The sequence below is a fragment of the Cornus florida genome, unplaced genomic scaffold (assembly GCF_030987335.1).
Source record: "Cornus florida cultivar Cherokee Brave unplaced genomic scaffold, ASM3098733v1 CherokeeBrave_3.0.0_Hap2_Chr02, whole genome shotgun sequence".
Classification (NCBI taxonomy): domain Eukaryota; kingdom Viridiplantae; phylum Streptophyta; class Magnoliopsida; order Cornales; family Cornaceae; genus Cornus; species Cornus florida.
Window position 1 is genome coordinate 16,976,128 of NW_026775572.1, and position 101,814 is coordinate 17,077,941.

Here is a 101,814-nt window from a genome sequence, read left to right on the forward strand (position 1 = left end):
GTTTGAAATGGAGTAGCCTCCATAGCTGTAAGGGGTGGTAGAGAGAGCAACAATTGGGGGGTTTTTGAGGTGGCGGGCTCTGCTTAAGGAAGTGGAGGCTAGATGGGTGAGGGTTTGGTATGGATCTAGACATGGAGATGGGTTTGTGTGGAAATGCGAGAGAGAGATGGTAATGTTGGTTTTCTTATTTAAGATTGTATGTATACAGATAAATACTTTATCCACATACCTGCCATGTCACCCATGCCACATCAGCAATGGACATCCTCCAGTGAGAGGGTGTCTGGAGACGATTTTTCCCCGCACCTGATAGGTCAGGATTCTCATTGTTTCGAAGTATTTAACTTTTGGGATATATGAAATCCTGTATATTTATTTTGAAAGAAGTATTGATCGCATTGATCACGAGGGCACCTCAAATTTGTCAAACAGGCCAATCTTGCATGTAAAATCCTCGCTTTAACTCTGGTGCATCACCTTCCATTGTTAAGTGAGGTTTAAGGGTGAACTGCCAAAAAAAACCCCTTTTACCATTGATACAGTGCAAAAAGATAGATTCCTTGTGGTATAAATCTCATTTATCCTATTAATTTGGTACAAATATTCCATGTTCGCATAAAAAGATTATCATACCCTCCCGTCAATAAAATGAAATAATATTAAAAAAAAAACAGGTAATGTAAAATTGTAATTTTAGACAATTTTCAAACTCACCCACAAAGCTAACATTTTTTTGACAAATACTAAAAAATACACTTTTAATTTAAGGGCCAATTGAGTCATTTTACTATAATCAATATCCACCTCTTTTCGTGGCAATAATCCATGCTTGCACAGACCCACCGGTGAAGCTTACACAGTTCTGCGAGCCCCCAAGCAACAGCGAAATCCTTTCTAGTTCGGCGCGCCCATGATTGTTGCTGCCACATATCACCAAGATCGTCGTCATTGCAAATCGCCAATCCGTCGTTTCATTGTTTCCGGCCAAGTGTTTTTTGCTGGTTAGTTCATTTTTTCCAGCCAAAATATTCTGAAAACTTCTTGAATTTTCTATTCAATTAATGTATTTCACACCTTAAATCCCTCTTCTTTCTTTCTCTTTTTTTCTTCTTCTTCATTGCTTCCCCTTTCTAACGTGGACAGAATTGTAATTGCATCTCTCTTACATAGCCTACGCATTCTCGGCTTCCACCGCCTGCGTGGAAGAGTCGAAGATCCAACTTTTCGCATATTTCCCCCCCCCCCCTGTTTCAATTTCTCTCTCTACAACACAACACAACACAACACAACACACACTTCCTTAACACATATCAAGAAAGTCCATAAGGAAGTTTTTTAGTAGAGGCTCTGGTGATTCTCCCCAACCTGCACCGAAGCCGGTGCCTTCTTCACTGGCTTTCGGCGTAGCCCTTGGACCGGCGAGGCTGATTCGCCTGGTGTACTGTGACGAGAAGGGCAAGTTCTGGATGGATCCTGAAGCCGTCGCGACGCTTCAACTCGTTAAACAACCTGATCAAGAAAGTCCATGAGGAAGTTTTTTAGTAGAGGCTCTGGTGATTCTCCCCAACCTGCACCGAAGCCGGCACCTTCTTCGCTGGCTTTCGGCGCAGCCCTTGGACCGGCGAGGCCGATTCGCCTGGTGTACTGTGGCGAAAAGGGCAAGTTCTGGATGGATCCTGAAGCCGTCGCGACGCTTCAACTTGTTAAACAACCTGATCAAGAAAGTCCATGAGGAAGTTTTTTAGTAGAGGCTCTGGTGATTCTCCCCAACCTGCACCGAAGTCGGCGCCTTCTTCGCTGGCTTTCGGCGCAGCCCTTGGACCGGCGGGGCCGATTCACCAGGTGTACTGTGACGAGAAGGGCAAGTTCTGGATGGATCCTGAAGCCGTCGCGACGCTTCAACTCGTTAAACAACCTGTGGGCGTCGTTTTTGTCTGCGGACGCGCTCGCCAAGGCAAGAGCTTTATACTAAATCAGGTACCCTAACTATATATATTATACTCACAATTGATTTAAAACCCAATTTTTAATGGTTACATATGTACTCTAGGGTTCGTAATTTTATTGCTTATACCCATCTTTTTGGAGTCCATTATTGCTTCTGTTATTGATTGTGACTGGTTTGGTTTTAGAGAGATAATTGGTGATGAGTTTGGGTGGTTTTGGTGGTGGAGTCCATTGCAGCTCTGCTGGGTTTGGTTTTAGAGAGAGAAAGGTGAGAATTTGAGAGAGAGATAGGGGGAGGGTGAAGAGGAAGAAGACAAACTTAAGAGGGTTATTTTTGGCGTCTTCGGTGGCTGTGGTGATTTTGGTTATACATTTGTTAGGGTTTTATGTAAAGGGGAGAGAGGGAGGGGGAATAGAAAATGGGATAGGGGGCTTTTATGCACATTTCGTTAGGGGTAAAATAGGAATAAAAAGTTCAAAATGGAGTTTTTATATTTACTTCTTGTCAAAAAGTGGTCAAATGGCGTATTTGCACTTTTTTTGAATTTTAGGGATTGAAATGCACATTTAAAAAAATGAAGGACTATTTGTGCACAAAACCTATATTACAAGGGGTTTTTTGCACTTAGATTTTTAATGTGAAAGCCTCCAAGTAGAAATTGAGATTCAACAATGGAGTCAAGTGGATCTAAGGTGCACCAGTTATTGGTATGTCCAATTAATCAAAATGTAAAATTTGTGTAAGCTTTTGTAATTTTTTTTTTTTTTTTTTTTTTTCTCTTAGATCATATCTATTGGCCCTATAACACACGCACCATTCAAGTTATGAGTGCGGTTTGAAAGCGATATTTCAATGACTTACCTCTAGGATCCCTGCCAGCACCGTTATGTCCATAGGGTGTAATACCCCTAATTTTAAAAGGATAGTCTCGGTATTTATTATTTATTTTAATTGTATTTTTAATTATTTAATTGATTATTTGACTAATTGTTTATGGGTTTAATTGAATTAAGTGTTACTTGAGTATTTGATTATGTGTCTATGTGTTAATTGTTTAATTAGATTATGTGCTTAAATGGTGTTTTGATTAATTTATTTGTATTTGTCTATGTGTTAATTATTTAATTAGATTATGTGCTTAAATGGTATTTTGATTAATTGTAAATTGAATGTTTTCTTTTATTTTATTATTTTCTTTTATTTTTATTTTATGGTTATAGTTAGTAGCAATGGGCCAACCAATTAGGTCCCATGGACTACTTGGATAGGTATTTATTATTACCCATGGATAGTTGTGTATGTATATATATAGATATATATTATATATACATATATAAAAGGGAAAATAATTTATTAATTACTTTTATGGTAACTTGGGTAGTAATATTTAATCTGATGTATATATTTTATATTTAAATAATAAAAATGTACATAGATTTGATACGTGTTATGTTTTAAGTTACTTTATAATATTATGGTAACTTAAGTATTATTGGATGATCCATTAATAAATAATGGAATGTGTATAATTTATTTATTTAATAAAGATATATATAAATTATATACGCAACATATTTTACTTACCTTTTTAATATTTTAATATATATTTTTTTAAAGTTGACTTGGATTGGGAAAAGGGTTAGGGTTATTTTATTTAGCCTATAAATATATAGCTATGGGTTGTAAAAGGGGGTTAGAAATATTCACGTGATATATTCTAGTGAGAGAGAGTTAGAGAGGAAAGGAGGAAAATTAAGGAACGAAGGAGGAGAAAAACCATATAGATAGAAAATCAAGGAAGAAGAAGTGTAACTTTCGATTCGAAAGTTTAAGGCAAGTTCTTCTTCTATCTCTTTCCCTTTGATTCGTGTTTCTATACATGCCTAAGAAATTTCAGGATTTATTAAACATATAAAATTAAATAATTATGCATGTTTAATTGGATTAGAACATAGGTTTTATGAATTTGGTTCATATCTGTTCTTGTGTTATGAATTGATAAATGCGTGATTTTGATTTGATTTTCGGTGTGAATTTTTACATGTTTAAATTATGTATTTTTCATATCTGTGGAATGATGGAACATAGAAACATGCCTAGGATTCCTGAACATTAAATAAGAACTAGGTTTGGGTTTAAATAAATTTAAATAGACTTAATCATAATGATGCTTGCTATTTGAATGTTTTAAACAAACGAATGAATTTAATCTTTTAATATGTTTTAACAATTGAGATTAAATGTGTAGGATGAATTGGATATGGAGAATGCTTATTTGACGGTATAATAAAATATCATCATATGTATAAGATTCAGTTTATGTAAGACATATGATTTAAGAAGCTTAAATAAATAATAAGTCATTCCTATTTTGTGATAACTTGATATCATATTATCATAGTTATTTCTGGATTGTAGATGTATTTCCTTAATCGTTACATCAATTGTTGGATTGTGTGATTTAATGCACCGGTATGGAACGGTGGCATTCTAGGGATTGATTAACTTATCAGTTAAGTCCTACCTATTTTATATAAAGGAATGGATTAACTAAAATGTTAAGTCCTACTTATATTCAAGTCAGGTCAGCTGAACAAGTTTAATGACTTATGGAGGATTAATTTATTATATAAGGGAATGAATTAACTAAAATGTTAAGTCCTACTTATATTCAAGTTAGGTCAACTGAACAAGTTGAATGACTCATGGAGGATTAATTTATACTGAATATGATGGTTATTAGATTATATATATATATATAAGTATGGTGCCATGATATGAGCTTGAGTCTCAGGATCAGTGGTTAGGGTGCGTAAATCGCCAGGGATGTGTAGCTAGATATAGTGTAGTTGTATACCCTGGTAGGTCTAGGTACTCATGCCCACTATATGTGCGTTTTGCATGTTGCCTACTATTCAGGTTGAGACAACCCTATAGTCTAATGAGGTTCTTTTAGTGTGTGTGTGTATATATATATATATATAGACTACTAGTTACTGTTGGATTGACTAGGATGTATACGTGTATCAGATCTCTGCTTGGACTGTAGTAGAGTAGAACTTGTTTGTGGGGTCAGGCCTGACCCGCCATTATTTTTCAGGTGTTCGTCAGGAGTAGAGGTTGTTCATGCTGAGCGGGGATCAGTCTACTTCATTCTTCCGATGCTGCATAGGAGTTCCTTTATGATTCAGTTTCCTAATTTAAACAATTATTACTGTTATTTGTTTAGTTTGGATTTTCTAGGGGTCCACACAGTATGGATTCCCGAGTTGTATTTTGGAGAATCAGTTGTATCAGAAGAATTTATTAATTAATGAAAATATATTATGAGGTTTATTATTAGATTATCATTTTAGTTTCTTGTCAGCATTTTATTTATTCTTCTTTATTCTTTTGTACTCTGTGTTCGTTTATTGCCGATTTGTTTTTGATATCCCCAGGTATTCGGGCATGGGCCTGGCCAACCCGCATTCGTAAATCTGGGGGTATCACATAGGGCGTCAGTTTTTATAAATTGGTAGGAACAATTACCGGCACGGACCCAACGTGGGACCAATGGGGCCCCCACTGAATTTTTTTATATTTTCACTTTATACCTTAGGCCCCGTTTGGTATGCGTTTTGTTTTTGTTGTTTTTGTTTTTGAGTTGCTATAGTGTCGATTTTGGCAACAAAAATATGTTTGGTGCGGCCTTGTTTTATTTTACAAAGTGCTAAAACATTTTGTAAACAGTGGCCCAAAACTAAAACACCAAAAAGACGTTATTATTATTATTATTTATATATTTTGATAACTGTTCATAACCCAAAACCATAACTGTGCATGTTTCTGTTTTTGACATTTCCACAGCAAAATATAGTTCCCAAACATGTTTCTGATTTTTTTTCCAAAAACGCAAAAGTTTCTGTTTTAGCCAAAAACAAAACACCTAAAACAAAGCGCATGCCAAACGGACTCTTAATTTTTTTAGAATTTATGAAGATTTCCCCACTAAATTTACAATTTGCCCCCACTATAGTTTTTTTTTAAAAAGAATTTATGAAAATTCCCCCACTAAAATTACAATTCGGCCTCACTGATTTTTTTTTTTTTTTTTTTTTTTTTTTTTTTTTTTTTTGCATTTTTTAAAATTTATGAAAAAACTCAATTGAAATTATAAAAGTCGACCCATTATATAAGTTTATCCTCACAAATTAAAAGTCTGTCCCTCACAAAATTTTCTTATTGCCCTCTTGTGTCCTAACTAAATACATGAGAAGGGTATGAAATTATTTTTAAGTCATCTCTAAAATGCTTAATTAAATACCTGAAAGGGGTGTCGACAACATCTTGTCACTGTAACTAAAATGATGGTCTGCTCTTTCAGTTAAATATCATATTATTTTCACCAGTCAGTTGCATTATGGTTATTTGAAAAGGTGAAATACACCGATCCTCTGCATATTTGGTCTTGATCGTACCTTTTCATAATATGGTCAAGGCTAGGCAGTATTAGCAATCAAACCAACAATATTTCTTGTAAAATTAGGAGGAGAAAAAAACAGAAGATAAAAGATTATATTCCTTGACAGTCCACCACTCCACCCACTAAGCCCACTAAGTCGGCTGGCCCAGGGGCATATTCGATATTGCAGCTAAAGACTTGGACAGTTTCGTACCCCAAACTAAATAGGGCCTTGATTCAAGAAACCATACACCGAGAAACGACTCTCTTAATTTATTTATATATTTCTCTCTCTTGCTCGTCTCTGCAACCAGCATAGTCCGTACACACAACAAACACACTCGTATCATTCAACGATTACGAGTCACTTGCAGCAATCGTTAATCTCATAAAAATCACACCCCCACAATTTACATGTATGCACACGAAACCTAGGGTTAGGGTTTGAATATTTTTCATGGAAAACGACGAAGAGACTTCAAACTTGTATAAATCTTCACTTCCAGAAGAATCGTTAGTCTCATAAAAATTACAGACACCCCTATAAATTTCGTGTATAGGCACAAAACCTAGGGTTAGGGCTTGAATCATTTTCATGGAAAACGACGAAGAGACTTCAAAGTTATATCAATCTTCACTTCAGGAAGTCGAAGATTCAAGAATTGATGATAAGCCACTAGAAACTGAAGAGTTGACGAACACCAAAGAATGCGAGTTTACTCCCCAGTCTCTTCCCAAGTTGAGCGACTCCCAGTTCGTTGCTGCAGAGTCAGTGATTCTTGGAACAGCCAACGAGAACGAGGAGCCGATGGCGGAGAAGGGGATTCCGGAGGTGGCGGACAATGAATTGGAGACGGAGGAGGTAAAATACGACGGAGACAAGGCTGTTTCTGCGTCACCGGTCGTCAAAAATGGTGAAGCGGTGGCGGAGGAAGAAAATTCGATGGCAGAGACTGAAATGGAGACTGAGGCAGAGAAAACGGCTGCAAAAGATGCACAACTTGTTGTTGCAGAGTCACCGGTTACCTCCAAGGACGACGAGGATGATGAAGCAGCGGCGGCGGCGGAGGAGGATTCTGGAACCAAAATTGAGACGGAGTTGGAGGTGGAAGAAGGCAGTGAAGGGAAGTTTGTTTCGCAGTTGGATGATGCAGAGCTTGTAGGTGCTGAGTCATTGACTATAATCAAAGGCGAGGACGAGATGGTGGAGGAGGATGAGACTCCAATGGTGGAAACTGAAATGGAGACAGAAATGGACGTGACAGAGATGCCGGAGGAGGATAAAGGAAGCGGTGGAGGTGGAGGTGGAGGGAAACGGAAGAGAGGGAGGAATTCTGGGGTTCCGGTTAAAGCTCCAGTGCGGAGGACCAGTGAGGAGGACGTTTGCTTTATTTGCTTCGATGGTGGAGAGCTCGTTCTATGTGATCGCCGGTGAGTTAGAAAATCCTGGAACTTAGTTTTCTAGGGTTTGTAAATTGTTTTATGTTTCATTTATGTATTGGGTTTGTTTCTAATTGAGTTTGTTATTGGGGGTTTTAGGGGATGTAATAAGGCGTATCATCCTTCATGTGTTAATCGGGATGAAGCATTCTTTCGAACCAAGGGACATTGGAATTGTGGTAAAATTTTCTCTCCCATATCACATTGTGCTTTATACAAAATATACATACAGATATAAGTTATTTTATCGTTATTTTTTTCATTAATCTCTTCCATTCTTCAACACACATGAACATGCCGTTTTGCTATCTCTATGTTTGGTTTTTTGCCAACCAATGTGTATATGCTGATCGTGTTTCTGTATTTGCTGCTCTTTCTTTTAAATAGTTGTTGATGGATTTAAATAATTAAGTTACACTCACTCTATCAGCTTAAGCTTTTGGAGTAGTTGGTTGTTAACAATTGAAACACGTGTTAGACCAAAAGATGGCCACACGTGAGGGGCGTGTTGAAGGATTTAAATATTTAAGTTACACCTTCTCTAACTACTTAAGCTTTTGGAGTATATGGTTGTTAACAATAATAATTGGGTTGGTTGTTTTGCATTCTCAAAGATTGATGCACTGGGTATCTTTTTTCACAAATGGATTGGAAGTGAGTAGTTCTTGGCAACTAACAAGTATTCAAGGCTTCACAAGCACTAAAATCCTTGTGGTTTTAATTATGCATTCTTGATATGTATTGAAATTGCTACATTTCTCTATTTTTTTATTTATTTCCGTAAAAGGTTTGAAGTACATGAGAACAAAACCTGTAGGAGTGAAGTGGTTTTGAGGAATAGGGACTTTATTTGGAGAACCTGCCCAGTGCACAAATTTAAGATTGGGAAGCAGTTTAAAATAGTTGCTTGTGCTTCATTAGGAGTATTGTCATCCTTGAAATGCTTGATTATTGACCTTTAAGTGACTTCCAAATTTCCAAGAGACGTGCCTGTCAAATGAGGAAGACTAGTTTTAATAGAAGGCAAGCGACGGAGAGGGCGACCAAAAATAACATGGAATGTGGTTATTAAAAATGATTAAAAAAGTTAAAGATAGTAGGTGAAATGACATGTAATTGAAAAGATTGGAGGGGGAAAATTCATGTGGCCGACCCCATTCATATGGGATTAAGGCAAGAATGATGATGATGATGATGATGGTGACGACCCATAAATACTCCATTTGTAGATGAGACTTTGAAATTTTTTACCTTGTTTGGCCCTTTATTTGATCAATGTTGTAAAAGGAGTAGCTGTACACTTGTACCCCTAGAATGATATGCAATGCATTCATAAATACTCTATTTCTAGACAAGTCCTGGCGGTGCTCTAACTATGTCCAATCAGGAAAATAAATATTCAAATTCATGACACTTCTAGTCATGTCAAATTCATGTCTCACGCGTGTCCTTGCCTGACACGACCACAACACCCCCAGAGGAGTGATTGTGCTTCCTAGACACATGAATAATATGGATGCCAATAAAATATCAGGATACAAAATATGGTAGCATTTATGTATTATTTGTTGTGTATAATATATTTTCTATCATATCTCAATATTCAACAAATTATAAGACTAATGAAATTCATGCTTATAATAAGTATATTAAAAGATATAAGAGTTGGATATTTTTTGTTCAGATATCCTATTTTGGACTAACCAAAAGTATAAATGTCGTATTCTATATCTCTAAGTATTGCTATAAAGCTTTAGCTAAGTTGGTATAATTATATAGTCGAATTAATTCGTTTCAAAGTTTAATAAAAAAAATCCTAGATATGTAATATTAGACTATACTAGTTTTGGCTTACAAGATATAAAATATTAAATTTGTACTATCAAAAAAAAAAAAAAAAAAAAAAAAAATTAAATTTCTTGTTGACTGGAGTCTTGAATAATGAAATAATTAGGAAAGATATGTTATTGTGGCACACTATTTTTAAAATTCACTATTTGTTATAATAAAATGATTAAAGATGGTCAAAATCTTTTTACAATATTTATGTAGTGAAGTTTTCTCACACTGTATGATACGTAAAACATTTAATATGCATATAATATGATTCAACTCAAAAGTACGCGTAGTATTTGTTACATTTAAATTCTGCAGGGCAAATGGAAGTATTTAGTTATATGCACGTATGGGTATTATATGTGTATAATTCATGTTTTTACTAGTTATTGTTTTACTAGCTTTAATTTTATGAAATTTCTAAAGGATGAGCTGAGATATAGTTATAAATGGCCCAATGCGAACTAAGGTGCCGAGGTCTCTAGAAATGAATATTAAACATAAGTGGTCACATAAACTTATGATATGCATATGCATTAACTAAATCAAATACCATTATAATTGTGCAACAATAAAGAACAAATTTCATGTAATTATATAATTTTGAACATGTATTATATTATAGTCAAAATAAAAAATAAAGCACGGGATGCATTTAATGAAGTAGTCACATAAGTGCATGAATTCCGTCAAGCACACATTACGTTTAAACAACGATTTTGATGTAGATTAGTAAATTCATGTTCATTTAAAAATACAATGAGAACGATGTGAATGAATGATTAAAAAAACAAGAGGCACCCTTCTTTTTTTTTTTTTGAGCCTGGAACCTTGCTGAAAGGATGAGCATGATTGAAGGTGCCTAACTTGTAGTAGGATGAGGTTTTCTTGCTGAGCCTTGATGAGCCCAGGGCTTTTTTGGAGCCTAGGTTTGCTTTTAACTTGTGCTGAGCTGAACCGAAAATAAAAATGAAAGTGGAAATTTTGTATGATGTGAAATGAAGTTCTTATAATTCTAGGTGAGTTATTGATTTTATTGGGACCATCGAACCTACCAAATAACTCTTTCCTTGTTACTACTTTTCTACTTTCCTTGTTACTACTTAAGTTGTGACGCTATCTATAATTGTTGTTATTTTCTGTAGTGGTTGCTCTGGCCACTTCTTGTGGAGATTATTTTCTAAGTGGTGCAGGCTTTTCATAATGTTTGCCTAAAAATGGACTAAACAATCTAGCACCAACATCTCTATATCATCAATTTCTAGATATGTCTGATGACATAGTTATAATATTTTAGAAATAATATTCCAGGTTTCTAATATCTGAAAAAACTTTTCTAAATCCCCCCCCCCCCCCCCCAAAAAAAAAAAGCAACAAACTTATCGATAAAAAAGGGAAAAAAGGAAGGATTGAAGAATTTGATTTTATATGGGTAGTTATATGGACCGAAATACCCCAAATAGTTGGGAAAAACACTTTATTGGGTTGATTTTAGTATATGGATTGAGATAGTGAGGAAGAATATAATAGCATGTGCTGCAAAACTGGATTCACACCCAGTACTTATAATAGTGAATGGGGACAATTAGAGTCTGTTGTTTAATACTGTTTCTACTGAGTTCAATTCGATCCGTTTGCAACATCTCTTTGCTTTACAACTTCCCTCTTCTTGGCTAATTGGAGGCATTAGATGGGTTACTTCCTTAGCATCTAACATTCAGTATCCAAATTTAACTGTTGGTAGAGTTCTAGATCTTCAAGCCTAACCAGAAACTTCTGAGTTAGAGAAATTTTTATGAATTTATTTCTCATTGTAAGCCCCTTATTGTTGTGAAACTTGTGTGTTGTGGTGACCTCATATGGGACAATATTGTAAACATATCTTTTTGTTACTTCATTTGTGCAGTATATCTGTTCTATTTTGCAAGAGTTATTCCTAATTTTAAAGGAATTTTGTCTTGGATTGTTCGTTTTAAGTGTTACTATTTTCCTGCATTTCAGGTTGGCATCTTTGTAGCAACTGTGAGAAGAATGCCTACTATATGTGTTATACTTGTACATTTTCCTTGTGCAAAGGGTGCATCAAAGATGCTGTTATCTATTGCGTTAGAGGAAAGAAAGGCTTTTGTGAGAGTTGCTTGAAAACCGTGATGTTAATCGAAAATAATGAGCCGGGAAACAAGGAGGTATGTGCATTGCTCTTACCTAACCAAAGGGACAAAAAAGAAAAAAGAGAAAGAAAAAAAGATGAACATGTTTCGATCTCATTTTCTTCTTTTCTCTGCTTTTATTTTATTTTATTTTTGGGTGGCGTGATCATTCTTGTTGGCAAGGATGGGAGGGAAGGATTCAGTTTCCATAGTCAAATGTATGACATTATTCGCTATTATATTTTGCAAGCTAAGTTGTTGATACATTAACACTTATAATTCTTTTCTCAAACCCTATAATAGTTGAATTGAAACATAGCTAGAAGGCTTTAACTGGGTCACTTTTATTTTAATGTTGTTGTATGATGATGCAACCATGAGCTTGGATAAGGTGGTGTTCTTGGGTACTTCAATTCATTTATTGTTGAATTTTCTTGGACTATCAAATTGCAGTCATGACATTGTTGTTACGGTGGGGTGGTTGTTGCTTTATTTTTTTTTTACTATTCAAAAGTTCAAGCAAACAAGTACACACACACTATATTGCCCCTAACAGGGCTTGAACTCTCAACCTCCCCCTTTGGGAAGGAGAGATCATACCATCTCGGCTAATTTCCATTGGTTTAAAATTAAAACTAATATGTTTTCTGTTGGCTTTTGGGTTCTATATTTCGTTCTCCTTGTGTACTTCTATTTCAGATGCTCTATAGGAACTCTAAAGCATATATAGGAATCTTTATTTATTTATTTTTTTTTGTGGTTTTTGGGTATGGCTACTCTGACGTGTTTGTTTGGTATGGGTGGTGAACTAAGAACCGAACCTCATCTCCTTTGGTTGGTTTTTGTTTTTGTTTTTTGTGCTTAACCTAATCAATCTTTGTGCTTAAATGACCAATATGACCTTAAGATCTTCTCTTTATCTCCATGTGATGTGACCGTCCCTCCAATCTCCTCCACAACAACCACTCTCTCTCGCAATCACCCTTCGGCTAGTGAACTTATTGTTGTATACAAAGATATACTATATATGTATGTGTGTGTGTATATATATATATATAATCAAGCATATAAGACCATTCATTAGATCATTCTAAATTTATATAGCCAAAGTATACATACATACATATATATATACATGTGTGTGTACGTGTTCACCAGATCATTCTTTGGTTATATATATATACCATAGTTCTCGGTCTCAGCCGAGTCTTAGCGGACGCGTCCGAGTCTGAGTATCACCAATATATCGGTGGGAATCAAAACCACATGAGCCGATTCCCCAAGGAATCGGATAAATCTCGCTGGAGTCCCTGGAGAATCAGCCGAGTCCCTGGGGATTTAGCTGAGTCAACACATCTTATGGTGTGCAGGATTGATAAAATTTCACTAACTGCAATAACCAAATTCTGTTAGGTTACACCAGGTACGACCCCCTTGTTAGCGTCTGAATGTTCAGGCCATGATATATACATGTAACCAAACATATGATGTCCACAACATTGATGGGGCCGCTGGAACAAGATCCACATAACTCACATATATAAAACTCAATTAGTTACTCATATAAATATATATATATATAAGGTTAACATAGATATATGGAGTTATGGACTGCACGGTTTTAATTTGTATGTCACACCACAACTTCTGGGATTCTCAATCAATTGACTTTCTTCTCTTCCATTCAATTATAGTTGCAGTCACCCAAAATTTCATTGGAGATATTGCTGTAAAGCTTCATACCTAAATAAGGCAACTATTAATTTTAGATAGTGGACCCGCGGGAGAGGGGGGGGGGGGGGGGTAGGATTGTGTGTGAAGAGGAGAGTGTAGGGATATTTGATGTCAGCTAATTTTTAAAAATATAAAAATGCAGTTTAAAAAGTTTTATTTATTTATATAATTTACTAATTTTAATGCTTGGGTAAATTTAGTAATTATATATTATATATATAAAATATCAAATTATATTTAAAGGTGTAGTTAATATATAGTAAAATATGTGGCAAATCTATAATTAAAAGGGATTAGAGGAGCAGTTGTGCAATTTCATTCCAATTATAATTTTGGCATTTAACATAAAAATTTGTGACAGCACTAATGGGCATTTAACAACAAGGGGACTAACTGTATTTTTGCCAAACCTCAAGGGAGGTTTATTACAATTTTGGCCAAAGTTTAATACTTTAATGTGTGAGTACAAAAGCCAAACCTCAGGGAGGTCAAGGTAATGTACCCTTTAAATTTCGTTTTGCTTATATTAGCATCTTATTCTTATATAATTCTACTTTCGTCCTTTTTAAATTTAACTACCTGGTTTTTGGGTTTTTAATCTCTTATTTTTCTTGAATTTCTTCAAAATATATGATTAAACCGTATACTATTTTGCGATGTTAAATTGTCTTTGAGATAACCTTACGGTCTTTGCATGCTAGTCAATCTAATTTTATTTAATTTATTTTTAAAGGTTTTTAAATACTCATCTTCATTTAGAATTGATATTTGCTATGGTAAGATTTTATCCCAATGTAAAATCTAGGATGGCCTTCTAGAGATTATTATTATTTTTTAATTTTAATTATATATATATATATATATATATATATATATATATATGTATGTATGTATTTTATTTTTTACATCCAAATCTTTGTCCATGATGCACGTTTCATAGTCTTACAGTATTTTCTTACATGACTAGACTTTCTTCTATTTAATTCTCTCCCTTCTATGGATATATTTTGAATAAATCAATTATCATGTAACCAAAATTGTGCTTTAATGTGTTCATTTTGTCCAGCTTATGGTATATAAGAGCTAGTTATATTTTATTGATATAAGTTCTACCAATATTATCCTATCTTCTTTCCTAGTGCAGTTGGAACTTGTTATATTTGTCTTCCTGTTAGCTATTATTTTTACTTCATTTGTATGTATATCTTTTGTGTTGTAATAAAGTTTATGTCCCGCATTTTCAATTTCCTTAACTTTCTTATTCTTGCTTAATTTCATGTATGTTGTATTAAGCCTTACTCTAATTATAGTGTTTATTGTTTCCACCCTCTACTTGTCAACCTTCTTATATTCAAGTCGCGTCGCGTACGTAAGTTCATTTTCTTGAACTAGCTTCTTTACATGTGTTTGGTCAGAATAACGTGGTAACTTTTGTCTACTTTTCTGTGCTACCCTTTGTCTCTGTTTAGGAAGTATCTAAAAGAGTTGATGTAACGCATCATTTAAGGAGAACACGTTAGTAATCATTTTCATATACTTAACAAAAGTTTTAAGCTGGCAATTAGCAACCTAATGCACCATTCCCATTTTTGGCCATCTGTGTAAGGGTAACACATGTTTTTCGTTTGGTTTACTAATATCAATGTTCTCTCTCTCTCTCTCTCTCTCTCTCTCTATCTATGTCTCTCTAAGGTGATGAAGATTTTTAAATTTAGGGTTTTAAGGGTCATTATCTGACGTTATCCCATTAATTGAAGGTGCTAGGAGGTGTGGAATGGATACAAATCTAACCTTTGGCATTATATAAACAAAGTGATTGCTCTCATGAACAGCTTGCCATTCTAAATGGAACTAGTAATGGAGGTTTGTGCCTCAGCAAATCCTTGAAAATTTAGTAGTACAAAGTATTTGTATAAAAATGCTGGGCTTTAAAGCTATAGACTCAATAAGATTTCATACTGATTTTAAGAAACTTTTGTGAAAAAAATTGGGGTTAACTGTACCATTTTGTTATCTAAACAGATTTCAGTCAGCAATGCATATGTGTCTTATGATCAAACGATAAACAACTTAATTATTTATTTTTGGTCAATAAAAATTGTAAAATTTGTCCCATCCAACTGCAGCCACACTGACTAATCAAATAAGTTGTAATTCAAACAAGAAGTATTTTTAATTAATTTTTGTATTCAGACAAATCCATTATTTTTGCTGTATTCTTTTAAAACAAAATTTATTAATACCAAATTCCGTGGTAAGTAAAATTCTTTATGGGGAGAATATAAGATTTCCAAGAATCTTCATGATAAAAACCAGTTTTTTACAATTTTAAATTTTGTAATTGCAAACTTATAAATAAGATTATTTAGGAACTCCAAAGGATTTGCTACCTTTTTTGTGTGTGTAATGTAAAAAGGAATTTGGAGTTTCATGCACTTAATAATCTAGAAGTAGCATGGTTTTTACTTTTTTCAATAATTGACGGGGATTATTGGGGGTTTTAGATGAAAAAAGTAGGAAAGAATTTGACCTTGGCTATAATTGCCATTCTTCTCTCTATCATCCTGCATTTGACCTTGGCTGACTCATAATTTAAATGTTTCCCTTATCAGTTCTTGAACAGGTTGGTCCCATGTACCTGATATTGATTGTAGGGTAAATTTACACTGACCTCCCTTGAGGTTTTGTCAAATTACACACGGATGGAGCGTTTGGCACTTATTACTCGTATTCCCCTGAGGTCTTGAACTTTGACCAAAACTGACAAAAGCGACATTGATACATTGACCGAGATGCTCTTATTTGTGAAGGACATTGACCAATACCAAAATGCCCTAAAGTTTAGTACTTCTCTGTATCTATGTCTCTCTCTCTTAAACTCACTGTACGACCAAATTTGGAGTCCAAATCAGTCCATTTCTGTTTGTCTATCAATTAACACACACACACACACACACACACACACACACACACATGTATATTGCCAATAACAAATTGGTGTGGACAATCTTAGAAATTACAGAACTTTTGTTTTGTTGATTGTGTATGGGTATGGAAAGAATTTATAGAGCAACCTTCAATTATATATGTATAGAACTATATATCACTCTCTATATAACATTTACAGTGATGAGAGATCTTGTAGATCTCTACTAAGGTAAAAGGTAGATACCTAGAAGATTTAGATCCATACATATACATCTAATTTTTATATATATATATATATGTACTATTTGAAGACACTGAAATTGAATGGACCCAGATTAGTGCATTGTTGGAAAAAAAGAGACACAGATTCAAACCCATGGCCGACCATCATGTTTGAAGGATTTCTAGATTAGTGGATATGTAGCATCCGAAGGGAACCACCACCCTCCGTCTGTCATCTGACATAATGCTCTATGGTGCGTGAGGGACCACCACCATGACTGAACCTTCATATTGCAACGAACAAAAGTACAGCCAACACATCCCCACCAGCAAGCAGAGCCACATGACTGAAATACAGAAACCGAAAGAATAAGTTGAACCACATATACAATTATACATAGATATACATACGTTTGTAGAAATAGAGATGCATTAGAGAGTTGACTGGAATGAATAAGAGTACCCCACAAATCGTGTTGACAGTGTTATAAGGAAGAGATGGGTGGAGGTGGTATTGTGGTGGTGGTGATTGGTGGAGATGGCAACGGTTGGAGAAGAAGACGGTGGTGGGAGGAGTTGCAGAGGAGAGAGAAACATATTGAGAGAGAGGACGAAGAGAGAGGAGGGAGAATAAATAGTTAATATAGTATTTAAAAAGTGGGTAGTATAGTCTTTTGCTTGACATGATTTTTTTTATTATTAAAGTATTATTAAATCATATAAGGGTATAAAAGACAATCTGTTGTATTACTTAATGTGTGTCCCATTGTTAATGGTCACAAGGGAGGTCTGTGTAATAATGGCCAAATGCTCCACCCATGTGTAATTTGACAAAACCTCAGGGGAGGTGAGTGTGTACCCTTGATTTTATGTCTACAATTGCTGATTGACTGTTTTTTATTTTTTATTTTATTTTTAACATGAAAACCAAGCTGTTTCCAGTTTGTGTTTGTTAAAAAAGGTCCTTAATCTTTGGTTGTCTATTTCCGGAGTTCCCGTGGCATCATTCTAGTTTGCTTCTTTTATGATCCTTTTGTACTTGTACAGGTACAAGTATATTTTGATGACAAGAGTAGCTGGGAATATCTCTTCAAGGATTACTGGGTAGAGTTAAAAGCAAAACTATCTCTTTCCTCAAATGAACTTGCCCAGGCTAAAAATCCATGGAAAGGCTCTGATGTTTTGTTAAGTAAACAAGAATCACCTGAGGAACTGTATGATGCTAACAATGATAGAAATTCTGGTTCAGACAGTTCTGAGGACGTAGAAGCAACTAAATCTAAAAGAAGACAGGCCAAGAAACGGTCAAAGTCCCTTGCCAAAGAAGCTGATGTGCCAAGTGCTGCAATAGCTTTTCCTGCTGAAGGGGCTTCTACCTCTGGCAACATTGAGTGGGCAACAAAAGAGCTTCTGGAGTTTGTAATGCACATGAAAAATGGTGACAAATCTATATTATCGCAGTTTGATGTACAGGCTCTTCTGCTTGATTATATAAAAAGAAACGAACTTCGTGATCCTCGTAGGAAAAGTCAAATTATTTGCGACTCCAGGCTTGAAAATCTGTTCCGAAAAGCTCGTGTGGGGCATTTTGAAATGTTAAAACTTCTTGAATCTCACTTTCTTATAAAAGAGCATTCTCAGAGAGAGGATATCCAAGGGACTGTTGTCAATACTGAAGTGAACCAATTGGAGGCTGATGGAAACACTGACATCCCAATAAAGGGAGGTAAGGATAGGAGACGTAAAACCCGTAAGAAGGATAGAGGACCTCAGTCCAATGTTGATGATTATGCTGCAATTGATACCCACAATATTAACTTAATTTACTTACGACGGAAGTTGATGGAGGATCTACTTGAAGATATTGAGAATTTCCATGACAAGGTTGCTGGTACTTTTGTAAGAATCAGGATTTCTGGCAGTAATCAACAGCATGACATATATAGGCTAGTCCAAGTTGTAGGTATATAACTCTCTCTTTTAGACATCTTTGATAGTTAACTTTACCTCTTCCATACTTTCTTTTTTTCATTCAAGATTTATATCTAATATTTTTTTCACTTTTTTTTCTCTCTTTTTTATTTTTTTAAAATAATTTTGTATACAGGTACAAGCAAAGCAACCGAGCCATATAAACTTGGCAAAAGGACAACTGATACTGCGCTAGAAATATTGAATCTAAACAAAACGGAGGTCATATCAATTGATACAATTTCGAATCAGGAGTTCACTGAGGTGAATGAATGTAACTTATTGTATAGAAAATAATTTTTTATATTTCAAAATTTCATATTGCTATCTGAAAAAGGAAAAAAAAACAAATCTTATCTTTTTGTCTATTTTTTGGTGCAAGTAAAATTAATTACTCTGTTTGGCTCATAAACAAAACTACAAAAGTTTGAAGATTTCTGAGCATGTAACAACCTCTTAAAATAAGGCATTGAAAAGTTCATTTCTTTTGTTATAAGGCATGCATCAAACAGGGTGAAAAGGGTATGTCTTATGATGTGCATTGGCTTATTTTTGGAGTCATCCTCTTTATGAGGAGTGCTCAGATAGTAACCTGTATGATTTATTTTGACATGGAAGATAATTGCGGTGTACACTTTGCTCCTTTATATGTTTTATTTTCATCTAAAATGTCTGACATATATTTCATTGTGATGTGTTAGGATGAATGCAAGCGTTTACGCCAGAGTATAAAATGTGGACTTATCAATAGGCTGACTGTGGTAACTGACATTTTAATACCTCACTTGTTTTTTTGGATCAAGTAAATGACACACTCATAATTTTAAGAAGACATGTGGTTACTTGTAGGGTGACATTCTGGAAAAGGCTATGGAAGTCCAAGCAGCGAGAGTCAATGACGTAAGTTTTGTGTGCGCAATCTTTCAATCATTGTTCGTGTATTATCATATAAATATGTTTTTTTCCCTGGTTGGCAAGAATGGAATGGGAATCTAATTCCCATTATGTCTGATTCCTATTTTGGGATGCTAATGGTTATCCAAAAGGGGTAATTGCATTCCCACTTTCTGGGTATTAAAATATAAGACGAGCAGATTCAATAATTAACTAATGAAATGAAATTATATAAATTGAATGTTATAAAAATTAGTAATTGGCAAAATTGAAGATATAATATATTTTTTTTTGATAAGTCAAAATTGAAGACATAATATCAATAATTAAATTGGTTATTGGTATAAGAATTACTACATCTCTTCATTAGAAGTCATAGAAGATAATTTCGAATCATTATGCGATGAATTTATTAGAATTTTAAAATTCAAATATACTAGTTCTTTAGTGTAATATAAAGATATCTCCTCATTGCAAAAACTGTAATTGTCACATCCATGTGTCTGGGATTTTTGTCAAATTAGGCGCCTTCACGGTTTTCATGGTTGGTTAGGGTGTTTTGTAATTTTTTCAAATTAGCCTTCATGCATAATGTTTTTTGTTATATTGCAGTGGATGGAAACAGAAATAGTCCGGATTAGTCATCTTCGTGATCGAGCAAGTGAGAAAGGGCGTAGGAAGGAATATCCTTTGTTGTTCAAGTTCATGAAGTCCTCTTAACATTTTATGTGCAATTTGCCTATTTTTCAGCACATGTTCTGGATTATTTATACACTGTTCATCTGTGCCTTCATGAGATTCAATTAGTTTCTTGCTTTTGAATGAATAATCGAACAACAATAATTACGTGCGTAATTGGTTGGTTATGGGTGTTGTGATAACCTGATGAATAAGTTGCACCGGTGAATTGCATGTGTAAATGGTTGGTTAGGGGTGTGCATTTGTGTCTTATTATGCCCATTTTCTTGCTGCAACAATATTATATGCAAAAACTCTCATTTTATCCTCTCTCACTTTTTTTTATCCTTTTCATTTTTTTTGTAAGGTTTTCCTTCTCTTGGTTTAATGAATTTAAATTCAATGGCTATCCTTGAAAATCTTGGTTTAAAGTTAAGTATGTGTAGGCTATGGCTTTGAAATGGGCAAGGACTTTGTGTATCTGGTCAATTTTGATGATGTTCTATCAAATGAGTTCTAACATGTATTTCAAAAGAAGGCTGTAATGTAAGTTCCTCCATAAAATTTTCTGAGACCAATTGACGGAGAGGGTAAAGGAATTGATATCAATATGTATCTGACCCCAAATACTTGTGTTTAGGCTTTGTTGGGTTGGAGTTTAGTGGTTATAGTACTTTTTAAAATAATATTCTTAGTTATCGTTGTTTATTTCTTATAAAAAATGTATTTATATGTATAGACATTGTAATGTCATGCTTAGCAAAAAACATATATGTATGCACATCACTGCGTAAAATGGAAATGGCAGTGTTTCCAGAAATTGTTGCAAGGTTATCCTTGACCTACTTTCACGCTTAGAGAATGTGTGGAGAAACTGCAGCTTCTGAAGACACCTAAAGAGCGTCGACGTAGACTAGAGGAAATTCCAGAGATACATGCAGATCCAAATATGGATCCAAGTCATGAGTCTGAAGAAGAAAAAGAAGTGTCGGAGGATAACAGACAAGGTTCAATTCTTGCTCTAGTTATTTTCAACATAATCTTCATTAAGTTTAAATTTGTTTACTAAGATTTAGCATTGCTCCTTACTCATGCAGGAGTTTTTGCAAGACCAAGAGGTTCTAGCTTTAACAGTAAACGAAGGGAGCCAATTTCTCCACGAAGTGGAAGTTTTTCTTCGCAGGATTCCTGGAGTGGTACAAGGAAAAATTCTAACCAGAATTGGGAATTAAACAGAACCATATCTAATAAAAATTACTTGGACAGAGGTGAAGGGACCACTCTTGTTGGCAATATAATTGATGAAAATTCATGGAAGCAAGTTAGAGACAGAGACACACAGCAATCAAACAATTTGGAGAAGTTGAATTCAGCTAATAATTCTGAAACTGTTGGATGGAATAGCCATTCAGTAGTAAGATATGATGCCATGTCAGATACTTCACCGGGATCTCTTTCTGCTAGTTTGGCAGAAACTGTTCCAAAAATCAGTGAAGCAGATAAATTGTGGTGCTACCAGGATCCATCCGGAAGAGTTCAGGGACCATTTTCTGTGGTGCAGCTACGTAAATGGAGTAACACTGGATACTTCCCTGCCGATCTTAGAATTTGGAGAGCTACTGAAAATCCAGATAATTCTATCCTTTTGACTGATACGTTGGCTGGAAGGTTTCAGAAAGAGTTGCTTCCAGTAGACAATGGTTTTATGAAGGCTCAAACAGTGCTTAGTCCAAACCTCTCATCAACATATGCTGGGAAGTCTTCTGGAACATCCTTACAGAAAATGGAGCCTAGTTCTTCTAGTGGCTGGACCATTCCTTCGGTTGAGGTCTCTAAATTTTCTACAGACCAGTGGAGTCCTCGTAGCAGAAATGATTCCTTAAACCTTCCATCACCAACTCCAAAAGAAAGCAATCCTGATAATGGTCTATTGACACATTCTTCTACAATAAACACAAATGGAAGCAAAGAACATCCAGCGGTGGAACCCATTGGTGTTTTGGCTCCTACTTCAGTTTTGGATTCTGGCGGGCTGTGGGGAAGGGGTTCTGAAAACGAGTACTTGAGATCTCATACTGGTTTTAGTCCAGCAACGAATGCCAATCAGGGTATCCTTGTAAGCTCTAAAAATGCTCAACTAACTTTTCAATCCACTGGAACAGATGGATCACATGCTCATGGATGGGGATCGGGTTCAGGGAGTGAATCTCAAGCCTGGGGTAGTACTCCAGCTCAGATGTTAGAACAAAATTCCTCAATTCCTGCACCCGGGCAGCCAGTAGGTTATAGTCAATGGGGTGGTGTTCCATCTATTGTTCAGAATCCTGGTGGAAACTTTCAGACTACAGGCTTATCAGCTTTACCTCCAACTGATCCTTGGAGACCTCCAATTCTGGGCAGTCAAACTAGCATCCAGCCTCCTGCTCCACCCAGTGTATCGTGGGGCACTGGCTTTACCGAAAGTAACACTTTTGCCCCAGGTCCTAGGCCTGATAATCCAAGTACTGGTTGGGGGCCAGTGCCCGGAAATGCAAACATGGGCTGGGGAGAACCAGCACCAGGAAACATTAACATGAAGAATGGAGCTATTGCTCAAGGGACAGCACCTGGAAATGCAAATCTAAATTGGGTCACATCAACTGGGAATCCAGGAGCTATTGTTCAAGGGCTACTGCCTGGGAACGGAAATCCTGGTTGGGTTGCGTCAACTGGGAATTCAGGAGTTAATGTGCAGGAGCAATCTGGAAATGCAAATCCAAGTTGGGGTGCAGCAGCTGGGAATCAGGGTACGTGGGAACGCAATGGAGATAGATACTCAGGTCAAAGGGATAGGGGCTCTCAGGGTGGTGGAGTTCCTGGTTTTGGCGGTGGCAGGACTTGGAACAGGCAGTCTTCATTTGGCAGAGGGGGTCCAGGAGTTTCTCCCAGGCCTCTCCCCAAAGGTCAAAGAAAGTGCATATTCTACGACAATGGGCATTGTAAGAAGGGTGCTTCTTGCGATTATCTGCACACTTAAACCCGTCAAATGTAGCAGTTAACATAAAATGGTTTTGTACAGTAATTGTCCTATTAGGCAGTTCTGTTAGTATTATTATAGTTATTATTATTATTATTATTATTATTTTTCTTTTTCTCAAGAGGCTATGTTGGTTTATAGTTGTAAAGTTTGTGCAGTTTGAAGGCAGCACACCTTTATTTTTGTATGTGGGCAATGTTGCTACTATAGTTGAATGCCGTCTCCTTGCACTCCTCCGACGTGTTTTGGATGGGCTGGGCTAAAACCCAAGCAGCAGTCGATATATAAAATTATGAATGGAAGTGGTTCCTGATGGAGGAGATTGGATCATTCTTGAATTACAAATTTTAGTTTCATCTTGTGGACCCATTTGGGTTTATTGTAGTAGTATCTGTCTTCAAGTCCAACTCAACTAAAAATTGTAGCACGTGATCTTCATGGAAGACCGAAAGTATGAGAGCATTTCTTGTGATAACATTTTTGTTGAATTCTGGAATGCTTTGATTAGATATATTTTTACATTGTCACTGTATGTTTTCTTTTTAAAAATTACCGTCAAACACTAAAATTTGAAAAAGAATTAACACGGGACTGGTCCATTGGTTAAGAAATTTCCTGCAACAAATTGTAATGTCAGAGGTCGGGTTTCGTGATTTAATTTGTAATTTTGATAACATATATTTTTTAATCATATAATTTTTCTAAACGAGTGAATTTATTGCTAATAAAAAAAAAAAAATGTGTAAAATAAATAAATATATAACCTTTATGAAAAGGATTGAAAAATGGGTCCCCAGATTCTATCGTGTCTCCCCTTCAATATACTACATATATATGAACCGCCAATTAAATAACACATGCATATTATATTTTTAGAGAGAGAGAGACGAAGAGAGAGGGTGAGAGAGAGAGAGAGAGAGAGAGAGAGAGAGAGATGAAGGTGAATAAAGAAGAAGATGGAATCCCAAATCAAAATCAAAATCAAAATAGAAATCGAAACTTGAATCAGACCAGCACCGGAACACGGTCGAAGGGCAAGTCATGCAAAGGATGTCTATACTACTCATCTATCCGCCAATCCAAATCTCAAAATCCCACATGCGTTGGCCTCACTCGAACCCTTCGACAAGGTTTCCTCTCTCTCTCTCTCTCTATATATATATATATATATATATATATATATAGACACACACACGGACACATATGTTTCAAAATTTTTTTTATGTTCTAATGCCTGTCTTTATGTCATCTTTCAAAGCAGTAACTCTATATATGCACACGCATATATATATTTGTAACCTTTTTTTTATTTTTATTTTTAATGCTTGTCTTTGTGCCATCTTTCAATCTAGAGTTGAGATCTCAGTATCAAAGAATCGTGGACCTAAGCCTGATTGATACACAGACATAATTTAAAGCATGCGACGTGATTTATTTGATATAAGAATTTTCTATTATGGACTAGTGTTTTAGCCATTTATTGTGGTGCTGGTTTCATTGATTATTCTTAGGTTGTACCTATAAATGTATTTTTTAATACCTTCTGATTTTTTTTTTTAAAAAAAAAAAACTATGATAAGAAAAGAAATGAAACACCCAGATGATTATATCTTAAATTCTTATAATAAGCATTGAAGAAATGTTCTTATCTAAGTTGGAACCTTTACTTGCTATTTAAAAAAGGGAGGTCAGGGTTTGAATCTCAGTGGAGGCTGTGTGTGTGAGTTCCACCTAGGAAAAAAAAAAAAGAGTTAAGTGTAGTAACCCCTGAAAAAAAAAAAAGAGAAAAAAACAAGGATAGCCCAACGCACGAAGCTCTTGGCATTACCGAGTCTGGGGAGGGTCAGATGTATGCAGATAACCCCATATAGTATCACGATTTTTTTAAATAACACCCTTACATAAAAAGATGCACTATCTTTAAAGATGGTATTGCACAATCTATAAAGATTTATAAGACCAAAAAGTTTTAAGAAGTAACAAAAAAATAGAAATAATGAGACTAAAAAAAATGAATGTGTGAAACATTTAAAGTATATAGTGTTGCCTAAATGATCAACACATACTACTGCACTAGCTTGCTATTTACTAAAATATATATAGGTAAGTAAGTCAGTATTATAAACATCCAAGAAGGATTACAAAATCCAAGGGGCATACCCTAGGGCTATACAAAGATCAACATAACCTCAAATCCACCAACTAAGAAGAAAAAAGAGGAGGAAGTGAGGGTTACTATAGGAGTTACAGCGATCTCAGAGTCTAATACCACTGATGACATAACTAAAGGCCATGTAGAACAGAAAATACAATTTGGGAAGGCAGAAGGCTCCATACTCATGTAACTAGCGTAAATGTTGCTCCAAACAATACAGACACCAGAAGAGATGGAACTTAGGAAATCAACATAGAATGTGATAGGCTACTATTCAAGAGCAAGATCACTTGAAGGGGGCAAATCATTTGAGTCGGGATGGAGGAATATGTTGCGGCTTTTGAGAAGCCAGCAACCACTTGCGAGAGTATCGCGTGCCTCCAACAAAAATTCAATCTAGATGTACGAGAGTTCATCTTTGTCTAACTTAGATCTAACATGGTTTCACCTAGATTTAACATGATTCAGCTTCTAACATCATTAAAGCACAATTTTGGAAAGTATTGAAACCGAAACATGCATATAGGCATGATGGAAGAGAATATTAGAAACCCAACCCAAGAAAAGGTTGATCAAGCTCTCAATCAAAATTGTTGATGAGGGAATGACAATGGAACCCTTCGTTTTTTCTTACTTGTGTTGAATAGAGAAGAAAGAAAGAATAGAGGAAGAAAGAAAAAAAGGTGTTTGGGTGTCTAAACAATAAATTTGGTGTATCTCATAAGATCACTTGTGCTACATCTTAGTGGAGTCAACTGATGCAAATGGTACACATGACATGTTACTCTATCTTGGTAAAACATTTACCCTGTTAACTTGGTGTTGGGAGGGGAGAGATTCATAACCTTTATGTGTTCTAGTTTAGTGGCCTACAGTGATTTTAAATTAGTTGATATTGCTACCTACACTAAATTTATTATTGATCTAGATGTTTTATGTTTGTGTTACAGTGTCCTTGTAGTTTTTATTTTTTATAAGTGAACAAAATAGTTAAATTTCATAAATGTCTGTAGATTTCTAATATGCTTTAATTAGGGAAAATTAGCAATCAATTTCTCACATTTATGGGGAGCATGGTGCAATAGTAAAAGTCTGAGTCATTTTTTGCAAATAATGTCTATCTTCAATTTTTTCGTCACAATACTCAGCATAGGCAGGACATACTTTCAGTAATGCCCTTTTACTTCTCTTGATTTTGCTTTTATTTTGGGAAATCAATAAATTATATAAATCGATTATTACATTCATAAATATAATATGTGTTTAACTACTTAATATGTCATGAGCATGAAGAGCATGACAAAGAAAGAAAACAATGATGATACTCAACTGAAAATGATTAGAATTATTACGAGGGAAGTGAAGCTGAGAGTGGGGTTAAGGTTATGGGAATGATGAGGACAGTGTGAGGAAGACAATGTATTTATTCAGGTACAATAGGGATGATAATTGATATTATTTCTTCAGTTTATTCTGCACTGAGAATTGATATGTATTTTGGATTTTATTGGATATTCATTATTCAACTATTATGTATTATGGTAGTAGGATAATTTAGTAATGTTTGTGTTGATCATCTAGATAATATTATGTCATATATATTGCATTTTATTTAATTGATGGGTCTATTTTGTTCTTATGTTTTCTGCGTTTTCATATTTTTTAATATTTGTCAAGTTTTATATGTAGCAAACTACAGCCTGATACTGATCTGTGTCTGTGTTTGAGTCATCCCCGAGGACCTTGAGTTAGTGACTGATAAAACGACTTTGAACGATATACTAGACTGACTTTCATCGGTGTCATTGTATATTTATGGAACAGTTGCGGCTTGCTCTGCATAGCAGACCAGTATTGGTTTAGACTATTCAGTTGTTGATAAAACAGTTATGACATTTCTTGCAACTTGAATTGGCCTAGTTAATGGAAGTTTAATTGCTAGTCTTAAAAACAGTTATGATATCTGCAGTGCTTGGTCCTTCGAATTGTATAATTTGAATTCTTCTGTTAAAAGCTGATTGAAGTTTATTAATTTGTTGGTGGCTCATTTGTAAATGAACCATGTTGCTACTTCCTAGTGTCTTTCTTGTTTCCTTTACCTTTGTGCTAGTTAAATCTATCAGAAGATATGTACTCACTTTTAAGTTATATTTCAGTACCAAGTTATGTAGTGAGAGACTCTGAGTTGAAAGCTTCTAAAGAGAATCGTGGTCTTATGGAGTTCAAGTATTCATGCGTCGGTTACTCAGTGCACCTGGAGAAAAAAGATACTTCAACTGATCCACAAGAGAAACAAGCTGAATTACCATTCTGTGTTGGTATTGAGGTATATCGTTAACTTATTTTTTCCCTTGTTTTCCATTCTTCCCAATATTTAAAACCTAGTTCATAATAACTTTTGCCTATGAAAACTAGTTGAATTTATCTTGTTCAGTTATTTGATTACATCTCTAACAGTGGATCTAGTGCAACTCAACAATTACTGTCCCTTGTTCAATTTCAATATTAAATCTTGGTATTGTAAGAAAGTTTATGGGAGTTCAAAGTACGGTGTTTGACTTGCCAAAGCCGGCGTAGCACAATGGTAAAGTGTTGGCATGGAATCTAAAAGAGGGGCGGAGTTAGGGATCCAATTACTATCCATTGTCAACCACCAAAAAAGGAATCACATATGTGAATTTTTAGAGGTTGTGACTATTAGACATCAATCAAAGAGATAACACACGTTGACCTCACCATAGCCATCGTTCAAGTAGCAGACTCCTAGCTTAGTTTTGATCTGGCTTTCCTTAAAATGTTTTTCTTGCTGTGTGCTTGCTTCACTAGTAATTTACTTTTTGATGAATTGCTTAGTGCTGTATGCCTTATTTGTCAAAATCTGACACGAATAGCTATCTGTTACAGTTTTTGATGGGGACAAGACCCGCAAATGCTGAAGTTCCTTCCCGTGTTCACAAGAGGGAAGGTATTTAATAGTCATTTATTGCGTTTTTAATGTCTCATCCTGCCTATTTCTTTTATCTTTTTCTTTTTTTTTTTTTTTCCCCTTTTCCTTTGTGAAGTTTTTCTAGATGGTTAGATATATATTTTCAGTAGATGAGTTTTGTTATTATAATGAAGCCACATATTGTTGGAAAATGATTTACAGATTTGATTTTTCGACTTGATAATAAAGAAATTGAAACTGCCATTTTTATTATAACGAATGACCTTATGTTACATTACACGAAGATTATTAGATAGGCGCTTTTAAAATGCTTGAAACAATGATAGTGGTGCAGGAGAGTATTGCAAAGTGATTTCTTGAGTCCATATTCATCCAAGGTTTAGTGCATTAGAATGATTATAGCATGCAATCAGGAATTCTTGACATTTGCTCTCTGTATGTGTCATGATACTGACTCATGGTCTCTGTATAAAGATGGTGAGACTGTCCCACAACCTCGAACCTACGCACCGGCACATTCTCCTTGGGATGAGTTTGTGAGCAGGTAAGTCAACAGTTCAATAAAACTTTAAATTACATGCCTTTCTTTCCAAATTAGTTCTAAAATTCTTCTTGGGGATGTCTATCCTTGATGATCCAAAGCCCGAAACTTTAAATTACGCAGGTTTGGAAGGAATGCAGGCGTGGTTGCATTTGGCGTGGCTAAGAATGCGTCTAAAGTGGGCAATCGCATAAAAAACAGCCTGGACAACATTCTGTATCCTTACCGAAGGAGACCCAAGTAGCAGAGCTGTTCCCCATTTACAATTTATATTAAAAAAAGAAAGCTTGGATGGGGGAACTAGCATTGTCCTCTTGTTGAGTCCTAGTTATGCTGTTGTTTTTTATTCTCATCTCCTTGTATATAACTAATTATTGTGTTGTTGCAACTAGAGGAAGGGTTTTCCTTCTCAGGTGATAACATATATATGCATGCCTTTGATGGTTTAATTTATATCACATTTTGTTCATTTCTCCAATATGGTTGATGAATGGATTTGCAATATTGCACATTGTTCTCTCAGTCATTGAGTCAGTTCCTGTATAGAGATTGATGCCTTTTATGTCTGACAAAAATTCTGCAGTTTAAGAACAGTTGGTTATGGTCTTATTGATGTCTTAAGCCTTTGGATTAGTTTGTTGATGGAATGAGTTAAAAAAAATTTAAATAATTCAATGTAAGGAAAGATATAAAGAGCATGGAGCAAAGAAAGTGACTGGTCTAGATGGTTCAAAGAAAGGGTTTTCCTTCTTTTTCTGTAAAAAGTTGTCCATTGCAAGAGAAGAGATGGTGCAATTGCAGCAGTGTACCTCCTTGGCCTATACCCCATTTCAACACGAGGGGGTTAACAACAAAGTATCCAATGCATGAAGATTGTTTCATAATCTCTTTGTTGCATTTTCATTGCATCCAACCAGCCTGCTATGATGTCACCTATTGCTATATATTCTTCTTCCTTTATTTTCTTCTCTCGTGTCTTTTTTTTGCTCTTTGGTTTTCTTTATGGAAATTATCCTAATCTTTGTAAATTTACCATTTACTATTCATTATTTGCATGCTTCAAATAATGTGTAATTTCAAAGGGTATGTAGTTCAGTTGTTTAACTTTTCCCATACTTAAAAAGAGGGTTCGAATCCATTAGCCTAGCGGTATTAACCTCTTACTTCTTAAAGGGAGGATAGGGTTTCAAGTTTCAGAGACATATGTGTATGAGTACCAATTATGAACAAAAAAAAAAAAGGAAGGGAGGGGTTCGAATCCGAATGAGCAAAAAATTGCACTAGTGTGCGTAAAAAATTAAAAAATAAAATGCAATTAATCCCAAGAAGAAAGTCAAATGACAAAGACTCTCATCTCTAATCCTTAGGAGATAGTCCAATACAAAGATTCTCCCCTCTTGAAAATCGAGAGTTTGAATATTCTCGGACCACTCTAGAGAAATTTTTTATAATTAACTAATATGTGCAAGATAGAAAATCTACGGGTCTATTGATAAATAATACCTCCAATAAGCTTTATTCGGATAAGTTCAAAGATTGTGAGTATAATGCATTAGGTTGGTTCACAATTCACACATATGATATATAATCATTAAATTTAAAAATTGTGTCACTTTAGAAGAATTTTTTTAGGTATTGTTCCGTGGCAAAGAAAAAAAAATAAATAAATAAATAAAGAAAAAGCAAAAGGAAAAGATGTCGTATAATTTAAGCTTGTAAGAAAGGCGGAACGACAGAGAGGGCGAAAACGGAACAAGCAAAGGGCTCTTTCTCTTTCTATTTCTATTTCTTGCGCCATATTTTTCGTTTGTTTGCAAAATCAACTAACCCTCTCCTCTCTTCTCCTCTCTCTCTCTTTTCTCTTCTCTTCTTAACCATCAAGCAACCGCGTGCTTTTCGCCGCCTCTCTCCTCTCTCTCTCTCTCTCTCTCTATCTATCTCTATGGTTCTAGAGAGAGAAACTCTTATCATCGATAATCTAACACGTTCCATTTATCATCTAACATTCAATAATCAATTAGTAGAATATTATCAAAGACTGACACAATGAACCAACTCTTGTCTCTTCTGTTTTTGTAAATTGTAACATCATCTTGCTTGGGAATATCTGAAGATAGTGTAGAAATTTTGAGATTCGTTACATCGAACAAGTTCATGGCCGTGTATAAGCGTGCGATTCGATTAGGTATTAACAATGGCTTTTGCTTGGCAAAACTGCGAGGGTTTGATGGCTCAAAGGTGTCTGCTGTTGCGGAGAGGCTTCACTTGGATGGCTCTTCAAGGAATCTTGGCGGTTCTTTGTCTTCAAATTCACGCATAAGCAGAATCGATTGTAGGCAGATCTCTCAACTTGTGAATTCTAATGGAAAGCGCGCATTTCTTGTCGATACATTAGCTCTGGTAATTATCTCGATTACATTGGCAAACGTGTAGTTTTGTTCTTATTGTGCATTTTCTGGATAATAATTTTCGAAATCAATAATTTTAAATTGTTGTTTTTGGTACATTTTCTTGACAATTAGGAGTAATAGTTTTAATTTCTTTTTAGGAGTTGTGTGTGTGTGTATTGTTGTTTTTGGTACATTTTCTTGGAAATTGGGGGTAATAGTCTTAATTTCTAATTAGGAGTTGTGTGTGTGTCTATTGTTGTTTTCTAGTACATTTTCTTGACAATTTGGAGGAATAGCCCTAATTTCTTGTAGGAGTTGTGTGTATATTGTTGTTACTGGTACATTTTCTTGACAATTAGGAGGAATAGCCCTAAATTCTTGTAGGAGCTATGTGTGTCTATATATGTGTACACACACACACACATGTTAGTGTGTAAAGTAGTGGTTACAGTATTAAAACAATGTAATGTTGAGGATTCAGTCTTTGTGTTTCCCTTAAAGATATACTTGAGGGTTGTTATTATGACAATTGGGCAGGTGAGAAGTTTAGAGGCAGAAGGTGTGCCTTCGAAACAGGCTGAGGCAATAACAGCTGCTATTACTGAAGTTTTGAATGACAGCTTGGAAAATGTGGCTCACTCGTTTGTTTCAAAAGCAGAAATGCAGAAAGTAAGAGTTCATTCATGGCATGATACTAATAGTTAGAAATGGGTTGCATTACTATGGATATGAGCTATGATAGTGTTTTTATAATTTATTTTTGTATCTTTGTAGACAGAGATGCTTCAAGAATCCAATCTATCAAAGTTTAAGTCTGAAGTACAAAGTTCTCAGGTATGAATCCGTTTATGCATTTTATTTCTTGATTATGCAATCAGTTGCAATGTGATGCAGATACTTTTTTTATTTAATTTTTTGGTCTAACCAATTGAAATTTAAAAGGAAAATTATTTGTCAATGTCTTCTCTTTGCTCTTGTTTTCTCAAGGTCTTTGCAATGTTTTGTCTTGTGCCTTTTGCCTAAACTGACTATTAATACAAATCTCTTTGAGAAAGTTATGACTGCTTTAGAGGCCGTCCGAAATTCCAAATTCAATTTCTGTAGGGGACACACCAAAGGGCCTTTGGCCCAATGGTATAGCCTCGCATCCTCAAAGAGGAGGGGAGGGCTTCGAGCCCCGGCATGGGCAAAGTGTAACTTACCTTATAAAAAAAATAAAAAATTCTATAGGGGACACAAAGATAGCTTGGAGACTGATGCTATACATCACAATGGGCAGTTATCATCTTTTTTCGCACCATCATTACTTTTGCAAATAAGATTTCCATGTTCCTACTTCCACCACATGCTATTTACACACTAGAGTGGCGTAGCGTCCCAACCATAACCTGACAGAACAACAACTTGGACCACCTCCACCTTGATCAGATATGCTTCCCTCATGTTTCTTTATGATAGTGTTGCCATGAGCTGTTGTCCGCGCTGAGCACTGAACCACGGTCCAGTGCATCGCAATATCCCGCAGTACTTGTATCCTTAAAAAATTGATTTAAAAATACATATATATATATATATATATATATATATATAATTTATTATTTTTTTATTGTCATATCCTGCCATACTTGTATCATTTTCTTTTGAGATTTGCCGTATCGCCGTACGCGTATCGTGTCGTATTTGAACTTCCTAGTTGCCAACACTTGCGAGAGGGAGAGAGAGAGAGAGAAGAAGTAGTTGGCAATTGTTAACCTGAGCATTAGTGTATCATTAACCTATCATATGTCCACCATGTGTCACTGATGTCCATTTGGAGCTTATTACAAACCTCCACCACTCTCAAATCAATCCATGACATCACATAATCACCAATTCCTAAACAGCACACCAAGCTATCGTCAATCATTGACTTTTCTGCACACCTTAAGAGCTAGCTGACACTGAACTTGAAGTCTTGAATTCTTCTCGCGGATTATCTTTCCTGGTTTTTCATCTCAAAGTTCGCATCAAGTACAACCTGTGTCTTTTGAGACAGACACAAAGAAATCCATCATCATATGCATCAAATTCCGCATGCGGTGTTCATCATACTCTCCGGAGTCCATTTCGACCATTATGGCATTGTTTCTCAAGTTGATTATGTAGCTTTGTGTTACATTAAGAAAGACTTCAGGTGAGGAATTTTGTTTGTTTTTCTGTTTTTGTTTTGTTTTTTTTTTTTTTTTAAAAAAAATTTGTTTAATTTTTATTCATATATGTTATAAAGGGACATTACCCTGTTTGGAGCAGGATCTTGGGGAGGAAAGACTTGAGACAGATCTAACATTTGATATTTTGTAAAGTGACTGATCTGAGGCTCGAACTTGGGCCAGTGGCACTAATGCTTAGCTGTTTTACCATTGAACCAGTCAACAACTCTCTTTTCATATATGTAATCCTCCCCAGACTCTGCAATGGTGGAAGCCTCATGCACTGGGTTTGCCCTTTTAATGATGTTTTCTAATAATCTTTAAAAGTCGAGAGTGTCTTGTTCCTTTACAATTGTGCCTCTTATGTATTCTGTTTGACTTTGGCACCGTTGCTTTTGTGTGGGGTGAAAACAAGCTGAGACTGTATGATTGTTTGCCAAGCAGTTAAAATGGAGTTCTAGCTTGAGTTTGGCCTGAATTCGTTTTGAACTTGGCATCCTATGTCCAGGCTCAACTCGCAATATAATAAAGTAGCTCATGCGTGATGATAGGATTGGCTCAGCTCAATGTGAAGAGTGAAAATGAGATTTGTTTACTATGAGGTGTCTGGTTGGCAATTGGTGGTCAACTTAAAAAGACTCTAGTTTCTTAACTTTTAGATCTTTCCCTTCAGTCAGAGCATTGAAGGGCAATTGTCCTTTCAAGCAGTGATAGCCTCACCTCCAAGCGCACCATTCATACCTTGAAAGTTATATTGGACCGCACTAGGATCAAACTACAATATAGTTGTGGTATTTTAGCACAAAGTATAACCTGCCAGTGAAGAACTTATACTTTTTACCAATTTGAGGGATTCAGAGAATTAAGAATTTATTGACCCTTGATATTATTGGAAAATTTGCATGATTGTCATTCAAGCTTTCTGAGCTGAACACAACTTTGCTTTAGTTGGCTTTGTCTTTTGGTCAAGCTTATAATAAGGCTCCACTTTGGCTTGCCTATTTCTTCATGAACAAGCTGAGATACACGAGTAGGGGCCGAGTTGCTTGTTTGCTGCTTGGATTTTTTAATGCCCCACTTGTGTGGGCATTCTATCTCATGCAAGGCATACTTTGGCTGATTTTATGTACTGTGGCCTGCATTCTGGTAACTAGCACAGGTTATGTGGAGGAGGATTTCCAGTCGGTTAAAATTTTAAATTACCTCGACTTCAGGTGTAGAACTTCCGTACTTGAAGTATGCTTTTTGCGATATCCTTCCGATATTATTGAAGCCTTGGAGAAATTTTTTCCTCCTGTTCATTTATTTTTTCAATATGTTTACATGATGTGGCAGACCCTTTTCTTATGGATAAAGGCAAGGATGATGATGATGATGAATCCATGTGTGTGATGTCCTTTTGAGTTTTGATGGTTTGTTTGTCCCACGTTTCAGATTCTGTTGTTGACCCACACATCTTGCTTATGATCTGGTAGATGTAGTGTAGAGGTTTGAGCTTGTTTCTTGTACTATCTTCAAAGGAATTTTGTATGGTCCTATTTTTATTATTTTCTTCCTCTTCACAGCTTATTGGTTGTTGTCCTTTTTGTCCCTGAAAATTTATAATCACAATTAGCTTACTGCAAGTGGAAGGTGTGTAAATGAATTATCTGTCTGCTTTGGTTTTATTAGACTAACAGTTCATTTCTAAAAGGTCAGATTCTTTTCTGATATGGTCTAATTTATACACAGATCGTGAATACTGATTCAGTTATAGTAGAACTGGAATGAGGAAAAGGCTTTGTTTGTTTAGATATGCAGGATCTTTTGCTAAAGATTTGAGAAATCTTAAAAATGTAAACCTAGGGGCAAGGATGTCAAATTAACCTGCCCGGGTGGAGACCTGTCCTGGCCATAGTGGAATTGGTTTTTGTGCATCTAATTGGGTTAGGGGCTGTTTGGGGATATAGTCAAAACCTGAACCAGCCCCAATTAATAATAAAAATATATAAATATACATGTTATTATTATACAGCCTTTTTCTTTCCATTTTTTTTTTTTTTTTTGGTGATAATTTAAAATTTTAAGCACAAAATGAAGGAAATTTGTGATTATGCTTGTTAAGTATTTGTAATATGATTAATATTGATTATCACGGGGTATATCATTGATATTCCCATAATCTTGAATCTTTTTATAATTTATCATAAATTTAATCAAGATTGGAGTTTTATTTTATTTTTTTAAATAAAAATGTACACATAGCGGTGCGATCCCATCAACCTCACCCCATCCATCCTGATGCAGGGCGGGGCAAAACGGGTTTCTTAATTGATTTTCCTTTTTGGAGCGGGTTTGGGATAGAGGTGATCCACCCTGATTGTCCCATTGACATCCTTACCTATGGGGTTTTCTCCTGATTCTTTGGGTGTTTGTCCAGAACCTAGAAAATAAATTGTGAAGAGCGTTCTAGCATTTGGCACATAGATGTTCATTCACTTGGTCTCTTTTTTATTACTGGGTTATGAAATGGTCAATCACTGTCATATAATAAAAATTAGAATAAGTTTATAAACAAATAGGCTCTGGTATTAGTGATTACTATGACCGAATTAATCCAGTCAATCACCATTCTATGCGGTTACTATTAATTCTAAAGGTTTTGAAGTGTAAATTTCCTATTTAATGAACAAAAAGTGCCGCTGAGATTAGATTAAACAGGAAAGTCTGATTATTTATAGAAGATTTTTTCTTTTTTTTAGGGGCCATCCTTTGATGCATCGGGAAAGTTCATTTGACTAGTGTGAGAATGCGAATTTGAGCTGAGGCATCTACTTCGTGCAAATAAAAGCCAAAATTTGTCCTTATTTGTGACCAAATTCATGGATGCTAGGACCACCATTATGTAATAGTAGCTTTTTATCATTCCATTAGATATAAAATTATAAGAAATGTCATTGATCGGCTGAAACTGTGGCATAGACATTGAAATGCATAAAGCAGACCAAACTGGAATAAACTATGTATGGATTTTCCATATTTATTATGGGATTATGAAGTTTATTTATCTATTAACATTCATTAACGCTTGGGGGCTTTACTGCAGGGAGGGTCCTTTTAAGTTGATGACTCGTCCTTTTACCTTTATTAGATGGAGGATTACTAAAGTTAACATGTTTCAAGAGTGTGTCTATTAATCTTTAAGCCCTCAATACTTCAAAAAAAATGAGGAAAAGGGAATATTGAATTGGAAATCAGGTAGTACTTTTTATTTGTGTGTTTGAGTGAGTTTACTGATTTTAGAAAATTTTAAAAGAAGCATGAAAACCCCAGACCTTAGTATAAATTGAGAGAGTAATTTCTAATTGATGCCAGATGTGGTAATGGGGGAGGAGAAAAGAAACTAATCTTTGAGTCTTCCAATACTGACAACTAAATGTCAGTGCTGATTGAAATTCTGGAGGAACTTGATGCAAATTGAAACCCAAGGGCATTGTTTAATGGCCCGTGCTTTTGTTATGAAGTACACAGTTCTCCAGAGGCAAAAGCTTAGTCCATCCGTAACTTATATGTATAATCTTTTTTTTTGGTTGAACAAAATGTAGCTATAGCAGAAGCATTCCATAATTTCCATTCACTGTTTACAGTGGAGGGAGGAAGTGTGTGGTAGAGACGAACGATGGAAGATGCAGAGAGATGGAGGATGGATATGTTTGTAGTGTAGCCATTTTTAAAGGACACTATCCAGCATATGTTTATCCTATGCAAGATGTTGGGAGAGAATAGGGAAAGACTGAAAACAGGCCCAAGATTTGCCATTAATTGTACAAAGTGTTTAAAAAGGCAGTGTAGAATTTAGGACATATGCAGCCAAGCCCCCCACCCCCCAACCAAACATCTCCTTTATTATCCGGCTACTGACTAGAATAAATTGCATTGATTTAGTGGCAGATTTTGTTGTAGTGTCAACTGTTGGAATAAACTTTAGAATTCAGTTCTACTGCAGGGCCCCAGTTGTTTACCCACTTTTATGAACCAGTTGGACCCAGAAGTCCTTTATATCATTTGATTTCCGAGTTTTGCGATTTAAATTTGGTTTGAAGGGCATTGTTAAATTGTCCTCTAATATTTTGTAATCCCCGGTGCTCTTTGGTGATAGTTTTGCATTGTTTATTGAAATTTCTGGGTTTATCCCATCACTGGTTGAAATTGATTCTGAAATCAAGCTTTGATGCCATGTTCTGATGTTCCAGTATAGGAACAAGAACATTGTTATCTCTCCAAGTGCTGTCTTGCTGAAGTAGTTTCCATGATGCATGCTTGGCTTTCCATGCATGTACATTATAGTGCTAATGGTTATATATAAAACCATTATTCTGGGTTGCCGGTACGGATATAAGTAATTTATTACTTGCTACTAGAAGTAAATAACAATGCCAAAAATATCTTTAATATTCTTTTGCTGCAGGAGCATCATTTCTCTTTGTTGCAACGTGAGACTGAAAAGCTTCGTAGTGATATAGATAAAATGCGCAGTGAACTTAGGTGTGTCTTTGAATTGTAAAACAGTTGTTTTGGCATTCTACATGAATCTATATCTTTGATGAATAATATTGTCATTGCATTTTCTAAAACAGGTATGAGATTGACAAGGTCACTGCAGGCCAGCGTTTGGATTTAAATCTCGAGAGAGGGTAAGAAAATACAGTTCCAGTTAATTGTACCCCCACCATGGTACTTCCCACAAGTTTCAATTGGTTTTCTTTTATTCCTACCTCCTCTTTATTCATAATTACAACTAAATTACAGGCGCATACGTGATGAGCTTGCCAATCAGAATGCAGAAACCTCAAGCCTTACTAACAAACTTGACCGAGTAAGCTTTTTGATGCATTTGAGAAATAAATTTCCATAGTATTTTGACCTGAGGCAATAGATTTTGATTTATGTAATATTGTCTACAGGAAATTCATGCATTAAGGGCCCATTTGGAAGCGGCAAAGTATGATGTGATCAAATATTGCATAGGTACCCTCGTGTCCATCTCTGCAGTTGGTCTTGCTGTAGTCCGAATCCTATTATAGGGTTACATTAGGTAGGAACACTTGAAAAGGAATATAATTTGACATTCTTTACAAGGGCGTTGTTTGCCCTAAAAAATCACCAATTTTAGTGTGTTTGTTAGATAGTCATTAGACAGAAGTGGCGAATTGCAATTGGTTGAAAAACTGAAAATTTTAATAGGTTGTCAAACAGTTATTGTTCAAAAAGATGCAAATCCCATCTGGCTGGAAACTGTTGTCATTACTCCTTCGCCGGAAGGCACCTTTTTTTAGATTGTGTACTTCCAAAACTACCACTACTTTGAAGATGCTAAAAATATGGATGGTTAGTGGATATGTGCTTTCTTTGGGAATATTGTGCAAGTGCTGTAGCTATATTTCTTGTATGTGTTACCAAACTTTATTTGAAAATATTGTGCAAAGTGCCCTAGCTATTTATCACATGGTGAAGTCCTTCAATCAATGGTGCTGCTAGTATTAATATGTTGCGTAGACTTGAAAGTAGTTGTAGTAGTAGTAGTGGAGGTGTAGTTGTTAATGTGTCATTATAATTGTGGAAGGAATTTCAGGTGCCATTACATCCACTTGTGTGATAAACGTCCTTTTATTTCAACCCTCTTTTCTGTAACTAGTCAAAAAAATATTTCACTCAATCATGAGTTCCATAACCATAATACAGTAATTAATAATAACAAAACCAAAAGTCAATCTGAATTCTCAACCATTATTCACTGCAAACTTTTTTGGGTGGCAAATCCTCGAAAACTGCTTACCCGTCCGCAAGGAAGCCTAGCAGAATGGCTTTCTTACGAGTAGTGCTACTCTGGCCGAGGTTTTCAATATCCTTGCCAGAACACTATTTTATTGGCGGAGATATAAAGTAGTATGGGTCCCACTTCCTTATATTTTGTATATCCAACCAATCAACAATCTTCGGCTAAGCATTTAGGTTAAAGCAGTCAGCCTTAAAAGCATTTTCCTTCTTACACCAAGGTATTCTCAAGCATCTGTTCTGTTGTGCCCTTCTATTGTGTTATTGGCAATATCAGTCAATATCACAGTTTCTCATTTGCAAATACAGTGTCAATTAGTTGGGACTTGACCTGTTTTGTCCAAGCCATCCTCTTTATATCTCCTAGCAGACAAAAGCTAGTGAAGAAAATCTTCCTGTCCAATCTTGTTTATGAAACTTCTGCTTCTTTCATAGATAATATCACGGATTAGATATGTATCCAGTCTTAACTATCCCAACATTCTCAAATACCATGATCATAAATTTGAGAATATCCTGTACGGATGAATACTGAAGCCACTCCTGCAATTTTAAAACATGCACTTGTCGTGGCAAATTATGAGTATATACACAAATATATATAAATATGTGTGCGCGTATATATATATATATATATATATATATATATATGTATGTATGTATGTATGTATGTATGTATTTTCGAACTTGATGCATGTAGATTAATTGAAGATATATAATAATTGAAAGAAGCAAAACTGCTGCATTGGAGAAACTATAGCTTTGGTAGAAAATTAATAATTTATAGAAACAAAAAGAAAAAGTCAGGAAAAACCCTTCCTGATTGATAACATGGCAACGAATCTCAGGCAAGCTTGAAATAGTGTGAAATATTCAATTGGTTTAAAATAAAAAGAATCTGCTCTTTCCTCTACATGTGCGTTAAGCCTACTAAGTTTGTGCTTTGTCTAAACACTCCAAAAGTTTCTTCCTCTCCCCGATTTCATATTCCGTCTTCCAAGCGAGATTGTGATATATAAGGAAAATTATTTGAGAAATATTTTTTAAAAAATTGTAAAAATGACAGCTGCAATCACGTGTCTGCATAAAAATCTTGAATGACAGCTCGAACTATCAATGGCATCCTTACTACGTGAAAACCATCCCCCCAGAACAGATTTCCAAATGCATATCTTCCTTGAACTCTTTGCTGGGTACAAAAGGTTACCTTGAACTTTAGCTTCTTTCTTGTAAAATTGAAAAACAAAATCGACGGCTTCACGACCACATTTATGCCAGGGGGAGCTTCAACTCGAGCATAGTAGACGGTTTCTGTTGGACCAACGTTTGTAACTGTTCTTGACACAGTCATTCTATTCTTCAGCTCGGGAATGGAGATAGAAGGGAGATTGAGGTTTAAAAGGAAGTTTGCTTTTTTTTGGCATGGGCTTTGAACTTGAGTCGTGTTGGTGATGGAAGTGTCATTATAACCCATGGAGCAAAGGAATTGAACATAATCTGCGGGTTTCATGTCAAATATGAGACCAGGATCCATTGCTTTGTTAGGATCAACATGACCGCCTCCATAGTCGAATGGGTCAGCCTGCTTGTGTGGAGCTCCCTCTGCCACAGCATTTTGACCATAATCATCCTTGACAGAGGCTGTTTGCAAGAGAGAGAGAGAGAGAGCGAGTTAGTTGCGTAAACAAGTTTTGCAAATAAGCTAAAACGCCCATCTGAGTTCTTTTTTCTTTACCTGTTGTGATTAAGGCAGACTTAATTGCAGCAGGGCTCCATGCGGGGTGGATAACTTTGAGAAGAGCCACGATACCGGAAATATGAGGGCAGGCCATGGAGGTTCCTGATACAATTTTGAAGTTACGCAGAAGGTGTTGATTTTGAGGGGTATTGGGATCCTGGGAGGAAGATGCAGGGGACCAGGAGGACAAGATGTTAACTCCCGGCGCAGCAACATCTGGCTGCAGAACATATTCAAATTATGTTAAAATGTCGTCATTAAGAACGATGATTAGTTTTCTTAGAAAGATTAGCACCTTCAAGACGGCGGGAGAGAGGGAACTTGGTCCTCGAGAAGAGAATAGTGCTACTTCTGGCGAAGTTTGATGCCCTAGGGTTGTCTTCGTGTAGCTAAACTTCACAACAGGATTGCTGTAGTGTAAAATTTTTATTAAGACACAGGACAATGCATTGAGTTTGGAACTGTTAACAAGCCGATAGACTGTTTAAGTAGCTATAGATGTCCCTTTTCGGGGTCAAGGAATTAGGAGACGCTGTGTATTCGATTATAAACCGATCCTATATAATCCTAACGATTCTCATACATTGGCAGGTAACTATAGATTTAGTTGCAGTAAGTTCATGGAGATACCTGCTTGTTGCCAAGTATGTCAGCAGATAAGTTCCTATTGTAAAGTCCACTTGGACACAAGGGACATCCAAGATTAACTCGACATCCTTAGTTGGAATCTGGGCAAAGATGACTCCTACACCTTGAACGTCTACTACAGTGTCTGCAGCAGTGGCGGCAGACCTTTGTGTCACAGATTGAAAACAAAGAACCACCTTTCCTTGCGCTAAAGTGGCATTGAGAGATCCCGTGTCACAACTGTTAAAAAATCATACCATAGCGAAAAATGCATCAAAAGAGAAGAATCATAGAGCGTCAACAAAAGTCATTGGAAAAGGCATTTTTACCTTGCACTATCTTCCTCTGCACCGCTTAATGCAATGTCTTCTCCATACACAATTGGATAGAACGTGTTAACATTCTTCCCCTTGTAGAAAGCTTGACCCTGTGTAAGAGCAGAAAACATATACACAATGTCATTATTAAACAGATAGTGACTCAAAAACCCTGTTCTCGGATAGATTCATTCCTGTCTCCTCTCCAACACATTGAATTTGAGTTCTTTGCCTAATTCTTAACCACTTATGGAGAGTGTCATAATTGACATGAACTTGTATTCGGCATTCACAGATGAAAGAAAATAAACATACCACAACTGTTTGATTGTTCCCCAAAGTAATCTTAGTAGGGAAAGCTCTGTCGATTGTGCTTGCTGCTACGGTAATCACCCAAGGAGCAGTATTGAACACTGTTGCAGGGTAAGGACCAGAATTCCCAGCAGAGCAGACTACAACAATGCCACTAGCTACAGCATGGAATGAACCAATGGACAAAACATCGTCGACGTAGGTAGAAAGTGGAGGTGTTGAACCTAGAGACAGCGAAAGCACATCCACACGATCTAGAATTGCATGATCAAATGCAGCAAGGAGGTCGGCTGAGCTGCAGCCACCGGTTGCCCAACAGACTTTGTACACAGATAACCAAGCTGACGGAGCACCACCTCTTGCCAATCCTCGAGCTAGTCCCATAAAGTTCGCGTTGTTAATTAAAGCGCCAGCTGCGGTAGATGAGGTGTGGGTACCATGACCCGATGCATCCCGGGGAGACAAGAATTCAAACCCATCACTTGTATCTATCTTCCCAAATTCAGCTTCATATCCTTTGGCGTACCAACGTGCACCAATAATTTTCCTGTCCAATGCATCCTAGCATTTAGTGTTGACTTATCAGATGTTCTCATAAGACATTTTAAACGATTTTAGCTTTCTTGATTCGACGATGAATTTGAGAATATGACATGAAATGACTGCATTATGAAGAACTCTTTTGGTTTGCAGTATGCATATTCAGTTCATTCAAAAGAGATATGGAAGTAATAGGATTATAGTTAGGGTTCTAACTTGTTACAAGAAGAACTGTTGAATTGTTCTCCTTCCTGGCATATCCCTTTCCACCGACGTGGTGGTTTTGGTCGCATATTCACTTCGTTAAAGCTTTCGGATTCAGGCCATATTCCTGCACAACAAAATCAAACACCAACAATTTGAGCCAAACATCCGAAATCAATAAGCGTGCATATGCATATCATTTCGACACCAACCAACCAGTGTCCATGACGCCAATTATACACCCAGCACCGGATTGACCCTTTGAGAGGATTCCATTATCCGCATTAGGATACATTTGAAGAAAGTCCCAACTTCTCGTTGTGTGCAGATTGAGAATCCGGTGAGGAACTACACGAACAACTCCAGGGAAATCTGGGAGTATCAATAGCAATCAATCATTCCCAAGATTAGCAGGACACACTAACTAAACAGAGATTAGAGTTGTTTAACATTATGACACCTGCAATCAGTTTAGCTTGAGAAGGAGTTAGTAATGCAGCAAATCCTGAAAACCCATGCTTGTAGCTGTACAGAATTGATTCCATGGCAGCTTCTTTGCTGCATAAGCAGAAACCAAAAGCTGTTATTTTAATATCTCTCACTATAATCAAGGAGATTAATTGTTTATGTTGGTTGCTGAGAAAGTTTAAAATTCAGGTTTTGGATTGTTTAGTACACCAAAAACTCGAACAAATCAGATACAATTATTTAGCCTAGCCGAGACAAGTTGTCCAATTTCTTTCAAAAGCTAAAAGCATCATAAAATTACTGAACTTCAAACTTTCATCTTTATTCTTTTTTACCCCAAATATGTTCATGCCGTTGTCATCATTCTTGAATTTCTCTCTTATAAGTGGCAAATGAGTCAGTCACCACATGGATTCTCTTTCTTCAATCTTTTCTAATGTGTAAGCCGTATCTCCTACTGTATTCAATTTTTTAAAATTCATTTCTCATCACTTTATTCCATATTAGTTTTGGTCTCCCTCTGTCTCTTGCCTTCTGTATAAGTCAATCTTCATCTCCTTACTTTACGTCGGTGTTGAATATGTCCATACCACCTAAGTCTATTCTCTCTTATTTTCCTCGCTAATAGGCACCACACCTAATTTCTCCATAATGCTATGATTATTGATATTTTTTTTCCTAATTACTCCTAACATCCCACATATATGCCTTGTTCATGTTTCTATCTTATCAAGTCTTATGGCTACCAAATGACCAATTGGCCCAGCGGTATCATCCCTTCTCCTCAAAGGAAAGGTTGGGGGTTCGAAGTGAAGGTAGGGTGTGTGCGCAATTATTTTTAACTTCCCTAAAAAAAAAAAAAAAAAAAAGGTTCTTATGGCTATTCTATATATACTTTCTCCTATTCGTTTATCACATAATATCTCAATCTCACTCGCATAGTCTCCGCTATGTCCAATCTATTTTAATTGTACTAATTACATCTTTTTGTATAATTGATCCTAAGTACTGAAAATAACCAAATATGTACATGTAACATAAATTTATATGTTCATATGTGTGTGTATATATATGTACAGAAAATTAAAAAGAATGAAACCTTCCAAAAATTTCTGAAAGAATCTGATGGTGAGAATCCTCAACAAGCTGGGGCTCACCATGGTGTCTATTTCCCATATACACTATGTGAACCTGTAATTAAGCAAATAATTACACGAGGTGAATATTCATAATTTACTTATAAAACCCTTTTTGGCAAGAGAGATTAGAACTCTATTACCGATACAAATAAAAAATAAAAAAATAAGAAAAAAATAGAACTCACTTTGCTTGAAACAATAGCGAGAACAGAGCAACATTCCTGAAGAAGAAGAAGAAGAAGGACAATGCCATACGCCCATGAAAGATCCATGAGAGAGAGAGAGAGTTGAAAATTAAAGATGAGGGAAAGTGTAAATATAGTGTAGTTGACGATAGCGATGGTGTTTGTGTTGTGATCACAATAAATTGTGTGTGTGTGTGTGAGAGAGAGAGAGCTAGCAGTGCTCTCTACTGTTGGTCAATAGATCCTTTGTCTTTGTACAATGGTGTGGTGTCATGTCAGGTTAGAGAGAGAAATATATATATACATTCACACATTATACATATATCTATGATTTTATATATAAAAGAGAGAGTTAGTCGTTGACCACGGCCGTTGACTTGAATTTTCGAAAATGGGACGGCAATTTTTAGTGAGGGAGGTGATTTCGTTCCGAGGTGTCGGATTGACGTATCAGAACAGTCACGTGCTCAATAGTATGTGTATTTTACTATTCAATCTCCTCACGTGTCTTATGTAACAAAGTATGATGATTTTATTATTAATTTACTACACGTATGTAAATAAAAACAAATTTACATTTCATCAGCGACTCCATCTTGTTTATGTAATAATTAATTATATTATTATTTTATGATATTGCACGGACGAGAGACCGTTGGACTGAGTTGTACTAAAATAAATCCATGTGTGATGAAATTATGGACATGCAACAATTTTTTCATTCATTACATAGGTCATGAAATTTGTGTCCTTGTGGTTGTTTGACTGTCTCTTTGTATGTTATAGCACTGTTTAACATAAAAATAATACATGAGCAAGCCCTTGTTAAGACAAGACGGTGGATCAGACCACATTTTTTTTATCCAAAAATACAAACATCTTGAGTAAACGCTCCACATTACAAAAAATCCTATATTGGTTCAGCCTAAGGATGAAGATTCTAAACGGATTCATATTAAAATGATGCATAAGACTAGCTATTGGGCTGAAGCAAATAGGAGCAACAACAAAGTGGCCAAACATGTAACCCAAGTAAGGAACATAATCATTAACAGGGCTTTGATCTAAGGCCCAGCTAAACAAACCCATGTGAGATGGGCCCTATCACAAGAACCAGAAAGTTCCCCCGGTCCCACCTCTGCACACCCAACTTGCTCTATATGCCCAAGGATCAATGTCATCGTAACGTCATGTGACGCCACCATCACCGGGAATGCCACAACCGAGGGATACTGTGAGGCCGATATTCCATTTTCGACGACCAATACTGTAACAGGTGGTATATGTCCAACAAAGGGACTTAACGAGTAAACTCATGGCCAGAAGAAAGCCATTGTAGATCATGTAATACCATGAAGGAGTGATTCCAATTGCTACCAATAGCAAAAGCACCATGGTTATGAAAAAACATAACAGAGGCCGGTAAACTCCAAATCCGATGAAGCATAAACATCGCTGTCACAAACTTGATGAAATTCGTCGTCCAAATGTGCCCAAAAAGGCTTTGATAATTAGAGGGGAAACGCCGACCAAACCAAGACGGAAAAGGCACTAGTTTGTGATCATTGAAATTTTTAAATTTGATAAACAAATTTCTTGAAATGATTTGAACAAGCGACTTTGGTGAAAAAGATTTTTTCTTCTGAAAATTAGGTGAAAAATAAAAATTATTTGTTATGACAAATACAACGAATTCAAGTTGAATCAAGAACTACAGCAGAAAAGTAAACACGACACACAAAGAACATAAAGATTTATACGTGGTTCGGCAACAACTTACGTTCATAGTTGGGATCCGGCAAAAGTTTTCACTATGTATCAAATCAAAGATTACAAATTTTCAGCCCCTCGCTCTGTTTCAGAGTCTCTATCTTCACTTCCTCCAAACCCTAAGTGCCCTTATATATTGGGTTACAAGAGATTAATTAGGGTCCACGATTCATAAGCAAAAAGTCAGTCAAAAAATTTTCCTCATCCAACGGGTCATCAGGTTATAGTTGCAACCTGACACCAAATTCGAAACACAATATCACATTATTAGATCAAGAAACTATTATAATGATCATATGTTGAATGTCTTTTAGATCAAGTATGTCTTTTTTTAACATGTCAAAGGAAAAGATCAAGTATATCTTACTTGTGAGTAAAACTTAAATAATCAATGGATATACAAGATAGATAAAAATATATACATAGTATAAATGTATAGAGATAAACAAACATAGGTGTTTGTTGTATTTGTAATGTACCACCACCACCTAGAATTCTAGAAAGTAATTGGCCTTTCGGCAAGGCCACTAAGTCCATACTTTACCATCCCTGTGTTTCCACGTCTGTTTTGGTGCACCAATTCATGGTTCCCAAAATTAGTTTACTGTTCAACTTGTCAACTCAAAGGGCTTTGAAAAATTCTATGAATATGTGGGTTTTGATCAATAGTGGAATATATATATATATATCAGTTTCTGTTTTAGTGGCCAAAGCAAAATAACTTTCCCACTTGTCCACTGCAAATATTTCACTAATTTTGATTCTCACAGCTGTGAGATTTTCCATTATTGTTATGCAATTTCATCACAAATTAAAAGTATAATATTTCGTAAGATTTTCCATTACTATGAAAATTAAATACAAATAAAAAGTATAATCTTTTGTGAGATATTCCATTGGTGTTTGTTAGGTGGACAGGGACAAAGTCTGAGCGCATTCGTGGACGGGTGCTCTTTGAATGCAGTATTGATGAGTAGATAGATGAGTTGCAAGTGAGCTTAGAAAAGACATAGTGGTCACCCAAACAATTATATAACCCTAGAAGGCAATCACAAGTGCCCCAAAACCCACCAAATTAATGAACACTATGACCATTATTAATATCTATTAAAAAGTCTCTGAAAAGTACATTATAATATCCAATCCATAGTGCGATTCTGCATGATAGTTACATTCACTAACCAATCCTGAATTATGTAATGATTATCAATTTTAAATCTCGTTAGCACATAAGTTTCAGGATCAATTCGAAATTTTTAAATTTTCTTTTCTTTCGAATTTTCTTATACAAAACTACGTTTTCAGATTTATAAAAATAATGATCGGCAAATACCAATAGACCGCTAGTCTTCCTCCCATAAAGTACAATTTGTGCGTGTGTGTTTGATGGGCAAATTTGATGTACAAAATGTATAAGTTGTTACAGTAAACTTGATAATAAATCCCTGGCATCAACGAGATTGATTAAACTCCTTTAATTACAGAACAAAAATTAAGGAATTATATGGTCTATTAATTACAGAAGCACACTGTTACCAAAAGCTACTCATCCCCATAACTAAATCCATTGGATTGAAAATAATTCAAGAAAACATCACAGAAATCAATGACAAACAAACATCTACGACCTGGAAATCGGTAAAAACCCTGTTACGGAATGACCCTCGGAAGTACATGCAATCTAAATTCAACATAGAGAAACAGAATATCAACAATATATATATATATTGCTTTACCAAAAACCACAAAAATATTCCAGAAAGTCAGAAAAACAATACAATAGCATGCTCAATTTGTTATTGAGTAGTGAACTTTCAATCAGAAGTGGTTTGTACATGGAAGTTACAGAAACTGTATTAGACAACTACGTAGGTGATGCCAAACATCGCCGTTACAGTAGTAGTATTTGTATATAAGCACCACAAATGATCCAGGAAGCTAGGCATGCGCTTGTGCAGCTACCCATGATTTCACCCTCACATAAGCCAATCCTGCAAAAGAGCAAGAAGAAAAATCAGTTCCCAGGAAATCTTCCATTTTATTTTCTTTTTATTTCATTTTTCTCTCTTCCTGTGGCAGCAATTATTTGTCCTGTAAGATAACTTACAAATATTCATTGATCGGTTTGCGGATAGATACGCGAATAGGATACCCAGTATAATGAATAATACAACAACCTGCATTGAGATAAAGAGTATAATCAGTAGACATCCTTTGGTTGAATATCAGGAAGCAAAATCGGCATTAAAGCTCACCATAGCTGAATTGTAGTTTGGCTCACTCTTGACGATGTAAGATTTCCTGGTGGAACACAAAAATTGGTTAGACACTGAGAAAACAAGTTCGTTGAGGTGAGGACAACTAAGAACTTAGCAAACCTTTTGTTTAAGGTTCCAGAGTCCCTGCAAGTCTTTAGAATTGTGTCTAGCCTGCTCAACGTTTTGGTAGCATTAGGATCATTCTTGTCGACCTACAGTAATCAATGTAACGGATTTTCAGTGAGTATAATGTCAGAAATCTCCACAAAACTAAAGGAAATTTAACTACAGAGAAAGGTGAGAAAAGAAAGAAAAAAATGTTCAGAAGTTGCTAACTTGAGAAATCTACATTCTAGAAAAGCAGTAACCAAGTTATGAAATGCGACCAAGCAGAGAAAACAGCAAACTCCATCAGTTGCAAAACTACGTGCACAAGTTCAGATTATCCCTTTTTTCCTTCCTTCAGATGTGATAGTTTTGGACATTGAATCCCAGGGTGTTACAAAAGAAAAGTCTTGCCCAACAAGTTTGATTTGGTAGTTTTCTTAAAAAAGTATGTTTCTACTTTTGAGATGGTTTTGCTTGTCCAATTTGCTGGATGCCTTTGATCAACAGTAGTTCGTGAAAAGACGCTTTAGATCTTAATCTAGCTTAAAAAATATCCTATAAAGGCTTTGTGGTTTGAGATAGGGTTCCTATCTTTCTGCCCCCACTGCACACAAGCACACACAAATTGGCAACCATTAAAAAAGGGCATTTACTAGTGCATTAAAAAAGGGCATTTACTAGTGCAAAATACTTTATAATGGCCTGGAGACAAGTTTGTTAGTCTCCTCCATGATATTAAGTCTTAGGGATCCATTCAGTATCTAATCATGCAGACCTCTTCCATATTAAACCAACAAGGACATCATATATATATATATATATATATGTTATTTTCTCCTTGCCAAAAATTCTTGCCTGTTTTTGGTAAATGGATGGCAATACCTTGGATTTCAGCATACAAGAAAAGTCGAAGAAAGCACCATAGACATCAGACATTGTTTTTGTGCGGTCAATAACTTTAGCAGTAAGACCTGTAAAGGAAGCCATGATATGAATAAAAAGATGGAAAAGATAAATAGAACTTTGTTCAGAAGTAAAAAAGAATAAAACCACAAGCAATCCTCTGTTTCTTAAAAAAACAACCATGATAAAAATTATAAAAAACAGTAGCACCAAATATATCAAAATCTACTTACCGAATATATATATATAAAACAAAATCTTTCATATTATTTGGGTTTTTTTTTTGTGTGTGGCCGCGGCCCGGGGGGGGGGGGGGGGGGGGGGGGGTGGGTGGGTGGGAGAGAAGCAACTATAAATAATTGTTTTTTTTTTTTTTGTGCGTGGCAGAGAAGTTCCTCCCCATCTGAAGTGCCCATTCATGAGACTATGGCAGAGATCATTATCACAACAATCTAGAACCATGTTGCTTGGGCATGATGATTAATAAAGGTTGAATGTTGCTACGTTATAAGGCAAGTTGAAGCAACTATAAATAATTGTTACTGAGGATGCTAATTCTAATATTTGGTCTAGCAGGATACTGGAGGTTGAGTCAGCATTGTCATATTACTCAATTCTTTTTCAGAAATAAATTTTAACCGTATTATCATCCAAAATTCCAATGATCAAATTCAAAATAAAATAAAACAAAAAGGTAAGACAATCATTATAACAAGAAGCTAAAATGTGTTACAATAGAATGATTAAAAAATTTCTGACATGATGTAGCAAAGAATGCAGCGCCCATGGATTGTTATCTTACCACGTCTCATTTTTACTACACCCCTGAAGACTTCAACGTTGTTGTAGCATAGAGCTAAGGTTCCAATTGCCATGATCTAGTAAAAATAGAACATAACAAATCAGTGCATGTTCACACAAAGACATGTCATGTATTTCAAATGCATGATCAGGCAAAAGACTTGGGTTTTATGGACTAAATACTAATCCATTTGCATATTAGAGTTCAGATATGATACAAAATGGTTTTGTCGCAGACTAATGCAAAGAAAATTGGCATGAAAATTCCAATTTATAGCCGCAACTAAATTACACTTGCCAGAATTTACACAGAAAGAAATATGCATTACTGTTTCTTGTGCCACAAAAACCAAAAAAAAAAAAAACAGACGAAACAAAACAAAAAAATGAAAACAGAATACTATTTAACACACTACCAAAATTTGAGAGAGAGACAGAGAGAGACAGCTATCTTAAACTTTAACACCCAAGAAGTTATAGCTAATTCCACAAAATATATACACACACACCAATGGCGTGAAAAACTGCTCTAGGATTTCATTGTTAGATGTCATCTAGTGCAGTCACCCAATAATTGACAAGAGCAAGATCAATTGCATAACAGAATTATATAGATTGCAATAAAATGGCATCACATCTAGTAGATTTTTGTTGTTGCTTGTCATCTTGCACGGTCACCCAATACTCTAAAAGAGTAAGATTAATTGATGCAATGCAATGGCATTAACAATATTATGCATTATGCTATGCAATGACATGACATTATTATGTAAACTGAAGTAGAACTCATTCACTCTCCAAACCTAATTCTTATATACTTGTGTTGCAACCAACATCATCAATATTGCTACAGCTAGATTGGCTGTTAAAATGTATCTCCACGACCAGTACATTTCTTGATTGATGACCATAATTAGAATACTTTCCATGAGCATGTACTGACTCACGTATTGACCCTCTTAATTAATTGATCAATACACACAAAAAATAAAAAATTACCAAACAGGTAGAAAAATGTGGGGCCAATTTGTTGGCAGTGTGCACAATTCATGGAAGGTCGGTCTTATCAAAGGTTGAAAGATAAAAAGTACAGCATGATAGACAGGCTAAAAATCAGTAAAGCCCAAGCCACTTCAAAAGTATATACCTGTGGAATGGCACAAAATTTGAAGATAGCAGGATCTCGCAAAGCAGACATGTACGTTAGGGCATCCTCCGCATGCAACAAAGCATTTGTGACCATGTCATTGAGACATTGCACTGCCTTGATCGAGTTCTCCTCATATTTTAAGTCCTGAAACACACATTACCAAAGGATGTTAATAAAAAAGAATGAGCACAAGTATGAATGTCATAAATGCAACTTTGCTGCGGTTATACCATAACTGGTAGTATATCAGGAAAAGAGCACGATGAATGGGAAAGATGAGTATATAAGATTAAATTTTAAGATTAAGCACATGAAAGAGATGAACCTCGAGTTTGTTAACATATTTACTCCAAATCTGGCGAGGCCAAAACATACGTGACTTCGGTATCTCATTTATATCCTCCAGATAATCTCGAATAATATTTGTTTTCTGTCATTACATAAAAAAGATATGATGAGAAAAACCAGACTCTCAACCATGAAAGAAGACTTAAGATGGACCAAGCCAGTTGCAATTCATGTCAAGAGCACTACCTGAAGAAATAAACCCATTGAATTGGAGAGATAATCTGAAGCCAAATCTTCAGTTCCGGACGCATGAAAAAGCTTCGACAATCCTAACCCAACAAGTCCTGCCACATAGTGACAATATTCATCATAGTCATCAGTTGTCTCTACCTGCAATACAAGGAATGGGCTGTCAGTGGCACAAATTTTTTTAAAGAACCTACAATTTGAATTTAACTCCAGAGGCCCTCCAACTCTCCAAGCTCCTAAATAATTGACAACCAGGGAAAAAAAAAAAATTCACTTTCATAATCATTCCCAATTTACGTCCATTGCTGATGCATATGGAGACAACTGCATGAACAAGGAGTCAAATACCCCAGAGGTCACCCAAGTGCATGATCACAAAATTTACCCCAGAGGTCACCCAAGTGCATGATCACAAAATTCTGTCATTTCCAATATTGTCCATTAAACTGTTGTAGATATTCCTAGATAATATGTTATATCATTTACTTGTGGAATACACATAATGATTGGCTACATAACAAAACACTATTAAAATACACAGTTGCTTTGTCAAATAATAATAACATCAATACCACTAGCAAAATCTAGAAAGAGAAAATTTTAAATGATATACCAAACAAATATAACTATAAAGAATTAATGAAGCAAACTCTACAATATTAACAAATATGGCAAGGTCCTTGGGCGACACGATATTGATAGAAGCCTCTTATTCATTATCGGGCTTCGAAATTGTGAAGATTGCGTTCAATATCGCGTTTCGCCTGAGAACGGGGCTATCCTCTTTCGAAAGCTCGGTGAAAGCCAGGAAAGAGATGAATGCTTTTTCTCCAATTTCTCAGGATCAAAGCGCCAGCTATATTTGCAGATGACCTCTTCCGCAAACGGGCCCAGTTCTCTAAAATCATAATTCTAGCGAAGAGAGCCCCGGCTGTTGATTTCGTGGCCTGGACCAGTCAGGACCCCCTTATGGGGCTCTCTTTTTGAGAGATCCGTTTGAGAAGTTGGGCATGCAAAAGAGCCCTAATTCGGGGTAAAAGAGTCGGAGCCAACGTTACGCCGAGGGAAAGGTTTTGAGCTCGCCAAATGGCCTTTGAAAAATAATAATTTCAAAATTTCTTTATTATGAGCAGTATAATCCCAGTTAAACAATACCCCACAAAAAGGGAATCAGTATGACATCTTTTATGAACCCATTTTCTTATTTTGGGACGTGTACAAAAAAATGAGAAAAGCTCATGACACAATGAGATTTTGAAATTTTCACCATCCAATAAAGCCAACTTAAATGTAAATATCACGCATTTGATGATTATGTATAGAGCATAACAACAACAACAAGAAGAAGAAAAATATCAGATTTGTATCTCTTGCATGAAATTCGTGACAAACCTCCTTGCATATAAATTTAGCCATTCCTGCACCCATTCTCATGGTAATATCCTCAATTGCCTCCTGATAACTGCAAAATATTAAGTTTTGTAAGTTAGTTTGCACAGACACATACCAAAAAACTTATAATTGCAAATATACATGTAATAGTTTGCACAGACACATACCAAAAAACTTATAATTGCAAATATACATGTAATAGTTTGCACAAACACATACCAAAAAACTTATAATTGCAAATATACATGTAACTTGAGCAAATGTATGCAGCAAAGCTTTAATTCATAAAAAAATCCAGTGCATCCTAAATGTTTCATGAGGAACTGAGAAAAGCCAGCAAGCAAATAATTATCAAATTTAGAATTTTAGATAAAAATATAGATCCATAGAAGGGCGTATATCACTAGGGTCAAAAATAAACTCCCATGAGTAGCTTTTCTAAATCCATCAGATCAATTACAGAATCTATAGAGTGCCTCACCCTTTATATTAACTCAACTCCTATCTAAAAATATTCGTTACTTAGAAAGCTTAAACTACTTGGGAGAAAAACCTTAAAAAGCTTAAATTACCACAAAAGCGCAACTGTTTAAGTTATCAGCATGCCTAAGCATTTATGAAAAAAAGAGTATAGAATACCTACTATGGAAAAAGGTGTGAAATACCATGTGAACAATTTAAGGAATGAACTGAGCTGTATTTATGATGAAAGTCAGCAAGGGAGCAGATTACTCTACAATCATGTCGAATTACCAATAATAGATTGACTTGTCCTTGGGCGTGGCAGTATTAGGTTCTACAATCAGTTCAAAGTATGGAAACATCACACAGTGACTCACCAAGAGTTGATGTGCAGCTTCTATTATTGTCAACCTCAAAAAATAACAATACAAGGGCATGGCCATATTAACCTATTAATTTAAACTAAATTCAAACCATATAGAGCTTGAAAATAATAACTAAACCTCGGAAAATAAATTGATGCGTTAACCGATTAAAATGATTCTCTCTCTAACAATTACATGTTCTCTTGACATATGCATGGAATCTGTCATCACTTTACAAGGAACATTCTGCTGGCGTTTAAGTATCAGACAGGACAAGTACTTTATTTGTACTGTACAGTAGACAATAAAAAGATCCATGCATGGCAAAGTAATCATTTCAAACTCTCCTACTGAAAGAGGGAAATTTCTTAAGCTAATAACAAATTTCCACATGTTATCAGAATTGTTGTGTCTTAGAGGTATTTTTATGTGTAATCCCGAAGCCAAATAAGACATTGCCACGTACCATCCAAGTTGAAATGAAAAGAGAAAAATGATGGAATTAAAACCTAAAGCCCCAAAGAACTTTCACTCGGACATTCAATCTCCAGGCAGCAGTACATGATAAAGCTTCATCGGTTTCTTCTACGCTCAAAAGCCTAGACACCTAAGTCAAAGAATTCTTGACAATCTTTCCCTGTCAAGTTGGTGGAGATTTCAAGCCCTTTGGTTAATGTTTCGTCTTTTTTTTTTTCGTGAGTAAATTTCTCTAACCTCCCCTGAGGTTTGAAATAATTACCATTGGATGGAAGTCTTAAAATAATGAAATCAACCTCCCTTGAGGTTTGATGAAATCACAGTCAACCCCACCTCTGTTAGTGCACCATTAATTCCGTTAAACAATTTGTTTAAATACCAAAAATACCCTTCAACGAATTTACCTTATTATCCCTACTTACTGCTTGTGTAGTGATAAATTTGACCCCATAATTTATAACAAATAAATTTAATAATTTGTTTCATTATTTTACTCTATTACATATATACTTGTATCATCAACCACCGCCTCCACCACCATTATCTTACTCAGTTCTCTCTCACTGGTACAACAATTCCTATTATACTTGCTTTGAAGATAAAACCAAATCTATATATTTGTCTATGTGTGTACGTGTGTGTATTAATTTTTATATATAAGATAACTTAGTAATTTGTCTGAAACGCTTGTCTTCTGATTCAAGGAACTGAAATGTATATGAATGAGAAATTTACTACCAACAAGTCAACAACACTGCGAACCCTCTCTGGTGAAAACCCCAGCCCTCTACTTTTGAGTAATAAAACAGAGAACAAAGAGAGAAAGAGAGAGGGAGTTGGACGGGGGAGTTAAAGCGGGAGATGAGAGAGTAGAAAGGCAGTGGTGAACCGGCGATGGACTTGGGAGCAGGTGAGAGAGAGAGGTTGGGCGATGGTGGTGGAGAAGATGCAGTAACCTTGGGGCAGAGGTGGGTTCAATAAATGCTGATGGCCATTTGCAAAGAAGTGGGTCTATTTGGGTGTTAGAGAGAGAAAGAGAAGGGGTAATGGTGGTGGTTGTGACTGTGGCGGCAATGGCAGTGGTTGTGGCTGTTGATGGTGGTGCAGGCAGGATAAGGATGAGTGTTGTGGTTGATATACACACACATATATTTCTATATATAAACCCTATGTATATGAATGCAGTATGTGAAACATAAAATTTATATTTATTTTTCTTCGCTTACATTAGCTGTGAGGTAAGCACTATAATTATTGAAAATGAGGGGTATTTTTGTGCTTTAATAATGAGAGCTAATGGTGTTAACGGTTTTAACTCTGACAGAGGGTGTTAGAGTGATGTTTCAAAAAATTCTATCTGAGAGTAATTTGAATAAGCCTCAGGGCTCTGAGGGTAATTTACCCCATTTTTGTTTTTTATTATGATAATTTTTTTTTGGATAGGTAAATGTACTGACACGCATGCACCCACTGGGGCTTGAACCACCCTCCCAGAGATTGTACTCTAATTTCTTCAAATTGGAAAAGATTATTATTTGTCACTCATTTTGTGTGTTTAATTTCATACAAGAAATCTGTCTGTAAAAAGACAATGAATGACTCTGTTATCTTATCAATAGATCCCTTTAATAAAAATTACTACCTCTATATATGAAAAAATAATAATAATTACTACCTTTGTCCCATGATAAGTGTCATGCTTTCTTTTTTGAGATGTTCTAAAATAAGTTTCCACTTTTCTTTTTATGATGTTCCAAATTTCAACTTCACCAAATTATACTTAGGTTTTGAAAATCTTTTCAATTCAATAAAGTAAATGCTGAAATTTAGTAGGGTTAGTGTTGTAATTTTAAAGGGGGTCAATGCATTAAATGCATGTATCCTTAAAAAGTTAAGAGTCCCAAGGATGACACTTATTATGGGCAGAGGGAGTATGTTCTTTTCATGAATATCCAAGACAATTACTTTTTTCATGACTAACCTCATACTTTTATTTGAAGCCTTTAATTTATAACTGTATAGAAAAGAAAAAAAACATCTATTGTTGAATAAGAAATAACCTTCTTCCGAGCTCCAGAAAAGCAGTAGAAACATGATGGAACTCGTCCATGAGAACTTTGTAGTCCTTCGTACCACCTTAATGCAACATCAATAACTAGATTAGCAACCAGTCCATAATTATTCAGATGGAAGATGTAGAGAAAAAATGGTCTAGACTCTAGAGTATCTATTTACTACTACTAGCTAAGAGAAGATGTACATAATTATTTGAGAAAGAATGGTCTAGACTCTAGAGTATCTATTTACTACTAGCTAAGAGAAGATGTACATAATTATTCAGATGGAAGATGTAGAGAAAAAATGGCCTAGACTCTAGAGTTTCTATTTACTACTAGCTCAGAGAAGAAGTACATAATGAACATTCTGATAATAGAACTAATGAGATAAGGATTTTCAGCAAGGAAACAACAGTTTATATACTTTCATTTCTTTTGTTATTTACTTTTTAAGAAGAAACACTTCCAAGGAGGATCCATGTCCGTGTCCGTGTCATACATGTACCTACTTCTTGGACACTCTGGAACACGGTCCAAATGCATCCACGATGCATTTGTAATTAAAAACAAAATAAAATTATTAATTTCAAAATATATTACTGACACTTCTACGATGCATTTGTAATTAAAAACAAAATAAAATTATTAATTTCAAAATATATTACTGACACTTCTTGGATGCGCATCAACATGTGACTGATGAACCATGGATGTATACTTGTATAGATGTAAGAAAATTTCAAAAAGTCTGACCATACGTTAAAAAACACAAGATATTTACCAAAGAAATGGGCACAGAAATAAGAGAAGAGTATACAAATTTATGTTCACAATTCACACATATGCATATCTAAATATATAAATGCACGTGCATCACACATGTCACTTGTGCCCTTGTCCTACTTTTCCAAAGTTTGACACATCTGTTTATCCATGTCGTGTCGTGTCGTGTCAATACCCCATCTCCAAGTCCATACTTCACTGTTTACAATTTTTGCACAACTGCTGTAAGCCGTGGCACCCGGTTCATTTGAATTTAGACTACCCATCAATATACTTGTTTCAATTTGCATGCTTATTTTTTTTTCTTGGTAATATGTGTATAAAGTGTCGGGATACGATGGTACTATCTTATACAATTCTGTTTCTCTTATATGAAGTGCTGAATCTGGATATAGACACTTGACTTCTACTGGACATATACTGTAACAGGAGAGTTTCAAAGTCAACAGTAGTCTCAAGTGATAAAGACTAGTAACTTTTAGTCGCAATTTTGATACCAATCTACAGCTAAGAAAATACTTTAGCACATTGAAGTTCCTTATAATTTAAATTACCCCATGGTGAATGTAGAAGAAATATCACTGACCATAAATTAAAAAAAAGATGGTAATAGGCCATGTTATATTTACACTCTTCTTCATATGAATTAGGTTATCAGACTAGTAGAAAATGAAGAAAAATTTTGAAGTTATTTTAGATCTATAATTGAAATCAACTTTAAGTGGAAAAAGTCCAACATATGCAATTATGATTTTTTTTTTTTCTTTTGTGACATAGCCTAATTAAGGCGTTAGTTTTGCACTGAATTGCGAACAGGTGCGAGAACTGAAATTAAAACATAAAAGGATTTGAGTAAAGAATGGGAGAAGTGAGCACAATCTGCAGAGTCAAAACAATGAACTGGACTACTGAAGAGTATAATAGCTAACACATCAAACTCCCAGACCTAGTTCTACATTTAAGCACTCTTTCAGACTTAAAAGTTGATTCTACGATTCAAGTGCTTAGCCAATAATACCCCATAATAATCACAATAATAAATAATAATAATAACTGTGGCAGTAATATATTTATATTAGAGAACTGATAGTTTTATAATCAGAAAGAATTCATTGAGGATCAGAAACAAGTTATAAAAGGTGATCTCCAGTGTGAGAGGAAAAAGAAAAAAGAAACATGAAATAAACAGTACAGAACCCTCACATGAAAAATGCCAGTCGGGATCATATATGTGACGATGGAAAGCCATCAGAATAGGGACTTTAACTTCTGTTGGTATGCTCGTATCATCCTCTGTCAAAAAATCAAGAACATGAAGAGACATGCCAATTTACTCAGCTATAAAATAGCAGGAAATGAAATGAAAATAAGGGTTGAAAAGTTGAAATTAAATGGAGTGCAGCAATTAACAATTATAGAAATAAGTGATCAATAGGGACCAGAAAATTATGCATATGATTTATACAGACAAGTCAAAACAAACTGATTCAGTCGGATATTAAACATTGCCAAATAAAAGCCTTTTCGAACTATTTGGAGTCGACTACATGAAGCATGTAATCATTCTGCTCTATCTAAACTATAATCCCAGTTAAACCAAATGCTATCGGAAATAGCTCTATTCTTGAGCAATTTCTAACAATTGAGTATTAGGCTATAACTGTAAGCTAGTGTATGATGAATTTCAAATTCAAATATCCACATGACAGAGAGCAAAGTCTGATGAATTTAAAATTCATAGGTTGATGTTAAGATCACATGATAGAGAACAAACAATACTTGTCAAGAGGGGGGCGGGGACGGGGGGTGTTAATGAAGCAATAGATCACAAATAGGAATATACCAACAGTGTCCAATGCTCGAAGAACCAAGTAAAAAATGCATACCTGCAAAGTAAGAAAACAATAACATGGGAATCAGGAGTCTTTTTTAAAAAGGAACTAGTAAGCAACCAGGAAAGAGCTAATCTAAAAGAATACAAGTCCGAAAAATTGCTAAAACCTTAAATGGTAGGAATAGACAAATATTCCAATTTAGTGACAGCTTGCTTGCTACTAGCTTACTCAAAAAATGTACTCAATGAAAATACGGTAGTTGAAATTTTTTAAGTGAGCCCCCCTCAAATAATTTTCTGGCGTCAATAGGCGAAGAGCAAGCCAAGCGACTCCAGTTGTAAACTCAATAAAATACGGTACTAGGGCAGCTGCTCTACCGGATTCGAAAAGAGGATTTCTCCTCAAAGAGTCTTTTCCTTTCCTAAGCAACAAAGAGGCTGACTCCCTATTCTTATTCTCGCTAGTTAGTTAAGTGAATAACGAGAATCAAAAAATAGATAAAGAGACGCAGGAGTGTCCAGAGCAGCAATCCGGCCTTGAAGCGGGTTCAAAAAAATGCAACTCCATATGGGGTCAACAGGTTGGTAAATACCACTTTCTCAAAGAAAGATCGAGATCTACCATCATATCATATTTTATTTTGTTATTGATTAGTGTACTGGGGAATGAAATCAGTAATGGAGGTTAAAATCATTCTATTTAGGGGGAGGGGAGCCCTCTACGACTAAATCAGGGATTCAAAAAGTCAGTCTTGTGGCTACCGATCGGAGGCTATGCCCCAATGATATGCATTTTCCTTCTACAACAGAAAAAAGAGACTGGCCAACTCATCAAAAAAGAAAGGAAGAATATATGTGTGTGCGCGTGTAATTGTGCATAAGCATGTGAAAATCAACAAGATGACATCAGAATCATCAAAATGTGAATCGAATTGTGAACTGCACTTACGGCGTTGCGAAGGTCGGTGCCGAGTTGTTGAATAACGAGAGCGAAACTGCGAGAGACCTTCTGAAGCATGGTGTAACAGAAGGCCCAATGAGGCTCCGAAGGGATCTGCTTCTCGGCATGCCTCGCCGCCATTTTCAGCTTCAACAACGGATAGAAATCATCCGGATGCTTCACGATCGCCCCCAAACTTCCCATTTCACCTTCAATTGATTACAGCGATGATCAATTGCAGATCTGGACACAACAAATTTTACAATTGGTGTTTAAATCCACACAAAGTGAGATTCGAATTTTTGTATTTATACAAGCTTTGTTGGTGTTGAGAAAGGTGTATTGGTGAGTGTGTTTGGTATGGTCCAATAAGGCGTCTGTGAAGATGGAATCGAGGACCAGGTCGTCGTCTTCTTGGAGAAAATGCTGATAAATATACTAATATATAGAGTAGATGTGTCTGTATGTATATATATATTATACACATATATAGTAGGGCTATAGCCTATAGCCGCTATAGTGGGGAGGGGGAATTTAAATCGCCTGAATTGTTTGACAAAACAGCGAATTACAGGACTTACAAAAATATGTCCTTTGACAATTTAATGCAGCGTTTGGACTCACCGTCAAATGAAATCATTTTAATTTCTGAATAACTCTAAAGTTATGGTACATAATTAAACTGAGCAAGAAATTCCTTCCATATTGCCATCCAAAGAAGCGTTTCTTCTCTTACGATTACGATCGACCTTGTTTGTTCTCTGTGATGAGAAATGCTAACCTTCCTCAGCATGAGATAGATTGATACACGTCCTACATATGAACTAAGAAATTTTCAATTGGGGTAAATTAGCAATATATAGTTAAATTTAATAAATAAATAAAATAATTACAATAATTTTTTTCCCCGTGCATTTTAGTTGTACACTTTTTTAGAACAAATCTATAAACAATATGAGAAAAATAAATAGAAAAATATTAATTAACAGTCGATCAATAAAGTTGTCATTTTTTTATTTTTTTTTTTATTATCTCTTCAAATCATAACAAATAATTTATATACCTATAATACGTTTTGGCAATGCTTACAAAATAATAAACATTTTTATTATTAAGTTTGAATTTTTAAAGGCAAGACTAAAATATTCAAAAGAGTCATAAATAATTTATTTCACAAACCATCTTTAATTTACATGAATAAGTAACTATAAATGAGAACTTCATAAAATTTTGAAAGGTCGATCTTAATTTTCTTATACAAAATTACCATTAATAATCATGAATAATTTCAATTAATAGAATTCTAAAAAATATTCGAGTGGGTCAAATTTAATATTCTATACAAAATTAAAATTAATATCTATACATTATTACTACTTATAAATTAAAAAATAAAAAAATAATAAAAAAATATTGGGGTGGGGATGCCCTTGGCTTCGTCCCTGCAATAATAAACTAGAACATGCAAATTTCAATTAATAAAATGTTCACCAACAATAATTGACATGATCAATAATTGTTGCATTTGACCAGAAAAGAGAGAACAATTGACACACACAAAGTTTAAAGAAACTCCCTTGTATAATCAAATGTCAACTAACAAGACATTCACCAACAATAATTGAGTTGATCATGTTAATATTTCAACTGAATGTTATCACCGTTTAATTCAGTAAACAAATCTTAATTGATATAGTAACAGCAATTGAACGGTCAAACACAAAAATAAAAAATAAAAAAATAAAATTTGAATTGAGTTTGAAAGCAACCACTTGTACAAGTTGAATTAAAAATGTCAACTAAGAAGACATTTACCAACAATTTTTGACTTAAATCTATTACCTTTTAAACTAGACCCTGATTGTTTGGATGTAAAATATTTTTCAAAAGATATTTTTATTTTTATTTTTTAGTGTTTAATTGTTATAAAATATTTATGAAAAAAAAATATATTAAAACATAACAAAAATAATTTACTCATCAATTTTAGGTAAGTTTATTTTACACGTTTGGTAAACTCGATCTCAACTTAAATTTAAATCTTTGCCAAATACTGAATAAAAAAATATATTTTATATTGAAACAAATAGAACATTAATATTAACATTGTCACCATTTAAATCTTAATACAGTAATAATAAACAAATTGATTTTCAAATGTAAAATAGAAATTGTGTGGGTTGCTTATGACTTGGAGAGATGCCAAACAAATGACATTTATCACAAACACGCAAACATGAAACAACCCCTTGTTATTTATATTATTTCAGTCAATTTTATATTTGTGGGCAACCCTGGTGGACGTTGACCCCACCAACTCTCATTTTGTCACTTCCGGAAATCGGAAACAATAGACTCAAATACAGCTAGCTTTGATGGTTACAATTGAGTGGGCTCAAGATTTTAATTTTTTGCATGGTGCTCATTTTTGTTTTACTAATACAATTTTTAAAATTTACTTAATAATCCATATCCAAATATTTTTGGTTCACACAGTGTGAAGACAGCTACAAGTTTGGAGAAAGATATGGGAGCTATCAGTGTGATTAAGGCATCTGAGGCTCATATGATCGATCTCGATCATATATATATATATCTGCATGGGCATTGGTGCATAATAGATAAAGCTAATTTGTGCCACATAATTAATATTGTCAGGCCTTTTTTTGTTTTTTTCCTAGAGAGAGCAATCTTTCCTCACCAACCACAAAATCAAAAATAAAAAAACATATAAATAAATTAAATTAATAAATAAATAAAAAGAATCAAGAAGAAGGAATCTTTAAATCCGTTTAAATCTGCGTCAAATTTGTCTTAAATATTCTCACAATAACTCTTTTTCTTTTTTTTTAATACTTTTATGCATCCAACTTGATTGACTAATTAACAGACAAATTAATTGGATGGATCAAATTTCTGTTTCTGACCTTAAGTTAAAAAGACTTCATTAAATGTCAACACATTTAGGTAACGAGTTATAGTCATTAATAGTGGGCATCCTGTGATCAACACTAAATTATTTAGACGTCCATCGAAAAGGACCTGATTGGGAATGGGCTGTCAATGGAGGAAAAAAAGGTGGCTGCCCAGTGTGGACTACACCTCGTTTAAGTGGAATCATTTATTTCATGTATAATAAATTAATATTTCCTCTGTTCTTTATTAGTTGTTTATTTTTTTTTTTTTATATGTCCCAAATTAGTTATCCTCTTTAAAAAGTCAAAGCATCTTTCTTTATATTTCCATCATTGTCCTTTATATTTTTAAAAAATTTCAAACTTTGTAACTATATATATTTAAATTAAAAAAGACAATTTGGTAATTTTAAAAGGGGACAATGCATTAATTGCATGTCCTCTTAAAAAGTTATAAAATCAAAAATGGACCATTAAAAGGGGAAGGAAGTAGTAATAGAGTACAAGGCAAGAGATTGGAGTTCAGACCACAAAGTGATTGACTTTATACTCAAATAAGGATTCACATTTTTCAAATTTTACATTGTGTCTTTTACAGTATTCCATAATTCATGACACATATAATTTTTTCGTCCCAAATGCACCGAAAAATCTTTAGAAGTGGCTCTACGGATATTCAAACTTCCAACCTACAAGAAAAGAACTTGCCATTAGACAATTTCCTTAAAATTCTATATGAATCTTATTTAATAATTTGAAATTTTTAAATACAAAGATTCTTGAATTCTGTATTTACTTGAGGTAACACATGACAATATATACATAACAAATTGAAATAAACTATGCTATTCGAATTTCAATTCTTTTAATACAACAGTCTGCCCTCCACATATCAATGATGCTATTCGAACACATGATTTTAGTTTGCAATTGCATATGTTATTAATTACTATTACACCCAACACGCATTATGCTCCAATCACGTGAAGAGGTATATGTTGATAATTTTATGTATGACTAATTCCGCGTGCGTGAAGCATACCAATGTCATTAAACATGAGAACATTTTTTGTGAAGCCAAAATGTTTCAGACTGTAATTTGCGAAAAGCAAAAATAAAAAATAAAAACCCCGCTTTGTTGTTTATCTTGTATCTTCGTACGCGCACACATATGGTCCCACGCTTTGAATGGAATTTGTTGGTGGTAGTAAGTAAAATCTGTTTTTATTAGTGAGCTCACACATGTGGTCCATATCTTGTATTTTCATACGTGCACACGTATAAATGTTAAACCTTTGTACCATATTCCCGCCCCGTTTAACTTTTTTACCCATGCACCCGCCTCATCCCGTTTAATTTCAAAATTTCTCCTCCTTTTTAATTTTTTTTCCTTAAATACAATTATATAACTATTGAAAAAAATCATAAAAAATGGGTAATCAATAATTTAACATAAAATTCAAAGGTACGAACGTTTCTAGTTCATAAAGCTTTGCCGCTTACTAGAACGATTGAGAAAGTAAGTGAATGGCTTAAAGTTTTCTAGCTAACTATATATACTAATAAAATAAGAATAATTTAGTAATTTATCTGCCTAAACGGGGCTGGGTGGGGTGACCTCCCCCATTCCCCTCCCGAACCCGCACGAATTTTCATTAATAAAAATTATCCCTACCCAAATAAGCTAAACAATTTTCCAAAATCACTATATATGAGGCGGGGTGGTTACCCATCCCCGCGGAGCAAATTGTCATCCCTATGCCTAGAGATGGATATGCCCAGTGTATACTGCTGTTGACATTAAAAAGAACCCATATGATAGTAGATCTTGATGATTTTTGAACTCGGACATGGTGTGAACAGACATTGTGTGAAAGCATCATTTGACTGGATTTGTGTCAAACAGGGCATCGACTTGACTCTTGAGGGTCAATGAAGTACAGCAATAGGAAGGTACAGAGTGAAACTATGCCACCACAAAACTCAACTGCATGAAAAATTCTAAGTCAATCTTGAGTTAGCTTGCTGCTCCATCAATTGCAAGACAAATTAAAAGGAAGAAAAATAACTATACTCCTTAAGCACCTAAGTTTAGCATAATTGTCACATTTTTTTTTATAAGAAAAAGAAAAAAGATCTGATTGTTCTTGTAGCGTGTTACAGAACATTAACTAGTGGTCAAACAAAATATTCAATGGTAAAAACATCCTAACAATGAACGAAGAGCTCATCTTATTCGTTCCAGGTCTTCTTGAGCTGCTAATACATGAGGTTTATTAAATAAGATCCAAAACATCAAAACTATATTAGATTTTGGGCTTTTAAAAAACTAGAGCAAGACCAAAAGTATTGTACGGTTTGTACTTGAACGAGAGAACACAAAATCCACGGAAGAAGGCACACTATAACAAATGGGGCTATTTCTAACGCCAAAAGGCATTGTAAAAACTCAAAATAGTGTCGGAAAAGCATATTAGCGACCCCATCTTGATCCAAAAAAGAGGCATATTTATTTCCGACCCTTTTGGAGATTGAAAATAACCTTATTACTGATGCCGGATTAGCATTGCTAATATAATTGTATTTACAACACCATAGGGCGTCGAAAATAGCCTATTATTTCTGACCCCCATAATGAGGTTGCAAAAGCCTACTAAGTTTTTTATTTTTTATAACCCAGAACTCCCTTAGGCAGGCCCTTTGGACCCACCCCCATAACACCAAACTGGAGATACAGCAGCCAGCCCCACAGCTACAGCACCAGGTTAGGCGAGACTGATAAGGAAGGCGGCAAGGATCGATCAATGGCATCGGGTGTGGCAACTCCAATCCTTACCAACCCATCCAAGCCCCCGGGGGCAAAGCCTACTAAGTTCCAACACCATATTCCTATTGAAAATATGTGGCCTATTGTGACTCAAAGCAACTTATTACGACCCCTCTTTGGGGTCACAAAAGGTATAAAATTTATTTTATAAAAATATAAAACCTAAAAAATTTGTAGTACCTACAATACAGTACAAATTTTTTAGATTTTATATATTATATATTTTTTAATATATATGCAAAAGATATTTTAAATAGCAAAATTAAAGATCACGTTTACAAATAAAGTTGAAGCATGGTTAAAGTTGAAGCAAATTTATACAACTCATAAGCCAAGCACTAGTCCTGAAAAAACAAGGCTTAGGGAACACAAGTTCAACAAAATTACAAACAAGTACAAAAGACATCAGTCAACTGTTTCCTATGGAGAGCTTGGTGGTGGAACATTGCTTTGAGAGAGCAGCCCTTTTAGGATCATGCTGATCTTAGCTTCTAATCTTTGCTCCATATTGGTCTCCATATCCTTGATTACTTTAGTAGCATCATCATATTTCTTTTCAGCTGAAATCCTAAAGCCTTCTTTCATTCTCTAGCTCCGCATTAGGACGGGCTGGTGGGGGTTTCACTCCATACCCCAAGCCACGGATATATTTGGGCTTCTTCCCAAGAACTTTGACAAAGGCTTGCTTTTCCTTTTCAAGTCTATCTCCATCTGTAGGATCTAAAGCCTGTACTGTTGCAACCAGTTCCCCCTGCAAAAGCATAATAGCTAGGAAATTTCAGATTGCAATTAAACTAAGAAAGTTTAGATTTGTAGCTATGCAAGTAATCAATACAATGATAACAGGAATCAACTCTTCAACTCAATTAACAGTTTTCAGGGAACACTAAAAATACAGAAACATTTACAATGTTATCACCCTACGCATCCCAAACCAAAGATTAACAGAAACATTCGAAGAATAGCACCATCAAACAATGAAGAAGACAACGGTGATTGACTAAATTGCAATCATCTTATACATAAAAAAACTTACTATCCTCCTTTTGTTTGTCAAATGATCCATGGTCAGTTATTCATCTCCATTTGCTACTCAGACAAACAACACAACCACTGACATAGCAATTGAACTGCAAACCCCACTGAAAAGAAGAAAGAGAAAAGACTGAATTTACTTACAGGGACCTAAAAATATTTTAATTAAAATACACACTGCAATCTAATTCTCCAGATCACATCCCTTACTTCCATCAGAAAATTTGTTACATTTAAGTTCTCAAGAAGAGCCATGATGCTTCCAATTTCTTTCATTTTTAAGGACACTTCAAATTATTAGACCTTGAATTCCTCACTGAATCTAGAGTTTCAGTGCAAACTATCATTTTACCAAACCACATAAAACATCCACCAAAAGCTACACAATTTCCCCAATTCTATAGCACAGAGGTTCCTCCTGTTGTTCACATTTATACGCCAAAAATCAATTCATAATACAATTTTTCTTTTCAGATATAATAGAAATAGCTTTACCAATTCATAAAAGTGAAAGAGGAGGAAAGAGGAAGAGAAATTCATACTATAATCAATCGCCACTCAATTCCAGTTAACTGTTGAAGTGGTTCAGAACATCTCATATTCAATCTCCAAAATTCGAAGACCTCAATTCCAATAAAACAGCTCTCAATTCAATCCAAACATTTGAAAATCATCCTCCTCCTAAAATCTCAAATCTGAATTACCCACTCCACATATAGAATTGGTAAAGCTATTTCTACTGACCAATATCAACAACCATCACAATTCACACCCCAAAACTATAATGACCCTCCATCAACCCATCAGATAGAAAGAAAAACCACCATGGTTTCACCAACCATCACAATTGTGTGGTTTGTCAAATTCCAGATTTGATGTGCATAGAAGTTTTATGAGTGAAGTGAAGAATCAGATATCATCATCATCATGACTTACCTCAAACCAGTTAAAGAATCTGCAGGGATAGAGGAAAAAACAGGTAATAATCTGCCTGTTTTGATTTAAATATTTATATATATGTGGACTAAAAGCTTCCACAACCTGCCCAAATACCAAAAAGAAATTATTACTACTACTTAAGAATGTAAGGATTTTTTTGGTTTCATGATTTCATCTGGAGGTGTCATGTCCATGTAGAATTTAGAAATGACCTCCTCTGTGTAGTACATGAAAACATCCATTTTTCTGAATTCCAAATACAAATTCTTTGCTGGTGTTAAAATAATTTCGTGCACTTGATAACTTCTTCATTTTTTTTGTTTTGCATTTCTGAAGACCAAAATGGCATACTTTATGAAACAATTATATTCAGTATATTCCAATTCTGGAGTTCAAAACTTACCACATGGAGAGACAATTCTGGAGTTCAAAACTCTGCTAAACACGTCTTCAGAGTTTGTCTCCAATAAATGTGGAACAAGCACAAAAAGTTTCAGAATAAAATAACATGTCAAACAGTAAACGGAGACAAAGGAATGTTAAGCATATTTTCAAATATCCAAATCATTTACTGTTTTATTATTAGAAATTTGTGAATCAAAAATGCCCTTTACTTCTTTCTTTTTTATTCCCCCAAGCCAATGCTCCCATCAAAACTCGGGATCATACCAAATGCAACATTAATGTCATGGAATTTACAGATAAAGCATTGATCATTCTTGGGATTTAGATTCATAGCTTGTTTGTTTAATGAACTACCAATAATCTGAATTTTTTTACCATTTTTTTTTTCAGTTATTAGTACTATTTCTTCCCTCTTCCCCCTGTATTCTTGTCAATTCTGTGGTGTTCAAGATTACATGTTGGACTTGGATTGCAAGTTTTTGGACATCAACAACTCAAAATTAGCATTAGAATAATCCTACCTTTGTTACTTGCCGGTGTCCTAGCTTTCTAGCTTATACTTTCATTTATGGCTCACTTATTATCTACAGACGACTAAAAAAGATCTGACAATATTAGTATACATGTGAGTATATTACGGCCACAAACACTACACAGCAAGTCAAAGGACACAAAGATGCATGTGGAGGCATGAGCATAGCATGTTTGTCACAAGGTACATGTTGTAGGCAAGCATAAATGGTTAGTGCATGTCATGCATGTGCTGAAAGGGTTGTGAATGTGCCTTCTAATTATGGCCTGTTATGTAATACTATATCATTGAAATAAATACAAATCACGACAATTTATTATTGAAAAACACATTGAAAAACCTCTAAAAATATCCATATACCATACTATATATCACAGTACTAAAGATTGCAACCTACCACAGAAAGCAGTAAATAGTTTTTTGATGCCACTAATGGAGTGTCCTATACTTGGCCTAAGTGGAGCTCATTCCATATCTCTATTTCTTTTAACTAAGTTACACTATATTTTTAATTTATTATTACTTATCAAAAAAAAAAACTAAGGTACACCATATCTAAATCAATTAGGACCAAATTTGGATGATGGAATATATGAATCAGATTTGATTCTAAAATCAAAATTGTGTAAATGACTAAGCTCCCCCTGCAAAAGCATAATAACTAAGAAATTTCAGATTGCAATTAAAACACATTTCTTACATGCAATTCTTTCTCACATGTCCAACCCTTTTCCGGATTGTGATGCGTTTCGTCATAAACATCAACCAAACGAAGTTGAGTTCCATTCTGAGACATTTTCTGTAAAGTTCAAGGATTTATTATATGTCAATTGTAGAAACATATAAAAACAAATGTTTAAAAAGAATATTTGGTTCAATAACTATTACCTTCTCCTCAATATACCGCACGAAGGACTTGCTTCCGCCACAATGGTGAACTTGTAGTGCAGCCCGGTTCCGTTGATTTTGCTCACTAATTTCCTACACAAATCGTGGAAACTTTATGGTTAATCATGTTGATAAAGAAAGTATAATCAGCCTATTACTGAAACTAACAGATTGCTCAACATCACAGCAAAATCTTCAAAATCATTTATCTGAAGTGGAAGGTGAGATTACCTTATGCTTTTCAGACATGAAACAATTGCACAATACTGACCAAACTTCAGACCGAACACTTTTATATGGATTTCGAGGTGCTTCATCAGGGTCAAACAAATTCCAATAACTTTTTACCTCGTGTTGGTAATCCTTGAGTCGGGTATGAAGTTGCAAATCCACAACTTCTTTGTGGCGTGGATCGTTGAAATCAACTTGAAAATCTTCCTATAATACATCTAACTTTAGAAAACCAACTTCAATTTAGAAAGTAAAGAAGTCACAAGTAAATAACTATATCACTTACACTTCACCTTTATTTCATTATACATAATTTGTTTATCAATTTCTGGAACATCAGGCCACGATTCATAAATTAAGAGTTTTCCACTCCCACGAACTATAATGCTGAGTTCAGCTGTAAATACCCCTGCATTATCCCCGGTGACCTTCATGTATTCTGGTTTGATTTCAACAGGAATAGGTCCTCCATAAAAATCTTTAAGTCGCAACTTCTTTTCATTTTTTGCAATTCCATGTCGTTTCACCCTGGTCGAAGCTGCACGTTATTAGCATTACAACAGTCAATAAAAAGGAAGCAAATCTAATATCTTCTTGTTGAAAATTCTTGAAACAATCTAGCTATGCCAACACCAACAAGTGCAAAGCAGTTTTTAGAAAGAAAATTGATGGAACAGGTAAAATAATATTTAATTTCAAAAAATAATGATACTTGATGAACCACTGATTGAAGCCATAATTGCAATAACATTTTCAATCATTTTAAGCTTCACATCGTGCAAATCATTTATGTAAAGTATATTATACAATTGTCACCATTGGTTCATGTAAGATGATATAGATTCATTTCTCCTCAACATACATAAACTGCAACTAAACAGTGCCGCATATTGTAATTGCTCCACTATTAGTTGTGAGCACAAATTTTACCAGAATTATACTTTCTGATACAATGGGATTCATCTTGTTAATTATTTTAAGGATGCCAGTGCCGCATATCTCTTTGAACTCCCTCAGTATTAATATTTTCTAGCAGCACATTTAATCCTAGCCATTTACTTGGATTGTGATAGTTGAGATCATAACATACTGATTTCCTACAAAAGCAAGTATTAATCTGGCACATATATAGAGTATACTTGTCAAAAGTGAACCGAACCGAACCCATCTTAGCTGTTGCTAAATGCACACGGTTACACTATAAAAGCAAAAAACAAATGCAGCCTTTAAATCATGTCCAAGATTGCATAATTAACAAAAGTTAGGTACATCATACAAACTAAAAACATTTCTGAACGCGAAATTTACATTTGGTAAACTAAGTTCTCATGCGAAAAGCTGAAAATACAGTACAGTACTCTAATGATGCTGCAGTTTAACAAACACATACCTCACATACTGATCAGTTAAATGCAAAAAAGAACTGAACTCATCCATGCTCCACAACTCTTCATCTAATTCAAACCATTCTATCACCTGATTTTCATCAGCAAAGCTAATACTTCAACACAATTAAATGTAAAACAGCAAAAAAAACAAAATAAAGAAAGGGACAATGTGGACAGGGCAAGAATAAAGGCTTTAGAAAATCATTAAAGAAATTTCCACTTCCAAACATTTGGGACAAAATTGTAGAATGCAATTCAATCACAGACTAACTAATTTTTTTTTTTTTTAGACAGATTATAGAAAGAGAGAAGCATTTGGGACAAAATTGTAGACAGAAAAAAAACAGTCGTGGATATTGAAAAACTATCCCTCTTCCCAATCACTCTCGTCAATATCATCATCAGTAGTAAAGTATCTTCCACATCAGTGGTGGAATCAAATAATTCTACATCTTCATTGTCAATATCATCTTCAACCACATGGGTGTCTTGCCTACACTTGTGAACAACTTCTACATCAATCTGATCACTGGGGATGTCATCCCTATTCAACGACAATTGATCTATATTTGGACAATCTTGTACAACCCCATCAACAATGCAAGTCTCGGACTCTTGATATGCATCATTCTCAGCGTTACTTTCATCTTCCTCTACCTTTCCATCTTCAACCACTGAAACATCAAATATCTTCTACAAGTTATTTTCTGAACCACCTCCCACGAACCCCATAATTTGGTGTCCTTCACATAAAAGACTTGTTGGACTTGTTGAGGTAGAACAAATGGCTGATCCTCGTACGATCTACATGATACATTAACACTAGTGAAGTGGGGATCTTTGTGTATACCCAGCTTTGTAGTAACATCCCTCCAATCACACTTGAAAATGAAAACCTTTCTACCCTGAATGTATTTCAACTCAATTACATCTATTAAAACACCATTCTATTCAACGCCTTCACATTTAACAGATACACCACTATTTTGAGTTTTTCGATTTTGCTCCCTATCCTTTGTGTGAAATCTTGATCCATTTACAATACAACCAGTGTATCGTTTGACTCGTCGTTCAGGTCCACATGCCAATGAAAAAGTATCATCATTTATTGACAAGTCCTTTAGATGTCTCATTTGCTTGATCTATAAACACAATATATATTAACAAATAATTACTACCAAATACAATAAATTATATAATTAGAAACAATAGAGAAAAGCAATAAACACTTACACGTTGTTCAAACCAAATTGGAAATTTCAGTGCATGCCTTCGTTCTACCATAGATTGTGCTGGTCGTGGTAAAAGTTCCATATATTCTCTACGTCCATATATATTGTAAATGTTACATGCAAGTGATTATAAACAATATATGAAGATGTAAAATTATTGAAAACGAAAATTCAAATAAAATTAACTAACTTCAATAATGGCTGGATTTCATCGCAGTTGTTCAAAACATACAAACGAGCTTTATCAATGTCCATCAAATCCAATGTGTCATAACTTGAGGAACCTAATGGACGAAGGACTAGTCTAAATACATACAAGGAAGCTCCTTGCACAGTTTGATCTCCCTCATAATTTCATTCCTCACGGTTGAACCGTGTCTCAACTCCACTGAGATACAAAGAACGAAAAGTTATGCATTCATTATCCACGTAAGCTTCGGCAATTGAACCCTCCGGGCGTGCTTTGTTGCGCATGTATGACTTAAGAGTGCACAAAAACCTTTCAATAGGGTACATCCATCGATATTGTACAAGACTAGCTATGAGCGCCTCCCGGGGCAAATGCACAGCAAGATGAACCATGATATCAAAAAATGCTAGGGGGGAAAGATCATCTCTAACTTGCAAAGTATAAGAGCAATATCCCTCTCCAGAGCTTCTAACACTTCAACCTTTAAAGTCCTACAACACAACTCTTTAAAGAAAAGGCCAAGTTAAGCCAATGCATTACAAATATCATGATCTACGCAACCACGAATGCCGATTGGTAAGAGTCGCTGCAGAAGAACATGCGAGTCATGACTTTTCATCCCGTATATTTTGTATTCAGCAACATTAAAACACTGAAATATGTTAGATGCATATCCATCTGGAAATTTAATCGTCTTCAACCATTCACAAAACTTTTTTTTTTCTTCTGTTGACAGTGTGTAACGTTCAGGTGGCATCACATATTTTGCAAGAGTAAAGATAAGATGCAATTCTTTTCTTATTCCCATCTCTTGTAAAATCTAGACAAGCTTTCAAACTATCTTTTGTTTTCCCTTCAATATTCATCAATGTCCCCAACACATTGTCACAGAAATTTTTCTCGATGTGCATGATATCAAGGTTGTGTCACAACTTGAGCAATCTCTAATAGGGTAATTAAAAAAAATCGCTCGTTTTTGTCCAATTAAGCTCAATTGTAGTACGTTTCCTCTTTTTAATATTTGGTACCTTCCCGAAATTGACATCCCTTATATGATCTAATTGTTCTAATTTTTCTAGAATCTCATCCCCAGACAACTCCTTAGGTGGAAACCTGTGCTCCTTATAACCACCAAATTGCTTCGAACGATTCCGCCAATCATGATCCAAATCCAACCAGCGTCGATGACCATGGTAACTAATCTTTTTACAATTTTTCAACCACACTGATTATGTGTCGTCGATGCACCTTGGACATGCTATATACCCCTTCGTACACCAACCGGACAAATTCGCCAAAGCTCATTTATGCTGCGTTTGGTGTGCAGGAATGGAATGGAATGCCCATTCCAACAATTCAATTGTTTGGTGTGCAGGAATGGAATGGACATTCCATTCCATTTGAATGAAAATTCATTACAGGGAATGAAAATTCATTCCATTACTAAACCTATGGAATGGCCATTCCATTCTATAGTAAGATTAAATATTTTTGTAATATTCCCAATAAGCCCTTCATCACATTCCAATAAGGTAAAAAAATTTCGCATAGACAAAAAAATCTTTCACATTTATCGAGCTTCTTTATTAGACTTAGTAAAGGTCTTTCACCTGTCCTCTCTTCTGAATATACCCAGGGCTGCCATTGACAAAAAATTGCAGGACCTTCAATGAAATTGCAGGTATTAATCTCTTTATGTTCTAAGTATATCACTTTTTTCTTTTTTTTTTTCTTTTTTTTTTAGTGTCTTTGTGATGAAACGTTTGTGTGATTTCTCCATCTTTCTCTCTTCGAACTTTTATATATGGAGAAATGATAACATAAAATAAAAATTAACAATCATCTGGAGTCAAAAATAATATTTTATTTTATTTTAAGGTTTTTCTTTATTTTTTTCAATGGCATCTTATATCATTCCATAATTCATCGTCAGAATATTAATTAGATTGATTTTATTAAAAAATTATGTAAACCAATGAAAAGGGTATTTTTGAAAAAAATCATTCCATTCCAGATTTAATGATGGTCAACCAAACAATAGAATGGTAATAATCATTCAATTCCATAACGATTCACCGTGTCACACCAAACAATGGAACGAGTATTCTCATTCCATTCCATTCCATTCCAAGTTGCATTTCATTCCATTCCTGCACACCAAACGTAGCCTTAAAGTCCATAGACATGCCGTATGCAATTTAAATTTTTTTCTGGTACATGCATCATAAGTTGAGATGCCATCCACCCACAATTCTTTTAACTCGTCAATCAACGGTCTTAAATACATGTTAATGTCCTTTCCAGGTGATTTTGGACCGGGAATAAGCAATAGCATGAACACATATGGATCCCTCATCAATTTCCAAGGTGTCACATTGTATGCTACAATAAAGACAGGCCACATGCTATATGCATTGTTCATGTTATCAAATGGATTAAATCCATTAGCTCCTTGCCCTAATCGAATGTTTCGAGGGTCTTTTGCAAACCAACCATGTTGATTATCAAATTCCTCCCAAGCTCTAGAATCTGCCGGATGTTTCAAAACATTCGTCTCCTTGACACGCTTTTCCTTATGCCACCTCATATCTTTTGCAGTCTTTCTTGACATATGCAATCTCTGAAACCTTGGTTTCAAGGGAAAATGTCGAAGAACCTTCCGAGGATCTTTTTTCCTTTTGCCTTCATGGAATTTATACCGAGGTGCACCACATTTAAGACACTCATCATTATGCTCATATTCCTTCCAAAAGAGTACACAATCATATTTACAGGCATGAATCGTCTCATAACCAAGTCCCAAATCACGCAATATTCTTTTAAGCTCGTAATGGGATTTTGGCAATATCTCATCTTCTGGCAACAACTCTCTAAGAAACTCAAGTAACACAGTGAGTGACTTGTTAGTCCATCGATTAATAACTTTTAGATGGAGTAACCTAAGAATACAAGACAACTTTATGAATTTTTGACAACCTGGATACGCCTCACATTGTGCATCTTACAACAATCTCGCAAACCTATCTGCACCCCCTTCCCCCTCACCCTCAGGGATATTAAGTAGACTGCTATTATGTTGAAAATCTTCTTGTTCAATATTCATGTATTCTCCAATCCGTATGTCTTCCAAGTATTCATGCACCTCGTCAGCATTTCCACTTTGGTCTTCTATATCATTAACACCAAGCTCGACTGGATCATTATTTGAGTTCTGAACACTATTTCCATGATATATCCAAGTCGTGTATTGTTTGTACATTCCATACTTGTAAAAATGATCCTCCACTTCTTTTAGTTGCCTTACTAGCTTATTTTTATAACTACGCCAGGGACAATGTGCTCTATTTAAACCATCCACATGACCACTCGCAAACTGAATGAAATCTTCTATTCCTTGCAAATACAGTGGATGAACCCTAGTTGGAATTTGCATCCAACTCTTATCCATTTAAATACACATAGAACAATATATTAATTAATCAAGCCATAAAACAACAAACAAATTTCCTTAACTTACCTTCAAATTGTCTTAACTTACCTTAATCTTAAGCAAAATTTTGAGACATCAGAAAAAGTGGCATCCCAGGAATTGGAAAGAAAAAAGATATATCAACTTGATTCTTGCATAGTACTTGTGAGCTTCTTGAATTCATCATATTTATATTGATATTGTATTTAGTAGCACTGAATCGGAGACTTGAATTTGGAATTGGAGGACATTTTAGTTTTAAGTTTGAACTTAATTTTCTCCAATTCCAAATTGAAGTTTGAAATAAATTTCTTCCAATTCTAAATTCCCACTTGGTGCTCCCAAATATAGCAAGACTGTTTTAAATACGCTTACCATGATGCAAGGACTAGATGAAAATATCATGCAATTAGACCGACAAATGCAAAATCATTTTCTGGAATTTTTTTGCCTTCCCAACAGATGAACATATCATGCAATTAGATCGACAAATGCAAAATCATTTTCTAAAATTTTGGTATGACAATATACTTTGCTGCTATTGGATTTTAATTTTTTCCCCAACAATTGAATGCTGAATTGAATAGAAAAACTTCTGACTACAACAAAGTTAAATCCAACTAATCCATATTCTCCCTCTACAATGAGTTGTTTTAGTTCAAAAGAAACAGTTTAGCAAATGCAAGTAAACGAGAAAGCCCTTAGACAACATGAATATCACTTGGCAGCAATGAATAAAGTAAAAAACTTCATACGAGAACAAAAGAAAAAAAGAAATCAGGTTCGTAGGAAAGGCAACAATTGTTTGGGGAAAAAGAAAGAACAGATCCTCAAATTTTGGTATGACAACATACTTTACTGGTATTGGATTTGAATTTAAGCCAGAATTCAAATCACCTACTAAAATCAATAATACCTTTAGATTTACAAGTTATTTGTTAGAAAATAATAAGAATGGGAATAATATATTACTTTATTTTTATTTACCCGATGAACAGGTAGAAATCACCCCAGTGAGTAGCTTAACGATGCAGCAATAATACAATGAACAGGTAGAAATCAATAATATGATGCAGCGAAGAAACCATCCAAAAGACAAACTCTGATTTTACAAACTCTGATTTGAGCAAAACATTAATTTTACATCCAAAAGCCTTGAAGGCCAAAATTGAAGCAAAAAAATTCACAAACTCTTCTAATAAATTCACCAACACACACATTAATCATTATAAATTGATCAGATTCAAAGTAAATCAATTATAATTGAACAGAGAGCGGTGAACTGCTTGACGAAACTCACCGTTTTGAAACTAAATTCAGCTGATAGATTGCAAATGATGAAGTGCTGGATGAAAATAAAGCAAATGATCGAGGACGAGGTGCTTGATGAACAGAATGCAAATGATCGTTGATGAAATGCTTGATCGACGATTGAAATGCTTTGGCAAACGATGAAATGCTTGACCGTTGATGAACAAAACGTGAGCTCTACTGGAGTATGTTTAATTTGGGGAAATGTCTTTGGCGACCCCAACAAGACAGTGGACAAACGCTGTCGTTTAACCCAATTTAACCCAAACGCTGTCTGGAAAAAAATTAAATAATAAAAATAATAATATAACCAATTTAACCCAAATGCTGTCGTTTAGATTTTTGCAACGCCCCTTAGCATCATAAAAAATCAATTCAACCTAAACGCTATCGTTTCTGCCCAAAAAAGAAAGGCGGAGAGGTGAAAAAAAGGGAGGGAAAGATGTATTTCCGACCCCCACCAGTGGGCGACGGAATTGACCCCCCTTATTTCCGACGCCTACAAATTGGAGTCACTAAAAGAGGGGTTTTTCCAACTAATATCTGGGCGTTGGAAAAGGGTGGCGTCCCAACAGCTGCATTCTGTTGTAGTGACAGCACCTTCATAGCCAAAAGCCAATCCTGCACAAAAGGAAGAAGGAAAAAATTACTTGAGGTGGCAGGGGAAATCAATAGTTATATGTATAAATGTTGATCGATTTTTTTGAGCAATCATTAACATTTTCTGTAACCAAACTTACATGTAGAGCATAAACCTTTTACTTAGAGCTCTGAAGTACCTGCACAATTGCTGTAATAATTCAAGCCTGCTAAATGTTTTTGTTGCGTTAGCATAATTCTATTCAACCTAAAGTAAGTAGCCAATGGAGCACATTATTAGTGTAGAAAAACACTAACACTTTCAGAAAGCATATGGTTTCCACAAACAGGCAATCTTAAGATACAACCAAAACACTCAGGAAAAATGAGTTTTGAGGGGAAATCTTAAGATACCATACAGATGCAAGTGGAATTCTATATACAGGCAAGCCAATAAGCAATATGTTCGATGCCCTAGTGCATTTTGTATAAGAATCTAACTTTGTTGAGTAATTGAGATCATCAAGTTCATGCGAGTAAAAAGTATAAGAAGAATGAAATATGATCAGCTGATACTTAAGATTGGCAATGGTACTAAGAACCAGTAAAATTCTATATACAGGCAAACCAATAAGCAATATGTTCCATGCCCTAATGAATTTTGTACAAGAATCACAACTTCATTGAGTGATTGAGATCATTAAGTTCATATGAGTGAAAGTATAAGAAGAACGGAGGGTATAAGAAGAATGAAATATGATATGCTGATTCTTAAGATTGGCAATGGTACTAAGAACTCATACTGACAAGTGACAAATATAAGAATGCAGGTTCAAACCTGAGATCAGCCACTTAGTGCAACAAAAGGAAAATACATAAAGTCGGGTCTATCTTATTTCCATGTAATGGACATACGAATGCAAGTTGAAATATTGGCATCCAGTGAAGTAAGACTTCAGAAATGGATATCTACTTTACTTGGACATAAATTCTATAAGATGCAAAAATTTAGGAGCAACAGAATATATAAGGTTATTATGACAAATGTCACACCTTAATTGTTGAGTCCTCCAATGATCAAACTCAGGAAACTTGCTTAAATGAATCAGAAATAGGTTGGAAACCTTCATCCTTAAATCCCATCGATACCAAAGAGATAAGAGAAACAGGCCAAACAGCAAATGTAGGGTTATTATAACAAGACTCACCTTCATTGTTGGGCCTCTAAGGATCAAATAGAATATGAACAGCTGCAATGCAAGAAAATAAACAAATTGGATAGAAGTTAGGAGTTATATGTTGCTAAAATCAGAAGGCGCACATTTACTCATCAAAGATTTAACTACATAGAAGGCATATCAATCAGATAAGAGTACTGCTATAATTTTTTTATTAACTCACTGCATGCTCCTTGTTATAATTTCTTCATCACCTCATCTTTGAGAACCAACAGAAAATGAATCAGAAGCAGGCTGGTATCCTTCATCCTTCATTAATTTGTATAATTTTTGTATGTTTTCACGTATTTCTTTAATTTGTGGATGCATCTGGTCCCCAACAACGAAAACATGAACCTGACTCTTCAGCTCAATCCAGCTGCACCCAGGCTCCTTACTCACCCCTCGAAGGTTCATCAACCTTCTGACCCGTTCTACATCTTCCTTCCTGCCCAACGCAGTATAGATACTCGATAACAAGACATACGCAGATGATTCTTGTGAGCCCAACTCCATTAGCTTTTCTCCTGCATAGGCTCCCAGATCATAGTGACGATAATTCCGACATGCACTTAATAAAATTCGCCACAAACATGTGTCATGCTCAATAGTTGCTGCTTCAATAAACTCTTTAGCTTCATTAAGCTCCCCAGCACGGCTTAGGATATCAACCATGCAAGCATAGTGCTCCACTCTTGGGACTATACCAAACTCAGCAGACATCATTTTAAAATAGACCCAACCTCTCTCTACCAAACCCATGTGGCTACAAGCAACAAGAATGTTCACAAAAGTAACATAGTCTGGCTTTGTTCCCTCCAATCGCATCTCCTCAAAAAGTTCAAGGGCTTCTCTACCACATCCATTTTGAGAGAGGCCGGATATCATTGAATTCCATGACACAACATCCCTCGCAGGCATCCTCCTAAAGATTAGATTGCCATCTTCGAGGCTCCCACACTTCGCATACATAGTCAACAGAGCACTTCCGATTGGCACATCAAGACCAAATCCATGCTTAATGGTACAGGCATGGATTTGCTTTCCATGCTCCAAAGCAGCAAGGGTCGAACATGCTTTTAGGACACTGGCCAGAGTTAGCTCATTGGGCAAGATACCCTCCATTTGCATTTTACAATACAAACTCAAAGCATCTTCATTTTCCCCGTTTTGTACATACCCTCCAATCATAGAACTCCATAAAACGATATCAGGTTCTCGCAAATAATCAAATCCCTTCCGAGCATCAGCTATGCCACCACATTTAGCATACATGTCAACCAGAGCTGTCATTATATATAATTGATATTCGAAACCCGACTTTATTAAATAACCATGCACCTGTTTTCCTTCTACAGCAGCACCAATATCACTACAAGCATTAAGGACCCCAACAAGGGTGAACTCACTCGGCCTCATCCCAGTAAAATGCGTGTTTGAGAACAGCTTCAAGGCCTTTTCACATTCTCCACATTGTGCATAGCCAGTGATCATTGCAGACCATGTAATAGAATCCTTATTGCTTAACAACTCAAATGTGCAAAGCGCATCTTCTAGGCTCCCGCACTTTGCATACATAGTGACAATAGCATTTCCAACAGATAAAATTGACAACAATCCATTTTTAAGCGCCATACAATGAATTTGCTTACCATTTTTAATGGACTTGGGAAACGCAAAGGCACTAAGAACACTAGTAAACACAAACTCATTCAAACCCTCCTCTCCTTGATGCATCATCAACTTGAAAAGCTCCATAGCTTCGCCAGCAAGCCGATGCGTCCCATACCCAGAAATCATTGTGGCCCAAGAAACCGAGTTTCTCTGCGGCATTCTATCAAACACCTTGCGAGCATCGCCCAAAAGGCTGCATTTGCAATACATATTCAACAGAGAGCTGCCCACGAAGACGTCGGAGCAACTCGCCGTTTTAATGGCGAGCGAGTGAGCTTGCTGTCCACCAAAGGCCTGCGACAAAGTGGCTGCGGCGGTGAAAATGCCGGCAAAAGTGTGGGCATTTGGGAAGGAATTCTCTGCCCTCATTCGCTGGAAGAGCTGCATGACGAAGGACGAACCTCTGAGACCCTGTTGAGAGTAGGCATTGATGAGACAATTCCATGAGACCACGTCTTTGTCCTCTATTTCTTCGAATACAAGCTTGGCTTCGACAAAGCGTTCGCACTTGGCGTAGAAGTTGACGAGACTGTTCGCTGTGTATACGCAGGAAGATGAGAGGATTTTGATTATGTGCGCATGTAAAGCTCGGCCTTTTTGAAGGTTTCTCTGTTGGGTGTATTGCTGAAGAAGGGTGAAGAAAGAGTGGGAGAGAGAGTGACAGGGATAAGTCATCAGCTCTGTTAACTCTGAAGTCCTAATACATTTGTTTTTTTAAGTTCTGAAAAGATTTCCATCTTCAAAAAGCTTGGCATGTTGATAAAAAATTGTTTCAGATTCAATCTCTGCAGATTTCTATTCCAATTCAGATTCTTTTTTTTTTCCTTTTTCATGCCCAGATTGAAATTTTCTTATAGACATAATTGACGACAAAAAAAAAAAAAAAAAAAAAACAGAAACAGAAGTTATAGAAATAAAAAATGTATATATTTGTTTTGCTGAAATAAAATGTAGATTACGGTGATTACCTCAAAATGCAATGCAAATTTTGTTACTTTATATTGTAAAAAAAAAAATTATATATAAAAAATCATAAAAAATTTCACCAAATAGGATTTAGTTTGCAAAACAAGAATTACAGACCTCGATTAGTTGATTTAGAAAAAAATTTAAAACAAAACCCATACATACAAGTTAGCAGTTGCAGAGGGAGAGAGAGGGGGAAGCTTGAGAGTTGAGAGACAGCGGGCCAGCGGCTGAAGCTTGCGAACGGCGAACCCGAACTGGAACAGCGGGCGATTGAAACTGAAAGATATGGGTTTTGATTTTTTGAACAATCTGAAACGATATGCCGATATGGGTTTTTAACTTCTGATTCTTGTAGATTTTGTAGTTTGCAGTTGCAGAGAGAGGGGGAAAAGTTCAGAGTCGAGAACGAGAATAGATAGAGATGGAGGCGATTGGGGAGGCTGAAATGATTGGCCCTAAAATAAAAAATTTCTGGTGGCCCATCATCCATGGGCCTAAAAATTTTGAGGCGCCATAAATTTTGCCTGGGCTTGTTAGGCTTGGCCTTTTATTTAGTATGGTGGCTGAGTTGACTTGAGCTTGATTGGGTGGGCTAATATTATTAATATATTTTTTTTTTATTTTATTTTATTGGCTGGGCTAAAATTAGTATAGTAAAAAAAAAAAAAAAAAAAATTGGTGGGCCCACCCCTACATTCGCCCTTCTATAGATATATATATAATTGATGACCAAGTTGCGATGATTGAAGATTTAAGGATAGATACTATTAACTCGTTTAATTAATTGTGTTGTGTTTGAGCTGACAAGTTCAACCTGTTTAATTCGTTTATACTTTATATTCGTTTAATAATATGTGTCAACTTTTTTCTATTTAGGTTTCATGATATCTAATTTGTGTCTTATAATTTACTCTTTTCATGATATCTAATTTGTGTCTTAATATTGAGGATTCCTGACACAATTATTAAATGGGTCGTATCAAGTATAATATCTTTAGGTCAACACGACACAATTATGACCTACGAACACGAATTGTCACCCCTACTCAGTTTTCACAATTAGAGAACTATATAAAATACGATTTTCTGAAAACACACATTTTTTTAACTGGTTTTCTAAAAAACAATTTTCAAAAAGTATCAATCAAGTAGGTTTTTGTACAATTTAATTTTTTTTAATTATTCCTAATCGGAGAAAATTTTTATATATATAAACAATATGGTATAGAGAAGAAGAAAGGGCATACCCTCCAAAAAAAAAAAAAAAAAAAAAAAACGTCCCTAGCAAAAGGACTAATCCTCAAAACAAAGCTAACACTCAACACCTGAAAATAAATGTCCAAAATTTTAAATAATATCTTGGAGGCACATCCCCAATATATCTAACACCTCCCAAGCAATGCATTTAACAATCTCTGCTGACTGCCTATATGAAATGAAGCCTAGCATTCCTCTCACGCCAAATGAAGTATAAACTGGCTGTGAAAATCAACCTCATTATCTTATACCTGCTGGTCTTCGAAGTTAATGCTTGAGATAAATTATGCGCTAACTCTAGAAGAGATTCAGATCCTTGGACGATGTAATGAAGTAAACCCGTCAGACTAGACTAAATCTTCCAGGTAAGCTCACATTTGCAGACCAAATGATACGTAGTTTCCACATGTACCTTACACATCACACATCTTGAAACCAATGAGATTCCTCTCCTCTGTAATACATAGTTGGTAAGGACGGCATCAGACAACACCAAGGCAGAGTGGTTAGACCACCTAGGTTTGCCCCCATTTCAGCAAAGAGCGTGCCAAAAAACAGGAAGAGTATAAACAGAGGACCAATAATAAACAAGATCAGTAATCACAATCCTTATCAACTCTACTCTTCCAGCCATTGAAATGTTCAAACCACACCACCTGGTTGTAGCAGCCACTACCTTATCCATCAACTTCAAGCAAATTCAAAATTTTGTTTCATTAATAGTTTATGAGAATTGAGTTAAAAATTTGCTTATTTACAAATTCCTTGAAAACTGATTCATGATACCTGGACCAAACAATTTCACAAGCAAGTGGTTGTGTTTCTTTAATAAAATTGTTTGTTTGTTTGTTTTTTTTTTTTTTTTTCATAGGGATCTGCTGAAAAAGATGACGGTTTAATTAATTTGGTTGGGTTTGTGGTCGCCGGAAATTAATTTGGTTAACAATGGTTCGAAGATTTGGCGAGTTTTCGTGAATTAAAGTAATATAATCGGTGAGTGATTGGCGTAACAATTTGGGTTTGATTTAGAAGAGCTTTCAACACCACCCACCCAAAACCTCCATCACCACCACCACCACCACCCACCCACCCACCCAAAACCTCCATCACCACAACCCCACCCAACACCTCTAACACCACCGCTCCTACCCAAAACAAAACCCAGCCACAAGACCCAACTGAAACCCAGCCCATGAACCACGTCGTAACCGTGATTAAGCCGTGATTAAACCTGAACCTCGTCGCTGCCATGATTAAACTTCGCCTCCATGAGAAGCTAGGGTTTTGATAGGTCGAGAGGTTAGTGGGTTTGAGCTTGTCGACGGCGAAAGAGGTGAAGATTTCGGTGACCCAGTTTCATAAGCATGAATGACCCAACGGTAGTGACCAAACTGGACAGTGAAGAAATACCCAGTTGCAGCTCCATCAACGTGAAAACCAGCGGAAATGGTGAAGCGGACCAAGTTGCATGATGACCGACGACTGATTTGCCAACGGTGAGGATCTAAATTTCGAGGTCGGCGGTGATGTACGATAGTGAGCCAGTGATTCAAGTGGAGGCGGCGTTGCACGGCGACGATCACGATTTGGTCGGTGACGATTTGGGCCTGTACAAACAGTGTTTATATATATACACACACACACTATATAGGGGCCTTTTGTCATTTAGGATTATATATATTTTGTATTAAAAAATTAAGGGTAAAAGTGTCAATTTGCATGTGTTAGAGGCCAAAAAGTAAATTAGGGTGTAAGTGAAAGTTAAAACCAAAATCTTCATCTAACTGAAAAATAACCTAACCTCAGGGGGTGTCTGTGTAATTTACCCTATAAATAATGAATAAGTACATGGTGGGCCTTTGGCTATAACAACCCACATATTGTGGGAAAGAAGCCCAAATGGGCAATAACAAGGGCCTAGCCTAAACCAACCTATAACAAATAACCACAATTAACGGACTAATTTAATTGTTAGTGGAGGGTATTAGTTAATAAATCTAGTGACGAAGACCTAGCCCTCTTTTGAAACGAGGACTGAAGATTTCGGTTCCGTGGATGTGGCCGTGGATGACAACAAGACGGCAGGAGGTTCCAATCACTTAGAATGCATCATGAAGCTGTGCAATCCTTAAGAAATCCCAGTTTGAGAATTGAGGTAATGGTGTAACAAATTGATGCAAGGACAACTTTCTGAGACACTCTCTTCCTTTGAAAGATCTGCTAATTATGCTATTTCCAAGTGTGATACACCACCGAGGAAAGACAAAACTTACATAGCATGTTTGCGGGAGAATTACCTTCCAAGTGATGCTAAATGTCTACACCAAAATTTCCCAATTTTGAATAGTGGTGTAGAAGTGGCATTTGTCTTGGATGTATCTCTAAATTGGGGAATTGAAACAACAATTAAAGAACATGTGCTCATGAGATTCAGGGGAGGTAATACATAAAGCACATATGTTCCAGTGATGTGCCATGGATTTGGAGTCCAGTGTAGTTAATCTTGATTGGACTGCTAGCCATAGGTTGAACTTCATTCATGGGATTGTGTGGGATTGCCAAACCAGATTGTGCCAAGGTACTAGGGGTGGGTAACCTGCAAGGTAAAAGATGGTGTGTTTGTAGTTGTATACACCTATTGGAGATGAAGTCCATAGCTTTTTGTCTTTTCTTGATGGGCATGGTTAGGACATTGAGAACAATTTAGGAATTAAAGTGGAGATGCAGTTGGGGAATGACCAAGTTGTGTTCACAATGAAATCTATTGCTGTTTGGTTCTGAAATGTAGAAGAAAAAAAATTGAAAAAAAGAAAAAATAAATAATGTAATGTACTTTCATATACAATCTGAGACTGTGTGTGGTCCGGGCCAATTTCAAACTATCATGTAATTAAAAAGTTGAATAAAGCGGATATACTTAATTATATGGCAATTTATGAATGAAATTGAATAATTTTTTTATTCTACTAGAGATGGACCTTTGCACCGTGCAAAATGATATAAAACACAAAAATAAATAAAAATCTCTTCTAATAGATAGTTAACTAGTAAATTTTCAAGTAACCAAAACACATGTTGTTCTAATTTGATTTTTTTTTTTTCCCTAAGCAAAATTGTAACTTGATTTTAAGTAAATTTATGAATCTTGCACACACATGACACTACACTTGCTTTTAAGTAAATTTATGAATCTTACACACATGACACTACACTTGCGTGCAAACAATTTCCACCTAATTGATCCATATACTAAGAGTTGGAACTGTTCTCTATTGCATCAATATCTTGGCCATGAAGATTGTATGCTTATCCAAATAATTCCTATTAGTGAATTTGCTAGTTTGGATAAAAAGATATGAGCGTTCACTAGTAGCGATTCTTTCTTTGTCAAATCAGCCTATAACGTCACATTACACCTCAATGAAGTTTGTCCCATTCATCATTTCCATGTTGGTCCTTTTCTGACCAAGATGTTATGTCTTAAGTGTGGAAGCACCTTTGGAACATTCGAGCAAAGGAAAAAATATTGCATTTTTTGTGGGCTTCTTGTGTGATACTCATCGATTCCGGAACACTGGTTGATCAGGTACGTGCATGAGACCGAAGGGAATATCAAATAATTAATAATAAATAAACATGGATTATAAAAAGATAAATTATAAAGAAATAATAAAGCTGAAAAGAAATCTAATAAATAAATACCCTCTAAATAAAATCCATTAATCCTCAATGATAAATAATAAAATCCGAACAAAATTAATTCTCCAAAAGAATACAATTCGAGAATCCTCAAATATGGATCCATAATAAAATCCCATAACTGAAAAATAAATAATTGTCTAGAACTGAAATAACTAATCAGAAGATAGAATCATACGTCGATGATACCAGAAGAGTGATGATGCCAAGTCTCTGATTTGCACGGACAATTGTTAATCATGCTGCTAACGATGACCTGAAAGAATTAACAAAGGTGGGTCAAAACCCACGAACAAATCCTTTCTACGACAACTCAAATAGAAACCTGAAGAAACTACACCTCTATAGCTAACTCATATAATAGCTACATAGTCAATAAGTATAAATATACACATTAAAGATTCTCATTGGACTAAGGCAGATTCAACCGGATAGTAAGTATCTCATGCAAAACGCACATAAAGGTGATCACGAGTCCTCTCTCTACCAGGGCACACACATCCTAAATCCAGCTATCCATCTTAACTGGCACTATACTCCTTCATTTTAACCATTGATCAGGAGACCTCAAGCTCGTATCATGGTACACATAATATTACTATTGATATAACTAACCATTTCGTGACAATGGTATACTAACACAATGACCATACTCATATCTAAGGGTGGTAATTCGAGTTCGTGTGTCATAATCGTGTCGTGTCGAACTAGGATATAACACTAACCATGTCAACCCAAATACGACACGATTAATAATCGTGTCACATATCCTAAACCCGAACACGACATGTTTGTTAAACGGGTAATACAACACGACACGTGTAACCCGTTTAATAAACAAGTTGTGTTAAACACATTAAACACAACTTGTTTAAAGACCTGTTTAAGGTGTTTACCTGCTTAACCTGTTTAAGGTGGCCAAAGATTAAAATACTAGCAAACATTACTAGAAATTTTGTGCTGTAGTCCAAAAGAGAGATTAAAAGCAAAAGAAAAATATTAAGTCACAAGTCATAGGTTACAGACTGAAATAAAGATAAGTCATAAGTCATAAGTTATTACAGACAGAAATAAAAATGTTTAATAGAAATGTCAGGGTAACATGCAATCTTCTTAAAAGCCAAAGATCTACAACTCAAAAACTTCCTTCTGCAATCTACATGCACTCTTTTCTGAAACACCCAAAAGTACAAATTCTTACAAAACAGGTAAATGTAAAATAAGTTTAGATAAAAAAAAAAAAAAAACAGATTGAGTTAAACAATGGGGTGTCTCTATAGTGAAGAGTGCAGACAAGAGCATATAGAGATATGGCCTAAAGAGAAAGATCTGGTAGTTGAAGGTAACCCAAATTGAAGTGCTTTAAAACATATGTAAGTCATTATATGTAAGATATTATCGCAAAATTAGCAATAAAAATATTTTAAAAAATATTGTTACAAAATAGATTAAAAAGTACTTAAATTGTAAAATGTACTTCTTATTGTAAAAATTATAGAAAAAAATTAGACAAAAAAATATATTTAATTGATAACCAAGCGGCCAAGCCCAATAAACAATCAAACCCAGCAAATCGGCAATCAAGAAGATAGATCGATTCAATAAACAAAATCCAAACGAAAAATAGTTGATTCATTACATAAACAAGAAGTTAGAGAAAATGAAAGACAAAAAAATTTATTTAATTGATAACCAAGCCCAATAAACAATCAAATTCAACAAATCAGCAATCAAGAAGATAGATCGATCTAATAAACAAAATCCAAACGAAAAAGAGTGGATTCATTATTTCATTACATAAAGTTATAAACCATGAATCTTACATAGAGAGGAGGACCAAAACAATATTTAGATAAACCATAAGCCATAAATAATTTTAGTATTTTACCTAAACAAGAAGATAGATTCGGGTGAGTTCATTGAGTTGTAGAAGAATTAGGTACAACAAGAAGATAGATCGATGATAGAAATGGAAGACTAGAGACTGGACTGAAGATAGATTGATGATCGAGGATTTAAGAGAGAAAGGGAGCTCTTGTCTAAACTCTGAAGAAGAAAGACGAGAGAGAGACTAAAGAGAAGAGAAAGAAAATATTTGCCGTTGCGTAATGAGTCTAATGACTAAAGACGTATAGAGATATACAATAAGGTTTCTTATGTATACTATGAAACGACCAAAATGTCCCTTATCAGGTCAAAACAGGTTATACGGGTTCAAGGGTGACATATTTAATTAAATGGGTCAAAACGGGTTGAGCCCTAAAACCCGAACACGACGCGTTTAACTTAATGGACTAATCGTGTCAACCCGTTTACGACACGAACCCGTTTATAGTAAACCCATTACTCATTTAACTCGTGTCGTGTTAGCGGGTCGTATCGAACTTTACCACCCCTACCCCTATCCTAACAATGGGTTGGAAAAATATATAATAGTCATATCCCAATAATGGGATGTTATCCATATCCTGACAATGACATGACATAGAACCACATCCTCACAATGGTTCTCAAATAATCCAAACATATATATATATATATATATATATATATACACACACACACACACACACACATCATGTTTAATATCATAAAATATAGATATGCACTTGATTAAAATCATATCATAGCATAACAGTAAATAACATATAATTTCTATTATTAAATCTTATAAATAACTTATAATTATTCAAAACTTCATACTCCAATTATCTCAACATAATTTGAACCCTACGCATGTTAATAATTTATATTTATGACCAACTAAGAGTTCCACAAACACATCTCATGCTACATATTTAATCTCAACTGTTAAAACATATTATAAGATTAAATTCACAAATTCATAGTTAAATAGATCCCAAGTATAACCAACAGGCCTGTGGCTTAGCGGTACTAGGCTCCTACTTACCAAATGAAAGTTAGGGGTTCGAACCTCAGTGGAGGCATGTGTGTGTGAGTACCAACTAAGAAAAAAAAAAAGAAAGGAAAAAGATCCCAATTACATGCATCATTAATATCATGCTCGTTTAAATTCACAAATCACCTTTCATAAGTCCATATGCATTGTTTGGGACCTTAAATCATCAAATCGGGCCTTAAAAATCACTTTTCACCCAAATCTGCACAGGAGCACTCAAGCGCTAACCAAATAGTGCTCAAGGGCTGTTTCAAGAAACAGCTCGAGAAACTTGTTTTCAGCCCTGTTCTCCATTGTTAAGGGTCATAAAGCATGTTACTAAGTCCCATAATCATCCATGCACGAATTTACATCAATATAACATGTAAAAATCTATTTAAATCAGATCTAAGGCATAAATTTATCAAATCATATATCAAGAACAAATATGAATATATAATCACGAAACCTATTCTCTAGATCAATTTAAACATGGATACTGATTTTATTAGTCTTTTAATCATCCCTAAAGTTATACTAGTGACATATAGATCACAGATCTAACGGAAAAGTGTAAAAGAGAGAACTTGCCTTAAATCTTCGGATCGAAAACTAAACTCTTTCTTTCTTATTTTTCTTTTCTAATGCCAGTAGCCTTTGTGTTACCGTCGTCCACTCCGCTTATCCGATCTACCCCACGAATAGATCTCTTCTTCCTCATTTTTCTCTCTATTCTCTCTCTTCCTCCGTTTTCTCTCTCTCATCTCTTCCTCACATTTTCTCTTCTCTATTCTTCTTTTATAGATTTACTCTACATATGTATATATATATCTAGATAAATATCTACTACATATATCCTAGTCCTACCATACATCTGACAAACTTAAAATAACTAAATATAATAATAAATAATTATTTTAATAAAACATAATATAAATATATATATATATATACAACACATTATATATATATACTAATTCCCATGGGTCACTATCCAACTCATTTAGGATCCCATTCAAATAGTCCAAGACCCATCTAGTTGGTTCATGGGTTACAACCCAAATCCATAATCATTAAAATAAAATAAAAAAATACAATAAACAGACAACTTAACTAATCAATTAAACAATTTCAATCAAATTAATTAAATTGACACATACACATGAATTCAAATAAAAATGTACATACACAATTAAACAAATTAATTTATTTAAATCAAACCAAATAACAATTAAATAAAATAAATAATCAAATAAACACACAATTAAATATAAAAGCAAACAATCAAATAGCCACATAATTAAATAAAAATGCAATTAAAACATTTAGATAAATCTTCAGAAATTAGGGGTATTACATCTTGTCATGGTCATATTCAAGTCTTTTCCAATATGAAATGAAGGAGAATAGTGGAGGATGAGTGTTGCAAAAGATGTGGGCTTGACATTGAAAGTGTCGACCATTTGTTGTTATTTTGCCCTTTTGCTCAAAACGTGTGGAAATTGAGCCCTTTAAGAGTGTTGGTTGAACAAATCTCTTGCCCAACATGGTCTTCAAATATTGTTGTAGCGCTTCAACACTCTAACAAGAGGATGGATACGTTAAGTATAATTACTTACATCGTTTGGTATTTGTGGAAAGCAAGAAACGCTTATATTTTATAAAGAAAAGTTCATGACTAAACGCTTATATTTTAATTATATTTTAAGCAAATAATGGATGCTCAATCCATCCATTGTAGCAGCCCGGTTGCAATTAGAACAGAGGCATGGCAACCTCCACCCATTGGTGTATATAAGTTGAATTTTGATGCTTATTTTGTTGCTCATTCTGGAGAAGCTGCAGGAGGATTTATTGTTCGAAATTCAGAAGGATGCATTGTTAAAGCTGCCATATGTTCACTACCAAACATGACTTTCTGCTGTAATGGTTGAAGTTGCAACAGCTAAGAAGGCAATAAAATGGAACTTGGAGTGGGGCTTTACTGAATTAATTATTGAGGGTGATTGTAAAGTTGTCCTTGAATCAAAGAGTTTTCACAGCTACATAGCTGCTATTTGGGAAGATATTAGCTTTATGTTCACCCAGTTCCAAATGATATATTTGAATTGGGTTGGTAGGAATACTAATTCAGTAGCCCATGTATTAAGTCACCTGGGTTTGAAAGAGAAGAGTGATAAATTGTTTGATATTGCTATTTCTTAGAGTGATTACTGTCAACATATGTAATGTATTTTCCTTTATATCAATGAAATCATCTTTCTTGTCTTTGGAAAAAAAAAATTAAAAAAAACAATGTCCACCTAATTGGCGAATTTCTACAAGGACGTTGAGTATCCAAGAAGACTCGCAACTGTGTGAGCACAAAACGCACTGAATACAATATAAATTGTCTACCACAAACATGGAGGAAAGCAAAATGATCTTGACAGATTTGTTGAATAATTGGATGTGCTTTGTTGGCAAACCTTTCGATTCATAAGGCAAGTAACAATAGTTAATATAGTCGAATCTTATAATGACACATCACTTCTAATTATTAATTATAAAGTTGATAAGGAAAGAAGATGAAAGTTGAGTCAATTCTAATTTATTTTTAATATTTTTTTATTTTTTAATTAAAGAATACGTGTGCATTGGATTATACATCGATGACAAGTATTGCCTTACAAAAAGGCATCAATTTAACCTTAATTAGAAAATATTAAATTGAAATATAATTATAAAAAAAATTGAGCGAATTATGTAAATTATAGTTCTTATATATTCACGAGATAGAGGTCATTGTAAAGTGGTCGTTGTAAAAAAAAAAATTATATGTTTTAATTTTATTAGACGATTTAATAGAAACGAATTCTTATTCACGAAAAAGAGGTCACTAATAAAAAAATTATAACTTATAATTTTAATTATTTAAAAATTTAATCGAAAAAGTCTTCCAAACAAATTGAAGTTATTAGAGAGTTTGAATTCTATAATTAAAATTTTTTTTATTATAGATCTTTTCTTATATTAAAAAAAATTACTAAATAAAAAGCCTCTAATTACTCAATTTCAAAGATAAGAACAGCCTGGGCAGTTGGGCCCGTTTTATATTATTGTTTTATGCTTGGTGGTTGTAGTAATTGTCGGGGACTTTTTGTTTTTTTCCCTCCAGCCGATGACATCCTTGGATTAATTGGTTGGCGACGTGGCATGTATTTTGGCTAGAAAGGAATAATGATTATTACAAATACATGGTATTATGATTCTATATTTATCATTTTATGAAATTAAAGTCACTATGTTTTACGAAAATGAGATTTATCAAAATGCTGGTGTGGACGATAAACACTCTTTATTCGTCCAAGTTATCATACTATTTTCATGTATCACTTTTGTGAATGTAAGCACACCACTCTTATGTAATGTACAGACATAGTATGCACAAAACATGATACATGTGTGCACAAAAGATAATACCTGTATGCATAAGGGTGGCACCTTTATGTACAAGAGTGATACTTATATAAATAAAAGTGACACCTGAAAATAATAAGAATAATTTGGATAAAAAATAATATTTTTTTATGTCACTATTTTGGTTAACTTCATTATTATTATTATTATTTTCTTTCAAAATGACATTACTTTGACGTCATCAAATTGTAAATAATAAATATCAATTGATAAGTCCATATATCCATAATAATCCCGTTGTAATATGACATATCATAATTTTTTGTTTTTGGTAATAAATCGTTTTCTTAACCAAACAAGACAAAAAAATAAATATAAATAAATAATAAATCTGATCTTATGTAATGTTTTGCGCGGAAGCAACTCCAATTTGTTACCACAATATAAGTGCAACTCGAGCCACAGAGGTACCAAGAAAAGATTAATTGATTGATGGAGAGAGTGCAAATCCCAGAAGTGATACTGAGCTCTGGCCATAAGATGCCTGTGATAGGCATGGGAACCGCAAGCAACCCGCTCCTACCACCTCACCATCTCACCACCATCTTCATCGGCGCCATCGAGGCCGGTTATTGCCATTTTGACACGGCCTCCGCCTATGGAACCGAAGAACCCCTCGGCCGAGCTGTGGCAGAAGCACTAGATCGGGGACTCATTAAGAGCCGTGACCAAATTTTCATTACTTCCAAGTTATGGTGCAGTGATGCCCACCACGACCTTGTCCTGCCTGCCATCCATCAAACGTTAAGGTAATTAATTAGATATCCTTTATCTATAATTTTAGATATATTCTTCATACGAAAAATCACACTGAATAATGATTTTAATACACATACACATAAATGATCACATGTGAATACAGGGAATCATGTTAATAATATATTAGTCGTGGTCTATTGGCTTTATATATAATAATAATAATTATTATTATTATTATGATTTTGCAGGAGGCTTGGATTGGACTATGTGGATCTGTATTTGATTCACATGCCAGTGAGGATGACGGAAGGTATTGAAGGGGTTGAATTTAGAAAGGAAGACTTGCTTCCCTTTGATATTAAAGGGACGTGGGAGGCCATGGAAGAGTGTCACAGACTGGGACTGGCCAAATCCATTGGTGTCAGCAACTTTGGTTCCAAAAAGCTCACCCAACTCCTGCAACATGCTACCGTCCCACCTGCTGTTAATCAAGTATGCATCAGCTTAATTCATAGGCTAGACTTTATACATACATAAATTTATATGTAAAATATTGATACTCCTTCCCTCTAAAAACAAAATGTTGTAGTCTGAAAACCTTTTTAAGTGGATGACTTTTAGTAGGTTTTTATTTTTTATTTTTTTGGGTCAAGTATAAAAAACACCTCTAAAATATGTTTACAGTACATATCACACTTCTCACGTGCAAAAAACATCCCTAAAGTTTCAATTTGGTGCAAATTTAAACCCTAAGTTGACTAAATTATCCTTACTGAACCATTTATAAAATATATAAAAATAAATAATTTTGTAAAATGACCGAAAATGACACTATTGGAGGATGCCCCTTACGTGCAAAAAATACCACTAAAATTTCAATCTGGTACACATAGGTTCTTCTGACAAATTTAAACCCTAAGTTGACTAAATTAGCCTTGCTGAACCATTTAATAAAATATATAAAAATAAATAATTTTATAAAAAATGACCGAAAATAACACAATTGGAGGACACTGGCAATGGAAAAGTAAAGATAAAAATATAAAAAAAAATAAAGGTATAAAAATATAAAGTAAAGATAAAAATAAATAATTTTATAAAATGACCAAAAATAACACAATTGGAGGACGGACAAGTAAAGATAAAACTACAGTATAAAATAAAAATAAAAGTATATAAAAAAAAGTAAAGATAAAAATAAAAAATAAAAAATTGTATTTTATCTCTAACATGTTTTAAGATAACATTGTATTTTATATTAGGTTAAACTGCAAAACGAAATACCCTTTTCACTTTTATGATTTCATAGAAATAAAATTTTTCCCGGAACTTTCGTTTTTGTACAAAATCCCCTTCTACTATTTAAAAAATATGCAGCAGGTTACGAACTGTTACAATAGTGACAAAAGATATAATATATTTTTAGACCTGAAATCTCTATAATCCCCTTCTTTGTTAATCAAAATGACCTTGGTCTAATTTTAGATTGATGAATTGACTAGTAATTTAAGTGGCTACCCTCTGGTTTTTTTTTTCATCAAAGATTGTTGGTCATTTTACAACTGATGCTCTTTTTATTTTTCATTTCTTGAGGGGTAAAATTGTAAATTAAATGCATGCTAACGACGCTTTAATAGATTGGGTGTAAGTTGCAACTTTCAAATAGTTGAAGGAATTAGATGCTTCCCAGAGGATATTTGCAAAATTGCCTAGCTTTCAAGCTTGTAATGAGTAATAATCTTTATACATATACACGTATGAAGTGATGATGGGAATGACAAAATTGTTTTCTTAGGTGGAAATGAATGTAGCATGGCAGCAGCAAAAGTTGAGGGAATTTTGCAGAAGCAGAGGAATTCACGTGAGCGCATGGTCGCCTTTGGGTGCAAACGGAGCAATTTGGGGATCCCTAGCAGTGATGGAGAGTCCAGTCCTTAAAAACATTGCAGCTGCAAATGGGAAGAATGTGGCTCAGGTACTAGTTTCTTTCATAATTATTATTTTTATTGATTATTATTATTTTTAAAACTCTCACAGCCTTGTGTTAATGTATGCAAAGTAATACAGGTGATATATAAATCACAATGGTCCTCTATATGTGACTCCACGATATAACCCAAATCCAACTTTCTTAAAAAAATAAAATAAAAAATAAAAATTCATCAATCGCAATAAATTTGAGAATTTAAATAAAATAAACATAATAATTGTATGTATTCATAACTTTAGCTATATGTATATTTGCAGGTTGCACTAAGATGGATATATGAGCAAGGTGTTATTGTAATTGTAAAGAGCTTCAATCACGAGAGGATGAAAGAGAACCTTCAAATTTTTGATTGGAAACTCACCCAAAATGATGTGTTTCAGATTCAACAAATTCCCCAACGTAGGGGATTTTCAGGAGAAGTATTTGTTCATTCAGAAGGACCTTACAAAACATTGGATGATTTTTGGGATGATGACGCATGAAGTTTTAGTGATTTTTGAAATCTTGAACTTTGAGTATTTTCTATACGTCCTAAGTTCTTTTTCTTTTTCTTTTTTGATTTTTTGAAATAAAAAAATGTAGAATAATGTAGCTTCCTTTGACCGAAAATGTTGAGAAAGGTAATTAGACTAAATAAAGATATAATATTTGATATTAGAAGTACAAATATATGACTTTTAGGATTTGAATGGTATTTTGCACTTGCTAGGCCATATATCAATGTAGAAAGAGATGTAAGATTAAAATTCAAAACTTCTAGCCGTGTCACGTGTTCGAGCCATGTTCCTCGCGTATCTAATACCATCACAATATTCTTAAGGGTCTGTTTGGTTAGTCGGAATTTGATGGTGAAAAGTGAATGGTTAGTCGGAATTTGATTGTGAAAAGTGAAAGGAAAAGAAAGTAAAGTAAAAGAAAAGAAAATTTAGTTTCTATTATACATTTGGTTAGCATGAATTTTTTTAAAGAAAATGATGAGAAAATATTATTTCATTAGTTTGGATAGTAAGAAAGTGAAAAGAAAATGATTTTATATGCCAAAACTACCCTTACTAATTTAATATAAATAATATACATAGCATAAAAAAATATATAAGATTGGGTTATATATATGTGTGTGTGTGTGTGTGTGTGTGTGTGTGTGTGTGTCCAAATACAAATTTTATAATTAAATAGTTTTTTAAATTTTTTTAAAATTATTTTATTTTATTTTATTTTAAGGTTGCAATATATGTTGGGACTCTACTGCTATATTAGATTAGTTCACTTCTTTTATGAGTGTGGAGAAAAGTCCTATTTTCAAGAATCATAAAATTGTAACCTAATAACAGAATTTTAATATATCGATGAAGAAAGAGATGAATGAATAAACAATTAATAAGGGAATAATAAGGAATCAAAATATAATTATACAACTTTCACGGGAAACTAGAATTTTCCCGTGTTTTTTGGAGGAAACATTTTTAGGAAAATCAACTACAGTAGTTGCGAGAATAAAATTTTTCTTTTCACGCTAACCAAACCATTAAAAAATTTAAAAATTTTCTGTTTCTTTTTCTTTCTTACTAGTTCACGCTAACCAAATTAACCCTAATAGAAATGTACTTACTTCCTAGCTAGCAAAAAACAATTCAAAATTTTCATTTTGTCACTAGTTTTGAGTTAAAGGTAAAATTGAGTTTATTTTTTTTCTTTCTATTTTAAGAGTTTTTGAAATTTGTTTTTGAATACCTAGACCAAACACGCCGGTTGTCTGGCTATATATTGTAAAAATAAAATTTTAAAATATTAAAATATTAATCTCAAGTGATTGACTCAAGTGGGTGAGTCCACTTAGCCTAGTACTTCATGAAATATCAAGTTTAACAATCGGCTCGTCTTGAGTGAAAACAATTCTTTGAAAGAGAAGTGCTATCAACTAGGAAAACAAAAACAAAAAATTTCAAAATAAAGAAAATAGAAAGCTATTTGCAAATAAATTTCAACCTATTTTATGCTGCATAAAATTGGGTGAGAGGAATTTTTTATTTTTTTTGGATATGCATTAAATTATAACGTGCTATTTCCTAATTATATGTATACATGTGCTACACATGGACCTTTGCAACTAGGGGTGCACAAAGAACCGGTGCTTCGGTTCCGGTTCCTAAAGGTTCCAGTTCCAATTCCAATTTCTAAGAACCGTTGGGAACAGTTTCGGTTTTGGTTCCAGACTTCAGAACAATAAAATAATTATATATATATATATATATATATAGAATTATATAATTATGTTTTTAATTATATAATTACTAATATATATGTCTATTGATGCCTATAAATAAATAAAAAAAAAAAATATATATATATATATATATATATATATATATATATATATATATATATGTAATAAATGTATTTTCTCATGTACAATATTATACTATCAAAATGCACTGCGAATGGGTTTAGAGGCATTGAATTATTTAAGGAAAACAAAAAAAGGATTTGAAATCGAACCGGACCCAAAACTGGTTACGAACCAGAACTAGAACCGTTCCGATTGGAACGATTTCAATTTCGGTTCCAACTCTAATTTTTAGGAACCATTGGGAATGGTTCCGATTCTGCTCAGAACCATAGGAATCGAAACCATGTACACCTCTATTTGCAGCGTGAAAATGATATAGAAAAACAATAGTAATCCCATTGGGCCGGCCTATCACTGCTCATATATGAAGATAGTTAGCAGGAAGATTTTTTAATTTAGTTGAAGAATGTCTTAAATTAATAGAAACAAGCATGTAGTACTATCTAATAATTTATATTTTTATATCAAATGGGAAAAAAAAAATTCCATGATAATTGGCAAATTTCTACCAAATGTTATGGTGTGTGTCAAGTCTTCCCGAAAAGACTCGCATCATTCCGTGTACAATACAAATTGTCCACCACAAATAGTTATCGGTGCTTCAAACGTACCAAGTTATTGGTATACTCAATCCATTAAAACGAACCATGCAAGTTAGTTGAGAGTCATTTCAATGAGAATGTGGGATCAATTAATTTAATTAATTAATTCATTTATTTTGTCTTGTTAGATAGGTTAGGGGATGATGGGGTTAGGAATCAAACGCTAGACCAAGGCCCTTACCATTGGGCCAAAGCACACCCCCACCAATCAATTTAAATGGTGTATGTCCCGCACACTCCATAGTCCATATCTACTCACAATGAGAAACGACAACCGGATAAGTGATAAAATGTCTTGGGCTTGGACTTTTTGGCTATAATACAAAATGGGCATAATTATTAGGTTATGATAAAAAATTGAATTATGGATTCCAGTTTTGTTGGTCCCATATATTCGTAGTGTAGTTCTCTAGGGCGAGTTATAAATTCGAAAACTCTCAAAAATATCTCAATCCCATGGGCATTCCAACTACGGTGAAATATGGCCTGCACTTATTGACTTTGTACGCATAGCAGCAAATGTGCACGGCAAGACTATAAAGAGATGCGGATGCCGAAAGCTACGGTTGCTAGCTAAAACAAGTAACTAGCAGTTTTATTAAATGCAAACACGCCTCACCAACTAATACGAGCCACCAATATTGACCAATGGTGCCATATTAAGTTAATAAATTCTTAGCCAATATCTAACGTCTTTGAATTTCATAAGCAAATTCATTGTTCCAATACATACATGTGACTTTCAATTTTAACTTCTACTCAATTCCCCTTGTATATATATATATAATGGATGTATATATAAATGCAATATATAATTTAAAAAAGAAGAAAAAGGCATCAATGTTGGGTGGAGAAAGATGTAACCAGATAAGGGCATTTTGATCGTTGTAACAATTTATTTATTTTATTTATTTACGGTCAAAACCGTAAATATGATCAATTAAATTCAAATTTTGTTTTCCGGATTCATCAATTATTATTATTATTTTTTATTTTTGGAAAGCTACACTAGAGTTAGGGCTTCTAAATTACAAATTGATTTATTTTTAAAGTTTAATTTTCACTTTGGTCGAATTAAGCAAAATTACATATATTAATAATAATTATTCAGGTCTAAAATATCCTCAAACTCTTATTCTAAAATACTAATTTGTCCTTCTAAAATAATATAATCTCTTCACTCAATGAATTGATTTTTGTACGACTAAAGGAAAGGGTTTGTGTGAGTGAAGAAAATTCAAGAGATCATACAGGAAGAAATCAAATTCATTGCAAAAAGATACAAAAATCTGATTTAATTTACACGGTATACTCTCTCTCTTTATATATATATTCAATTTACATGTTTATACATATAGTTTTAGGTCTTCTATGTCTAAAGAATAATCTTTTTGGAGATATTGTGTGCAAATTAGTTTTTTGATTAAATGCCCAATTGAAGAAACTAAGGGCCCGTTTGGTACGCGTTGTGTTCCCGGACGTTTTGTTTTAGCCTAAAACAGAACAAGTGTTTTGTTATGGGGTGTTCTAAGTTGAAAATGAAAACATGTTAGCGACGAAAATTTGCAGTGAGAATTTTGTAACAGAAACATAGTAAAACATGTTTGGCAAGGTATTTCGTTTCAAGAAATATGAGAACAAAACATATTTGGCAGAATAAAACTGTAGCCAAAATTACTAAAACAAAAACATAAAATATGTTTGGTAAAATTTTATTATTTATTAATTTTATTGTACAATTGATATAATTTTTAATATTTTTATTTTTATAGTTTATTTTAGTTTATAATATTTTTTAACTAATTTATAAAAATCAATAAATAATATTACAAATTGTAAAACCTGTGAATGCTGGATATTAGACATTATTTCAATATTGAACTGAAATAAACTTTCAAGATATTACACATTACATGAGTTTCAAGATATTACAGACATGAGTTTCATAAATATTGCATCATTTGTCAACAGCCACAATAAAAGTATCTAAGTAAAATTGAACCAGTATATTACATCATTTGTCAACAGTCACAATAACCAACAACAACAACATGAGCAATAACATAAATAATATAGTTATAGTAAGACAACAACAGCCACTATAGATAATGTAGTTTTGCCTATTTTGTTGAGCTTGCATAACAGCAACTACAACCTCCAACTCTTGATCCACTTGAGCACCCACTTACAGACGCTGGTGCATGTCATGCAACCATATAAATGAACGAGCATGTGACTAAAACATCAAACATTTATATAGTATTATAATGCCCCTGTGACAATAACGCGTATGTATAAAAATTATTAATACAAATGATTGTATACCCCCTAAGTTGGACATCTATAAAATGAACGTCCATAATTCTTTGAAATTCTAGTCATATAAAGATTTATTCG

The 101,814-nt window shown here is 34.8% G+C and overlaps 8 protein-coding genes across 18 annotated transcripts; 4 read left to right on the forward strand and 4 right to left on the reverse strand.

Annotated features, from left to right (window-relative positions):
- The first annotated feature begins 6,635 nt into the window (after positions 1-6,635).
- Positions 6,636-29,377, forward strand: LOC132293944 (zinc finger CCCH domain-containing protein 19-like). Its single transcript, XM_059791622.1, has 14 exons — positions 6,636-7,823; positions 7,932-8,011; positions 11,670-11,854; positions 17,750-18,665; positions 18,810-18,937; positions 19,375-19,434; positions 19,523-19,573; positions 20,180-20,250; positions 21,098-21,252; positions 21,343-24,391; positions 27,573-27,742; positions 28,321-28,381; positions 28,838-28,907; positions 29,028-29,377. The coding sequence occupies exons 1-10, from the start codon at positions 6,988-6,990 to the stop codon at positions 23,259-23,261; spliced, it is 4,401 nt and encodes a 1,466-aa protein (XP_059647605.1). The 5' UTR covers positions 6,636-6,987; the 3' UTR covers positions 23,262-24,391; positions 27,573-27,742; positions 28,321-28,381; positions 28,838-28,907; positions 29,028-29,377.
- LOC132295722 (uncharacterized) lies at positions 27,545-29,148 on the forward strand. The gene is made up of 4 exons (XM_059794014.1): positions 27,545-27,742; positions 28,321-28,381; positions 28,838-28,907; positions 29,028-29,148. The coding sequence occupies exons 1-4, from the start codon at positions 27,545-27,547 to the stop codon at positions 29,146-29,148; spliced, it is 450 nt and encodes a 149-aa protein (XP_059649997.1).
- Positions 29,378-30,611: 1,234 nt separating the features above from the next.
- On the forward strand, positions 30,612-38,861 carry LOC132293945 (protein FMP32, mitochondrial-like). The gene is made up of 7 exons (XM_059791623.1): positions 30,612-31,304; positions 31,832-31,963; positions 32,069-32,128; positions 37,931-38,007; positions 38,100-38,156; positions 38,272-38,338; positions 38,427-38,861. The coding sequence occupies exons 1-7, from the start codon at positions 31,059-31,061 to the stop codon at positions 38,544-38,546; spliced, it is 759 nt and encodes a 252-aa protein (XP_059647606.1). The 5' UTR covers positions 30,612-31,058; the 3' UTR covers positions 38,547-38,861.
- A 1,296-nt stretch (positions 38,862-40,157) lies between these two features.
- On the reverse strand, positions 40,158-45,116 carry LOC132293946 (subtilisin-like protease SBT3.9). The gene is made up of 11 exons (XM_059791624.1): positions 44,828-45,116; positions 44,603-44,694; positions 43,496-43,593; positions 43,252-43,407; positions 43,048-43,162; positions 42,295-42,838; positions 41,992-42,089; positions 41,666-41,902; positions 41,331-41,445; positions 41,033-41,255; positions 40,158-40,938 (listed from the first exon to the last, which is right to left on the reverse strand). Exons 1-11 carry the CDS (start codon positions 44,912-44,914, stop codon positions 40,370-40,372), a joined length of 2,334 nt encoding a protein of 777 aa, XP_059647607.1. The 5' UTR covers positions 44,915-45,116; the 3' UTR covers positions 40,158-40,369.
- A 3,174-nt stretch (positions 45,117-48,290) lies between these two features.
- LOC132293947 (squalene synthase 1) lies at positions 48,291-61,485 on the reverse strand. 2 transcript variants are annotated; one of them, XM_059791625.1, is made up of 15 exons: positions 61,289-61,485; positions 60,674-60,873; positions 59,734-59,776; positions 59,094-59,183; positions 57,111-57,186; positions 53,747-53,816; positions 52,352-52,495; positions 52,143-52,247; positions 51,815-51,961; positions 50,669-50,744; positions 49,846-49,934; positions 48,976-49,067; positions 48,853-48,898; positions 48,705-48,774; positions 48,291-48,588 (listed from the first exon to the last, which is right to left on the reverse strand). In XM_059791625.1, coding segments are annotated over exons 1-15 (1,266 nt in total). In that variant the 5' UTR covers positions 61,305-61,485; the 3' UTR covers positions 48,291-48,586. The 2 variants fall into 2 exon arrangements, with proteins under 2 accessions (XP_059647608.1, XP_059647609.1); XM_059791626.1 differs by having other exon boundaries at positions 60,674-60,907.
- A 5,155-nt stretch (positions 61,486-66,640) lies between these two features.
- On the reverse strand, positions 66,641-78,111 carry LOC132293949 (uncharacterized). Its single transcript, XM_059791637.1, has 8 exons — positions 78,016-78,111; positions 73,058-73,145; positions 71,827-71,912; positions 70,730-70,964; positions 70,437-70,643; positions 70,206-70,298; positions 70,018-70,116; positions 66,641-67,157 (listed from the first exon to the last, which is right to left on the reverse strand). Exons 2-8 carry the CDS (start codon positions 73,136-73,138, stop codon positions 66,975-66,977), a joined length of 984 nt encoding a protein of 327 aa, XP_059647620.1. The 5' UTR covers positions 73,139-73,145; positions 78,016-78,111; the 3' UTR covers positions 66,641-66,974.
- Positions 78,112-78,161: 50 nt separating this feature from the next.
- Positions 78,162-82,920, reverse strand: LOC132293948 (pentatricopeptide repeat-containing protein At2g33680). 10 transcript variants are annotated; one of them, XM_059791635.1, is made up of 4 exons: positions 80,038-82,920; positions 79,814-79,855; positions 78,767-78,805; positions 78,162-78,647 (listed from the first exon to the last, which is right to left on the reverse strand). In XM_059791635.1, the coding sequence occupies exon 1, from the start codon at positions 82,169-82,171 to the stop codon at positions 80,039-80,041; it is 2,133 nt and encodes a 710-aa protein (XP_059647618.1). In that variant the 5' UTR covers positions 82,172-82,920; the 3' UTR covers positions 78,162-78,647; positions 78,767-78,805; positions 79,814-79,855; position 80,038. The 10 variants fall into 10 exon arrangements, with proteins under 10 accessions (XP_059647618.1, XP_059647617.1, XP_059647616.1 ...); XM_059791634.1 differs by having other exon boundaries at positions 78,767-78,873; XM_059791633.1 differs by having other exon boundaries at positions 80,007-82,919.
- An 11,207-nt stretch (positions 82,921-94,127) lies between these two features.
- On the forward strand, positions 94,128-97,135 carry LOC132293950 (methylecgonone reductase-like). The gene is made up of 4 exons (XM_059791638.1): positions 94,128-94,528; positions 94,727-94,970; positions 96,274-96,453; positions 96,726-97,135. Exons 1-4 carry the CDS (start codon positions 94,212-94,214, stop codon positions 96,948-96,950), a joined length of 966 nt encoding a protein of 321 aa, XP_059647621.1. The 5' UTR covers positions 94,128-94,211; the 3' UTR covers positions 96,951-97,135.
- Positions 97,136-101,814: the final 4,679 nt, after the last annotated feature.

What these genes read in the sequence shown, in the direction of transcription:
- LOC132293947 (XM_059791625.1), bottom strand. An exon ending in TCTGGAACCTTAAACAAAAG is followed by an intron (nt 48,899 to 48,975) that starts GTTTGCTAAGTT and finishes GTGTTCCACCAG; the next exon opens with GAAATCTTACATCGTCAAGA. An exon ending in CAAACTACAATTCAGCTATG is followed by an intron (nt 48,775 to 48,852) that starts GTGAGCTTTAAT and finishes ATCTCAATGCAG; the next exon opens with GTTGTTGTATTATTCATTAT.
- LOC132293950 (XM_059791638.1), top strand. Translation starts at nt 94,212, where the DNA reads ATGGAGAGAGTGCAAATCCCAGAAGTGATACTGAGCTCTGGCCATAAG. An exon ending in GCCATCCATCAAACGTTAAG is followed by an intron (nt 94,529 to 94,726) that starts GTAATTAATTAG and finishes ATGATTTTGCAG; the next exon opens with GAGGCTTGGATTGGACTATG. An exon ending in ATGGGAAGAATGTGGCTCAG is followed by an intron (nt 96,454 to 96,725) that starts GTACTAGTTTCT and finishes GTATATTTGCAG; the next exon opens with GTTGCACTAAGATGGATATA.
- LOC132293945 (XM_059791623.1), top strand. Translation starts at nt 31,059, where the DNA reads ATGGCCGTGTATAAGCGTGCGATTCGATTAGGTATTAACAATGGCTTT. An exon ending in TTGTCGATACATTAGCTCTG is followed by an intron (nt 31,305 to 31,831) that starts GTAATTATCTCG and finishes ACAATTGGGCAG; the next exon opens with GTGAGAAGTTTAGAGGCAGA. An exon ending in CTGAAGTACAAAGTTCTCAG is followed by an intron (nt 32,129 to 37,930) that starts GTATGAATCCGT and finishes CTTTTGCTGCAG; the next exon opens with GAGCATCATTTCTCTTTGTT.
- LOC132293946 (XM_059791624.1), bottom strand. Translation starts at nt 44,914, where the DNA reads ATGGATCTTTCATGGGCGTATGGCATTGTCCTTCTTCTTCTTCTTCTT. An exon ending in AACAGTTCTTCTTGTAACAA is followed by an intron (nt 42,839 to 43,047) that starts GTTAGAACCCTA and finishes TGCATTGGACAG; the next exon opens with GAAAATTATTGGTGCACGTT. An exon ending in GTCTGCCTTAATCACAACAG is followed by an intron (nt 40,939 to 41,032) that starts GTAAAGAAAAAA and finishes TCTTGCAAACAG; the next exon opens with CCTCTGTCAAGGATGATTAT.
- LOC132293948 (XM_059791635.1), bottom strand. Translation starts at nt 82,171, where the DNA reads ATGACTTATCCCTGTCACTCTCTCTCCCACTCTTTCTTCACCCTTCTT.
- LOC132295722 (XM_059794014.1), top strand. Translation starts at nt 27,545, where the DNA reads ATGTACTCACTTTTAAGTTATATTTCAGTACCAAGTTATGTAGTGAGA. An exon ending in CCGTGTTCACAAGAGGGAAG is followed by an intron (nt 28,382 to 28,837) that starts GTATTTAATAGT and finishes CTCTGTATAAAG; the next exon opens with ATGGTGAGACTGTCCCACAA. An exon ending in TGGGATGAGTTTGTGAGCAG is followed by an intron (nt 28,908 to 29,027) that starts GTAAGTCAACAG and finishes TAAATTACGCAG; the next exon opens with GTTTGGAAGGAATGCAGGCG.
- LOC132293949 (XM_059791637.1), bottom strand. Translation starts at nt 73,138, where the DNA reads ATGGAACTTTTACCACGACCAGCACAATCTATGGTAGAACGAAGGCAT. An exon ending in TTATGTATAATGAAATAAAG is followed by an intron (nt 70,644 to 70,729) that starts GTGAAGTGTAAG and finishes GATGTATTATAG; the next exon opens with GAAGATTTTCAAGTTGATTT. An exon ending in TCATGTCTGAAAAGCATAAG is followed by an intron (nt 70,299 to 70,436) that starts GTAATCTCACCT and finishes CGATTTGTGTAG; the next exon opens with GAAATTAGTGAGCAAAATCA.
- LOC132293944 (XM_059791622.1), top strand. Translation starts at nt 6,988, where the DNA reads ATGGAAAACGACGAAGAGACTTCAAAGTTATATCAATCTTCACTTCAG. An exon ending in CTCGTTCTATGTGATCGCCG is followed by an intron (nt 7,824 to 7,931) that starts GTGAGTTAGAAA and finishes TGGGGGTTTTAG; the next exon opens with GGGATGTAATAAGGCGTATC. An exon ending in GTCGGAGGATAACAGACAAG is followed by an intron (nt 21,253 to 21,342) that starts GTTCAATTCTTG and finishes TTACTCATGCAG; the next exon opens with GAGTTTTTGCAAGACCAAGA.